Raw genomic sequence first — 144,179 nt, 5'->3', positions numbered from 1 at the left:
TGTATCATTAAAGTTTTAGTTTCACTATAAAAATTAAAAACAAAACTTTCCCCAACAGTCTTTCCAACCCACACTTTACTATTCTGCCACCTTTTTCCAGTCCTTCATCCTTGCACTATATAAATTCCAGTAAACTCTGATGTCTATATCTTCCATTGTTTGTATCACCCATTTTTGCTAACCTACATTGTCAAAAGCTTGAAAACACAAAGCACCAGATTCAAGAACATCTTCTTCCCTGCTGTTAGCAGACCTTTAAATGGACCTCTCATGGGGATGAATTCCTCATCTTCCAATCTACCTCGTTATGGCCCTTGTGCTTATCTTTTAACCTGTGCTCTCTCTATAGCTGCTTTACCAGAGTACAACATACCCATGAGGTACAGAAGTTTGAAAGAGTGCACCACCACTTGAGAACAGTTTAGTTTGGTTTAGTTTAGCTCAGTTTCGTTTAGAGATACAGCGACAAGGCCCTTCGGCCTACCGAGTCCGCACTGACCAGCAATCCACGCACATTACCACTATCCTATACACACCAGGAACAATTTATCCTTATACCAAGCCAATTAACCTACACACCTGTACGTCTTTAGAGTGTGGAAGGAAACCAAAGATCTCAGAGAAAACCCACACGGTCATGGGGAGAACGTACAAACTCCGGATAGACAGCATCCGTAGTCAGGATCGAACCTGGGTCTCCAGTACTGCAAACGCTGTAAGGCAACAACTCTACCGCTGTGCCACCGTGCCGCACTTTTCCCCTCTCTTCTACACAATGCTTCCATAAGCTGGGGTACTGTCCGATCCACCGTTTCCCCCATAGTGCACATTGGACTTTGTCTATGAAACTGATGCGCTACAATTAGCAATGTTACAAAATTTTGAGATTAAAAAAATCAAGTCTGCAATTTATCCCATCAGATAAAGCATAACAATAAGTTTAATTTGACACCTAATTCACTTTCATATCTCAAGTAATAAAAAAGTTATGGCCATTTTCATACTCGGAAATTAGCATCTTGTTCCCTATTGATTTTCTATGGACATAACAAAAAAGCTGTGATCATGGACAGTCAAAAGCCCATAACCTTCTTAAAAATTAAGAGAACTGAATGAAATTTTCAGTTATCATAGATTGAACCATTCTGAAACAAATATAAAATAATCTTACTTGGAGGACCTGAAATTAAAGCATATAATTAGTTAGTTACCCAATTGTAGCTAATTTCAAACTTCAATTACTAGATCTAAACTTCTATCCATTTCTTAATAAATGACTAACATTTTTAAATAGCCTAAGTGTCCAAATGATATTCACAAATAATTCACAATAAAACATGATTTTTAAATCTCATTTACATCAATTTATAGGCCAAATGGAAGGAATTTAGTGTCCAATTGCTGTAAATTAAAGTCCATTTAAATCAGCTTTTTAGTGGGATCCTGTGAACGCGCTGGTTTAGAACGTTCACATTGCAGTGGATTTGTGCCCTCAAACGCCCAGAAAAACACTGCGGGATATAAAAAGCACAAAATGAGCTACTCGCTATAGTAAACTTTATATACAGGGTTCTTAAGAAGCCCCCTTTAATGTAAAAATAAGGTACATACCTTTAATTGTTTGCTTTATAAAACCCTGGGGCTGTGAGAGGTCGCGGGTTTAGAGAGTGATTTTTAAACTACTATAACTATTATACAAGGCCATAAAAACTAATAATACCTTTTGCGACGGGGTCTTTCAGCGATTTTCCGTTAATGATTTACTAGGCTGAACATTTTCGATTGCAACAGCCTAGCAAAAATCGCGTTTTAAACTCGCCCCCTCTATACAGCGCCAAAATCGCGCACACGGGATGGGGCAGATACTCAGCCACGATTCAGGTAGGTTTTGTAACATACCTACTACAATGCTGAGAATGATATTCTGCTCTCTGCGTCTTTCTCTTCTCTCTACCTACTGTACTTGAGTTTAACTTGATTTTATTTATGCATAATGTTATCGGATTTCATTGGATAATGTGCAAAACAAAGTTTTACATTGAACTTAAACACACATAACAATAATAAACCTAAACCTAAATAAACTTTCTGCAGTCCGTCTCTTTTCTCAGTTTGCACTACCTGATGTACTCATGTCTGGTATCATACACATTTTTTGCTTTATTCCAATACATTTGACAATAATACCACTCCAAACCAAACCAAACCCTCGTCCCCATATTCCACTAATGGAATGGATTCAAAAATCGTGAACATTTTCAGCAACTAAGCCTCAAAAGAGTGTGGATGTCTAATTTCTCCCAAAGTAGTTCACCTGTAAATGACTTGGGAAGTGAGTTTATACCAACACATTGGTGAGCACAAATGTCCTCATTCTTCTGATATGCAGTCGACAAAACAATGCTCTTGTTCATTACTCCAATCCCAGATGAAAAACTTGCCCAAGTGAGTCTCCTGCTTTTATATCATTACAGTCATGTGTTGACACAGACAGGCATGAGTTTTCCCTGTCAGTCACTGTAACCATGGTGTACAGCACTGTCAGTGTACACTGCCTTTGAAATTCACTTCATTGAAATCAATAGAATACATTTTGGAAGCAGAGTATGAAGTATTGAAAACACGATGTTGTACATTGATCTGCAGAGGGGGGAATATATTTCAGAGCACCAGGTGCTGTTTGGCACTTAATGCCTTGATATTACTGTAGATTAACAGAGTGTCTGGACTTTAATATTGATTTATTTTAATGATTTAGAAAAGATCAAGACATGAGCAATTCTTGAAGTGCGGTCAGTCAAGGTCTGTCAGAATATTTCAAACCTTACCGTACTCCCACTTCTCTGGGAGGTTACATTTAAAGTAGGCATTCTCCTTTGCAACAAGGGGCAAGAGGCCTTGAGAATGACAGGAAGAGCAAAGCACTTTAACCTTGCCTGTCTAGCTACATTCAGTGGACCCAGGAGCATTTTATATAGGTTATTATTATCACGTACAGTGTATAGAGTGGGATATAGTGAAAAGCTCTTTTTTTGCGTGCTATCTAGTAAAGTCAGATAATACTATACATGAATACGATCAAGCCATACAAAGGTAGAGTAAGGTAGAACAAAGAGAAAGGTACCAGAGTGCAGAATATAGTTTCTCAGCATTTATGTAGCATTACAGTTCCAGAGAAAAAGTCTAATATCCGCAACAATGTACATTTGGAAAATCTGGAAATTCCATGAAATTTCAATAACTGTCCAAATGTGAAGCAAAATCTCATAATCATTAACTAAAGGACCTGTCCCACTTACGTGTCCTTGGCACGCAAATTACGCGAACTCATCGTCGCGTTGAGGCGCATGGGCATCGTGTGGCCGTGCGGGGCCGGTCCCACTGAGAAGCGCGGAGGGGTATGCAGTTGTGTGCGACATCGCGCGGGGCTCCGAAATTTTTGTAGCAAACAAAATCTTCGCCGCCAACGGCCTGTCGCGGAACTGACGGCCAAAGTGGGACGGGCCCAAGACCCTGGCGCGATGCAACGTCTCACCTTCAACAGCAGCAGAAGCAGGCAAACGATCGCCGAACTCGACCTGGGGCTCACGGCCGTTGCGGTCCGGATCCGCCCCCACTTCTACTCCCAGAGCGGGGCCAAGATAATTGAAGACAAACACAAAATGCTGGAATAACTCAGCGGGACCGGCAGCATCTCTGGAGAGAAGCAATGGGTGACGGTTTGGGTCAAGGCCCTTCTTTCAGACTGAAGAAGAGTCTCGACACGAAACATCACCCATTCCTTCTCTCCGGAGATGCTGCCGGTCCCGCTGAGTTACTCCGGCATTTTGTGTCCATTTTCAAATGACGTTGCGCGCTCCAGACGGCTGTAGAGTCGAATGAAGTTGCTCGCGACCTTCGGGGGACCGTCGAGGCTCAACGCGACCATGAGGTCGCGTAATTAGCGTGCCAAGGACACGTAAGTGGGACAGGGGCTTAACTAAGCATGAATAGACATCAATGGAACTGAATTTCAGAAAGAGCAGAGTATCTTGATGATGCAGTGTACCACGTTTATTACTATAAATAAGGACAACTTTTGAACCAATAATGCAAATTTCAAAAAGAACACTCAAATGTCTTGCCTCATCTTTCTCACGGTTTGGTGTGCATTTGCTCTATGGGGTTATGTCTACCCAGTTGTACTTTCTGCATTGAGCAAAAGTCTTCCCCCAAGTGTGGTCCTCAACTAGTTTTGGGATACTAGTTGCTTATCCTGGTTGGGTCAACTAAATTACAGCTAGTAGCAGTCTTAGCTTTGAATCAGATTGTTGTGGATTCAAGTATTACCCTAGGGAGTTGTGCATAGACATTTCACTTGACTTTCTCGAGTCTAAAACCGCTCTCAGATGTGCTCCTTAGCTAAGACCCCATCTTCCCAGTTGGATACAAATTATTTATGGCACCATTTTAAAAGCATTCTCTTTCACATCTGACAAATGCCATCACCACAATAAATTATTTGGTTGTTATCACTTTGTCGTCTGAAGCAGGACCATCACCCGATAGCATCTTAAACAAATCTGTAACATGCAGTTCTGAATGTGCATACACACTTATAGCAGATTATGTTTAGTTTTGTTTTTAGTTTAGAGATACAGCACGGAAACATGCCCTTCGGCCCACTGAGTGCACGCTGACCAGCGATCCCCGCACACTAACACCAATCTACAGGCACTAGGGTCAATTTACAATTTTACCAAAACCAATTAACCCACAAACCTGTACATCTTTCGAGTGTGGGAGGAAATCAAAGCTTCCAGAGTAGACCCATGCAGGTCACAGGGCGAACATACAAACTCCATACAAACAGCACCCGAGGTCAGGATTGAACCCGGGTCTCTAGCACTGTAAGGCAGCAACTCTACTGCTGCACCACTGTTGAAGGCTGAATTAAAAAATCCAACCAACTTAAATTCCTATGTACTTGTATATACTTGGTTTGTTGAACCTTGAGGCCTAAAATTGCATTGAATGAAAAATGTTTTGGAATATACCAAGCTAATGAAAATCCTCAGTAGAAACATGGGCTGAGGATCTCAATATATTGCTCAAGGGTCCTGGAAGCAATTGTAACATCTCCATTGTTCAATGATTGTGATGAACTCATTCATTGTTCACTGTTCCTGCCTGGGAGATTTATATATGTATGATGGAGTAAATGCTAATAGACGTACAAGAAATCAAATGATGTTCTTTGGAGGAAAGAAAATGAGCAATGATCAGAAAAGATAAGCCTCACAGTCTGTTTCCACTCAGATTGCCAACATCAGCATATTTGCATTCATTAATTTGATGACAATTTCACGAACTGACATTCCATATAATGCACTGTTATATCATGATAATTCTGTTTGACATTTCTTATTATTAATAATAGGCATTGCAAGCACTACTATTTAACCTGACTCTTTTTTTTCTGGTATTTTTCAAAATGGATTTCTGTTGTAAACTTTTAACAAGCTTTACAAATTAATCTGCCTTGATCATTTACTGAGTTTTAAAATGGTAAACTCTGCTTTCTAAATCCAGACCAAAAATTTGGATTATGTCAAAGTATTAATTATTTAATGGTACTATTTAATGACATTACTGAGGCATTAAAAGAGCACACTTCTAAAGGCCTGAAACTATCACATTTGTCTATTTTCCTAAATTCTCGCATGATTTATGGATTCAATTAATTATTAAATAGAATCGTAGTCTGAGAGTTTTTGAACAGTAGATTACTTTTTAAGAAGTTTCCAATTGTTACTATTAACCTATCATGGATTTAAACATATACAGATAGACACAAACTAGACTGATGCAGACTGAGCAATTGGGAGAGGTTAGGCAGGCTGGGACTTTTATGGACAGCAGATGATCGGGGTGATCTTATAGAGGTGTATAAAATCAAGAGAAGAAAAGACAGGTTAATGTTTTTTCCCCCAGGGTAGGGCAAATTGTTGGTTAGTTGACTATTATTTATATATTTAACTCACCTAACACAAGTTTCGAGATTGCCAGAAATCATTGATGCATGAGGCAGATATATTTTATTTGTTGTCGGGTTACAATGCATTTGCTTTTGAATTCTAACCTTTCTTTGTTGTTCACCTGAAAAATAGACTAAACATCTGGCCCAATTTACTATTATTTTAATCTCTTTTGTAACACCACTTTTATTTTGATTGGAAGACACGGCATGGAAACATGCCTTTCAGCCCACCGAGTTCATGCCAACCATCGATCCTAGGTTAACACACCATATAACCATATAACCATATAACAATTACAGCACGGAAACAGGCCATCTCGGCCCTACAAGTCCATGCCGAACAAATTTTTTTTCCCCTTAGTCCCACCTGCCTGCACTCATACCATAACCCTCCATTCCCTTCTCATCCATATGCCTATCCAATTTATTTTTAAATGATACCAATGAACCTGCCTCCACCACTTCCACTGGGAGCTCATTCCACACCGCCACCACTCTCTGCGTAAAGAAGTTCCCCCTCATAATACCCCTAAACTTCTGTCCCTTAATTCTGAGGTCATGTCCTCTTGTTTGAATCTTCCCTATTCTCAAAGGGAAAAGCTTGTCCACATCAACTCTGTCTATCCCTCTCATCATTTTAAAGACCTCTATCAGGTCTCCCCTTAACCTTCTGCGCTCCAGAGAATAAAGACCTAACTTATTCAACCTATCTCTGTAACTTAGTTGTTGAAACCCAGAGAACATTCTAGTAAATCTCCTCTGTACTCTCTCTATTTTGTTGACATCCTTCCTATAATTGGACGACCAAAATTGTACACCATACTCCAGATTTGGTCTCACCAATGCCTTGTACAATTTTAACATTACATCCCAGCTTCTATACTCAATGCTCTGATTTATAAAGGCTAGCATACCAAAAGCTTTCTTTACCACCCTATCTATATGAGATTCCACCTTCAAGGAACCATGCACGGTTATACCCAGATCCCTCTGTTCAACTGTATTCTTCAATTCCCTACCATTTACCATGTACGTCCTATTTTGATTTGTCCTGCCAAGGTGTAGCACCTCACATTTATCAGCATTAAACTCCATCTGCCATCTTTCAGCCCATTTTTCCAAATGGCCTAAATCACTCTGTAGACTTTGGAAATCCTCTTCATTATCCACAACACCCCCTATCTTGGTATCATCTGCATACTTACTAATCCAATTTACCACACCTTCATCCAGATCATTGATGTACATGACAAACAACAAAGGACCCAACACAGATCCCTGAGGCACCCCACTAGTCACCTGCCTCCAACCCGATAAACAGCCATCCACCATTACCCTCTGGCTTCTCCCATTCAGCCACTGTTGAATCCATCTTGCTATTCCTGCGTTTATACCCAACAGTTGAACCTTCTTAACCAACCTTCCATGAGGAATCTTGTCAAAGGCCTTACTAAAGTCCATATAGACAACATCCACTGCTTTACCCTCGTCAATTTCCCTAGTAACCTCTTCAAAAAATTCAAGAAGATTAGTCAAACATGACCTTCCAGGCACAAATCCATGTTGACTGTTCCTAATCAGACCCTGTTTATCTAGATGCCTATATATATTATCTCTAAGTATCTTTTCCATTAATTTGCCCACCACTGAAATCAAACTAACAGGTCTATAATTGCTAGGTTTACTCTTAGAACCCTTTTTAAACAATGGAACAACATGCGCAGTACGCCAATCCTCGGGGACTATTCCCGTTTCTAATGACATTTGAAATATTTCTGTCATAGCCCCGGCTATTTCTACACTAACTTCCCTCAATGTCCTAGGGAACACTGATTCTATGTTATTCCACTTTCACATTGACTCCCTGCACACCAGGGGTAATTTACAGAGACCAATTAACCTATAAATCCGATGTCTTTGGGACATGGGAGGAAACCGGAGGAAACCCACACGGTCACATGGAGAACATGCCAACTCCACATAGACAACACCCGAGGTCAGGATTGAATCATGGTCTCTGTGGCTGTGAGGCAGAGGCTCGACCAGCTATGCCACTGTGCCACACAAGTTAGTTTGCAACATTGTTCACTGCATTGGAACAACAATGAAAACTCATCTTAAATCATCATGAAAATGATGTATGGATTTGCTTTTTATGGTAATGGCTTGAGAGAAAAACAAAATCATGTCTATTCATTTTCACTCTGCCAGTATCTCCAAATGAATTTCAGCATTAGATACACATATCATGTACAACGCACAACTACTAACTATTGTTTGTCTAGTTTTGTTTAGCTTAATTTAGAGATACAGCACAGAAACAGGCCCTTCGGCCCACCCAGTCCACGCCGACCTATGATCACTGCACAATAACACTATCCTACACAATAGGGACAATTTAACCAAGCCGATAAATCTACAAACCTGTACATCTTTGGAGTGTGGGAGGAAACCGGAGCACTCTGAGAAAACCCACACTGTCACGGGGAGAACGTACAAACTCCGTACAGACAGTGCTGATAGTCAAGACGGGACAGGAGTCTCTGGTGCTGTAAAGCAGCAACTCTACCTTGCCGTTTGTTACCCAATCTCATCAATTGCCATGGTAAAGCTTGGCTTTAAAAACTCAGATTTTGAAATTAAGAATGAGTTTAACCTGTTCACTGGTAAGATATATTTTCACTTGTATACACTGACCCGAGTATACTTGGGTGTGGCATTGAACAGGTTAATAGTGCAGATATTATACTTGTTTTAGGTACACAAAAATGCTGGAGAAACTCAGCGGGTGCAGCAGCACCTATGGAGCGAAGGAAATAGGCAATGTTTCAGACCGACTTCTTCAGACTTGTTTTAGTTTGGAGATACAGTGCGGAAACAGGCCCTTCGGTCCACCGAGTCCGCGCCGACCAGCGATGCCCGCACATTAACACAATCCTGCACACACTAGGGACAATTCACACATACACCAAGCCAACATCGGGTAGCGCCGTCAGCGAAGGCAGCCTCGTCTGCAGTCTGTCTGTCATTGTCTTTTTTGGTATCTTTAGTGTGTTTTAAAAAGTATGCGTTAATGTTAATGTATGTGTAAGTGTTCTCTGGTTTGTTTTATATGGGGGGTGGGGACGACAGCGACTTTTTTCCAATCTCTTACCTTGCCTGAGATGTGATTTTTTTCTGGATCGTATCTCCAGTCACTCTGCGGCCTAACATCATGGTACTGGCGGTCTTGCTCGAGACTGACTTTGAGCTCCACCATGGGGCCGTGGACTTACCATGTTTCTATGTTTCTAAAATGTATCAAGAGTTCTGCACAGTTTTAGTTTTGCACATATTTTTTTATTACATATATAGTTTATTTCTGAAATAAAAATGTCCTGATGTTCATCGACTAATGTTATATGCCTGGACATGCAGTGATTGATCTGTTTACCCCTAACCCTTGACTGCAGTACCTTTCTGGCAGAGAGATTTTATTTTTTAAGGCAATACCCTGCAGCTGTAAACAATAGCAATTAAACCTAAATATAAATTTTGCATCACCTACCCTTTCCACTTTCCAGTTGGTCAGCTGTTTGGTATAATTTCTAATGTAACAAAGTCATAATGTTCTCAATTATATTCCAGACAGCTAAACACAATTACAGTCACTACAGTGAGCTACTTTACTTCAATGGGACTTTATGTGCTAAGGGAGTTCAAAGGAATTACGTATTCAGAACATGATTCATTTTAGATGGCAAATATAATAACTGCTCTTCATGGTTGAACCAAGCTAACCCCGACGTGACATGAAGTGCTCTGTGGAAACGGAACAGTCCTACATATTAGTATTTTTTAACTCTTCTTGGGATAAAATCATATATTCAGCCACCATTTTACATTGGTATTGTGATCTCTGTGATATAGCTGCTGCATTACAACACCAGAGACCTGGGCTTGATCTTGACCTCCATTACTGCCAGTGTAGAATTTGAACGTTCTCCTACATTGACCACATGGGTTTCCTCCGGGTGGACCGGTTTCCTCCCACATCCCAAAGACGTGCGGGTTTATAGGTGAATTGGCCTCTGCAAAATTGCACCTGGTGTGTAGGGAGTGGATGAGAAAGTGAGTTAAAAAGACCCTTCTTCAGAATGAGAGTCAGGGGAGTGACAGCAAAATTGTGTAAGTGTAAAGGATCTTCCTCGAGCTATTGCCTGGAATGGCACATTTCAGCTTTGAAGGTTAGACTGGCTAGGCTGTGTTTGTTTTCCTTGGAGCAGAAGACTGAGGAATGGCGATGATGGGTGGCAGATGGAGTGGGGATTGAGATGTACATGATGAGCAAGGCAATGGTACAGAGTGAGTAACCGTGGCAGAGGGGGCCATCGGCTTAAGGAAAGGAGTAGAAGGTTTAGAAATGATTTGGGGAATAATTTTGTACACCCAGATTGTGGATGGAATGTGGAGTGCACTGCCTCAAAGAAAGAAGGAAGTCATCTCACAACTATGTATTATTTATTGGGGCACTTACATCTCTGTTACAAAGAAATGTACGGGAAATTACAATAGAATAGACAGCTACTTGCTGGCTAGCATGGAACAATGGGCCAAACTGTCAGTTACCATGCTCTATGTGTATATGTTTAGTTTACGATACAATACTATAAGATAGGACTGTATTCATACCCAGAGGAAAATTAGTTATTATTATTTCACATGTACTGAGGTTCAGAGAAAAGCTTTTTGTTTGCATACTATCCAGTCAAAGAAAAGACGATACATGATCACAATCAAACCGTCCATTTTATTTTTGTTCTATACTCATATTTTATATTCATATCGATGTGTTGATTTTCATGCCATTTCTGTATATGTTTGATCTTTACCACATTGCTGTAACTGATTTTGTAAATCAAGAACTTTCCAAATCAAATAAAGAACAATTTTATAGGTGTTAGCTCATGTTGTTTAAGAGCATTTAATCAGAGCCCTTAATTTATAACAAAATGATTACAAATCAAAAAGGTGTTAGCAGCATTCTGTATTGGCAAAATGTATTAAGTCAAGGCTAAAATAAATCAATTGCTGGAAATGTTATGCTTGATTATATTCAAATGATCATTTGATTAAGAATTCCAAGGAACAGAAATAATTGAAAATTGATTTGATACATTGCAAATTAGGCTTGAACCAGGAACACATTTATTTAGAGTTGACCAGCTTCATATGAGCTGCTGGAATGGAAATGACATTTTCACCTCTAATTTATTATATTACGGACATTTATCGTGCTGAGCTTTTATTTTTGGTACTTTTACATTTATATAGCGTCTTATGTGATCTCAAAATTTCCCTATACATAGAAACATAGAAAATAGGTGCAGGAGTAGGCCATTCGGCCCTTCGAGCCTGCACCGCCATTCAATATGATCATGGCTGATCGTCCAACTCAGTACCCCGTACCTGCCTTCTCGCCATACCCCCTGATCTCTTTTGCCACAAGGGCCACATCTAACTCCCTCTTAAATATAGCCAATGAACTGGCCTCAACTACTTTCTGTGGCAGCGAATTCCACAGATTCACCACTCTCTGTGTGAATTTTTTTTTTCTCATCTCAGTCCTAAAAGACTTATCCTTTATCCCTTATGTGACCCTTTGTTCTGGACTTCCCCAACATTGGGAACAATCTTCTTGCATCTAGCCTGTCCAACCCCTTAAGAATTTTGTAAGTTTCTATAAGATCCCCCCTCAATCTTCTAAATTCTAGCGAATACAAGCCGAGTCATTCCAGTCTTTCTTCATATGAAAGTCCTGCCATCCCAGGAATCAGTCCGATGAACCTTCTCAGTCCGATGAACCTTCTATGGCATGAATGTCTTTCCTCAGATTAGGAGACCAAAACTGTATGAAATACTGCAGGTGTGGTCTCACCAAGACCCTGTACAACTGCAGTAGAACCTCCCTGCTCCTATACTCAAATCCTTTTGCTATGAATGCTAACATACCATTCGCTTTCTTCACTGCCTGCTGCATCTGCATTCCTACTTTCAATGACTGGTGTACCATGACACCCAGGTCTCGTTGCATCTCCCCTTTTCCTAATCGACCACCATTCAGATAATAATGGCTTTTAAAGTGTGGGGCTGCTGTAATGTAGGACAATATAGGTGCCAATTTGTTCACAAATTGCCCAGGACAAAGAGAGACTCTCTCCTGTCATTTAATAAAATTATGACATGGGGTATTTTACAATTCATCTGAAGTCAACGTATCCTGCAGTGATGCACTGCAGAGAGCCCCAACTAGAACCAATGGTGGCATTACAGATATAAAGTATAAAGTATAAAGTTTCCTTTATTGTCATTCAAACTTTTAGTTTGAACAAAATTACATGCCTTGCAGTCAGGACAGAGAATAAAATAACAGAACACACAATGAACACAGTTTAACATCCACCACAGTGAGTCTGCCAGGCACCTCCTCACTGTGATGGAAGGTAAAAGACTTAAAGTCCTTGTCTCTTCCTTCCTTGTTCCCCATCTGCGTTGAGGCGATCCAGGCTTTCGATGTTGGGCCCCCCCGCCGGGTGGTGGTAAGCCCCGCAGCCGAATCCGAGCTCCGCGAACGGGCCGGTTCAAACTCCGCGGCCCGGGGGGGGGGACAAAGCTGCCACCCTCCAGTCCAGCAGACGAAGCTGTTGTTGCGGGAGCTCCGGAGAATCGGTCACCAACCTGGGGCCTGCAAGCTCCCGATGTTGTCGTCCACTGGACCCGCGGCCGAAGCCTCCGAGGCTCCGAAGTCGGGCCGCCGCCGCCGCAGCCAGCTTCGTGATGGTGAGTCCTGGCTCTATCTCCGGAGCCCCGAGGTCGGTTCCAGTTGGAGGCCGCCAGCTCCGCGATTAGGCCTCAGCACAGACGGAGACGGAGATATGGCAAAGGAAAGGTTGCATCCCCCCGAAGGAAGAGACTAAAACAAGTTTCCCACACATACACAACTAAAATAAACTAAAACATACGTCCAACAAGACAAAAGAAAACAAAAAAAAAAGAAAAAGACAGACAGACTGCAGGCGAGCCGCAGCTGCTAGGGCAGCGCCGCCACTTCCGGGAGGGGCATTGACAGTGGTATTGCAGATATGACTGTAGCATTGTGGATATGACTGGCATTGTGGATATGACTGACATTGCAGATGCAATTGTGCCATTGAAGAGGATTTTAGATAAACACATTGATATGCAGAGAATGGAGGCATATGATTCATCTGCAAGCAAAGACGATTAGCTTAACCTGGTATTATGTTCAGCACGGATGATGGGTCGAGAGAACCTTTTTCCTGTGCTGCACTGTTCTTTGTTCTACGTCGTCTGTCTGCCTCCACAGACTCTGCCTGACCCGCTGACTTCCTCCAGCACATTGTTTTTTGCTCAGCACTCCTACTCCGCTTTAGGCTTTCCGCTCAGTCTCAATTAAATGGAACACAATCAGATCCTTTGGGCTGAGAGGCAGGAGTTATTGCCCTATAGCACCAGAAACCCAGGTCTGATCCTGACTACAGGTTTAGCCATCTCACTGTGGCCACATGGGTTTTCCCCGGGTGCTTCAGTTTCATCCCACACCTAAAAGGCGTGCAAGTATGTAGGTTAATAGGCCTCTGTAAATTGTCCCTAGTGTGTTGGATAGAACTAGTGTGAACAGGTGATCACTGGTCGGTGTGGACTCGGTGGGCCGATGGGCCTGTTTCTGCACTGTATCTCTAAGAATTAGGGTCTGTGGACTCGGTGGGCCGATGGGCCTGTTTCTGCACTGTATCTCTAAGAATTAGGGTCTGAGTGGAGCTGTGGATATGATTGAGGCATATGAAAGGCACAAGCCGTTTCTTCTTCTCAGCTTCCTGCAGGCTGTAATAAACGACTACATATCAAAACCCTCGAAGGTCCAAGACTAATCTCACTCCCCTTCAGTCCAAAAAGGATGTCGACCCAAAATGTCCTCTGCCCGTTTCTGCCCAGACATTGCCAACCTGCTGAGTTCCTCCAGCACTTTGTGTTTTGCTCAGGTTTCCACCATCTACCATTCACCATCTACTCGTGTCTCCCTTCATCCAACAGGAGAAGCTGAAGTATAAATAGAAAGCAGTCTCTCAGTCAATGCAGCATTCTTCCTAAGTTGTAAACTCTGACACTGAAAGTGGACACTATCAAAGTATCATCGTAAAGGTTGTGCAGAGTGTTTGAGCATTTCCTCTAGCTTTTCTCTCGCGATAAAGCCTTTTTCACCCTAATACACACACCTAGACACACAATCAATGCCATCCAGATGATCTGTATCGCTATTTATACATTAGAGCGAATAAAGTAGTGTTACAGCGTTATAACATTACAGTTACAGACCACATTGCAGACCAAGGATTTTTACTCTGTAACTGCAATGTTTTAATGCTGTAACACTACTTCACTGGTATTTTTCTCTTTGTATTGTTTTAATTACATATGGTTTGATTGTACTCCAGTATAGTATGATTTCACTGAATAGTATGCAAATAAGGTTTCTCACTGTACACATGACAATAATAAACCATTATCAATAACAAAACCATTTCCAATAATGGTAGAGTATTTGTATATTAGAAACATAAAAACCATAGAAAATAGGTGCAGGAGTAGGCCATTTGGCCCTTTGAGCCAGCTGACCATCCAGAATCAGTACCCTGTTCCTGCTTTCTACCCATACTCCTTGATTCTGTTAGCCCTGAGAGCTATATATAATTCTCTCTTGAAAACATCCAGTGAATAGGCCTCCACTGCCTTCCGTGGCAGAGAATTCCACAGATTCACAACTGTCTGGCTGAAAAAGTTTTTCCTCGTCTCAGTCCTAAATGGCTTACCCTTTATTCTTCCACTGTGACTCCTGGTTCTGGACTCCCCCAACATCGGGAACATTTTTCATTATTGAAGTGCTCTGCACATGTATATTCATGGAACATTTGTTAACATCAGCAGGCACATGGAGAAAGGACTATTATAATAGAGGAAGAATGATAATAATAATAATAATAATAATAATATTTATTTATTTTTCAACAAAACCAGTATTTCAAAGCTTTACAGAGATTGCACATTGGAACAGAAAGGACAATAAATCCATAATAAAAAAGAGAAAAAGAAAAATGACATGAAACAGTACACTATAATCAACATGAAACGTCCCCCCACAGCAGAATCCACTGTGAGGGAAGGCACCAAAAATATCCAGTTCTCCCCCTCATAGTCCACCCGAGGTCGGGGCCTATATCTGGCCTCCTCAGCCAGCCCGGTGTCTTCAGGCCCTCTTGCCGTGAAGCTGGATCATCGGCGTCGGTGAACATGATGGATAATGCAGGACCAACGTTAGACTAGTCACTGGTCACTGTGGATCTACACATACTAACTTGTTTTGTTTTACACATGCCATGAATTGGGCAGAAAAGGAACTGCCCCAGGTACTGTTTAAAGTAAGTAAATCTTGGTCAACAGACATAGTTAAGCTATTCTCTCCCCATTTCTCAGATGATAGGATTTTTTGTTGCTCGTTCAAGCTCGATTTAAATTTCTATCTTTACTGACAATACTGCGGCCATTCTTGACGCTAATCTTGTTGAGACTAGGGAGCTCAATCTTGACGCAACTCAATCAAAACCTAATAGACGTGACATTCCCCATCATCGAGGAAGCCAGCTCCAGCTCATCAGAGCCTGAATCTTTCCAATTTGAATCCAAAACGGTTTTCAATTGCCCGTAATATGCCAGCCAGTTCCAATTGAAACAGCAAACACATTATTTTAAGATAACAGAAAACCAAACCAAGGTAGCTAATTCTGCAACATTTCTGCTTGTCAACCCTACTCAGAGATGCACTGCTTGAATTACTGAGGTGAACTAAACTGTTTGGAAATATAGACCCGGGCATCTGTAAGCAAATGCAGTGGAAATATGGTGATTCTCTCTCATTATTCATACATTGATGATGCAAGGTTTCTTTGACACAATGTGATGTTTCATGCACTGATTTCCAAAGGCAGCTTGAAAGGTAATACAGTGCAGGATTATTTGAATCAATGAATCAAGTCATTTGCCAAGCACTGTGTGTTCCCATTCCACACAAACTGACAGCACAAAGTCCACTGATACCTGAAATTGAATAATTTCTTTCCACATGAATCTTGCTGATTGGAACTGTCTGTTTAGCATTCTAAAATAATAGTGTTTCCTGAAGTATTTATGCTGGAAATGATATATTGCTGGTGGAGACTAAGGGGAGTTTGCGTTTTCAAAGACACCATTCATTGAGAGACACTTCCCACTGAGAGTAGGGAAGATTCAAACAAGGGGACATGACTTGAGAATTAAGGGACAGAAGTTTAGGGGTAACATGAGGGGGAACTTCTTTACTCAGACAGTGGTGGCTGTGTGGGATGAGCTTCCAGTGAAGGTGGTGGAGGCAGGTTCGTTTTTATCATTTAAAAATCAATTGGATAGTTATATGGACGGGAAAGGAATGGAGGGTTATGGTCTGAGCGCAGGTATATGGGATTGGGGAGAATACGTGTTCGGCACGGACTAGAAGGGTTGAGATGGCCTGTTTCCGTGCTGTAAATGTTATATGGTTATATGGTTATTGAGTGTTGGTAAAATTGAAGTATTTTGTGAGATTAAGCCTGACAAAGAGATTCTCTCAACGAAAAAACATGTTCTAGATATTTCTTTCCAGGTGGGGAAAGAAATGAGTTTGCAAGTTACAACCAATGCTAAAATATATTTAAAGTTATCGAAGAGGCTAATCGAGATAGCTATCCTAAGGTGGGTCATAATGTCTATGCCAAGATGTGCTAAATGCCATCTGCTTGCACATGTTCCATATCCCTCCATTCCATAGGGGCAAACTTTCAACTGGAAGTGTTAAGGGCATGTCCCATTTAGGTGACCTTTTAGGCGAGTGCATGAGACTCTTTGCTCACCACATGATCGCCACAATGTCGCCACATGTTTGCTGGTAGTTTCTGGTAAGTCTCCTTCATGGTCGCGAGGAGTTCCCGCATTCTCGGAACTAGTTGCGGCCTCTGTATGGTCGCCGCAAATTTTTCAACATTTGAAATTTTTCTGCGACTAAAAATTGGTCGCCATGGAGGAAATCAATAATCCTGTAGTTGTAGGTGCAGTTGTAGTGGGGTCGCCATGTAGTTATAGGTAGTCGAGGTAGTCGTAGGTAGTTTCAGTTAATTGGCTTTGCTGACTGGCCGGTATTGTTAAATGCCTGCCGAACTTCACAGCTGTGTATCTCTGGCTTATTAAAAGTTGTCTGGTTTCTTAAAATTGTCTCCATTCCTTCCCCCCCCCTTCTTTCTCCCCTTCTCTCCCCCCTTAACCCCCCTTCTCCCCACCTCTCCCCTCCCCCTGTCCCCCCCACCCCCTTTTAAAGGACTTACTATACACTGTGCTAGCCATCTTAACCTTCCTGTTCATTGCGGTGCGTGTCTGTATCACCTTGGTTTTGCACCGTGTGAATTTCAGACAGCGCTCCCCCGCATTCCCAGGCCCATGCCTTTGCGATATGTTTGTGTGTGTGTGTGTGTGTGTGTTCCACTCTGAAAGTCGCCGTTCCAGTTCCCGGTTTTTCAGGTGACTGCCGGGAACAGTCCGCTGAAAAATCGCCTAAGTAGAACAGGCCCTTTAGGTTTTTACTAAATGTAATCTTATTTGAAACAACAATGTGTTAGAGAAGCAGAATTAGTTTAGTTAATTTAGTTTAAATATACAGTTTGGAAACAAGTCCTTCAGCTCCATCACCCATACACTTCACACAAGGAGCAATTTTACAGAGGTCAACTAAGCTAGAAATCTGCAGATCTTTGGAATATGGGAGGAAATCAGAGCAACCTGAGAAAGCCCACAGGGACAACGTGCAAACTCACTCTGGACAGCACCTATAGTCAGGATCAAACCCGGGTCTCTGGTGCCGTAAGGATGCAACTCTACTACTGCACATCTGTGCTGAATGATCAGAATGATCAGCAATTCTTTACCCATATTAGTATAATGCCTCTGATGCCATGTAGTCAATCCTGTGTGGGACTTCACCAAAAGCCTTCTGAAAATCCACAAAAACACCATTCACTGCTTTCCCCCCTTATCTTTTTTACTTGCAACTTTGGACTCCAGTAAGTTAGTCAGGCATGATTTGTCTTTTGATAAATAGGTAAAGAATTGTGCTTTGACAGGGCGACTATGGAACAACCGATCAGGAAAATCGAGTCACAAGGAACTGCAGATGCCGGTTTACAAAATGTCGGCAACTATCAGGAAATATCTCTTGAACGCAAAGATCCGGCAAAGAGTTATTAACATTTGCTTGTCTTTCAAGGGCAACAAAATTTGATGAAAATGTGAATGTAATCCCGAAAAAATTGAAGTGTCAAAACCTACAGCAGATGACTAATTAATTGAATGTAATACCAAGTAAATTTATGAAAAATAAATTAGAGATAAGAACGTGACAGTAAAATTAGTCAATGTCCTTAGAAACGGAATAAATTACCCACCCAAATGTTAGAAAATGAAATCTTGGTATTTAAAAATGTTCCCCTCATTTAGCAATTGAACTAGTAAAAAATTAACCCATCTATATTTGAGCTCTAAAGTTGATAATGAAACTAAATTAATACAGCAGGTGTTCCGTTAATAGACTGTAATTATCTTGATTAAAGAACAACTAACTGAATTATTAGACGTTTCATTTTTCAACCTTCAACGTTTCAACCATTCAAAGCTTTTAGTTAATGGTGGAACAATGACGCAGCTGGTAGATTTGCTGTCACACAGTTCAATCCTGACTATGGGTGTTATCTGCGGGGATTTTGATCATTTTCCCTGTAACCACATGGGTTTCCGTTGGTTATTCCGCTGTCCTCCATCATCAGTTCAGTTCATTTCAGTTTAGTTTGTTGTCACGTGTACCGAGGTACAGTGAAAAGCTTTTGTTGCGTGCTAACCATTCGGCGGAGAGACAATACATGATTACAATCGTCATTCACGGTGTACAGATAAATTAAGGGAATAACGTTTAGCGCAAGATAAAGTCTGATCAAAGATGAGGTAGATAGTAGTTCAGGTTTGCTCTCTAGTTGTGGTAGGATGATTCAGTTGCCTGATAAAAGCTGGGAAGAAACTCTTCCTGAATCTGAATGTGTGCAGAAGGAGTGGCCAATGTGCGATTCATCCTTGATTATGCTGCTGGCCTTGCTGAGGCAGCATGAGGTATAAATGGAGTCAATGGAAGGGACAGGCAGCATCTCTGGAGAAAAGGAATTGGTGACTAGGGCATGGAGAGAGAGGGAAAGCAAGGACTATTTGAAGTTAGAGAAGTCAATGTTCAAACCGCTGGGTTGTAAGCTACCCAAGCAAAATATGAGGTGCTGTTCCTCCAATTTGCACTGGGCCTCACTCTGACAATGAAGGAGGCCCAGGACTGAAAGATCAGATTGGTAATGGAAGGGGGAGTTGAAGTGTGAGTCAGGTAGGTTAAGGTGGACTGAACGGATGTCTCAACTTAAATCTTCACCCATTCCTTATCTCCAGGGATGGCGCCTGTCTTGCTGAGTTAATTCAGCATTTTGTGTCTACCTTTGATTTAAACCAGCATTTGCAGTTCTTTCCTCCACAGTCAATGGAAGGGAGGTTGGTTTGTGTGATGGTCAGAGCTGCGTCCATCATTCACTACAATTTCTTACGGTCTTGGATGGAGCTGTTCCCAAACCAAGCTGTGATGCATCCCGATAAAATGCTTTCTATGGTGCATCTCTCTCTCAGAGGGCGGTGGAGGCCGGTTCTCTGGATACTTTCAAGAGTGAGCTAGGTAGGGCTTTTAAAGGTAGCGGAGTCAGGGGATATGGGGAGAAGGCAGGAACGGGGTATTGATTGTGGATGATCAGCCATGATGACATTGAATGGTGGCGCGGGCTTGAAGGGCTGAATGGCCTACTCCTGCACCTATTGTCTATTGTCTATCTGTAGGAGTTGGTGAGAGTTGTAGGGGACATGTCGAACCTCCTCAGCCTTCCAAGTAAGTAGAGGCATTGTTGTGCTTTCTTGGTCATTGCTTCAACATGGGTGGTCCAGAAGCTGTTGGTGATATTGACTCCCAGGAATTTGAAGTTTTCAACCATATCTACTTCAGCGCAATCAATGAAAACTGGGGTATGTGTACCGCTTATCTTCCTAAAGTCGATCACCATCTCCTTTGGTGATGTTGTCTGTGAATTTGTAAATTAGATTTGTACATGTCATGTGTATCCAAAGAGTAAAGAAGGGGGCTGAGAATGCATCCTTGTGGAGTACCAGTGTTGAGGATTATCATAGAGGATGATTTGTCCCCTGTCACCTCAAAGACATGTGGGTCTATAGATGATTTGGCTTCTGTAAATTACCCCTAGTGTGTCGGGAGTGGATGAGAAAGTGGGACAGCGTAGAATTCATGTGAATGGGCGATCGATGGTTGGTGTAGACTCAGTGGGACGTATTCCATGCTGGATCTCAAAACTAAACACAACTTGTCGGACATGACAAACTTTGTCAGTTGTGGGAAAAAAAAAGATCTATTGAAATGCTATCTCGTGTGTTTGCACAGAATAGATGTGTGATGTCGGAATCAAAACGTATATAAGATATGTATAAACTCAAAAAAAGTTGTGAAAAATAAGAAGCATGCCTATATCAATTATTTGTTTTGATTTGTCTCATAAGATAAAGGAAAGAGGAAAAACCTGCCTGTGGTCCATATATTAAATATTTTTCTAGATCCAGGAGTCAAGTCAACAATGTTTAATTGTCATATGTGCTGATCACAGCAATGGAATTCTTATTTGCAGCAGCCTAGGTGTAATACCAGCAGATAAAATATAATAAGCAAAAAGAAAACACAATAAGTTAAGAACCATGATATCAGATAGCAATAATAGTACAAGAACCAAAGTCCATAATGCAACCAATGACACGGTGCATAGAAGTTCACAGTTGCTGAGTCAGTTGCACGATGTTGCTGGGAAGAGGCTATTCTTGAATTTGGTGGTCACGTTTTTCAGGCTCCTGTAATTTCTTCCTGATGGTAATCGTGAGATGAGAATGTGGCCAGGGTGGTGTGAGTCTTTAATGATATAGGCCAGTGGTTCCCAACCTTTTTTAGCTCATGGCCCCCTGCGGCTCTTTAAATATTTCTGTGGCTCCCCCGCCCTCCCTGATATTATTAGCGGAAAAAAGGTGGCCCCCTTCATTGAACCTAAATCCCCAAATTTTTCTGTGGCCCCCCTGAGATTTGCCATGGCCCCTTTGGGCCAAGGTTGGGAGTCACTGATATAGGCTACCTTTTTGGGACAGCCCCTTCTACAGATCCCTTCAATGGTGGGGAGGTCAGTACCTGTCGGTATCCATCATTGATTCCTACAGGCAATGTGCATTCAAGAACTTTGCTGACCTCAAGTTCCAACTGAGTTTTACCCGGGTCTCATGAAAAAGAAACTATATGAACAATAAATGTAAGGCCTCATATGTATTGGCAAATCTTGCAAAGTCAAAGTTGGTGGAAAGAAGCAGGAAAGGCAGCAGTGATTTTGCAAAATATGGTCTATTTTGCAGAGGCTCATTCTTCAACATATCTAAAGGCTGTCAATGACCCTAACCCAATGGAGGTCAGTGCCATCAAGAGAGACGAGAAGTAAAGCGAAGAATTTAAATCACAATTAGTTTGAACTATTTACAACAGACGATATTGTTGCAAGAAGATGGACACAAAAACCTGAAGTAACTCAGCGGGACAGGCAGCATTTCTGGAGAGAAGGAATGGGTGACGTTTCAGGTAACGTCACTCATTCCTTCTCTCCAGAGATGCTGCCTGTCTCGTTGAGTTACTCCAGCTTTTTGTGTCTATCTTCTGTTTAAACCAGCACCTGCAGTTCCTTCCTACACATATTGTTGCAAGCGTTTTCTCTCAATTCATGGTTCCAATCGTAATTTTTTTGTTTGCCTTGTTTGTTCCATTGTGTTGTAATCTAGCTCTATCGACTTGGTTTATTGCATTCATAAATTGTCAACGGGATATTGTATACACTAGCTATTATGAGCTAAATCAAGATTGAGAAATAAACAGGATAAATCAGTTGACCATAATCTCCACAATACCATCCAAACTGCTGCAATTGTAGTCAGGCACCAAACATTTGACCTAACTAATTCTCGTGATCAATAAAGCTCGAAAGAGTGTAATTACAAAATGCATTATTTCAAGCTGCTACTCTAGTGTTGAGGTTCCTGTCATTCATCATTTCTGCTTATTCTTGATCTCTATGGATTGGACTTCTATTTTACAGTCCACACCAGAGACCAACTCACAAGATCTCAGGCAAAACTCAAAGCGTTGGACACAGTCAGTGGGCCAGGCAGCATCTGTTTCAGGTCAAGATCCTACTTCAGTGATCAAGATACGATCACATCTTTAAACAACCATACTTTGAGGGAATTTTGCAGTTTAGTAGAAAATCTTCAAAGTAGCCATAATTTTTTTTTTTTAAATATTTATTTTATTAGAAGCAATTGCACAAGGAGAAAACAATTATACAATTTTCGTACAGCTTCAGTTTTAACATTTTATAAACTAATAAATGAGTTGCAAAAAGAAAAAAAGGAAAGAAGGAAAAGGAAGAAGAAAGATACGAAAAAAAAAGAAGAAAACCCCCTGAACTAACGAAGAAATGAGGAAAAAAAAAACGGAGATATATCCCATTATCCTTCCCTACACCTGCTCACCCGACCTTAACGTCGGTTTGAATTTGTGTTCAACCATTCTGTGGTTGAAGAAATTGAATAAAAGGAGACCATGTCAAAGTAGCCATAATTTGAGGAGCCTTCGAAGTAACCTTTCAATCCAAAATGCATCGGGTCAGGTCACATGTCCCTTCCCTCCACATGTGACCTGACCCGATGAGTTCCTCTAGAGCTTTATGTTTTGCTAAAGGTTCCAGCACTGGCACATTTCTATATCATTCTATATCATTCGGGATGGACACAAAAAGCTGGAGTAATCCAGCGGGTCAGGCAGTATTACTGGAGAAAAGGAATAGGTGATGTTTCCTCCCATCCTCCAGTCCTCATGCCCCAGTCTTGTTCTACTTCACACCTTCTGCAGTTTTGTAATTAGTCTCTCACAAGAACGGCTGAAGGTTAGAGTAGGTTGAGCTTTTCTAGGAGTTGTAAACACAGTGCTAATGAATTGGGATCCGATATGGCAATCGTTGTTTTTTTCTCTCCACTCTCCACCTCTCAATCCATCACCCTGATCCATTAATCACCTTGACCGAACTTAAAGGGATCAAGTTGCCACTCTAAAAACTTCCATGACTGTTATGTATTCATTGCAGAAACTAGAAACTGCAGATACTTGTTTACCAAGCAAAGACACAAAGTGCTGATGTAACTCAATGGGTCAGGCGGCATCCCTGGAGAACATGGATAGGTGATGTTTCGTGTCAGGACCCTTCTTCAGACAACTCAGCATTATGTGCACCTCTCTTGTGATCTCCACATCCTGAAGAGGAACAAAGGTTGGAGATTGAGTGGCTTTGAGTGGAGACATATTTGCGTGGTGGATATTTGCAATGAGATGCCAGATGATGTAATTGAGGTAGGTACAATAACAGTATAAAAAAGACATGGAGAGGAAAGATTTAGAAGGATATGTAACACATGTGGGGAAATGGGACGAGTTTAGATGGGGCCAAAGGACATGTTGCCATGCTGTATGACTGTTACAAATTTATTTCTTCAGAAACTCGGATGATACTTATTCTTTATTCCTCATGTGAGCATTTTATTCTTCCAAATTGTGCAGATGAAAAGATGCAAGATTTCAATTCCCTCCCATCGACTGTTTCAAGATTAATATTCACCATTGAATAAAATTGAATAATTTCACCCAAAGTCTACTTACCTCATCTTTCTCAGCAGCAGCACCATTCTGATCAATATATGCAGGAATGATAATATTCAATACAGGAAATGGCAATCAATTTTTAAAGTTAGCTTTTACCTTAAGTGCTCTAAGATTATAAAAGAACTAATGCTTATCTATCATTCATTTACAGTCAAAGTTTCTTTTGTTCCTTTTAATGGATTATTTTGGCTGAATATTACATTTCCATTCCATTCAACACTGGCCATACTTCATGTATATAAAACAGAAATGCTGTGATTGCAACACATTTACCATGCTTAGTGATGGAGCAATTCACTGCTCTCCTCAGTCAGGCTTCACATTTCACAGAAAAGCAATGTTTTAATAAGCAGATATGTTCCCTGGTTTTTCTGCTGGACCATTGACCTGGCTAATGGTGAGTCAGTGCAAAACGCAAAGTGCTGGAGTAACTCAGCAACTGTGGAGGGAATGGACAGATGCTGTTTCAGGTACTGACCCTTCTTCAGACTGGTTATGGTGGGAGGGAGAAAGCTAGAAAAGGGGGTCAGGACAATACATGGCAAGTGATAGGTGGATACAGGTAAGGTGGGGAGGGGGGTCAATTGCCAGTTGGGTGGAGTGAGTGACAAAGGTTAGAGGTAAAAATAAGATAAAAGAGTGCCAGAGGAAAGAATTGGAGTGACATAAGTAGGTAGAATGGGGCAGGAGACAGAGAGAAATGGATACACAACAGTTTTGGGGTGGAGACCCAGGGAAGAGAGAAGGTAATTTCTCAGCCTTTCCTTTTCCACATTAACAATTTCTCTCCATTGCAGCTATATTTCCAAAATACCCCTCATCCCTGTAATTTTTCATTGCACCTCTCTAGTTGACTTCATTCTCATTATGTTATGGAGACTAGAACTCTGCACCATACATCAACTACAAAGTTCCATGTAAGGTCAGCTTAATTTCACTGCTTTTCAATTTGATTACTCTGAAATTAACCCTGGTGTTCTGCTTGATTTGGTTAATGGCCTTATTTCTTTGCACCATCGCATTCGCTGTTTTTTTCCGTCAGCATTGAGGCCACCGAGCCCTGATACCTTAATCAAATCATTATTTTCTAAACAGCATGTAGAATTTACTCATTTGTTACAAATCAAGTTTGTAGATTTTTAACGAGGATAGACACAAAATGCGGGAGTAACTCAGCTGGACAGGCAACATCCCCAGATAGAGGGAATGGGTGACGGTTCGGGTCGAGACCCTTCTTAGCTATCTTGCATTTTGATGCAAGTCTTCCCCAGCAGTATTCATGGCAGAGAATGGACATGCACTGTAAAGTACCGCTAATCATCATCATCATCATCATCATCATCATCATCTTCATCATCTCTTCATCATCATCAACAATCACTTAAAGTCATGAATGTCCTCCAAATGCAGCTGTACGCCCGTGCGCGGTATCTTTTACTGTAGGGACACTGGTGCATGGACAGCCACCGCATAGTCCTTGACAGAGACAGCTCTGGGTCTAATGGCATAGAGTCCCTTTCGGCCAGCCACCTTCCTCCGTTTGTTTCAACGTTAAAGTCTTCTTCTTTGTCAGAAACTGCTTCTTTGACCTGCCCGCCACGGGTGATCCTGTCAGGAGCATAGTTCCAGATGGTTTAGCTCTCAGGATCTGACGCACATGCTGACCACGATAAGGTGAGGACAACAATTCACAATTATTTGAAGTATAAGTCCCTGAAAGTGGTGAGTTGGGAGGACAGTGTGGTGAAAGAATGCGTTTAGCTCACTTGCTTTCATTAAGATGGGTATTGAGTACAAAGGTTGCAATATCACGATATAATTGTACAAGCCGTTGGAGTACTGTATGCAGTTCTGGTCGCCCAGCTGCAGGAAGATATTATTAAGTTGGAAAGGGTGCAGAAGAAATTCACCAGGATATTATACTGGTGCTTGTGAGCTTTGGTAACAAGGAGAGGTTGGATAGTCTGGGACTATTTTCTTTGACTATTTTCTTTGATGATTAGGAGGATGTGGGGTGACCTTAGTGAGGTGCATGGTTAATGTGAACATTTACAATCTTTTTCCCAGGCTAGTGGATTCTAAAACTGACGGTCAAAGGATCAAGGTTAGAAGGAGAGATTTACGAGGAGCAACGTTTTCACTCAGCATTTAGTCCAAACGGAGTGAGCTGCTAGTGGAAGTTAAAGAAGTGAATACAATTACAGATTGGACAGATATATATTTAAGGTGAGGGAAGCAAAGATTTAGTAGGAACCTGAGTGGTAACATTTTTACATAAAGGGTGGTGGTTGTATGGAATGAGCTGCTGGAGTAGGCAGTTGAGGCAGGTACTATTGCAACATTTAAGAAACATTTAGACAGGTACATGGATAAGATAGGTTTAGAGGGATAAGGGCAAAACGCAGGCAGGTGGGACTAGTGTCAATAAGACATGTTGGTTGGTGTGGGCAAGTCGGGCCAAAGGGCCTGTTTCCACGTTGTATGACTCTATGACTCTGTACATGGATTGGAAGGGTGTAGAGGGATACGGGCCAAATGCAGGCAAATGGGACTAGTCATCTTGGCCAGTATGGACGAGATGGGCTGAAGGGCCTGTTTCTCTATTGTACAGCTCTATGACCACGCTTCTATGGATTTATCCCACACTGGTGAATCAGAGTTGTCTGATAATTCTGAGTTAATTAGGCCAGCCCTTGCTGGACCTGGGCCACTGCCCAGACTCTCCAATGATGATCCCCATGTCTAAGCCGTGAGGTATACCTATCGGGAAGGGTAACTATAACTGGCTGAGGCAGCGTCAATGGTAAAGGAGAGGCTGGGAGAAGGACTGATGGAGGTCCATGTACAGACACATGTGAAGTCTCATTGAGCCTCTGGATGCTGGGTGTAGTCTCCAGAAAAACCTGACAGGCTTCAGCAGAGATTAATTCTCGGTCACCTTGTCCACACTGACCATCCGCAGTGTGGTTGAAGTTCAATTTATTCCACTTGATTTCCCACTAAATTGCATCCCTCCCCACTCCAATCCCCATGCTGCCTACCTACACCACAAACAACTTACAGTAGTCAGTAAACCTAACGACTAACAAACCTTTGAGATGTAGGAGGAGAAGGGAGATCCCAGGGGGAAGCCGTATGGTCAAAGTGAGAACATGCGACCTCTATGCAAAGGACTGGATCGAACCTGGGTCCTTGAAGCTGAGAGGTAATAATGCTCATCATTATACCACGGTGCCACCTCATCCTGTACAAAGTTTCTCATAGTGTAAATTGATGTCTTTAATATTCGAGCATTAAAGATTTTTCACAATTCCATGCAAAGTGTAAAAGGTTCAAATATTATTCAGTTGATGTAATTTATATAAAATCCCCACCATTTTCATTGATTCGAGTGTTTGTGAAAGCTTTTTTAGTGCAAAAGATAAAAAGGATGCAAATACAAAGTCAGCCCTTGTATTTATTCTCCTGCAAGCAAAATAGTTTGACTTGCTGTTCAATATCAATTTAATATCAACCTTGTCTATGTTGGTGGGGCAATTGCCATAATACACTCTGTAACAGGAAAATCCATGCATGCAAATGAAGACTGTGTTGCCAGGGATGCTTTAGTTTAGTTTAGAGATACAGTGCGGAAACAGGTCCTTCGACCCACTGAGTCCACGCCGACTGGCGATCCCCGCACACTAACACTATCCTGCACACACTAGGGACAATTTATAATTATTCCAAGCCACTTAACCTCAAAACCAGTACGTCTTTGGAGTGTGAGTGGAAATCAGAGATCCCGGAGATAAACCCCACAGGTCACGGGGAGAACGTACAAACTCCGTGCAGACAATCATCTGTAGTGAGGATGAAACATGGGTCGCTGACGTCGTAAGGCAGCATCTCTACTACTGCCCCACTATGCCGCCCTAACTGATTGATTCACTCAGGATCAGATAGAGCGGTTCCCCGAAAGAACTGAGCAGAGTGAGATAAGGAGGTAGACAGATAATGCAGGTACAGGAGAAGGGGCCTAAGCTTCAATAAGAACGAGGCTGTCAACTAACCTGAATGAGTTAGTCATCTCAAAGAATTATATATTTATTGTCTGAGCAGGAGGAAGACTATATAATCTATTAAATACTTCCACGAAAATGGTGTGTTATCCTCAAATGTAAAGGAAACAAGTGGATGAAGAACATTTAGGGTGAGGTGTGTGTGTGTGTGTGTGTGTGTGTGTGTGTGTGTGTGTGTGTGTGTGTGTGTGTGTGTGTGTGTGTGTGTGTGTGTGTGTGTGTGTGTGTGTGTGTGTGTGTGTGTGTGTGTGTGTGTGTGTGTGTGTGTGTGTGTGTGTGTGTGTGTGTGTGTGTGTGTGTTTTTCTACCTGTGAACACATGGCTTTTCTCCAGGCACTCCAGTTTCCCACACCACCACACCCCACCCAAAGAACGTTGGAGTGTGGTCTTCATGGGCCACTCTAAATTCTGGCAGGTTTTGACAGGAACGTGGGGAGAATAAAATAGGATTAGCGTAGGATTCAACCAGGAATAAAGTAGACTGCAGAAAGTGGGAGACAATTCCCAGTCTATCACAGATATTGACTTCCCCACCAATGAAGAAATCTACAGGAGGCACTGCCTCAGAAAAAAAGCAGCCCCTATCATCAAAATACTTATACCACCCTTGCCACACTCTCATCTCACTATTGCAATCAGGAGGAAGGTACAGATGCTTTAAAACCATGAAATCCATGTTCAAGAACAGCTTTTCTCCAGCAACAATCAGGCTCATGAATACTGTATCACACCAACCACCCACCACCTTACCTCAGGAACTGCCAGTTAGAATGGACATTAGAAACATAGACAAATAAGTGCAGGAGTAGGCCATTCGGCCCGAGCCAGCATCGCCATTCAACATGATCATAGCTGGCCATCTGTCAGAATCCCTTTTCTGCTTCCCCCCCCCCCATATCCCTGGATATCTTTAGCCCTAAGAGCTAAATCGAACTCTCTCCTGAAAACATCCAGTGAATTGGCCTTTACTAACTTCTGTGGCAGAGAATTCCACAGATTCACAACTCTCTGGGTGAAACAGGCCCTTCAGCCCACCCAGTCTGAGCCAACCAGTCACTAGTACTATCCTACACACTAGGGACAATTTACAATTTTACCGAAGCAAGTAACCTCCAACCCTATATAGCTTTGAAGTGTGGGATGAAATCAGAGCTCCCAGAGAAAACCCACACAATGATGGGGAGAACGTACAAACTCCATACAGGCAGCACCTGTAGTCAGGATCAAACCTGGGTCTCTGGAACTGGAAGGCAGCAACTCTACTGCTGTATCACTGTGCCACCTTAGTGGTGGCAGCATTTTCTGTTTTTAACTCCTGTTAATCTGTTGGTGAGCTTGCACAGGACTCTCTTTAGCTTGAGGAAGTTAACAAAACAGTAATAACAGGAATAGTACTGTTAATATCTGGGTTTAATTATGGGAACATTTTAAAACAGGCACCAGTGAATGTTGTCTATTTATTAGATTTGGAAACATTATTGATTCTGAAAAGTGCACAAAAAATGGTCTGGACCCATTTTATTAGATTGTTGAGCTAAAGCTATTTAACATGTGGTATATTGCATTATAATTGCACCCAATTTAATTTAGTTTATTGTCAAGAACATGATAATGTTGTAAATTGTAAAAATTATTTGTATTTTGTTAGGAAAAAAAGCCAGCTAATATAGAAGCTGAACAAGGGGGCTGGTTTCTTTCTAAAGCAGCTGATTAGAATCAGAACACATGAAACATCTATATTACTAAAAGACTGATCTTGACCACTTCCTGTTGTTCTGTATATTGATTTTAGAAAAAACGCTGCCACTTACGGCTGTGATTTTTGGCCATCTTACTCAGAGTCCCCTTCGCTGCTCAGGACAAGAGCATTTTTCCCATCGATGAAAAATAAAAGAGTTATTAATGTTTAAAAAATGTTGAGATTATCTCTCCCGAAGGCCACGCCCCCTCCAGAGGGACTATAAAACATGGAAGTGTTGAGTGCCTCAGTCAGTTTCTGCAAGATGGGGGAGCGAGAGGGTTACGGCTCTCAGTCTGAGCTGTGAATAACACAGAACACATATCTACTAAACTGTGAGTGGTTTTGCTGACCTGTCAGTGCCCTTAATGTGGTTTCAAAATATAGTTCGGAAATGCTAAAGCTGTGTTGCCTTTGATTTGGAAATGCTAATGGCTAGTTTTCACGGGGCGACTTGACGCAAGATGTAGCCAGAGTGGATTGGTCGTGGTCTAGCACGATATCACACGATATAACGGGGGTAGAGTAAAGAGTTCCCACGGTACTCGGCAATTCTGTCATTTGTGCGAGTGACTTGTCCGTCTCCCGATCTTTCCCGAATGAACATCGTGGACTGTAGTGTAGTTAATCACGTGGCACAAATGATGTTACTTTGTTGTCACACACTCTATTCGTTTTTTTCACCCGAGCTCTTTAATGAGCTGAAGAATAATCTGTTTTTTTAGACAAATGTTGTTTGGTGTGATTCACCTTCTCTCAATATGTGCAAGAAGTCGTCTTTTTATTTTGTCAAATATGAATAAAGACTGTATCTCACATTGACCGTGATTATTGTGTTATTTAATGATCTACTGAGAGGTGAAACTTTCAGTCTGAAGAAACTTTCAGCCCGAAACGCCATTCCTTCTCTCCAGAGATGCTGCCTGTCCCCTGAAAAGCAACTGGTGTCTATCTTCAAAGACTGACCAGGACTGCCTCTCTCTCTCTCTCTCTCTCTCTCTCCTCTCTCTCTCTCTCTCCTCTCTCTCTCTCTCTCTCTCTCTCTCTCTCTCTCCTTCTCTCCTCTCTCTCTCTCTCTCTCTCTCCTCGCCCCCTCTCTCTCTCTCACACAGGCATGAATGGATGAACTCCGCGGGCCAGGCAGCATCTACGGAGGGAAATGGACAGCGACCCATTCTTCAGGCTGCCTTATGTCTCTCTCCCCCCCCCCACCCCCTCACCCCAACTCCCACCCACACACGCGAATGCTGGAGAAACTCAGCGGGTGCAGCGGGGCCGAAAGTTGTCTATTTCCTTCGTTCCATAGATGCTGCTGCACCCGCTGAAGCATTCGCGTGTGTGGGTGGGAGTTGGGGGGGGGGGGGGGGGGGGGAGAGACATAAGGCAGCCTGAGAATGGGTCGCTGTCCATTTCTCTCCGTAGATGATTCTCTGCCCGCGGAGTTCCTCCAGTCATGCAGGAGGGTCAGTCCTTTGAAGATAGACACCAGTTGCTTGGAGCAACTCAGCGGGACAGGCAGCATCTCTGGAGAGAAGGAACGTGGCGTTTCGGGTCGAGAGCCTTCTTCACACTCTCCCTCCCTCACTCTCACACAGGCATGAATGGAGGAACTCCGCGGGCCAGGCAGCATTTACGTTCCTTCTCTCCAGAGATGCTGCTGTCCCGCTGAGTTGCTCCAAGCAACTGGTGTCTATCTTGACTGGGACTGCCTCGCTCTCTCTCTCTCTCTCTCTCTCTCTCTCTCTCTCTCTCTCTCTCTCCCTCCCTCCCTCTCTCTCCGTAAATGCTGTCTGGCCCGCAGTTCATCCATTTGAGAGGGAGGGAGAGAGAGAGAGAGAGACGCACACACAAGGTGGATGCGAAATCTTACCTGCCTTTTTCAGTGACAGACACCCACCGCCAGTAATGAAGACACCCCCATCTTTCAGACAAAAAGAGACACACTGACATTAATGAAATGCTTAGCTAGTTTTAAATTAGATTTGTATGTAAATAGCAAACTGGCTGGATTCACTCTATCCAACTTCACCGTTTGCAGGAGTTCCCACGGTGACCGCAAAGAGTTTCTAAACCGATAAGTTCATAAAATGTTGCTGTTCTTGGACAAATTCAAACATGTTTGAATTTTCTCCCGAGTACCCAAGGTACACGATTACATGCCGTTAGCGCCACGGTGGTCCACAAATGCCGTATTGTTACCGCACGAGGTTCCCACGATGTCAAACTCTGGTTACCTCTTGCGTCAAGTCGCACCGTGAAAAGGGGGGTTAAAGCTGTGTTGCCCTTGGTTTGGAAATGCTAAAGCTGTGTTGCCTACTTAAAGTTGCGTTTCCTAATTAAAGTTGCCTTGCCTAATTAAAGTTGCCATGCCTAATTAAAGTTGCCTTGCCAAATTAAAGTTGCCTTGCCTTCTATATAATTAATAGTCTAATCTTGACCACTTCCTGTTTGCGCTTTATATTGATTTAAAAAAAAAATGCTACCACGTACGGCTGTGATTTTTAGCCATCTTACTCAGAGTCACCCCTCTGCTCATCAGGTGCCGAGGATTTTTCCCATCGATGAAAAATAAGAGTTATTAGTGTTTTAAAAATGTTGAGATTCTCTCTCCTGTCAATCATGCCATGAAGGCCACTCCCCTTCTGGTGGGAGGGACGAGGCACTATAAAACCCAGAAGTGTGGGCGGGGCTCAGTCTCTGCAAGATGGAGGAGGGAGAGGTCATGACTTGCTGTCTTTAGTGGCCTTGCACCCTGCTTGAAACGGTATGAAACTGCATTTGAATTTGGTGGCCTTGCACCCTGCTTGAAATGGTAAGAAACTGCATTTGAATTCGGTGGCCTTGCACCCTGCTTGAAATGGAATTTCAAGGAATAGCCGTGAGTCAACTGCCAGCCCACCAGCCATGAGTGAGTGAGCTGCCAGCACAACAGGCAGGAGGAATATTGCGTTGGTGGACCAGCCCTCCCGTGTAATGCGGGGACCCGATGGGTCCCACTTAGTCTAGTTTTTATTAAAAGCAGTCTGAAATAGGGTCTCAACCTGAAATGTAACTCATTTATTTTCTCCTGAGATGCTGCCTGAGTTACTCCAGCATTATGTGCCTATCTTTGGTGTAAACCAGCATCTGTAGTTCCTTCCTACAAACCTTTATATTGTTGTGTCAAGGTAAATGCTGATGGTTGTTTCCTTTGACTAGAGGGGAGCATACGGAGGATAATAAACCATAATTTAGGACTGAGATGAAGTCTTTACTAGAGCGCTGTGGTTCTCTACCTCACAGGACTATGTGTACCCAGAAGACAGCACGTGAAAGATTTTGGGAGACCAGGTATATCAGAGAATGTGCCAATGGACTCGAGGCGCATGAACGTCCATCATCCTATAACCTGAACTGTGTTTGAAGGGATGCGAGAACTACTCCTGCTCCAAACAATAAAGGCAACACAGTGATATCTTGGATGGAAGTGTTTGGCCTAACAATAGTCACTGCTGGCCACTCACCTGGGGAATTTTGAATTGACAGGTCACCACATTGTTGACTAAATGCCACATGCACTAAAAGGGCTAGGCGATGGGTGAAGAGCCCATGAAGGGTCAGGATGCAGAACAATTTTGGCCAGATTACCTCCCAAGAGCCAACTGGTTGAGAGATTGTAGCAGGAGCTAGCCTAGCTTAAGATCAGTGAGGAAGTTTCCCAACTGCCTTCCTTAGGACACTGCGGGTGGAGATAAGCTGTTCTGCCACAACTATTCTCTAACTTCAAGTAACTCCATCCCTCCCCCATCCCAGTTCACTGATTAGTTTCACTGTCCTCCTGATGATTTATTATGGATTGTATGCCTCATTGTCACCTTCCCCTCAGCCAACAATGAACCATTCTACATTTTGCTTTGTCTTTGTCCCTTTTGATCTCTTGTTTTCTCACCTAACCCTTCCATATCGCTATGTCAATCTCTCCCCTGACTCTCAGTCTGAAGAAAGGTCTCGACCCGAAACGTCACCCATTCCTTCTCTCCAGCGATGCTGCATGTCCCGCTGAGTTACTCCAGCATTTTGTGTCTATCTTCCGCCAAAGCTGTGTTTGGGGTAGGTTTTAGGAGGGGTTATGTTGTGGAGATCCTGCACCTATGGACCAGCAAGAAGGAAAGGTGTGAAGAAGGGTCCAGACTCAAAATGTCACCCATTCATTTTCTCCAGAGATGCTACCTGACATGCTGATTAGCTCCAGGTCTTTGTGTCTATCTTTGAAAGAAATAAAAACCTGACCTTGGGCACGTACACATCAAACAATATACAATAGGTACCATGCTACTGTGAACTTGAGTGGGAATCACAACTAAATATTGAATTCTCCAATTATACCACCCAACCCTTCCCTCTTCATGCCTCCTGAGGCAGCGTGAAGTGTGGGGGGAGTAATGGAAGGGAGGTTGGTTCATGTGATGGTCTGGGCTGTGTCCACAATTCTCTGTAATTTCTTACCTCTTGCCTGATCTATACAACTGTTTTAACTACTCCCTTTTTTTGGACAGATATTTTAACCCTAACTGCTGTCATAGCTGAATATCAGGACAATACTCTCACAAAGAAATTGGTTCTAGGCGACATGGTGGCACAGCAGTCGAATTGCTGCCTTACAATGCCAGAGACCTGTGTTCAATCCTGACTATGGATGCTTGCCTGTACGGAGTTTGTACATTCTCCCTGTGACCTACATGTGTTTTCTCCAGGATCTCTGGTTTCATCCCGCACTCCAAAGACGTACAGGTTTGTAGGATAATTGGCTTGGTAAAATTGTAAATTGTCCTTAGTGTGTGTAGGATAGTGTTAGTGTGTGGGGATCGCCGGTCGGCATAGACTCAGTGGGTCGAAGGGCCTGTTTCTGCACTGCATCTCAAAAAAAGGGCAAGGAAACTATATCCAATTGTCCAAATATCCAATATCCAATATATCCAAATGTCAGTCTCTCAAAACGGAAGGGAAACATTTGGCAGGGGCCACAACTGGCTTATAGACTATTGATGAAATACAGGAAGAAGCATTATCGAGTTTACAGAATAACTTCTGTGGTATATCAGCATGAGACAGTGACAAAACATAAGGCCTCAAAGGCCAATATTGAACAATGTTACATCCAACATGTAACAAAAAGTGTAGAACACCGACAATTCAATTTTCGAAACAGTTATTGAACTTTGTTCAACTGAAATAGCAACATAATCATCAAATCAATACGGCCTCGCTTTTATGATGTATCTAATAAAACAAAGCAGTTTAGAGTTTGCACTGACAAAGTACCACATCAATACAAGCAATACAAGCTCAAGACCAGCGGGAAGCTGATGGAAATGTAGAATTACACCCTTGCTGATGGCTCGGCGCTTTCAATTGTAAATACTGCAACAAAAATGATACACACAACAGTGCTGAGCAACACTGATGATTTAAATTGTTATCAAAAAATTGACCCCACACTATGGAAGAAAGATGTATAGGAAGTAGATGGTGGTTCAAACCGAAAATAGACACAAAATGCTGGAGTAACTCAGCGGGACAGGCTGCATCTCTGGAGAGAAGGAATGGGTGATATTTCGGCTCAAGACCCTTCTTTGGACTAGAGTCATGGGGAAAGGGACACGAGAGATATAATCGGTGATGTAGAGAGATATTGAACAAATGAATGAAAAATATGCAAAAAAATAATGATGATATAGAAACTGGCCATCATTAGCTGTTTGCTGGGGTGAGAACGAGAAGCTGGTGTTACTTGGGTGGGGAGGGATAGAGAGAGAGGGCATGCAGAGATTACTTGAAGTTAGAGAAATCAATATTCATATCTCTGGGAAGAAAGTTATTGGCTTTGGTAGTCAATGGGATAAGCTGTGAAATGCATTTAAAGGCAGAAAGAGAAGGAGCAAGATTTAATTTAAAAAAAAACATGCAACTGGAGGCTTTAGGATTTAGGCAATGAATGGTGAAAATAGTTAAAATAGGAATGAGGACTTAAGGAACTGCAGATGTTGGAATCTTGAGCAAAACACAAAGTGCTGGATGAACTCTGCGGGTCAGGCAGCATCTGTGGAATGGAATGCTGTTGTTTCTGGTTGGGACTCTTCTTCAGGTAGAAGAATCCCAACCTGAGGCATCCTGACCCAAAACGTACCTATCCATTCCCTTCACAGATGCTGCCTGACCTGCTGAGTTCCTCCAGTGTTTTGAGTATCAAAACAGGAATGAGCTGGTGAGCAGATATGGGATGCACAGGATTGTAGGGATGGAGAAATTGCAGACATTGCCAGAGACAGGCCCTTGAAGGGATTTGAAAACCTGTGTATGAATGCCAATGTTTTCCCACACAGGGAGCCGATATAGGTCAGTGATTACAAGGCGATGAAATATTCAGTGATACGAAGGAATGAAGCACTTGTACTCCATTAACGGAAACCTGGCGAAGGTTGCTATGAAAACTGACTTGAAAAATAAGTAAACTATTTTCTGCTTTTTCTTGTTTCAATTTTTTAAAAGCATATTAAAGCTTTATGAAATTAGTCCTTTGTGACATCGAATGATGTATTTTAAGGAAAGACGCATAGGAAAGAGCTATTGGACATGTCAGACACTTGAACCATTATTATTAAGGAAGTCTTCGAAGCTGGTTAATGTATTTTTAAAAACAATTCCAAATTCTGTAGCTGTTCACGAAAAAAAGTTCTATTTGTCTGACGAATGTTTAAAGATTAATGAGATCAGCCCGTTGAATGTACAGTTTGATGTCTGCATAATCTTATACACGTCATCTTATACTTTTGAAGCAAATCTCCTCTGTTTCTAGAGAGGCACAGTGGCGCATCTGATGGAGCTACTGCCTCACAGCGTCAGAGCACCAGGTTCGATCCTGACCACGGGTGCGGTCTATGTAATGTTTTCACATCCTCCCTGTGACCTCCAGCAATGTGACAACTCGTGTGTACTGTCTCAGTACAGTCAACTCTTCTTATACTCTTGTACTTAAGTATGATTCTGCCAATGTATAGTCAGATTTTTACTGAACTTCACACCCACAAAGGATTTCACTGTACTTGGGTAAATATGACAATAAAGAACCATCAAATCATTTGGGTTTTCTCCGGGCGCTGCGGTTTCTTCCCATATCTCAAAGACGTGCATCTTTGTAAATCAATTGGCTTCAGTTTCATAGTACCTGCCTCAACTACCTATGCAGGCAGCTGGTTCCATATACCCACCACCCTCTGTTGCATCTCAGGTGCCTATTAAATCTTTCCCCTCTCGCTTTAAACCTTTGTCCTCTGGTTCTTGATTTCTCTGGGTAAACTTTCCCTTGTGTGTGGGGATTGGATGTGAAAATAGGATAACATAGAACTGGTGCAATTGAAGGTCGTAGGATCTCCTTGAACTGAAGGGCCTGCTTCCTTGCTGTATCTCAAAACGAAACACAAAGCCTTGTGCTTCTCTAGATTAAAATTCATTTGTTATGTTTCCGTACAAAGCACCAGTTTATCTGTATTTTCCAGCAATTTAATGTTTTATTCCTCACTGTTAACCACATGCCCAACTTTTTATGGGAAGCCTCGTTGTAATGTAAGACATGACTTTAGAGATGCAGCACGGAAAATGGTCCTTTGGCCCACCAAGTCCATGCTGACCAGCGGTCACCATGTGTGCTAACCTACACACAATAGGGACATTTTGTTTTACAACTTATTGAAGCTAATTAACCTACAAACCTGTATGTCTTTGGAGTATGGAAGGAAACTGGAGGTCTTGGAGAAAACCCATGCAAACTCATGGAGAACATGCAAAGTCCGTACAGACAGCACCCTTGGTCAGGATCGAACCCGGGTCACTGGTGCTGTAACGGCAGCAGCTGTACCGCTGCGCCACCGTGGTGCACCAAAATATGTCCAAATAAAAATTATGATTTACAATAAACAACTGACCAAGCTCTCAGCCCTGTGGAAGCCCACACATACAGTTTTCCAGCCAAAACTATTGTCCTTTACTTAAATTTCACGTTGATTGTCCATTTCCCTCCGCAGATGTTGCCTGACCTGCTGCCTTTCCCTAGCAGCTTGCATGCTGCTCCAGATACCAACGTTTGCAGACCTTTGCTTCTTGCCGCTCAGTCAAATCTGGATCCCTTGCGTTTTTCCATTTTTGCCCAGTCTGTCATGTTGCACCTTGCCAAAAGCCTTTAAAAATTTCACAGAGACTGCACCGAATACCTCACCATCACTAACACTCTTTGTTTTACCTCAAATAATTCAATTTTTAATCAGATGTGACCTTCCAAATCCAAATCCACACTGTGTGTTTCTGATTAACTGTGTCTTCTTAAATGAAAGTTTATATACCATCCTTCAGAATTGATTCTAATAATTAGCTAACCATTGATGTTAAACTAATTGCCCTGAAATCACTTGTGCTTTTTTTCTTTCCTCCCTCTTAAAAAGCAGCACAGCCTTGGCAGTTCTCCAATCCTCTGATACCGCGTACAAAGCTAGGGAGAATTGAATAGTAATGGTCAGAATCACCGCAATTTCTTCCTCTGCTTTCTTTAACAGACTGAGATATATTTCATTCACACCAGGCAACATATTCACTAATGCTTCAATTACTTCATCTTTTCTTTTGCTTACACCATCCTAGTTCGCACAGTTCCTTCTTAACCATGATATCACATTGTTGCACTTGCAGTACACTAGCTAAGAAAACGATTCTGTACTCTGTCTGCTTTTTTACATTAACTGTATCCCAGTTAATGTTGGGAGGATAATTGCATTGCAAGAGTATCTTTATTAATTGTCTCACCCCAGGGGCTGTTTCAAGGTCAATAATACACTGTTAACTGTGTGAATGACTCTTGCATTACTTCAGCCCATACAACCTCATTTCATAAGTTGGCTAGCATATCATCCTGACAATAGCTTTATTTACTTATTTAACCAATATCCTCTCTGTCTCATTTGAAAAGTCTGCAACCAGGAACAACACTAAGCAGCTATTCCTGCCAAATTTAGTCATTGCTAAAATATCTTCTTTTGAATTGTCTATATGGACTTTCAGCTTATCTGCCTTGGAGTTATACAGCACGAAGACTGGGTTTTTGATCCAACTTGCTCAGGCTCATACCAAGATGCCGCATCAACACGTCCCATCTACCCGTGTTTGTCCATATCTCTCGAAACCTATGTAGCTGTCCAAATGTCTTGTAAGTGTTATTAACGTACCTACCTCAACTACCTATCCTGGCAGTTGGTTCCATGTACCCACTGCCCTCTATCTGATAAAGTTTCCCCTAATGTTCCCATGAAATCTTTCCCTCTCACCTTAAACCTATGTTCTATGCTTCTTGATTTCTCTACTCTGGGTAAAAGACTTTGTGTACTTTGTCTATTCCTCTCATGATCTTATACACCTCTCTAAGATCATCCCTTAGCTTCCTGCAGTCCAAGAAATAAAGTCCAAGCCTGCCCAACCTCTCCCGATGACACGCTCCAGGGCCTTGCCATAGTGTTGGATTTCTTGAGAGTTTGTTGGAGCTGCATTCAAATGGAGACAAATGGAGAGTATTCCATCATGCACTTGGTTAGACGATGGAAAGGCTTGGTGGTGTAAGGAGGTGAGTCAATTATGCACAGTACCCGGACTGTGAGCTACTGTTGTAGCCACAGTATTTATATGGCTGGACCATTGAATTTCTGGTCAGTAATTATTTTGAGCATGTTGATTGTGGGGGTGGGGAGGGGTGGTTTTGGTCATGATGCTGAATGGCAAGGATTGATAACCAGATGCGTTCTTTTGAGACATGGTCATTCCCTGATACTTAAGGTGCACAAATGTTGCTTGCCACTTACCAACCCAGACCTGGATGTTGCCCAGGTCTTGGTGCATGCAGATGTGAACTGCTCCATTTGTTGAGGAGATGCATCAGTATGAGGAGTGAGTCCAACCAAAATAACCTTAGCACGTTGGTTTCTAATGACTTTGGTTTGACAAGGGCTTGATGCATCACAAGATCAGATGCTGCCTTCAGGATAAGGACAGTTTACTGCCCCTCATCTCCGTAAATCAACACCTTCACCCAGATTTGAACCATAGTGGTGATGAGGAATGGTCCTGTCAAGCCCCAAGTTTGGCATTGTCATGATGAGCAAACACTTCCAAGGTGTTGCAGGAACAAGTAACTGTAGGTGCTGGTTTACAAATAGGACACAAAGTGAGTGTGTTTCCAATGTGTTTTCTTGCAGACCCCCCATGAGGATTTAACCCTACTGATGAGGGCCTCCCTGCACAGCACAACCCCTTTCCATCTATATAGCTGGCCCTCCCCTAACTCTGTAAAGCTTCTCTGTAAAACTAACCTGTTAGTGGCCTGGCTGCAATTGTTGAATGGGCAGTTCAGTATGAATTTAAATGCAAACAAAAATAAAGTTTGAAAACTAGTCGTCCAGACTGAAGGTTATTGAAAGTTATCTAAAAAATAGTGGAGAGAGCAACAAGCAATATCACTAATGGATCAACACAGCTTTGCTTATTTGCTGTACACAGATATCAGTTTGGAGACTTGCTGAGTAATTGGGCAAAGGCAAAGCTAATAATTTCTTTCTCTGACTTTCTTGACATTGTCTCTGCATTATCCCTAAATTGTTAAATCAATGTGATTCCACCAGAAAAATACAAAGAGCTTATTTAATGCAGTTATGTCAGCTCGAAAGCACCAATTTGTTCTGGTTCTACTCTAAACCCCCTCAGGACACTATAACTCCTTTAGAAAATAAACTCTGGCTAATGAATTTGCAAGCCTTTTGTATCAGTGGTTCACAGTGGGGCAAGGACAACCTGGGTGGATAGACATAAAATTCTGGAGTAACTCAGCAGGTCAGGCAGCATCTCTGGAGATAAGGAATAGGTGACATTTTAGGTCGAGACCCTTGTTCAGACTGAGAGTCAGAGGAAGGTAGCTAAGGGGAGGATACCTCCGGGAGTCTGAAGAAGGGTCTCGACCAGAAAAATCCCCTATTCCTTTTCTCCAGGGATGCTGCCTGACCCGCTGAGTTACTCCAGCTTTTTGTGTCTGTCTTCGGTTGAAACCAGCATCTGCAGTTCCTCCCAACATAACCTGGATGGATATGCATCTTACGATTCATTCCAAAACGTGTCTCTCACAGAATTACGGAGGATTCTCCGCTGTCCCTTGGAGTTGAACAAATCTTAGGCATTACTAATATAGAGAGAGCATTTTGCAGAGGTGCTATGCAATGAAGTTCATGTCCATTGTGCCTCTGGATTGATAAACAATTCATGGATCAATCCTTCATCTGCTGGCAAAAAGTTTCCATGCAGTAGGTAACAGGGAGACCATTCTATAGTTAGCTACAGAAGAGACATTGTCAGTCAGAAGAGGCGACAATGCTGGATTATATAGATTACTGACTAGAGCAATGGATCCTATGCCAACAAAACAGAGACTACAGAAGACTACACCAAGAAAGTCCTCAAACATGGAACGTAGGAAAGCACAGCACAGTAACAGATCCTTCGACCCACAATGTCTGTGCCAAACATAATGCATTTAGACCTTTTTTTCACCCAGTTTTATTCCACCAGGGAGGTCTCACCTTCCACTACCTGCAACCTCCGGCAACCACCTTCAACTAGCATCGCAACCGGCTTTGACTAAAAAATTACCGATTTTTAAAACGGCAGCCTATTTTTAGTCGCGACCGGTTTTGAATTTTTTGAAATAATCGCCGGAACATAGAAGAAGCGGAAACCACGTTCGACCATTAGGGAGACTGACAAAAACCTCCGGGAACCACACGGAAACCTTGGGTGGGGCGCAAAGTCTCTAGAGGTTTCCGTTCAGGTTTCCTAAGTGGGACAGAGGCATAACTCCCCTTCATGCTCGAGAGTAGTCCCCGTGTACTTGAGGCCTCAGCTAGGTTGCGGCATATTTTTCAACATGCTGAAAAATGCCCGCGAACAAAAAAAGGTTGTCGTGGAAAAAATCGATGATTTTTTTTTACTCGTAGGTTTAGTTGAAGTAGGTCGTAGTAGGTCGGCATGTTATTCATAGGTAATCGGGGGTAGTCAAAGGTAATCGCAGGTAGTCGAAGGTAGTCATAGATAATCTTCATCATAGTTAATGGGAGGTCGAAGGAGATCGAAGGAGGTCGTCTTCACTATTCGGTGTCCAATTTTCCCGAAGCTAGTCGAAGCTAGTCTTCCACATAGTCGAAGGAGATCGAAGGGGGTCTTCTACATTGTCGAAGGAGGTCTTCAACATGACACTTTTTCAAACTCTCCTAAACTGTTCTAAACTCGCCAATTAGGTCGCCCCAGTGGGACAGCCCCTTTTTAAGTGAATATTAACCCTTTATCTATTATTATAAATTATGAGTTTTGCTACAGGCAAGAAACAATAGTTACTCTTTAATGAACATTACGCAACATGAACCAATCTTTAATTTCTTTGTGTTGCAAATTTCAGCAAGATGATACTACATTTTTTCCCTCCTCTTTCAAACGTGAGATTTCCATTTAAAATGCCTTACATTGTCTCTGTTTAATCCAACATAAGGTGAGCATTAAATCACTTGAGTGCAATAATTAGAAAACATTGTGATTAATTGCACAATGCATTCAATATTTAATCAGGAACATAGTTGGAGATCAGAATCGATAAGAGTAAATGTTCCTCATGATATTTAAAAAGTTGCATAAAGTGACAAAAGAAAGGATTACTCACTTTTGAGGGGGGATGTGGGAGGAAAGGTGTCGATCATCATTTACAAACATAATTAATGAAATATTGTGCTCTGTGGGCAAGATTTAAATGTTTTATACCATATTTGCTGAATTCATGATTTAACATTACAATATCACGGAAGAAAACACTAAGAGACAGACAACGATGGAACAACTATGACCCCCATTCATACCTTGAGTTCCCAGTAAAAGTTGCTTTGTGTTTAGTTTAAAGATCTAGCGCATAAAACAGGCCCTTCCGCCCACCGATTACATGCCGCACAGCGAACCCTGAATGCTAACAATACCCTTCGAACGCTAGGGACAATTTTTTACATTTATACCAAGGCAATTTACCTACAAACCTGTAAGTCTTTGGAATGTGGGAGGAAACTGAAGATCTCGGAGAAAACCCACGCAGGTCACCCGAAGAATGTACAGACTCCGTACAGACAGCACCCGTAGTCAGGATCGGACCTGGGTCTCTGGCACTATAAGGCTGTAGCTTTGCCATCATGCCGCCCAAAAAGGTAGCGAGGTCCCACCGAGATTTGAACTCGGATTGCTGGATTCAAAGTCCAGAGTGCTAACCATTACACCATGGGACCGTCTTGAAAAGGTAAAAGATGAATAATTACCCATATGAGCATATATTCCATCACATTTTCACAGAATCTGTACCATATGATTTCTCTATTTTTGGTCCACAGCATTATAAATCAATGGGGATTTTGGTTCATTTTTCTCCTTAATCGGGTTTCCTTCCTCTTATTCTGAACCTCTGCATTTTGCCAAGACATGATCCTTTAAGACCAATGATCTTGCCCAAGTTATCATACACCAGTGAGTGTCACCATGCTATTTTAGGATATGTCCAGTGCAATAATTGGCTGCATTTTACCGTGAAATATTAAAAAAAATTAAATACTTCCATTCAACCATCACCTTGTCAAATACAATTTTGGAACTAACTTGGAAGCAACGCAAAAGTTGTCTTTTGAGCACAGTGTTACTTATTAATGGAAATAACTTAATTCGATTGTTCTTCACCATCCTTTAATTTGGTATTGTTTGAGAATTTCATGCACTCCAACTACTTTTGACTCACAGGTGCATTCACGGGTTTGAACCAAAGGTAGATAAGCCGTGATCTATTCCATTTGCAATATTTCTGATCATTAGAATTTCATATTAAAAATTGCAATTCAGATAATATTTTGCTAGTTCTGAACAAAACGCTTATTGGAAATTTTTGGGAAAGTGATCTTTATGAGTCACAATACATAGAAACAATAAGAGTTGCTGGGAAATATTGGATATTCTGCATGGAAATTCTGGGAGGGATACAGTATTATCACATTAGAATGTAATATCACTCACACCAGGGCGGCATGGTGGCACATTGGTAGAGTTGCTGCCTTACAGCGCTTGCAGTGCTGGAGATCTGGGTTCAATTCTGACTATAGGTGCTGTATGTACGGAGCTTGTACTGTCTCAAGTCAAGCCAAGTTTTATTCATCACTTGCACGTAAAGTGCAGTGAAATAAATTTGCCAGCAGCGGTCCAATAAAAGAAGAACACCCAATACACAATAAAAAATTAACACAAACATCCACCACAGTGATGAATGCTGTGGTGGATGTTTGTGTTAATTTTTTATTGTGTATTGGGCACAAAGGCACAAAGTTTGGTCAGTCCTTCTCCATTTTCCCCCGTGGTCAGGACCACAACCCTCCGCAGCTGTCGCTGTGGGCATCCAGAGGTGCAGACAAGGTAAGTCCTGAATCGGTGCTTCCCCACCGGAGGCCACGGCATTGAGATGGTGTAGGCCGCAGGCCGGCGGTCAAAGAACTAAAGTCCCTACCGCGCCGCAGCCCGAAGCACCGCAGACCGCAAGGCCGGCAGCCAGAACTCCTCTCCAGGGATGCCCGGTGAGGGATACTGCTCCAGATGGTAAGTTCCCGCCGCGCTGCGGTTAGAAGTAGGCTGCAGGCCGGCGGTCAGAGCTCTTCTCCTCCGGGGTGCTGTACCGATCCTCTATGTTAGGCCACGAGGGAGGTGACATGGAAAAAGTGTCAAAGCGGTTTCCCCCCCCCCCCCCCCCCCCCCCCCCCCCCCCCCCCCCCCCCCCCCCCCCCCCCCCCCCCCCCCCCCCCCCCCACCCCCCCCCCCCCCCCCCCCCACATCCACATCGAGACACACTAAAAAAACCAAAAAAAGTAGAAAAAACTGACACGCTGGTGGCCGGGCAGCCGGCTCTCTTCGTGACCTACGTAGGTTTTCTCCAAGATCTTCGGTTTCCTTCCACACTCCAAAGACATACAGGTTTGTAGATTGCTACAGGTTTGTAGAGAATACTGAAATGTTCTGACAATACTTGGCAGCTCTGAATATATCGGCAAACTAAACTAAAGGGGATTAGTTTTCTTTGGCATCACGTTCAGTACCGACTTAGTGGGCCGAATGACCTGTTAATGTGCGGCACTAATCTATGTTCTATAATGGCTCAAGCATTCTCCCCTCTTAGAAAAGATAAGTGCATTACATTGTGATGTCAGTGCATTAGACACTGCCTTCAAAATTCATCTTTTTATTTATTTTTATTTTTTTATTTTTAAATCAAAAAATTTATTCAATTATTAAAAAAGAATATACAGGTTTGTAGATTGCTACAGGTTTGTAGAGAATACTGAAATGCTCTGACAATACTTGGCAGCTCTGAATATATCGGGCAAACTAAACTAAAGGGGATTAGTTTTCTTTGGCATCACGTTCAGTACTGACTTAGTGGGCCGAATGACCTGTTAATGTGCGGCACTAATCTATGTTCTATAATGGCTCAAGCATTCTCCCCTCTTAGACAAGATAAGTGCATTACATTGTGATGTCAGTGCATTAGACACTGCCTTCAAAATTCATCGTGCTGATTTCAGTGGGATAAACTTCAGATGCTGAAAGCAATCTGCTAACCCTGCACAATTTGTGCTAACAAAGCGAATGGATTTCTCAAATATATCCTCAATTTTCATGTTTCGCAATTCATTTCCTAAAATGAAAGCAACCTTCGAAAATCTTCACGATTTCCATGACAATTTGGCTGATTAAAAAATAATGCCGTCTGCTACAAACAAAGCTTGCCTCTCCTTCAGTTTCCTGCACAACCACACAACTCCATTATAAGTCATCTGAGCGAGAGAATATCATTAAGGGACCCGACAAGCCACACAAGAACTTTCACGAAAGTACGTCTTGGCAATTCATTCAAGGATTAACAAGTTGGACCTTAATGACCTCTTTATTTTATTAGCGCGTTGCATTAATTTCACAGTGGAAAATTAATTAAGAAGGATAATTTGTACTAACATTCTCAACCTAGAAAGCTGGCCTTTTAAAAAGCCTCCTTTTAAACAGCAGATGAAATGTTTAAAGGATATATTTGGAGATGATTATAAGCATCACTTAATTGTTTAACTTGTTTGTGAAGAAATAAACTAATTTTCATCTGTGGTAGCCAAAGCAAAATGAATGGTGCTATGATCATTAATTCTAATAGGTTTACATCTAAAATGGCAGGTATCAGGTTCAAGACAAAATGTAATCTTGGATATAAAAAACCTTAATTATTATTCAGCCGCTATATTTTCAGAGGAATAAAGGGTCTGTCCCACTTTCATGACCCAATTCACGAACCTTTTTACTCGTGGACATTTTTATCAGGCTAGAAACCCCCCCGACGTATTTGATGCCACGAGTACCTACGACTAGCATCACGGCCTACCTACGACCTACCTACGACCTACCTACGGACCTCCTACGACCTCCTGATGACCATGCTGCGAGTATGAGTCAAGGGCTAACTCGGCAGAGGTCGTGAATTAGGTCATGAAAGTGGGACAGGCCCTTAAGTCAGTTATGATAGTGTCTGATAACAATGGCTGACTGAAACGGAGGCGATCTTAAAAATCTGCTCACGTTGACAATGATGTGGTCAGAGTTTTCTACTTCTGTTTATTTGAACTCAATCTCTTAAACTCAATTTAAACTCAATTGACCCTCCAGGTTCACGGACAGCTTCTAAACCAGCAACCATCAGGCTCTTGAACACCACACAACACTAACATTAGTAACTATGATTGTCTAAGAATTGTGTCTCTGGCTGCATCAGAATCTTTGCTGTTTGAATGATCATGGTTATTGTATATGTTGGAAGGAACTGCAGATCCTGGTTTAAACCGAAGATAGACACAAAAATCTAGCGTAATTCAATGGGACAGGCAGCATCTCCGGAGAGAAGGAATGGATGACATTTCGGGTCGAGAGACTTCTTCAGAATGGTTAAGGATAAGGAAAACAATGATGTAGAGAGATAAAGAACGATGTTATTGTATGGTTATTAAATTATGTAGTGTTGTAACTGTGAGTGTTGCTTTTACAGGCCTGTTAAGCTGCAGCAAGTACTAATTTCATTATTCTCACAATAGACAATAGACAATAGGTGCAGGAGTAGGCCATTTGGCCTTTCGAGCCAGCACCGCCATTTAATGTGATCATGGCTGATCATCCCCAATCAGTACCCCATTCCTGCCTTCTCCCCATATCCCGTGACTCCGCTATTTTTAAGAGCCCTATTTAGCTCTCACTTGAAAACATCCAGAGAACCTGCCTCCACCGCCCTCTGAGGCAGAGAATTCCACAGACTCACCACTCTCTGTGAGGAAAAAGTGTTTCCTCGTCTCTGTTCTAAATGGCTTACTCCTTATTCTTAAACTGTGGCCCCTGGCTCTGGATTCCCCCAACATCGGGAACATGTTTCCTGCCTCTAGCGTGTCCAAGCTCTTAACAATCTTATATGTTTCAATGAGATGCCCTCATTTCCTTCTAAACTCCAGGGTGTACAAGCCCAGCTGCCCCATTCTCTCAGCATATGACAGTCCCGCCATCCTGGGAATTAACCTTGTAAACCTACACTGCACTCCCTCAATAGCAAGAATGTCCTTCCTCAAATTAGGGGACCATAACTGCACACAATACTCCAAGTGTGGTCTCACTAGGGCTCTGTACAACTCCAGAAGGACCTCTTTGCTCCTATATTCGATTCCTCTTGTTATAAAGGCCAACATGCCATTCGCATTCTTCATTGCCTGCTGTACCTGCATGCTTACTTTCATAGACTGATGTACAAGGACCCCCAGATCCCGTTGTACTTTCCCTTTTCCCAACTTGACGCCATTTAGATAGTACACATGGTACTATCATGGTACACATGACAAATAAACACTCTTGGCTGGATTTGTGACTTGATTTGGAGAGACATCCTATGTCTCTGCAATTTAGGAGTTAAATCAGGGGGTTTTCACCCTTGCATCTCACAGATACTTACCACAACTACCAACCATATTTTAAGGTAAAGATCTTACCCTTCCATCATGAATGTATTGGCTTTGAAAGACAAACATGGTACCATCTACTCATTGGTCGTCAACTAATGTTTTATCTCTACATTTTACATTTCAAGTTTAGTGATATCTTTTACTTTGGAATATGGTTGTTATTTAGATTTGTCAATGTTTGTTGAAACATACTCACATGTGTCAAGTGTGCACAAAGGTTAGCACTCCCCTCTTGTGCCAGGTGTATCTGACTTCAAGTCCTCTCCCGAGTTACTGAGCTCACAAAAGGAGACACAAGAAACTGCAGAGGCTGAATCCTGAGCAAAACACAAAGTGCTGGAGGAACTCAATGGGCCAGGCAGCATCTGTGGAGCGAATGGACAGGTGATGTTTCAGACTGAATGGCGTGGGGAGGAGAAAGCTGGAGAAGAGACGAGGAACCAACTTTTGTTTCCTTTTCACCTCAGCCCCTTGTCACTTACTCCACTCATCTTCCAATCAATTTCCCCCCCCTCACCTCTATCCACCCATCACTCGCCAGTCATTGTCCCACTCCCACCATTCTTTTGTAACTTTCTCCTCCCTAATCCTTCAGCCCAACGAAGGGTGCTGACTGAAAACCCTCCCCTGTCCATTTCCCTCCATGGCCTGTTGAGTTGCTCCAGAATTATGGGTTTTGATTGAGCTTTCAAATGTTCAAATGAGCTGGCATCCGAGGATTCAGCACAAGTGATGCACTGTTGGATGTGTTTTTTTTGGGATGATATTGCGGCAGTCCACATGCTGGGCATGCACTAGTGTTTCTTATATTCCAACAGTGACCGACTTCAGAAATACTTCATTGCTTGGGAGGCGATTTCCAATACAGAATTGTGAAAATGATGTGAAGGGCACTAATATAAATGAAAGTATTTATTTCTATGAATGTTCTCAGTGCTCAACTTTCTCCCCCCATAGGTATCCTACAGCCTGACAGCTGACAGCTTGAAAACACGTCAATAAATAATGACGCAGACATCGCAGTCAATTTCTTTACTCAGCTAAGTCGTTATCCCGCAATTAAGCTTTATATATTATTTATCGGGAGAATTTAATCGCAGTTGGGGAATACAATACAGAATTAATTACAAAATAATTCTGAGCTTCATTTCCAAAGGAGAAAAATTGCAAATCACGTTTGATTTATAGAGGACCTTGGAAAGCCAACACATGGGGATTGTGTACATTTCTGTTCTTTGTTTAAAAAAAATAAATTGCACTGTGAAACAAGTTTGTGCAATAAGCAATTCAATCTCAACCCAAAATATGTCATTTGCAAAAGAACATTGGGGACGCGCAGTGAGTCACACCTAGTCTCTGGTCTTCCATCCACGTCTTCATGTTTCCAGCGCACTAAACCATGGAAGAGCACAGTGCAGTGCCAATGCCCCCCAGAACGCCACTCGGTCTGGGTGGTCTGCATGTGAAGTGCAACACAGAGCTGGGAGAGCTGTTGCCTCACAGCACCAGAGACATGGGTTTAATACTGACCTCGGGTTGCTGTCTGTGTGGAGTTTACCAGTTCTCCGTATGGGTTTCCCCCGGGTACTCCAATTCCTCCCACATCCAAAAGACGTGTCTGTTGGTAGGCTAATTAGCTGCTGTAAAGTGCCCTTAGCGTGTAGGAGAGTAGTTAAGAAAATGACATAACGTAGAACTGGTCTGAATGGGATAGTCAATGCTCAGCAGGGAAGTGGGCCGAAGGGACCCTTTTCATGCTTTATCACTAAACTAAGCTAAACTCTCAAATGACCCAGAAGGTCTCAAAGAATGGTCCCAACCTAAAATACCAGCTGTGTAGGAAGGAACTGCGGATGTTGTCTAAATCGAAGATAGACACAAAATGCTGGAGTAACTTAGCAGGACAGGCAGCATCGTTGGAGAGAAGGAATGGGTGACTTTTCAGGCCGAGACCCTTCTTCAGACTTAAAATGTCATCTGTCCATTTTCCTCACCCGATAGTACCCAACTCATTGTGTTCTTCCAGCACATATTTTGCTCAAGATTCCAGCATTTGCAGTCTCTTGTGTCCTCCATTATCTGAGGGAGAAATGGAATTGCTAATTCATATTTCTCACTTAAAGCAAAGCTTAGAAACATAGAAACATAGAAACATAGAAACAAAGAAAATAGGTGCAGGAGTAGGCCATTCGGCCCTTCGAGCCTGCACCGCCATTTATATGATCATGGCTGATCATCCAACTCAGTATCCTGTTCCTGCCTTCTCTCCATACCCCCTGATCCCTTTAGCCACAAGGACCACATCTAACTCCCTCTTAAATATAGCCAATGAACTGGCCTCAACTACCTTCTGCGGCAGAGAATTCCAGAGATTCACCACTCTCTGTGTGAAAAAACTTTTCCTCATCTCGGTCCTAAAAGATTTCCCTCTTATCCTTAAACTATGACCCCTCGTTCTGGACTTCCCCAACATTGGGAACAATCTTCCTGCATTTAGCCTGTCCAACCCCTTAAGAATTTTGTAAGTTTCTATAAGATCCCCCCTCAATCTTCTAAATTCTAGCGAGTACAAACTGAGTCTATCCAGTCTTTCTTCATATGAAAGTCCTGACATCCCAGGAATCAGTCTGGTGAACCTTCTCTGTACTCCCTCTATGGCTTGATTCGTTATGTAAGAATTCTGGATTTATCGTTCACAATACGAATCAATCCACCTGAGAATATCAGTTAAAAGATACATGGCTACTATAAAGTTGCTTTAATTGGATTAACTTTCACAGCAATGTCAAAAACGGTAAATCACTAGCTTGGTCTTTTAACACAAATCAAAAATCCTCAGAGGAACAATTACTGGAATAAGCGAAAAAAAAGATTGATAATGCCCAGAATCAAGATTATAGAGTTTTACAAATAGAATATTTCTGAAATGCAAGGATCCTGTGTGAGGTTAGTTGGAAACAAAACTGTGTTTTGTTATCTGGAGTCATACCTTGAACAAAGGAATACAGTTACAGCTGTTAGAGAGACAAGAAAATGCAGAGGCAAACATCTTGAGCAAAACACAAAAGTGCTGGGGATACTCATGTTTTGGGTCTGGGCCCTTCTCCAAACTGATCAGTTTGCTGGGCTATCGGATCGAGGCAATAGCTGCAACGGGTCTTTATGGCAACTTGAAAATGGTACCAAAACTTGACAACTCCTGTATATATCCTCAGTGGGCTATTTCTATACACTTGGGATAGTGTAATCCCACTATCTGGGATTGTGCCTGTATTGTAACGATTTACTGAGCAGTATGTAAAATAAGAATGTCACTGAACCTCGATACATGTGATAATAAAGAACCATGGAAGCACTGAACCGTTAAACATACATTTCCTCTCCTTCCAGTGAACAGATGATAGATACAGTGCATAGCATCTTAAACTTGCACTGAAGTTCCTCATCCAGACTACTCTAACAACATCTCCCGAATGCACAATCTCAACGGCCAAAATAGAACGAGGGCAGCAGACACATGGGAACATCACTATCTGCGGGTTCCTTTCCAAGAATCAGATCATGATAATCTGAAAATGAATTCTTGGTCCTCATTGAAAACTGGGTTTAAAACGTAGAATTTCCATCCGAACAGCACTCCAAAAATACTGTCACTGTAGAACAGCAACTGTTCAACATGATAATTCAACATCTTCTTTTCTAGGGCAGTCATAGATGGGTAATAGATACTGGCCCGCCAACAATGCCCAGGTCCCCTCAAAAACACACAGGACAGTTACTGAAGAATACTTTATAGGAATGTATAGAACAAAGCTGCACATCAACTGGAGGCTTCATAACCATATTGCTTCTACGCTGAGTCCGCGGGGAGATGATGGAGTCAGAATTATTTATTTGTGCACGTAGAATATAGTCAATTGTACAGCAAACAAAGTCATTTATTTTAAAAAGTGTCTATTGACATTCAAGTGAAAGGAAATAGATCTTATGTAACTCACTATTTCTGCCAACAAACCCAGATACTTTCTCTTGATAATTATAGGGAGAGGAGAACAGGAACACACAAATTATTTGCATAAAATTAACGTCAGACATTTATAGTTACGTGGACAACAAACTTGATAGACAGGAGAAATTACTCTGTCAGTACATTGCGTGGGAACAGCATTTCTACTTTATAATGAGATTTGTTTTAAAAAGCAATGAAAATAATTTTCTACACTATGTCAAAGTATTCATCTCTCCTGACTGAACTAATGCCAGTTATCATTATTGTACTGCCATGTGGTCAGATGTTAACATGAAATTATTTATTACTCAGAAACACCTTTTTCCCCTCTGTTATCAGACTTCTGAATGATCCTTCCATTAGCTAGTGTACATTCTCGATTCTCTTTCCTACCCCATTGCGGACATCGGACTTTTTCTCTGGAACAGTTACACTACAATGCTGAGAAACAATATTCTGCACTCTGGCATTTTTCTCTTCTCTCTACCTGTTGTATGTGTGTATGGCTTGATAGTACTCATGTATAGCATCATCTGATTTGATCGAATAAGCATGCAAACAAAAGGTTTTCACTGTGGTCGTGAACACAGGGCAATAACCTAAATAACCTACATTTCTGACACATTGAAGGGAATGAAGTGCAGCTTCCAGCAACTTGAAGACTAAACATAAACACAATTGATGGATGGACATCATTAGACTCTCTCCATCGTTAATATCTGGCCATTTAAATGAATCACAGTGGAGCAGTTTCATCTGCAATAAATCTTAAAATAGGTCATACGCCAGAGCCTTTAAAATGTGAAAATGTCGAGGTAAATGTGTGTTCCAGTCATCTGCATTGAGTATGAAAGATCGACACCTGGTTCCTTACTTCATTAATTAGTTGCTCATCGTTAATGAATGATCTTTTGCAGTACACATGAAAACTGAACATCTGGTTCAAAAGGCTGACCATCTGTTGTGTTTTGTAAGAATCAATAGAGAATTATGCAGGTGAGCCTCAGTCCATAATTTTGCATTATATCACTGACTACATGGAAAAAATACAGCACAGGTACATACCCTTTGGCCCACAATGGCTGATGCCCAAATAATCTAATCTCATCTGTCTGAAAATGATCCATATCCCTCCATTCCCTGCATATCAATGTGCCTGCCTAAAAGCCTCTTAAACGCCACTATTTTATTTGCCAACCATCTCTGCTACACGTGACAATAAACTAAACTAAAACTAAAAACTAGTGAGAAACTTCATTGTCTCCCATTGTAAGCTGTTACATTAAGTTTACAACCACATGGAAATGTATTTCACCACAAAACAGGGAATTCTGTTTTTGTAGTCATTTAACAAACATTCCTAATCGAGGCTTCTGGACAACTGAGAGTAGTTTAATTCCTGGCCAGCAGTTAACAAAATGTAGCTGACAAGAAGTCTGAGTTGAAAATGTTGGACTATGTGAACACTGTCTCTTCCCTCTTCAGTTATTTATGGTTCTTCTTGACAAGTAGAGCCCTTGCCCTTTGATGTATGAATATGTTTAGAATGATGTTAAATTCTTTTTGAACACCTCTCTCTGATCTATCCTTTACTCCCATGCAGATTTGCCAATTTGCCTTGGGCAGCTAATGTTTCATTGCGCCAAAGACAGCATTGTCCAAATTTAGATTCAATTTGCAATTAGATAAACATTCATGCTTGATTAAACTGTTAACTAAATCTGGTGCATTACTCAACACTAAAACTAATACGGTAACATTGTTGTTCTGGAACATATTATTGCTGTAAACTCAGCTCGACGCTCTCAAAAAAAAATCATCAGGTTTGTGAAATAATCTCGTTTGCTGATCTCAAATAAAATGGAAGCTACTGTACTCCACCCGAAATATTTGATGCAGCAACAAACATCAGTTTTTAAGTGAGGTTGAGGTGATCCTATAAAAGTGAATAAGAGTGGTTCTCTAGTTCCTGATTCCCCCACCCTATATTACAGAGATGTATAAAGCCACAAGGGAAATTGCCATGTTGAATGCACAGAATCCTTTTTCCAGGGTAGGTGAATCAAGAACTAGGGGAGGACATGATTTTATTTACCTCTGTAAGATCACCCCTCAGTCTCCTGCGCTCCAGGGAACAAAGCCCTAAGAGATTCAATTAATAAATACATTGCCCTCTTACAAAACACATTTTGCAAGTATTTTTCAATGGGAGAGGTGAAAAAAATTCATTCCTGACTCAAAGGCAATTTGAGCAGGTTCTTATAGGAGCAGCAACAACAACACAACAACCCATTTGCAGGTTATAGATGGTACTGTCGATAATCCAGTCAGATGTGCTGGAAGTTGCAAGTATATCAAATAAGAATCATAAAGTTGTGTTACCTAGTACAGATTTTCAAGATTCCTCAGAGGCCCCTAACTGCAGAGTAGTAAATCTTAGAGATCCACATTTAAAATTTCATTAAACCCGCACCGTCAACAGTCTGAGTGAGTTTATAGATGTTCTTTCTAAGAGGAATAATGGTCCATAACCTTTACGTGTCAAGCGTGTTTAATTGCTTACAACCCACCAGTATGAATGTTTCTCTAATTTTAAAGTAACCTTTGCATTCCCTCTCCTCTGTCCCTCCCCACCCTCATTTTCCTGCTAGTTTCACTGTTCGTATCCCTTTGTTATCATCCCCACAGCCAACAATTAACCATTGTGAGCTTCTTGTCCATCGGTGCCGGCTCTGATTTGTTCTTTACCTTTTCATGCCTCTAGTTTCCCTCTCCATTGATTCTCAGTCTGACGAAGAGTCTCGACACGAAACGTCACCCATTCCCTTTCTCCAGAGGTAGGTGCTGCCTGACCAGCTGAGTTGCTCCAGCATTTTGTGTCTATCTTCTGGATTTAATTGTTATATGTACTGCTAATGGAACAATGAAATTCTTGACTGCTGTAGCTCTACCGACTCATTAATGCAATAACACATGACAAAGACACAATAATCAATAATACAACAAAATATGAATCAGCAATACTAGGTAACCATACAATAATAGTGCAAAACTGAAATATGTACTGCAACCAAAGCAAAGTCCACAGAAGAACATAGTTGCTGACGTTAGTGATCAAGACCCTCATGATTGCTGGTATGAAGCTGTTTTTAAACATGGTGGTTAGGGTTCTCATGCCACTTTACCTTCTTCCTGATGGCAGTAACTATTTAAGTTGGCAAAACATCCAAGCTCATAGCGTCATGTGGTGTGTTATATTTAATCCTGTTCCAGATCTTTTGGAAGGAATTTTGTTCTGATGCGATTCCTTTTTCCGAGTTATGCGGGAACAAAATGAGATGAAAGTATCAAAATAAAAGCAGGCTGCATGTGTTTTCTGAATGCCGTGTCACTTGGGCAGACGGTACTCACACCCAGAGCTGGCAGAACACTGGCTAACTGAAATTAGATCACACGCACACTGTGTTAAATTCAACTGAAGAAAAACGCAAAACATAAGAAAAATCAGGGCCTTAAAACGTGAAGCGCAAATTCTCATTCTGGTTATCTGTGTGTGTGTTTCCATGTGCACTATTGTAAAGGGATATTTTGCAAAGAGCTCTCTTGGAGGATGAATGAACAATATAGAGAAGTGAAGATCTGTATAAGTGAGACTGAAGATCACCAATGACAGAGGAATTGACCATCAACTGATAAATATGTACTGGTCCAAGAATGATCCTAAAATGTAATTTGTCCAACATTGATTGCTACCAATGTCCCAATCCTAGAATTCATTCCCTAAATCTCTTCCACTCTCTTTCCTCTTTAAATACTTTCCGTAATATTGACAAATTCAGCTAAACTTATGACAAGATAACGTAATGTATTTGTTTTCATAACAATTGACAATGGGGGGGGGGGGGGGGGGGGGGGGGGGGGGGGGGGGGTGGGTGTGGGGGTTAAGGGTGATGGTCAACCACTTTTAAACATGTTAATTTATTTACCAGAGTGACAATTACAAAAATATAGAATTTAAATGTTTCTAATTTTAAATGGCTGTCCTTCCAAATTCATTTAAAGGCATAAGGAGTTTAAAAATCAGTTTCAGTTAAAACGAAAATGAAATCAATGTCCTAGTCAAATTGGAGAGACGTTTTGAGCGGACAATTCTAATGGGTTTTAGAACTGCATGCTTGAGATTATGAAGCAATCTACTTCTGCACAAAGGCCATGTAATTTTTCAGATATTTGTATGACAGCCAATTATTTTTCAATTTGTGCCTCAAACATGATAATTCTTAGAAGCCATGGCAACCAGTAGATTGTTAAATAAATGTTGGACCTGTCTATTAACCAGGAATGCTGGAAAATATTCAGATTATTTGAAACTTTCTCAGTTGGAACAGGCCTCATGAAGCAAGTGGATTATTAGATGGAGACTATTTCCTTTTTCTAATCAGGATATGAGATAATAGGTTTCCTTCCATAAGCATAATTGCTGCATCATCTTACTGGCTACGCAGAGAGACTGCAGATGTTGGAACCTTGTCTGCAAAAGGGGTATGACCTGAAACGTCGTCTGTCAGTCAGATGGTGGTGAATCTGCGGAATTCTTTGCCACAGAAGGCTGTAGAAGCCAAGTCAGTGGATATTTCTAAGGCAGAGATAGATAGATTCTTGATTAATGCAGGAGTCAGAGGTTATGGGGGGAAGACAGGAGGATGGAGTTAGGAGGGAGAGATAGATCAGCAATGATTGAATGGCAGAGTAGACTTGATGGGGCGAATGACCTAATTTCTGCTCCTATTCCTTATGACCTGTCCATTCCCTCCATTGATGCTACCTGACCAGTTGAATTCTTCCCCAGCACTTTGATTTGTGCTTGTTTCTGGCTGTTTCCCTTCGAGGTCAGTCTAATCCCACAGTGGCACAGGGTAAATTCTAGCACTGAAACATTAATTAGCAGATAACTCACGCGCTTCATCATGTGCAAGTCACCTAAAACCGAACATGATCTCAGGGCAAGGATGGGCACTACAGAATGTATAATGAGACTTATCAATAAGAAATTAGACAAAAATGAGTCTGTATTACATCAAAGCGAAGCCTCATATATAATAAAGGGGGTATAAGAAGATGATCACAGGAACATTTTCCTTCCCTGCTTTCCTATTTCCAGGTGCTGCATGATTTTGCAATTAAATCTTTCTGATGTGAAGTTCAAATGAGGTCAAATCCTTTCTCACCGGGCAAAGCAAACTTGTCGTTGCACTATTTTAAAGAAGAACGTGGGTATTTTCCATCGTATCCTGACATGTATACCTCAACTAACATCATATTAAAATATAAGACCATCTTGAGAATTGAAAGCCACCATCCTATCTACCAGTGGCGCCACTTTCATGGAACCATGTACTTGTACTCTGGAATCCCTCTGTTCTACAACACTCCCCTGTCCCTACCATTCACCATGAAGGTCCTACCTTGATTTGACTTTATAAAATGCAATATATCACACTTATCTGAATTAAACCCCATTAGTCATTCCTTGGCCCACTCGCCCAGCTGATCAAGATTCCGCTGTAATTCTTAACAACCATTTTCACTGTCTACACACCACCTATTTTGGTGTCATCTGCAAACTAACCAATCTTGCCGTTTACATTCTCACCCAAATAATTGTAAACATTGTCAAATTATTGTCTACAAGGGTTTTTGACACATACTGAGGTTGAGAATGATGCAAGAAAAATGGAAGGTAGACAAAAATGCTGGAGAAGCTCAGCAGGTGAGGCAGCATCTATGGAGCAAAGGAAATAGGCGAAATTACGGGTCGAGACCCTTCTTCAAGAAAAATGGACGTTCGTTAATTATTGTTCCTAGACGTGACCGCATGTTAACATGTTGTAATTTGGCTTTGGTATATATTCACCTTCGCACACAAGCACGTCCTGTTGGACAATTGAAGTGAAATCAACTTTACATATTTTGAGGAGTTTCACTGGAATAGTTCAAGGGATGAGGGATCACAGCCTTGCGTTATATTGGAAGAAGCTAGGGTTGTTCTCTTGTACAAAAGACGATCGAGAGGAGATTTTATGGAGGTATACAGTTCATTCATGGCTGGTTACAGAGGGCAAATGGAGAGAAGATGTGCCCATTTTTCTTGGATAGTTAAGGTTTGGAGGATATGGGCCAGGCAAAGGCAAATGGTTTTAGTTTGAATGAGACATCGTGGTCGGCACGGACAAGTTAGGCCCAAGGGCCAGTTTCCGTTTGTTCGACTCTATTTGTAGTTGTCTGGAGGACCAGACCCCTAAATTACAAACCTTGAACAGAAGACACACAAGGGAACGAGAATGCAGAGTAAGAGTAATTTTCTGGCACTTAGTGCCTGTACGGTTGCTGGAAAGAAGATCAAATCAAGGGTTTACAAAGGAATTGGACAAGCATTTGAGGGAAACAAGCAGGCCATTCAGATGGGTAGAGTGCCCAACAAAAGCTCAGTCCTCCTCCTGTGTCATCACAATTCTGTGCTTCAATGAAGGTTGAAACTGAGCATGTGTGCCTGGCACTTCGTGCAGTCCACGTTAGTCAGGTTCTGTTCTCTGTCTCTCACTGAATGTTGAGATCTGAAGTGCAGCATCTGCTGCATGGAAACTAGAGCTAAATAGTATACATGACCTGAAGTATACTGGTCTACCACATGACCTGAAAGGATTGAATTAATAAATCGTACGATAAAAGCACAAATCACTTAAGTTCAGTATGCCATAAATTATATCCTGTGTGCTTTAAAAAACATTTTAGTTTGAGCGATATAAAAATTATGATAAACTGGGCAGTCAGAATCCCTTTCCCAGGGTGGTAATATCAAATGCTAAATGGCATGGCTATAAAATGAGAAGGAGAAAGTTTAAAGGAGATGTGCGGTGTAAGTTTTAATTTACACAGAGGAAGGTTAGATTGCATGGGATCCAAGGGGAGATAGCTGAATGGATAGCAAATTGACTCCGTGGAAGGAAACAGAGGGTGATGGTGGAAGGTTGCTTCTCGGACTGGAGGCCTGTGACTAGTGGTGTGCCTCAGGGTCCGGTGCTGGGGCCGTTGCTGTTTGTCATCTGCATCAATGATTTGGATGAGAACATACGGGGCAAGATTAGCAAGTTTGCTGATTATACAAAAATGAGTGGTTTTGCAGATAGTGAAGATGGTTGTGATAGATTGCAGCAGGATCTGGATCAATTGGCCAGGTGGGCTGAGGAATGGTTGATGGAATTTAATACAGAGAAGTGTGAGGTGTTGCATTTTGGGACGTCGAACAAGGGCAGGACTGACAGTAAATGGTAGGCCTCTGAGTAGTGTTGTAGAGCAGAGGGATCTAGGAGTACAGGTGCATGGTTCCTTGAAGATCGAGTCGCAGGTGGATAAGGTGGTCAAAAAGGCTTTTGGCACTTTGGCCTTCATCAGTCAGAGTATTGATTGAGAAGTTGGGAGGTCATGTTGCAGTTGTATACGTTGGTGAGACTGCATTTAGAATATTGTGTTCAGTTCTGGGCATCATGTTATAGGAAAGATATTGTCAAGCTTGAAAGGGTTCAGAAAAGATTTACGAGGATGTTGCCAGGACTAGAGGGTGTGAGCTATAGGGAGAGGTTGAGTAGGCTGGGTCTCTATTCCATGGAGCACAGGAGGATGAGGGGTGATCTTATAGAGGTGTACAAAATTATGAGAGGAATAGATCGGGTAGATGCACATTCTCCTGCCCAGAGTAGGGGAATCGAGGATCAGAGGACATAGTTTCAAGGTGAGGGGGAAAAGATTTAATAGGAATCCGAGGGGTAACTTTTTCACACAAAGGGTGGTGGGTGTGTGGAACAAGCTGCCAGAGGAGGTAGTTGAGGCTGGGACTATCCCATTGTTTAAGAAACAGTTAGACAGGTACATGGATAGGACAGGTTTGAAGGGATATAGACCAAGCGCAGGCAAGTGGGACTAGTGTGGCTGGGACATTGTTGGCCAGTGTGGGCAAGTTGGGCCGAAGGGCCAGTTTCTATACTGTATCACTCTATGACTCTATGACAGAGAATGATGGGTGCCTGCAACATGCCGTCAGAGGTGGTGATGGAGGCAGAAACATGGCGGTGTTTCTGAGAATTTTACATAGGCACATGGATATGCAGGGGAATATGGGGATAGGGAAATATATAGATATGTCATTACAAAATCACAGTTTTAAGAGCTCGTTCTGTCTATTCTTTTGAAATTAGAAACATAGAAACATAGACAATAGGTGCAGGAGTAGGCCATTCAGCCCTTCAAACCAGCACCGCCATTCAATATGATCATGGCTGATCATCCACAATCAGTACCCCGTTCCTGCTTTCACCCCATATCCCTTGATTCCGTTGGCCCTTAGAGCTAATCTAACTCTCTCTCTAACTGTTGTTACTGTGTGCAACAGTGCTGACGTCTGGAAATCTCTTATCCACTTTTGTGCTTTTTGTGCTTTTATGAAAATCTTGCCACACGGCCTCAGAAGAAATTGATAAAGGTTCACTGTATGCAATGTTTTCGCCTGCATTTCCACACACGTTATAATCCCCAACCCTGGACCTCTATTTTGTGCAAAATCATCGGTAATGGTGAAGGATGGATTAACATTTAAAATTCTGCTCTTTATAATAATTGGCAGAATATCAGCTAGAGTTCATAAAGTGGCAGTCTTGACTTTTGTACCAATACCAGGATATGACAGTGGGAAAAGGCCATTAGATTCATCCAAGCACAATGTACAATCAGATAGAATTATCCTGCAGTAGGGATAATCAAAGGGATTGTAGATCAATGGTACAGTGAGAGTAGTCTAAGGTAAATCCATGTTCTGTGCCTACCATGTAAGGGAATGTAGTATTAATCTGAATTCCAAAACATTTTCAATAAGGATATAGAATTAATAAACAAAGTGCTGGATAAACTCAGTGGGTAAGGTACATCTATGCATAGAATGGACTAAAGATGTTCCAAGTCCGGATCCTTCTTCAGACTGATGGAGAAGTGGGGAGAGGGGGTGGGGGGAAGCTGGTAAAGAGAAATGGGGGCAAGACAAAGCTTGGCAAGTGATAGGTGGATACAAGTGAGGGGGCGGGGTTGTGGTTGGCACATGAGGAGACAAACTGACAAAGGATAGAGGTGAATAAGAGTCAACAATTTGTCAGATAAGGAAAGAAGAGGAATGAAATGTGAAGCTGGAGGGAGGGATAAGGGTGATGGGGTCATGGGGGGGGGGATACAGGCAGGATAAAAGTGACTCAGGATGGGAGATGAACGTACAAAGATTCCAGCATCAGCACTTTTGTGACTCCAAAGTTATAGAACATATCTGTAGAGCAACTGTCCCTTGAACTGTGAACACTTTAAATGTGTCAGCTTGCTGGGAACCGCATAATTTGTATTCAAAGCTGCCAATTTCTCAATAGTTTCCAAAACCTAATATGGCCAGAAATTGTGTTGTATTGATGCAATAGGGAAAATCCACTGCACACAGGGTTTGAAGGCTCTCGACCCGAAACGCCACCATTCCTTCTCTCCAGAGATGCTGCCTGCCTGAGTAACTCCAGCTATTTGTGTCTATCTTCTGTTTAAGCCAGCATTTACACATTTTGCATATTGTCTGACTGAAACGCAGGCAGTGTCCTTTTCAGCTTTCAAGATACATGTATTTTGAATACTGAATCAGGTGCAATAAAATTAAAGATTAATTTTTCAATGTGGAAAATCCAATCTTTAGAGCAAGGGCTTTAGTTTTGTTTGTGATCATTTTCTTTATCTAACGGTTACCAAAAGATATCACATCAAAATACACTCAAAGACAGTTCAGTAGAGAACAATGAGTTTTATTGCAAACAATAGCCTAAGACCAGAGGGAAAGTGATATGTTTGTCATAACATTTATCTGAGATGGATCGTAGCTTCTATAACACTGAATGCCACTTCAACTGTCAAGATGTCATTATCTTGTCATCCCACCTAACTGATCCTGGAAGCTGAGAAACCTCGCTGGAACAATGAGAGTAAAATAATCTAATAAATGACTTCCTTTGGATTGCAAAGAACAAAACGTTGGCAATCCCATGAAGGCCTTCTGCTTGGTAACCAATATTCACTCAAATAGTCATAGTCATACAGCATGGAAACAGGCCATTTGGCCTAACTCATCTGTAGTAACCAAAATGTCCAATAACCCTCTGAACCTTCCCTGTACATGTACCCATCCAAATGTGTTTTAAATGTTGTTATTATACATGCCTCAACAAATTCCTCTGGCAGCTTGTTCCATATACCCACCATTCTCTGTGTAAAAAAATTGCTCCTCATCTTCTCCTCACCTTAAACCTATGCACTCTAGTTTTTCATTCCTCTACCCTGGGATAATGAATCAGTGCATTCACTTTATCTATTCCCCTCATGATTGTATACACCTCTATAAGATCGCCCCTTAGCCCATTCCTATGGTTCAGTGAATAAAGTCCTAGCCTGCCCAATTTCTCCCAAGAACTGAGATCTCTTGAGTCCTGGCAACATCCTCATAAATCATTTAGTGAACACTTTCCAGCGTAGTGGCATCTTTCCCATATTAGGGCGACTGAAATTGGACACAATACTTCACGTTCAGCCTCACCAGCATCTTGTACAACCGAACTACAATATTCCACCTCTATCAATGGTTCAACGGTTTTTTATTGCCCCATGTACCAAGGTACAGTGAAATTCTCAGTGCCCTGCCTGAAGACCAGTGAGCCAAAGTAACTCTTTACCACCCTATCTACCTGTGACGTCAGTTTCAGGAAACTGTGCACTAGTACTGTACACCTCGATCCCTCTGCGTTATAACACTCTCCAGGGCCCTACCTTTCACTGTGAAATACAGGTGAATATGTCCTACGATTTTATAAAAGCATTGACACGCATTAATAAACACTTTAAAAGATGAGAATAGCCAAAAGGAAATGATATGAAATAACAAACTACTTCCATGGAAATTACAGAATCCGTGAGCGCGGCACAAGATACAGCTGAACAAACACATAGACACATCTCACTCAGATAGCGCAGGGCAAGGAGCCATTGCTGCAGTTTAGGACCTCATCACAGTGTTTATACAAACAAGGCAGCAGTTCCTCAATGTAGACAAGTACATCAATAGATTTGTTTAAAATAATATGGCCCCAAAGATCAACCCTGCAAGTAATTAAATCCACGAACAACAAATCAGCGGAACGACAAGGACTGAGTTTTGCTATTTACCTCAGCATCACATTACATGTCCTTATTAGTTTTGGGTGAAGAGATTTAGTGGTTAGTGATTTGCAGTGTTTAAGAGCCTGATGATTGCTGTGAGGAAGTTGTTCTTGAACCCAGAGACCACGGTTCTCAGGCTCCTCTGTACCTCCTTCCCTTGATATGGCAGTGAGATGAGAGTGTGGCCTGGGTGGTGTGGATCTTTGACGATATTAGCCGCCTGTTTAATACAGCGTTTCCTGTAGATCCCTTCCATGGTGTGGAGGTCAATATCTGTGATGGCATCTTGATGTGCCTTAAGTATCACATTCCTATTCCACCACGAAAATGCTATATTTTTTTTAATATAGGTAAATTACAGTTTTGAATATATAGCATCCATTAACATTCACATTCACTCCATTCAGATCTTTACATTGCTCTTTGTTGATGGCTCTATTATAATAAGATAACATATCCTACTATTCATCATTAACATCACACGAGATCTATTTCTAATAAAGAACTAAGGAACCAATTTCAATTCAAATTTTGGCTTCAAGGCATTTTAGTTAGATATTATCCGATAACAGAAAAACTCACAGTACATTTTGCATTCAAACAATTACAACACATTTAGTAACGATAAGATCTTGAACTGGAGGAGAGAATAGTTAGGGTAAGAGTTTTGCTGTGCAGTGTTGGGAACAATCTTATTACTTTCTTGCTTTTTGATTTATAATGTACCTGCAAACCAAGATATGATATTTGTAACTGTGAAGCTGCTCATTTCCTCTCCATTAAAAGGTAATTTGAGGAACTTTTGTTCTGAAAATGGTAAAAAGTTTAAAATTTTATTTCTTCATATTATCTTTACGACGTGTCCATTTTCTCATGCAGTCAAATTGTGGTCTGGAAATTAGATTGTGTGGGTCTTGGCTAGTCGCAGCTACATGATATTATTATGGTCTTACTTTGAGAAAATCACAGTGCACACCATTTCCTGGTGACTGTGAACCAGTCGCAAAACTAGCAGGAACCTCAGACTTGGATTGTTTTCTCTGGAATGCCAGAGGTTGCAAGGAGACCTGATAGAAGTATATAAAATTATGAGAGGCATAGATAGGGTAGACAGTCAGAACCTTTTTCCAAGGATGGAGAAATCAAATACTAGAGGGTATAGTTTTAAGGTGAGAGGGGCAAAGTTTAAAGGAGACATTAACCTTACACCCCCATAATAATGCAAGCATGTCATAATCAGTTGCGAAAAGCGACTAATATACCTTTACAATGATTTGCGAAAGTATCTTGGAGTATTGAACCCCCCCCCCCACCTTCGAAGGGATCTATAGAAGGTGCTGCCTCAAAAAAGCAGCCAGTATCAATGACCCACACTGCCCTGACCATACTCTCATTTCACTCCTATCATTGGGAAGAAGGTATAGATGAGTCTGAAAACAATAACCACCAGGTTCAAGAATAGTTTTTATTCCCAACAACCATCAGGTTCTTCAATACTGCATAATACGGCGGTTACTGCCTTACAGCGAATGCAGCAACAGAGACCCGGGTTCGATCCCGACTACGGGTGCTGTCTGTAAGGAGTTTGTACGTTCTCCCCATGACCTGCGTGAGTTTTCTCCGAGATCTTCAGTTTCCTCCCACACTCCAAAGAAGTACAGGTTTGTAGGTTAATTGGCTTGGTAAATGTAAAAATTGTCCCTAGTGGGTGTAGGATGGTGTTAATGTGTGGGGATCGCTGGTCGGTGCGGACCCGGTGGGCCGAAGGGCCTGTTTCCACGCTGTATCTCTAAACTAAACTAAAAAAAACTAAACTCGCCCTAACTATGAACTTCCATGGATTATCTTTGGTTGCACTATGGACTTCGGGTTTCTTTGCAATTGTATAAGGTAGATGGGCAGCACCTCCTGTAGATCCCTTTGGTGTTGAGTGTGTCAGTATAGCAATCTTACAAAATTTTGAGATTTAAAAAATCAAGTCTGCAGTTTATCCCATCAGATAAAGCACAAAAATAAGTTTACATAAAAAAGCTGGAGAAACTCAGCGGGTGCAGCAGCATCTATGGAGCGAAGGAAATAGGCAACGTTTCGGGCCGAAACCCTTCTTCAGACAAAAATAAGTTTAATTTGACACCTAATTCACTTTCATATCATCCGTATTAAAAATGTTATGGCCATTTCACTGTCCTCGATCGCTGCTTTTGTGTTAAGTCAATGGAAAATCAATAGGGAACAAGATGCTAATTTCCGAATAAGAAAATGGCCATAACTTTTTTAATACTGAAGATATGAAAGTGAATTAGGTGTCAAATTAAACTTATTTATTAAAAATTAAGAGAACTGAAATAAATTTTCAGTTGTTATAGATTGAAGCATTCTGAAACAAATATTAAACAATCTTACTTGGATGACCTGAATTTAAAGCATATAATTAGTTAGTTTCCCAATTGTAGCTAATTCCAAACTTCAATTACTAGATCTAAACATCTATCCATTTCTTAAGAAAAGATTAATATTTTTTAATAACCTGTGTCCGAATAACATTCACAAATAATTCACAATAAAACATGATTTTTAAATCTTATTTACATTAATTTATAGGCCAAATGGAAGGAATTTAGTGTTCAATTGCTGTAAATTAATGGCCATTTAAATCAGCTTTCGAGTGGGATCCTGTGGAACTCTGTGGAATGCGCTGGTTTGGAATGTTCCCATTGTGGTGGATATGTACCCCATATGCCCAGAAAAATACTGCAGGATTTAATGGGCCCCCAAATTAGTTACTCGCAACTTAAAATTTTGTATAAAGGGATCTTAAGAAGTGCTTTTTAATGTAAAAATAAACAACCTACCTTCCGTTGTCCCCTGCATGAGATCCATCCCGTTGTCGGCGGTCGCGGGTTTAGAGGATGATTTTTAACCTACTATAACAATTAAATTAACCAATATAGTTTTAAAATACCTGCAGCGAACAAACCTCGCAGCGATTTTTCATCAGCAACTAAGTAGGCTGAAAAACCTCGATTTGAATAGCCTAGAGAAAATCGCGTTTTAAACCCGCCCCCCTCTCAAAGGCGCCAAAATCGCGCACACGGGCAGTGACAGATCTGCAGCGCCACTGAAGGTAGGTTTTGCAACATACCTATGTCAGTACCTGTGATATATTGGGCAATGCCTCCTACTCTCTGTAGCCTATTAGTTCAATTGCATCAGGTGTGATCACCTCCCTTACAAAAGGAATGCTTCTAAACTCACCACTGCGGCGACCTAGTTGGCGAGTTTAGAAGAGTTTACCCTCGACTCATACTCACAGCATGGTCGACACGTGGCCCTAGGAGGTCCTATGAGGTCGCTAGAACTCTCCTTCATGTTCGAGGGAAGTTCTCGCATACTCGCGGCCTCAGTTTGGTCGAAGAAACATTTTCAGCCTGTTGAAACATTTTCAGCGAGTAAAAATTGGTCGGCATGGTTCTTTTGAACTTGTAGTGCAGTGGAGTGGGGTCGCTATGTAGTTACAGGCAGTCAAGGGCAGCCATAGACAATCTCCTTTGCTGACCGGGCATTTTAATTGGCTCATTGGAGTTTTCAGGACCAAGGAGAACCGACCGATAATGTAAAATGCCTGCTAAACTTTATTAAACATTGTCTGACTTCTTAAAAGTGTCTCCACTCCTTCCCCCCCCCCCCCCTCCCCCGCGTTCTCTAAAGGATGTACTGTTACTGTGCAGCAGTCTTTTACCTACCTCTTCATCACGGGTGTGAATTTCAGACAGCGCTCCCCCGCTTTCCCTGGCCCCCGCCTTTGCAATGTGTGTGTGTGTGTGTGTGTGTGTGTGTGTGTGTGTGTGTGTGTGTGTGTGTGTGTGTGTGTGTGTGTGTGTGTGTGTGTGTGTGTGTGTGTGTGTGTGTGTGTGTGTGTGTGTGTGTGTGTGTGTGTGTGTGCGACTGGTTGATCCAGCTCACGGTTTCATCACTGACGGTCGATGGAGCTCGAGGTTTTCCAGGCGAATGCCCTCGAGCTTGAAGGTCGAAGACAGTCGCTGTAAAGTCGCGTCAGTGGGACAGGCCCTTAACACTGCCTCAGACTACAGAAACTTTCACACATTTTCTGCTCCTGGTCAAACATAGAAAGAAAGAAAGGTAGAAAATAGGTGCAGGAGTAGGCCATTTGGCCCTTCGATCCAGCACTGCCATTCAATATGATCATGGCTGATCATCCAAAATCAGTATCCCGTTCCTGCTTTCTCCCCATATCCCTTGATTTCTTTAGCCCTGAGAGCTATATCTAACTCTCTCTTGAAAACATCCATTGCCTTCTGTGACAGAAAAATCGACAGATTCGCAACTCTCTGGGTGAAAAAGCTTTTCCTCATCCCAGTCCTAAATAGCCTACCCCTTATTCTTAAACTGTGACCCCTAGTTCTGATTTCCCCCAACATCGGGAACATTTTTCCTGCATCTAGCCTGTCCAATACCTTAAGAATGTTATATATGTTTCTATAAGAAGCCCTCTCATCTGCTTAAATACGTGAATGTAAGCCTAGTCGATCCGTTCTTTCATCACATGTCAGTGCCGCCATTCCGGGAATTAACCTGGTGAATCTACTCTGCACTCCCTCAATAGCAAGGATGTCCTTCCACAAATTAAGAGACCAAAACTGCACACAATACTCCAGGTGTTGAGCTGCTGCCATAAAACGTTCCATAATTAAATCGATCCCAATGCACTGTAGCAACCGAGGCATCGCAGGCTCTGAAGTTTGCCTCTGGGTCAACAAAGCCGCATTCACTGCACATCATGTTATGGAGCAACAGCCCCACCTTCTTCCCACACCCCACAACATTTATGTCACTTTGACAGCGCTAGCGCAAGAAAAAAAATGTTTCTCTTCCTCGTCCATCTCCTTTTACATTGCCACCCTGGGGGAAAAGGTTCTGATTGTCTACCCTATCTATGTCTCTCATCATTTTATATAGTCTATCAGGTCTCCCCTCATCTCTGATGTTCAGGAGAAAGTTGAAGTTTGCCCAACCTTTCCTTATAGCTAATTGGCTCTAATGCAGGCAGCATTCTGGTAAAAGCAAAATGTGCAAAGAGAAACTGCAGATGCTGGTTTACACTGAAGAAAAGGAATCTCCCTGACTCTCAGTCTGATGAAGGGCCTCGACCCAAAACGTCACCTATTCCTTTTCTCCAGAGATGCTGCCAACCCTACTGAGTTACTCCAGCATTTTGTGTCTATCTTCAGCATTCTGGTAAACCGCTTCTGCACTGTTTTCAAAGCCTTCACATCCTGCCGGCACTGGGATGACCTGAATTGCGTACAATCCTCCAAATGCAGCCTAACCAAAGCCCTACAAAGCTGCAACTTGATTTCCTGACTCTTAAGGAGGAGATGGAGCTTACAGGAACTAAAGACAACTCAAAGTATTTGAAACAGAATACGTTAGAAAATGTGGCCTGGTGCAGGAACATAAGCGAAACAGCGTGAGGCACGATAGAGGCAGAACAATCGAATAGTAATTGTAGTCTGGTGGTGGCCCGTCGGCTTGTGCAGTCTCAATTCACGTGAGTTCTGACATGACTCACAAGTCCAATTTGTGAACCGCACACTCGAGGGCAGTGAAGGCCATCGCTGGCAGGTTCTGGGCGGCTCCCTTCCTCCTCTCCCTGACTTTGGTAAGTCGCTCTAGGCAGCGGCGCTCCTCGAAGCTGCTGGCTGCTGTTCGCACTGTTGCGCACCAGCATGTTCCATAGTATTAAAGTGCAAAACAAACGTGCAAATTCTAATGGTAAATGATGATATCTTCGTTTTCATATTCTCTGCCTATTCTCTTCTACATTCCTTCCCTATTGTCAGTTTAACTTTTCACCTCCTGGCTAATTTTGGACAGCTCTTTATTCATTCAAATGTACCCGACATAATTGTCCAATCCAGGATGTTATTCATGGACTTTGTAATGACTTATTCTGCCTGGAAGCAAATGTTCAGAATTTCTCTTTACTAACATTAAAGAACCATCTATATAATGTCAATCCACCCTTAGGCCATATTAAAATATTAAAGTGTTCTACAACCAAAGGAATACTTTTGAAGTCTGAAGAAGACCCGAAACGTCACCCATTCCTTCCCTCCTGAGTTACTCCAGCTTTTTGTGTCTATCTTCGGTTTAAACCAGAATCTGCAGTTCCTTCTTACACTTGCTTTTGAAGTGTTGATTCTCGCTCTATACAACGGCAAACTGTCTCGTTTCACACTCCCACTCTTTCTTCAAAGCCCTGCTTTTGTTTTCCCCTTTCAAATGATCCTGAATGCTATAATTGAATTTACCTCAATTACACCATGTGACAGTGTGTTCCAGAACCCAGCCAGGTAACAAAACTTTTCTTCAAGTCTATTTTTTTGTTGTCAACAATTTATTTTTTAAACTCTGAATAAGGACTTTGTGACTTTAAATACTTCCATCAGAACCTCTCTCCACCACCACTGTTCGAAGGTAAATCGTACCTTGTATCCACGTAACTAAACTTCATCATCCCCGAATCATTTCTATCAATTTTCCACTCTCTCCAAAGACTGCAAATCTCAGAAAACTTCAGAGTTATTTCCTCCTAAGTTTCTCCAATCCAAAACTGGACACAATATCACAGGTGTGGATGAACCACTGTTACAAAGATACATGTGCTCTTAAGATCCTAAGATCTCACCATTCTTGTGACCCTCCCCTTTTGGAATTGTGTTTTCTAGTTTATATTATTTTGTTTTTTTTTCCTGTCAAAAGGTTAACACATATTTCTCAACAATAAGATGTTATCTACATTTTTGTCGGCCCATTCCAGCTGCTAGTCTACATTTCCATGAAGCCCATTACAACACTTCACAGAATATGGACACAAAGTGCTGCAGCAACTCAGCAAGTCAGGCAGCTTCTCTAGAGAAAAGGAACAGGTGAAGTCTGAAGAAGGATTCAGACCAGAAACATCACCTACTTCTTTTTTCCAGAGATGCTGCATGACCCACTGAGTTGCTCCCGCACTTTGTGTTTATATTCGGTATAATCCTGCATCTGCAGTTCCTTCCTACTCACAATGATTCACAGAGCTCACTATGTCTCCAAGTTATGTGTCGTTTTCATATTTGATGAAAAGTCGTGGACATAAAACATCAACTCAGTCTCCCTTTCCGCAGATACGGCTGACCTGATAAGGATTTCCAGCATTTCCTGTTTTATTGCAGATTTTTTTGCTTCTGCAGTTTTTGGGGGCAAATGCCTCTTTCTTCCCCTGCCTGGTGCAGCTTCGACAGTCAACAGCTACCACAGAGTTGCACCGAATCTATGGACCATTTGATCTCAGTTCCTTGGCAGGAATACAGGAATGATAAACTTGGCCTTATTATACTTCTAAAGCTGCCAATATATTTCACCACAACTATGGAAAATGCCAATTTATTTATTTCTAAATTTGTCCTTGTCAGAACTACCGGGGGCTGCATTGCAAAGTGACTTCTAAAGAATTAATTTAATTTAACCTCCAATGGAGCATTTGGACCTGAACGTAATCAATATCCTGAATATGAGGATAGCTCATGCAGGTAAAAAAAACACAGATCTTATTATCTAAGGACATGTCCATAGCTGATGGAACTATGCAATGAACAGTAAAAACGAGGCAGCAAGAAAGTCGGTGAAGGAATGGAAATCATTTAAAAAGTTAACACATCAAATGTGCTACCTGACACACTTGTAAGCAGAGCAGGCTGCAATTAGCCAAACAGCATAGAAATTACTGGGTAGTTCACATCTCCGTTGATAATATTGGTAAGACTGATTTATTTTGCACATAATTTATCATTCACTCTTTAGACTTTAGAGATACAGCGCAGAAACACGCCCTTTGGACCACCTAGTCCACGCTGACCAGCGATCATCTCATCCACTAACACTCTCCTACACACTAGGGACAATTTACAATTTACCAAAGTCAATTAACCTACACACCTGTAAGTCTTTCGAATGTGGGAGGAAACTAGAGCACTCGGACAAAATTCACGTGGTCACAGGGAGAACGTACTAACTTCGTACATACAGCACCCGTAGTTAGGATCTAACCCAAGTCCCTGGCACTGTAATGCCCCTGTCCCACTTAGGAAACCTGAATGGAAACCTCTGGAGACTTTGCGCCCCACCCAAGGTTTCCGTGCGGTTCCCGGAGGTTGCAGGTGGTTGCCGGAGGTTGCAGGTAGTGGAAGCAGGTAGGGAGACTGACAAAACCCTCCGAGAATCGCATGGAAACCTTGGGTGGGGCGCAAAGTCTCCAGAGGTTTCCGTTCAGATTTCCTAAGTGGGACAGGGGCATTAGGCAGCAACTCTCCTGCTCTGCCACTGTGCTGCCCCTATAACATTTTCTGCAGCACTTGACTCTAAATATTGATTTTTGCTATGGTTACTGCAAAGCTCTCTCTTCCTCCTTTTGAATACAGGCCTTGAGAGCTTTGTTACTCCCTGTAGGAGGGAATGGTTCAGATCAGGACCCTTCTTCAGACTGATGTAGTCAGCGGGAGACAACTGGAAAAGCGCGGTGGGGGAGATAAAGACGGAAAGGTGGATACATGTGAGGGTGTGAGGGTTGATTGGCAAATGGGTGGAGATAGTGAGAAAGGATGGAGGTGACAAAGGGACAAAGGGGTGTCAGGTAAGGAGAGGAGGGGACCTTTTGGAGGTCAGATTCATTCCAGCATCACTACTGCAGATACATTCCATTGCTTCTTTACATGGTGCAGGTTAACTTTAACTGGTGGTAGCAAATTGTGATATTCTTCCCTGGAGCAACATGGTTAACACTGACTGCACACAGACATCATTATAATGCCAGAATTAAGCAGATCTGCTAGCTGCACTGTTATTAATAGACACAATGAAGCAAGGCTTCCTGATTCTGAATCTGAGTGTGAAGAAGGGTCTCATCCCGAAACATCACCATCCTTCTCTCCAGAGATGCCGCCTGTCCCGCTGAGCTATTTCAGCCTTTTTGCAAATATCTTTGGTTTAAACCAGCATCTGCAGTTATCTTCCTACACATCTTGACTCTCTTGTCTATTTCTGGAGGGTTTCCAACTTAGCCTGGGGTTTTGCACTATGGAATAAAGGAAGGCTTCCAGACAGTTGATAAATTGGGAACTTTTTTCCTGCAAATTCAACATTTGATTACTTTACGGGAAATTGCTTTGTATCCCAGTTTCCTGCAGGTTTTACTGACTCAGCATTGACATTGATAAACCATGTAGTCGCAACTTGTACCAATTATGTGCTTCACTGACTCCTCTAAAACAGTCCATTGATCAGTGACCTGATAAATAAATTGTTTTGGCCCCTAAAAAACATTTTTATAATTTGAGGCACAGTAGTGCAACTGGGAGAGCTGCTGCCTCTCAGCGTCAGAGACCCGGGCTTGATCCTGAGCTTGGACGCTGTCTGTGTGGAGTTTGCATGCTCCCCCTGTGGCCGTGTGGGATTGCGCCTCGTGTTTCATTTTTTCCCCCAGATCCCAAACACTAGCAGGTCTGTAGGTTAATTGGCCTCGATAAATTGCCCCTAGTGTGTCGGGAGTGGATGTGAAAGTGAGATAATGTAGAACTAGTGTGAATGGGTGATCGATGGTCGGTATGGACTCGGAGGATTGAAAGACCTGTTTCCATCCTGCATCTTTTAATAAATCAATTAATTTAAACAGGGGTTTATCTATACATGTTGATTACAATGGCTGAGATTCGACTTGGAAGAATTTGGTTAAAAATGCTTGCTTCCATCTGGAGTAACAGCTGGGCAAACAGTTACACCTCTTTGAACTCAATTTGTCCATTAAAAGTCATGGATTTCAAGAATAAAATGATCAGGTAGGTGCAATGGACTAATTTTTACAAGAATTACCAAACCACAATGGATTGCTAATTAATTTGACTAATTCATTTGCATTTCATGGTATTAAAGTTTGTATGTTCATCTTTCAACAAGAATTGAGAGTTGGAAGCATGTATAACACAAAATTTATAACACACATGGTGAGTATGTCGAGAAGTAAGCAGTCAACCTTTATTAAATTTAAATAGCTTCTGCGTTTTGAAAAAGAAAGTTAATATAACTGTGGAAACAAGAAACATAGAAACATAGAAATTAGGTGCAGGAGTAGGCCATTCGGCCCTTCGAGCCTGCACCACCATTCAATGTGATCATGGCTGATCAATTGGAGGAACAGCACCTCATATTTTGCTTGGGTAGCTTACAACCCAGCGGTATGAACAATGACCTCTCTAACTTCAAATAGCCCTTGCTTTCCTTCTCTCTCCACCCCCTCCACTTTCCCCGTTCTCCCACCAATCTTACTGTCTCAGATTACATTTTATCTTTGTACCGCCCATTCCCCTGATATCAGTCTGAAGAAGGGTCTCGACCCAAAACGTCACCCATTCTTTTCTCCAGAAATGCTGCCTGTCCCGCTGAGTTACTCCAGCTTTTTGTTCCTACCTGATTTAAACCAGCATCTGCAGTTCTTTCCTACACACTTGTTTCTTATCACTTGGCACATGGCTTTCATTGATTCCATCAAGTGAGGGGGACCATGTTTCTCAAATTTGAATGGCTGTACAAACAAGACTGCTTCACCACTTAATTCTCAGTCGTTTGTGCTGTACTCCCAACAAGCTTCCTGTTGTCGTAGCAAAGACTGATATGAAACTTCAATCCATGACACCTCCATTCAGAGCGATGATCTTCCCAACCCCATTCATTGAGCTGCAGTCATTGTGCACAAACAAACGTATTTATCAAAATATTCGCAACAAATTCTTTATCAATTGGCCCCTGCACAACATCATCAATCACTGACAATAAAAGATCTGCAATGAGATCATGAACTGCTTCCCATACTTTGAATGCCATCTGGAAGAGGGGACAGACATGTTTATTGAAACTCACCATTGCCTCTAGTGTGGCAGTAGGATTTGTGGCTTATTTGAGATGGCTGAAGATCAGGACCTCAAAGTGGACACAAAGATGATGGTCTGCTGAGTATTGATCGTTACCTTCCTGTGTGCTGCAGACATTGATGAAGCACTACAATAGAGTAAAGGTTTCAAAGGTATTCTAAAAATCTTCTTTTCATGGGTATCCTTGACAAGAGTCAAGAGACTGATAAAAATGAAGAATGGGCTTTTGCGATGGCTTTGGGAACCTGAAGTCCACTCATTAGGCACACGGAGGCCCAGTGAAAGCAACTGAAGCAGGGTGACAGTTGCCAACCATTGCCCATCTATAACCAATAGACCCACTTGTGGCAAAGACTCCAGGCTCCACATTACGGTCATCAGCTGTTGTAAAATCCACAAAGCTAGTCTGGGATAAAAAGTAGAAACAAGGAATTGCAGATGCTAGTTTACACAAAAGGATACAAAGTGCTGGAGTAACTCTGAACAACATGGATAAGTGAAATTAGACACAAATTACTAGATTAACTCAGTGGATCAGGATGGGTGAGTTTTGGGTGTCGTCCTCACAGGCTGAAGAACGGTCCCAACCCAAAACACCACCAATCCTTTTTCTCCAGAGGTGCTGTCTGGCCCGCTGAGTTACTCCAGTACTGTGAGTCTATCTTGGGTACAAACCAACATCTGCAATTTTTTTCTACACATAGATAGGTGACGTTTTGGATCGGGACTCTTTTTCAGACTGAAAATGCCTGACCCGCTGAGTTACTCCAACACTTTTGTAATGTAAAAAGTCCTCCTCAATCCTGTGAGAAGAAGAAGAGAGGGTTTACATCAAACAGTCTTTGTTGCAGAATCACACAGGTACTTTGAAGCAACTTATTTTAATAACTTTGCAACTTTAAAGCAAAGAGTTTGGTCAGGATTGTAATGGAGGAAATGCAGGGGGCTAATTTGCACAGTGGCTTCTCACAAAATAATGACGATGGCAGATTTGCTGCTTCATTGATGTTAATTGTGGATTAAATGTTAGCCAGGGCTACTCTATCTTTCTTCAAACACAGCACTGATTCAACACTAGAACAGAGCATCAGCATACCTGTAGATTCTATATGCAGGTCTGCTGAATTAGGCTTGACCCACAACATTCTCTGTTGTTAGTGCCCAGTGCCACTGGTCAAACAAACACATTTTAAAATGGAGAAAACTCAGCGGGTGCAGCAGCATCTATGGAGCGAAGGAGATAGGCAAAAAACCTTCTTCAGACTGATCGGGGGGGGGGGTGGGTGGGGACAAGAAAGGGAAAAGGAGGAGAATTGGGAGAATTCGATGTTCATGCCCCCGGGGTGCAGACTCCCCAAACGGAATATGAGGTGCTGTTCCTCCAATTCTCCCAATTTTGATCGAATTCTCCCAATTTTGTTAGTCCTTGCTGTCTCCTCCCCTTCCTTAGCCCCCCTGCTGTCTCCTCCCCTCCCCCAGCCTTCTGATAACTCCTCCTTTTCCCTTTCTTGTCCCCACCCACCCCCGCCCCCGATCAGTCTGAAGAAGGGTTTCGGCCCGAAACGTTGCCTATCTCCTTCGCTCCATAGATGCTGCTGCACCCGCTGAGTTTCTCTAGCTTTTTTGTGTAACCTTCGATTCTCCAGCATCTGCAGTTCCCTCTTAAACATTTCAAAATGGAGTAGGCAGGTGGTATTTCAAGTAGGAAGGAAGCAAAATAAATTCCAGAAGCTGGAATCTTGTGCAAAACACGAACTGACGGAGGAACTCAGTGGGTCATGCAGCATTTGTGGAGGGAATGGACACGTGGCGTTTCCAGTCAGGACCCTTCACTTCACTCCATCCCATCTCTCCTTATCCGACACCCGTTTGTTTCCTTTTCACTGCTAGTCATTTTCACGTACTCCACAGATCTGTATTCAAATTCCCTTAGCCTGTATAGTGCATACAGCACTTGCCAGGCTTTGTCCCACCCCCAACTCAATTGTCCACCTTTCTGCCCCAACGACAATCATAAGATGCGTGCCGAGCCAGAAACATTGCTTGTCCATTCCCCCCCACAGATGCTGCCTGACCTATTGAGGTTTTTTTTAGTTTAGAGATACAGCACGGAAACAGGCTTTTCGGCCCACCAGGTCTGCGCCGACCAGCGATCCCCGTACATCAACAAGATCCTACACCCACTAGAGACAATTTTTCAATTTACCAAGCCAACTAACCCACAAACCTGTACGTCTTTGGAATGTGGGAGGAAACCGAAGATCTCGGAGAAAACCCACGCAGGTCATGGGGAGAACGTACAAACTCCGCACAGACAGCACCCGTAATCGGGATCGAACCCGGGTCTCCAGCGCTGCATTCACTGTAAGACAGCAACTCTACCGCTGCGCCACTGTGACAGCACTTTATTTTTTACTTCGAATACTGTAGAAAGCTGCTCCTCGGTTATTGCTTTTTGGCAATAACATTCACACGAGAAATTACTCAATTAATTCAAACCAACTAATTACCACCCAATCAGTGTACAATCAGTCATTAGTAAAGTGAAGGATGATTTCATCAAATGTGCCAAAATTATGAAATATATTTTTTAAGTGTTGTTTGTTCGCTGCTATTGATCCCAGCTGTTTAGGGAGCTTTTTATCAACTTTATTTACATTCTTCCTCAATTATTTTCAGACTTTTTCCATTTATCTTCAGAATTTTATGCTATTTCACTTCTCGAGTAACACATCTATTTCCTCAATATAACCCACGTATTTCCCATTATTTTGCAGTGTGTATTTTAATTAATGGTGACAGATAGTAACACCTGTCAGACACAGACTTGTTGACTTGTTGAATTGTGAACATTTATTGATCATTTCAGTGGAATTCAGAAAATTCAACAAAAAAGTTCATAGAATGAGAACAGGCCAATCAGATGGTGCTCCCATGGATTAAGATCAAGACTGTGTCGCGAGGATGCTGGTTTACACCGAAGATAGACACAACATGCTTGAGTAACTCAGCGGATCAGGCAGCATCTCTGGAGAGAAGGAATGGATGACGTTTTGGGTTGAGACTGAAGAAGGGTTTCAACCCGAAATGTCACCCATTCCTTCTCTCCAGAGATGCTGCCTGTCCCGCTGAGTTACTCCAGCATTTTGTGTCTATCTAAGATCAAGGCTAATTTGATAACTAACTCCACAATCAGACAATGGCTCTATGCTCACTGACTTGCAGCAATTCAACTCATATCTCAGGTCCAAAATTAATTGCTATTTATTTTGGATGAGATATTCAGACATTATCTATCATTGGCATGAAGAAGTGTTGCTTAATTTCAGTCTTGAGCCTTGAAGATTTAATAGTCAAGAGTGTTTAATTATCACATGTACCAGCAATGGAACAATTACATTCTTACTTGCTGCAGCTTAACAGGCCTGTTGACGCTAAAATAGCACATAGATCAACATATAATAACCAACAATACAATATATTTTCACAGTAATACTAGCTAACTATAATAGTGCAAAACTGGTCTATAATTAAACCAAACGCACAGTCCTTAGAAGTCATAATTGTTCAGGTTGATGGTTGCAAGGAAGAAGCTATTCTTGAACCTGGTGGTTAAGGTTTTTAGGGGCACCTGTAACTACTTCCCAGTGGCAGCAGCAAAATGAGAACATGGTCAAGGGGGTGTGGGATTTTTATGACATTTGCAGCAACACTTCCTATAGATCCATTTGATGGTGGGTGGTCAGTACCCTGATGGACCAGGCAATGTCTCCCCACCGCTGTAGTCTCGTTCATTCCTCACCAAGATGCAATCAGTCAGTATGCGCTCCACGGCACACCGATAGCTGTTCGACAGACTGTTTGTCGACATACCAAATCTCTTCAATAGTCTAAGGAACTAAATATATTGATGAGCTTTCTTTATGATTGCATCACTGTGCTGGGCCCAGGACAGATCTTCAGAGATGTGCATGCCCAGGAACTTTAAGCTGTTGTCTCTTTCCACTGCAATCCCGACAATTACAGAGAGTGTCACAGGTCAATGATCCTTCATTAGAACTTGGCTGATGATAGGTCATCGGCCTGTTTATCTGACCACAAATGCTGCCTGACATGCTGAGTATTTCCATCATAGGATGGCATGGTGGTGCAGCAGTAGATCTGCTGCCTTACAGTACCAGAGGCCCAGGTTTGATCCTGACTATGGGTGCTGTCTGTACGGTGTTTGTATGTTCTCCCTGTGACCGCATGGGGTTTCCCCGAATGTTCTGGTTTCCTCCCACACTCCAAAGATGTAGGTTAATTGGCTTCTGTAAATTGTGAATTGTCCCTAGTGTGTAGGATTGTGCTAGCGTAGGGAGCGACCGGCGTGGGCTCGATATTAATCAAAATCATTGCGAGAATGATTAAATTCTCTGGAACAACGGAGGTTGAGGGGTGTCTTGATAGAAGTATATAAAATGATGAGAAGTCTGGATAGGGTAGACAGGTAGAACCTTTTCCCCAGGGTGATAATGTCAAAGACTAGAGTACATATCATTAAGTTGAGAGGAGCAAAGTTGAAAGGAGATGTGTGGGGCAAGATTTTTTTTACACAGAAAGTGCCTGGAACGTGCTGCCATGGGTAGTGATGGAGACAGATATGATGGTGGCATTTCAGAGGCTTTCAGATAGGCACAATGATATGCAGGAAATGGTGGTATACAGGTCATGTGCAGACAGAGGAAGTTAATTAACTTGTTATCATGTTCGGCATGGACATTGCGGGCCGAAGAGACTGTTCCTGTGCTGTACTGTCTGTTCAATGTATAAAAGCATGCACATGTGGTTTTGTGAACGATTTCTGTTAAGTGGGCTTTTGCCTGTCAAAATATCCAAAATTTTGAAGATACCAGATTATTTTTTAACCCTTGCCTTAAAAACTCATCTCATAAAAACACATTATTCAGATTTGACATGATTGGGCCAGGACTGCTTTAAGCAACATTATGCAATGTGTATACCAGATGTGTGTTAACATTTTAACAACGAAGAAAGACAAGGCAAAATATTCATCTTTAATCTGCATTTCAAAAATCTAATGGTTAAAACTTGCAAGAAATAATCTGATTTATGTACTTTCATTGACATGATGCAGATCAAATTAAAGGACGCCACAATGGTGCAGCGGTAAAGTTGCTGCTTTACAGATCCAGAGCCCGGGGTTCGATTCTAACTATGGGAGCTGTCTGTACGGAGTTTGTATATATTCCCCCCGACCTGCTTGGGTTTTGTCCGAGATCTCCGGTTTCCTCCCACACTCAAAAGATACATGTTTGTTTGGCTAAGTGGCTTGGTATAATTGGAAAATTGTAAATTGTCCCTAGTGTATGTAGGATAATGTCAGTGTGCGGGGATCGCTGGTCGGTGTGGACTCGATGGGCTGAAGGGCCTGTTTCCTCGTTGTATCTCTACACAAAATTCTGAGGCTATGACCTCTAGTCCCAGACTCTCCCACTAGTGGAAACATCCTCTCCACATCCATCCTATCCAAGCCTTTCACTCTTCTGTATGATGTCCCCCCTCATTGTTCTAAAACTCCAGCGTGTACAGGCCCATTGCCGACAAACACTCATCATAGGTTAACCTACTAATTCTTGGAATAATTCTTGTAATACTGCACATATTATTGTGCACATTGTATAATATATTTGGCAGCAGTAGACATAGTTTTATAAGAGTATTGTATTATGATAATTGCTTCATTTTACAGTGATCATTGCTGTAGCATTTGACATTTCCTATTGCAGCCTCACTGAACATTTTGCAGATCATATCAAAACCTAATGGCCTGGTCAAGCAATGAAGTCTCATAACAGTGAGGCACATGGATTTCCCAATGACTCTTGTGGATGTTAAAATATATAAAGCTGGAGCACGAGACATCTTATTCTGATAGAAACTCTGCTTAATATTTGGAATTAAAATGTTCATTAGCATAACATAAAGAAAGAAAAATATAGCAAAAGTGCCAAACACAAGATTAAAAACCCCAAGCTCATGAAATCAAGTTTTTAATTTATGTATTGTGGGTTTTTTTTAAATATAATTTATGATGCTTTTATAAGTGATATACTAAGATTTTATATGTACTTTATGATATTTTTTAATATGCCATGCATCTTTTTAATGTAATGTTGCCCCTTGTCTGGACCTCGAGTCCACAATAAAGTTTATTATTGTTATTATTATCATCGTTTGCAAAAGACAGGTATCATCCATTTTTACACATTGTTTTCTTTGCCACTACACTGCACTTCCCCTCCAGTAAGATTGCCATATGAGCGAACCTGATTTGTAGAACAAACGGAAACACTTCAGTCTATGTTGCTTCTATTCTTGAACCAAGATCATCCCAACCTTAGTCATCAAGCTGCAATAAGCAGTAATGCTCCATGGATGCGAGCATATGGAGAGTGAGCTCCAAGCTATAAGTGAGTTGTTCACGGAAGCATATGAGAAAATGGGCCTTACATTTACAATCAGAAAAACAGAAGGTCCTTGATCAACTTAACTCTTCCGTACCACATCTCTCCCATACAATAAATGTCTATAACAAGACTCGAGAAAACTTGGATCACTTCCTATGGACCAAATATAAATGTCTTGGCTGCATTGACCTCTACTGAAATAGCGTTTGAAGAGGAGCCCTGATCCGAAATGTTGCCTGTCTATTCCCTCCACAAATGCTGCAAGACCCACTGAGTTCATCCAGCACTTTGTTTTTTTTGCTCAAGATTCCAGCATCTGCAGTTCTTTGCATCCCTCTTGATCTTAGTTGAGATTAGTTTAGAGATACGGCTTAGAAACAGGCCCATCAGCCCACCGAGTCCGTGCCGACCGACGATCCCCACAGACCAACACTATCCTATATACTCTGGGAACAATTTACAATTTTACCAAGCCAACTAACCTACAACCTGTACATCTTTGGAGTGTGGGAGGAAACCGGAGCACCTGGAGAAAACCCACACGGTCACAGGGAGAAGGTACAAACTCCTCCATAGTCAGGATCGAACCCGGGTTTCTGGCGCTGTAAGGCAGCAACTCTACCACTGCACCACCGTACCGCATTCTCCTCTCTTTTTTGCTTCTGAGACCAGCTCTACGTTCATCAGGACGTCAAAGTACTGACGAATAAAGCAACAATTCTACTGATTAAGCAGCAGTGCCATTCCCTTGCAATTGAATTAGAACGCACTTCTGAATTAGATTCATCAAATGCCTGGAGCTGAAACAGACCATTCAATTGTGATCCAATTTGCAATTCATACGTGACCTTCAAATTTATTAGTTCATCTCTTCATCTTTTGATACTCTTACCCATAATGTTTTTGGCATTGTGCATTTAGTGCCTATGCTGTTTCAATGCTGTATCCTTAAACTCTAAACCTTACGGCCATTTCAGTACAGGACCATTGACATAGAGCAGGTACTGTTACACAGACTTCCACTGGATTTGCAAACAGATGACAGAAATGAAGGAATAATTTTCCCGTCTACAATGCAACAATGCCATGGAGATCCTCAACAAGAGAATATCTTCAAACCAGCAATTTACATCACAAATATATGTCAAAGGGTGAGAAATGGTAATTCAAGATGTTGCTAAAATAGATCATGATAAGTCTCTTTCAAATGCAAAATAATTATATGATGCAAAATCATCAAAATCTATTCTCACAAGAGAGAGAAAAAAATCTTCTGACATTAATGTGTCTGGGGACTGCAAATATCAAGAGAAATGGCAATAATGACAATTGTGGCACTCAGAAGCTAGAAAACAAACAGCTCAATTGTTAAGAGTAAAAAGTGTTTAATTGTCATATGTATTGGCAGTGAAACAATGAAATCCATACTTGCTGCATCTTAGCAGACTATTAATAGAATACAACACAAATCATTATACAATAATCAATTACACAATAAATCAATAATCAGTAGTACTAATAACCAAACCATAATAGTGCTAAACCTAAGTATGTAGTGCAACAAAAACAGTCCATAGTAAATTAGAATCGCTGAGGTCAGTGTTGGGCAGTGTTCAAGAGCCTGATAGTTGCTGGAAAGAAACTGTTCGTGAACCTGGAATTCCCAGTTTTCAGCTTCCTATACCTTCTTCCTGTTGGTAGCAGCGATATGAGAGGGTTGCCAGGGTTTTGTTGTCTTTGATGCTATTAGCAGCCTAATTGAGGCAGCACTTTCTATAGATTCCTTTGATGGTGGGGAGGTCAGTCAGTGCCTGTGATGCTCCAGACAGTGGCTCTCTGTAACCTCCTTTGTTCCTGGGCATTCAAAGCAGAGTGCGATGCAACCAGTCATTATGCTCTCCACTGTACTGTACAACCTGGAGATCATGATCCTTTGGCTCCTTCCCGATAATAGTAGCTAGGTGGGAACATGACCAGGATAGTGTGGGCCTTGATGATGTTGGCTGCCTTTTTGAGACAGCGATTCCTGTAGATCTCTTTGATCGTGGGGAGGTCAGCACATGTGATAGACCGGGCAAAGTCTAACACTCTCTGCAGCCTCCTTTGCCTGAGTTATTGAACCTGCCATCTCAATTTTATAAATCAGAATATTTATTTGGCTGCTGGAGGAAAGCATCGCCAATCCTGTCCTTGATTACAGATGGTCAAAACAGATGGACCCAGAATTAAACTGATATCTTTTTTATTCTTTTAATTGGCAAAGCAACTTTAATTAGTCTCATCTAACGGAATTTAATGGTGAAAATCAATTTTGTTCAGTTTAGAGATGCAGCACGGAAACAGGCCCTTCGGCCCATCGAGTCCGTACCGCCCAGTGATCCCCGCACACTATCATACACACACACAGGACAATTTACACTTATACCAAGCCAATTAACCTACAAAACCTGTACGTCTTTAGAACGTGGGAGATCTCAGAGATCTCGGAGAAAGCCCATGCGGTCATGGGGTGAACGTATAAATTCCATACAGACAGCACCTGTAGTCTGGATCGAACCCTGGTCTACTGGTGCTGTAAGGCACAACTCTACCGCTTTGCCACCATTCTGCCCTGTTGAGAAGGAAGTAACCAATTCATTTGGTTAGCATATTCTTCTGACTTGGCAAATGTGAATTCCTACATAAGACAAAAGAGATGGCAAAGTTATATACAAGAATCAAGAGCAGTGTTTTTTTGTTTACAGTAAGCACTGGCACACCTTACCAGGATCTTTAAAAAGTTATTTGTTTTTACAACCACATGACACACATGTTTATCAAAGACATGCACTGGCATCTTTCTGTCTATAAAAAAAGCACTCGTCAAGAGTGTTTAATTGTCATATGCATCAGGACCGGAACAATTAAATTCCTGCTGGCTGCGGCTTTACAGGCCCATTAAATACAAGAACACAACAAATTAACATACAATAAATTATCAGTTATTCTCGGTAGAGCAGACAACTAGGTATCGTCAGAGTCTGTCCAGGAGAGGAAGCCATGCAGAAATGGCCATCAACTCATTCGGAATAACTCTTGAATAAAATTCAATGGCAAGTTGGCAATTTCCTTCACATAAAAGAATGAATGAAAGATATGCAAAAAAGTAACGATGATAAAGGAAACACCATTGTTAGCTGTTTGTTGGGTGAAAACGAGAAGCTCGTGCGACTTGGATGGAGGACAGATGGAGAGAGAGGGAATGACGGGGTTTTCTGTGTTTGGTGTTACTTAAAAAAAAAAATAATTGTACTTTTTTGAAACTTTGAAGTTTTTGATTACTTTGATCTAAATTGGAATAGAATTAAGGAGTGGAATCAAGAGATGGCTGTGAGTATATCAGGATTGCCATCTACGTATATTAGAATTGCCACCTGTAACTGGACAAAATGGACAAAATCTACTTAGCAGATAAATACGAAAAGGCAAGATCTGTCCCCGTTACCTTATGAAAAGGATAGTTTGAAAACTTAAGAAAAAATGTGTCTCTTTTCGCCTGAATTTTACCATTAAAGTGTAATGTGCTGTGAAATATAATTTAGGTATTAGAAGTAAATCAATTTAATATGTGCGACCGCTTCCCTGTAGAGTTGTCATTTTAATATAATTTTATGCATTAATAGATTATCAAAATTGAAATAATATTGAACAAAGTCTGATCGAATGTGGTTAATCGGGCTTCATGATACTTTGAAAATGTAACCTTGGGGCTGTGGAAAATAATGAATTTACCTCCAAAGCAATGTGCCATGGTTGTTAATATCTGTCTTTTTTTTGGCAGAAAAAGGCATTCAGACAGAACTATTTATTTTGTTCAGGGTCCCTTAGGTTTTAAATACTCAGGCAGCTGCTCCAACTGGTTCAAGAAAAAGGTTTTATTTTGGCAGCATTTTCTCATTAAGATTTAATTGTTTCAGTATCAATGCTAATTAAACTTTTAACTAATTAAACAGGGACCTGTTAAGTCGGTGACTGCATTTAATCAAAACAGTTCATCGTTCCACGAGGTGCAAGAGGATGAACAACAAAAAAAAGTTATGTGATCACTTCAAAAGCTTTTGCCATTTTGAGATTTCTATATGCATTTCCTAGCATAATTTTAAGATGAAATGGGCAAAATTTGAAGGCGTGCGGGGCAAGTGTTTTTTGCACAGAGAATGGTGGGTGCCTGGAATGCTTAGGAAGAAACTTTGAGAAACAATAATGAGAGAAAGATAAATAGGCACTTTAAGAAAGTATAGCCATGATGGACTTGTTAAAAGAAAATTGTGGATAGACACATAAAGCTGGAGTAACTCAGCAGGACAGGCAGCATCTCTGGAGAGAAGGAATGGGTGACGTTTCGGGTCGAGACCTTCTTTCAGACTGAAGAAGGGTCTTGACCTGAAAGGCCACCCATTCCTTCTCTCCAGAGATGCTGCCTGTCCCGCTGAGTTACTCCAGCTTTTTGTGTCTACAGTTTAAGGCAGTTCCTTCTGACACAAAAGCAAATTGTGCTTGTTTTCATTAATTTAGATTTTCAGAAGACATTCGATGGTCCCAGGAAAGATTAGTTAACAATATTGGTTAACAAAAGTGTTCGGCTGGCAACCTGAAGGTGGCCGGTTCGAATCCTGCTTGGAGTGTGTACTGTTGTTGTGTCCTTGGGCAAGACACTTCACCTACCTTTGCCTGGGACTAGAGACGGAAATTAGCTACTGATTAGCTACAATCTCGCATATTTACATGCAAATGTTAATTAATATGCACTGTCCCTATAAACAAAACATTATTATTATTGAGGCAGTAACAGCCTGAATTTTTTTTAAAAAAGTTTAAAAAAGCAGAGAGCTATGAGCTTGTGATTGTTTCTTGGGTAATATTGTGTGTGTAATATTAGATATATGAATAGGAAAAGGTTAGAGAGCTACGGACAAAATGCAGGCAAATAGGACTAGCCCAATATGCCAACACGGAAACGCTGCCATGGTAGACCTGTTTCCATGCTGTACACCTCCAGGACTGTATATTCTAATAGACAGTTGTGTTCCCCAGAAATTAATGCTCAGACCATTATATTCTTTGCACATCAATGATTTGATTGAGGCATGCAGGTAAAATTTTAAAATTTGCTGATGACACGAAAACTAGAAGCATTGTTACTAGTGTGGAGGTGAAGTGGACATAGAATGACTGACAGGATCAGACAGATATATGGCAAAATTAGCCATTAATTGGGGATTTGACACTGGCCAAGCAACCGTACCAACTTAAAGATGTTCTCCTCCTCTCTCCGACGGATGTGCTGCAAGGCCCTCTCTCACTGCTCCCTCTCTGTGATCCCTGCTGCTCTTCTGCCCAGACTGAAGAATGGTCACGTCCCACAAGGTCTTCTGTCCATTCCCTCCACAGATGCTATGTGGCCCATTCAGTTCCTCCAGCACTTTGTGTTTTGTGCACTAGCCAGATTGGTTCACCTTTATTAACATAAATTACTCCAAGAACATATATATATTTTTAATGTCCAGATTATTATTTCTAAAAGATTTCCTGCCACCAAAATTAAACTATAAGGCTTACAGTTGCCAAAATAGTTATTTACACTCCTTCTGAATAAGGTCATCACATCAGTTATTTTCCAATCCTTTGACATGGCTGCTGTATCCAGAGTGGATTAAAAGGTTATAACAAATACCTCTACTATTTCTGGTCTGTTGATTCAGAAGCAAGAATCTCAATCCCACTATGGCAGCTGGACAACTTAATCACAATCACAATCACATATAGTGCAAGTGAAATTAATTTGCCAGCAGCGGTACAATGAAAAAGAACACACAAAAACACAATAACATTTTAACATAAACATCCACCACAGCATTCATCACTGTGGTAGAAGGCATAAAATTTGGCCAGTCCTCCTCCATTTTCCCCTGGTCGGGACCTCAACCCTCCGCAGCCGCCGCTGCGGGTGTCCGGAAGAGTAGACAAGGTAAAAGTCCAGGTAAGTCCTGAATCGGTGCCTCCCCACCGGAGACCGCAGCTTCAGGTTGGTGTAGGCCGCAGGCCGGCGGTCGAAGATTTAAAGTTCCCGCCGCGCCACAGCTGGAAGCACCGCAGACCGCAGGGCTGGCGGTCAGAGCTCCCCTCCAGGAGTCCCCGGCGAGGGACCGCGCTCCTGATGGTAAGTCCACTGCCGCGTCTGCGCTAGATGTTGGCCGTGGGCCAGCGGTCGGAGCTCTTCTCCTCCCGGGTCCGCAATGAGGGATCCCAGGGCTAGGACGCCGCGCCGGCTGGAGCTCTGCAGGCTGCCGCGGGCCAGCAAACGGAGTGCTCCCCTCAGGCTCGCCCGCTCCGCGACGAGAGTCCACGCTGCGCCCGCAGCTGAAACCCCGGGCGCGTCTCCGGGAAAGGCCGCACCGATCCTCGATGTTAGGCCACGGGGGAGGCAACATGGACAAAGTCGCCTCTCCGTGGAGGAGGCGACCAAAATGGTTTCCCCCTTACCCCCCCCACACCACCCCCCACACAAGACACGCAGAGACACACAGAGAAACCACTTCGATCAACTCCTCCACGGAGGAATTCAAGTAATTTCAAGTAATTAAATATATCTGGAATTATAAAAATTGCTTTTAATAACAGGAACCATGAAACAACAAGCATGTTATATAAACTATGTGTATGAAGGAACTGCAGATGCCAAAGATGCCCAAGTAACTCAGCGGGACAGGCAGCATCTCTGGTGACGTTTCAGGTCGAGACCCTTCTTCAGACTGACGTTAGGGGGGAGTTATATAAACTATATAAACACTTATATAAACAGTGTTATATAAACTTTCTGTCCTTCCCAGCCATCCTTAGCTTGGTGCCCCATAACTGACCACTCATTTGGAGACAATTAGAGATAGTCAATAAATGCCAAAAATTAGAGTCATAGAGTCGGAGAGAATGGAAACAGGCCATGTGGTCAAACACATCCATGACCACCAGGTGGTCTAATTGAGTCAATCCCACTTTCCTGCACTCGACCCATGTTCCTCAAACCTTTCCTATTCGTGTACCTGTCCAAGTGTCTCTCAAACGTCACAGTTGTACCAGCTTCTACCACTTCCTCTGGCAGGATGCACCACCCTCTCTCTGTCTGGAAAAAGATGCCCCTCAAATCCCTTTTAAATCTTTTCCCTCTCACCTCACAGCTCTGCCTTCTACTTTTAGACCACCCCCTACCATGGGGAAAAGGCTGTGAGTGTTCACCTCATCTATGCCCCTCTTAATCTTGTGCACCTCAATAAGGTCACTCCTCAGCCTCATGGTAACTCATTTGATGTATGCCGCTTACAATTTTGTAAACCTCTACAAGGTCACCAGATTATCTGAGCTATCCACATCCCATGAATAAATAAAACAAATATGACATTTAATACAAAGAATTACGCCAGAAAAGACATGGAGGAATAAAATAGATTAAGTGAGATGCTTCTAAAGGGTGTGCAGGAACGGAGAAGATAGACACAAAGTGCTGGAGTAACTGAGAGGGACAATATCTCTTGAGGGAAGGAATGGGTGACATTTCGGGTCTAGACCCTTTTCCAGACCGAAGAAGAGTCTCAACCCAAAACTTCACCCAATCCTTCTCTCCAGAGATGCTGCCTGTCCCGCCGAGTCACTCCAGCATTTTGTGTCCCTCTTCGGTGTAAATCAGAATCTGCAGTTCCTTCCTACACATTTTGTCTGCAGGAACAGAGAGCTCTGGATATATTTGCACATAAATCACTGAAAGTGGCAGGACCTGTTCAGTGTAGTTAATACAAAAGCAGGGAGTTTATGTGACCCTTTTTAAAACAGTTCAGAAACAATTTTAGGGTTACATTCTTCTGTAATTTAGTGTTGCATCTTGTTATAATAGTACGCGTAGTCGAAGGTGGTCGTCTCACCAAACTCAGAACAACACTGAGGCGGACACTCTGTGGACATGTATTTGATAAATAATAATTGACGGTATTGCATTAACATGAGGATATTGCATGCATTTCAAAAGCAAACAAAAACAAGACTTTTTTTCCCAGTAATTCGTCTTTTTATTACTGTATTTCTTTCCATTGTCACAATTTTGCTGCCATGCATTCATATATTCAAGTGTCATATATTCATATATTCATAGTCTACTTAAACGCTGTTCCAGTGATTGAAGATTGAACAAAGCATGAATCCCCAATGATATCATAACAACACGACTATTTTGCAGATAGTCATAGAGAAGTTCAAGTTCAAGGTGACGGCAGTTTCTAATGACACATTTGGTTTGTTAACCAGATTACGTGTTGTCACTTCGTTCAAGGCTTGGATATTTATGAAAACTTTTATGATCAGTTCTAGAAATATTCCAATCATCTCCCATCCCCAAGACTCATATTTCCCATTATCATCTCCCCCCCCCCCCCCCCCTCCCCCCCCCTCCCCCCCCCCCCCCCCCTCCCCCCCGCCACTCATATATTCCTTCTCTTTCTTCAGCTTTACATTTAACTCCTTCTTTCCTTATCTGACACCATTTTGTTTCCATTTCACCTCTAGCCTTTGTCACTTACTCCACCCATATGCCAATCCCTTATCTGTATCCACCTATCACTTACCATGCTTTCTCACCCTACTTCATCAGTCTGAAGAAGGGTCCCGACCAAAAACATCACCTATCCATTCCCTCCGTAGATGTTTCCTGACTTGCTGAGTTCCTCCAACAGTTTGTTATCTACAAGGAAGGGTGGGGACACAATTTATATTTATATATATTATTGAGTTAAGTGCGTTTCATTGAGCTAATTTAAGTGCATTCAATTGTTTTTAATAATCTCTTATCAAAGTTTTTTTTTCATTTTACATTACTTTTAAATGCAAACATCCCTTGTTTGATATTTAACGGCCTTCAAATTTTAGAGAAAAGATGATTCCATGGTGAGGTTTTTCACTTCTGATTGGAAAGGCTCTATAGTTCCCTGGGCCTTGCCTATCATTGGGTTTGCATCTGTAGACTGACTCCAACAAAATAAAACAAGATTAGAAAACAACTGAATAGCAATTTTCGGAGGATTTCTATTTCATAGAAGCTTTTTTTTTAAATGTTTTCCATTTCCAAGATGTGGGCATTGTGGACAAGGCCAGTATTTATTGCGTATGTCTAAAAGCTCTGGAGAAGTGGGGGTGAACTACCATCTCGATACATTGTGGTCCCTCTGGTAAAGGTGCTCCCATATTGGGTGTTGGGTATGGAGTTTGTGCCACAGTTTAAATCAAATAAGCACGTCACTCAACATAACCATAAATGAAATATTGCTGAAAAGACATCAGTAAATTCAACGGAATGAATCGATGTAACTTTTCTTTTGTGAAATGCAGCTTTAATCCTTTTAGTTTCTAGCAAGAACTAATTGTCTCTTCAATGGCAAACTAATGGATATTGTGAGCTTACAGCTTCATTCCATTTCTTTTTGTGTTATTTAAATATGTCACAGGCATCTTTTTCTGATGAGATTGTTCAAACTTCACCTCTTTGCGAAGAAGGTAATTTGGTTTTCCTCTCCAAACCTCAATAAGAAGTGTTTCAGTAACTGAACTTGATAACTGGCGCTCTGTCAAATTTCCCTGGTTGTTTTAGAATGTATGCCATAGCAACACAACTTCCCTGGAGTGTGCCCTGCCATTCAAAAAGGTAATGGTTGATCACCTCAAGAACACTATCCCTTCAGATCTTCACACACAATGATTCCCAATGTTCAAACCCTTATCCATCTCAGCCTTGAAGACACTCAATGACCAAACACTACTGCACTCAGGAGGTGAGAAATGCAATGATACACAACCTTTTGCAAAAATATTTATTTTCCTCATCTTTATCTTAAAAAGCCAATCCATTATCCAATTTTAGTTTAGTTTAGAGATACAGCATGGCATGAGACCCTTTGGCCCACTGGGTTTAGTTTAGTTTAAGGTCACATGTACCGAGGTACGGTGAAAAGCTTTTGTTGCGTGTTAACCAACATCTTTTGCGGAAAGACAATACATGACTACAATCGAGCCATCCAAACCGTACAGTTACACGATAAAGGAAATAATGTGAATAACGTGAATATTTATCCCACTTTCGCATCCACTCCCTACACTCGAAGGACAATTTACAGATACAAATTATCTTACAAACACCCATGTTTTGGGGATGTGGAAGGAAACTGGAGCACCGTGACGAAACTCACTGGACCAGATTGATTATCCATTCAGAGGAAATGATCTCCACACCAACCTAGACTTTTGATAAAAGTCCTGCTAACAACTTAAAATGAGGCAAAAAAAAAAATTCTCAGAGGTTCTGGAGTTTGCTTCTTCAAAGGGTGTAAGAAACAAAGTCTCTGAACATTTAAAAGGAAGGGGATGATAGATGGGCAGTTATAGTCATGCAGATGGAAATAGGTCCTTTGGCCAATTCGTCCATGCAAAACCAAGATGACCATCCAAGCTAATCTAATTTAGCCGCGTTTGACCTTTCCTGTCTACGTATCTGTCCAAGTGTCTTTTAAATGTTGTTATTTTACATCCCTCAATTACTCATCTGGCAGCTTTTTCATATATCCAAAATCCTCTGTGAGATAAAGTTGCATAAAAATCATCATCTTCCCCTCTCATCTTTAACCTTTTCCCTCAGTTCTTGATTCCCCTATCCTGGGAAATGACTGTGCATTCACCCCATCTATTCCACTCATAATTGTATGCATCTCTATACTGTGATGTATTTATGCATCACAGCCTCCTGTGCTCCAAGAAGTAAAGTCTTAATCTGCCCATCCTCTCCCAATAGCTAAAGCCCTCGGGTCCTGGATGATTGGAGGAACTCAGCGGGTCAGGCAGCATTTGTGAAGTGAACGGACAGATGATGTTTCGGATTGGGACCCTTTTCAGTCTGTCCAATCCCCCCACAGATAAACACAAAAAGCTGGAGTAACTCAACGGGACATGCAGCATCTCCGGAGAGAAGGAATGGGTGACGTTTCAGGTTGAGACCCTTCTTCAGACTAGTTTTCTGGCAGATTCTCCCATTTGTATACAGTTATTTGCCTATGTACCAGTTTAATTCATCCACAACCCACACATTGTTAACCAGTATTTTTATTTTTATTTGTATTTTTATTTTGTATTTTTTATTTTTACTTCTACTATCTTGCACTATGACCAGACGCTAAACTGCATTTCGTTGTACCTATGCTCGTATTTGTGCAATGACAATAAAGCTGAATTGAATTGAATTGAGTTGAATTTTCTTTGGCCAGTCTGAAGAAGGGTCTCGACGCGAAACTTCACCAATTCCTTCTCTCCAGAAATGCTGCTTGTCCTGCTGAGTTACTCCAGCCTTTTGTGTCTATCTTCGTTTTAAACCAGGATCTGCAGTTCTTTCCTACACAATCCCTCCACAGATGCTGCCTGACCTGCTGAGTTCCTCTAGCACTTTGTTTTTTACTCAAGATTCCAGCATCAGCAGATCATCCTGTCTTGATTCAAATTACACTGTATGACTGCAGGATTAAAAAAAAATTTCAGCTAAAATCTTAAAAAATATATTTAGCCTCGAATATTCTCGCCTATGGTGCTCGGTCACAGATCACTGGAGCTGACTGAGAGTTGTTAACTTGTCTATCCTGAACACAATGCAGACCTGTTACTTAATCTTGCTGCAGCACAGCTAACACTTATCTGGTCACTTGTCACCCTTGTGCCATGCGACTCATTCATTGCATTGCAACCTCATTGCAACCAAATTAGTTGAAGTTTTCAAGAGTGCATTAGATTTAGCTCTTAGGGCTAAAAGAATCAATAATATGGAGAAAAAGCAAGAATCGGGTACTGATATTAGATGATTAGCCCTGATCATATTGAACGGCGGTGCTGGCTCAAAGGGTCGAATGGCCTACTCCTGCACCTATTTTCTATGTTTCTATGTTTCTATGTTTCATCACCTCCACCCCAACCCCAAATTCCTGCTGTTGCTTCAAATCCCTTTTTTAAATTATTATTAAATATGTCTCTACAACTTTTTCTACAATCGTATTCCAGGTGCTAAGAATTCAATGCCTTTAAAATCAAGTGGCCCTTCTGGTTCATTGCTAATTACTATGAAGTTGCATCCTTTATTTATCAAGCATTACATTACATGAGTGGCAGGTTTCTTCTTGTTTAGTCCAGTACCAACCTTCATGAAAGCTTCAAGGCATTGAAAATTTCAAATTGTTCCAAACTCTTTTAGTTTCCTCTAAATCTTGAAATCTTTCTTTTATTCTTGACACCATTGTGATAAATCTGCTCATCACTCCCTCTGAGAACTTGGCATTCTTGTTAAAGAGCAGTTGATCGGGTAGACGCACAGAGTCTCGTGCTCATAGTGGGGGAATTGAGTACTAGAGGACATTGGTATAAGGCGAGGTGGGAAAGAATGAATAGGGTAACTTTTTCACACAAAGGATGGTGGGTGTATGGAACGTGCTGCCGGAGGAGGTAGTTGAGACAGGTACTATCGCAGCGTTGAAGAAACATTTAGACAGGTACATGGATAGGCCAGGTTTAGAGGGATATGGGCCAAACGCAGGTAAGTGTCCTAATCTTTCTAACACGAACAATGATGACTGAACAAGTGTCAGTGTTTCCGTTACTTTCAGTATGAAATTCAAATGTTTGCTTACCTATTTATTTTGATAAAGCTTCATTTCCTTGACCGACTAAGAAAAAGTATGATTTTGGGTCGGACACAATGTGGAGATGGTTTGACATGGTACAATTGCTGCAGTAATGTGTCGGTTTTAAAAATCTTTTCATTTTACCTCAGTTCACTAATGCTGTTGAACCTAGTCAATAGTAAGAACACTACATTAAAAACGAGAGACTTCAATTGGAAGTGAAGATCAGGTTGATTTTTTCTTCTTTAGCCAGAGGATGTTAAAATCAGCTTTAAGCTTCCACTTTCACGCAATTGAGATAGGTTAACTTGGCATAGGTTAGATATCAATCTTAGGGAACTGATCACCAGTGTGACAGACTGAGGAGAGTTGATTAAAGGTTATCAATCTATCCTCAAGAAGAGCTCTACAAATTAGTTTTACTCAAGACTTTAACCCAAAGTAAACTTTGCTCTAGAAAAACAACACATTCCTCTTTCATATGTGTCCTTACTTTAGGCTAATTTAGTATTCTGACTATGAAGCGTATACAACACATAATTTCATATTGTCCTTCCAGTTAAAACATTGTAGTCACGTGATTTTGCAAGCCAACATTAACTAAGTGTATTTAAATCCTCAATCCGTTTCAATGTGAGTCTTAAATCTCTGAGGTTTTACAGATCACCTCCAAGAGAGATTGTGCCTTTTTCCATTGTCTGCTTCTAAAAGAGACGATCAGAATTCATTTTTCTCAGCTTGGCAGGTAAATTGCCCTCCATTCGTGACCCTGCAGGTTGTAGGGCATGTGGCAGATCTCCCGTCGATTGAGTGATGGATTCGGAAATGGCATTGAAGGCCTTCAGAGGGAGTCTTTCCTCAACACCAGCATTGTCGGCAATTGAACTTATCCTCTGCACTTTCAGAGGGAGATCACCAGTGCTGCACGTTTTCTCTCCTATATCTGCAGTCATTCTCAGGACCTTCATCTGAATCTCTTCCTTGCAGGAACTCATTTTCTGCAGCTTGGATGGCAGTCTGCTGCTCCTTTCCTCCAGGGTATTGATGCAATCCAGGGAGAAGATTCGCTCCTTCCTGTTCTTGCTGTTGCCGATGGAAGGGGTGGCGCTGAGCGATGTCAGGGAAAGCTTCTCCTCTTGTTCCTTTATGCTGTACGGAGAAGTGGGGACCTCGAACGTGGAATGGAACTGGGAATAGTCCACACGGAAAAAGCCTTCTTCCAAGGACATGACCGGAAGGAACCTATGGCCCCAAAGAACTTCGTCTTCCGTGTACGATGTCCTTGCTTGACACGTCATTCCTGCAAAGCAGAATGACAGAGGTTTTAAAATGTTCCAAGCAGATTGGAATTTAACAAATGACCCTTTATTTATAAATACGAAAACATGTTAATGCTAGACACATTTGGACATCATGACGGCACAAACAAGGAGGCAGATTATTATCTCAATGGTGTCAGATTAGGAAAAAGGGAAGTGCAATGAGACCTGGGTGTCCTTGTACACCTGTCACTGAAAGTAAACATGCAGGTACTGCAGGCAGTGAAGAAAGCTAACATCATAATGAGAGGATCTGTGTATAGGAGTAAAGAGGTCCTTCTGCAGTTGTACAGGGCCCTGGTGAGACCACATCTGGAGTATTGTGTGCAGTTTTGGTCTCCTAATTTGAGGAAGGACATCCTTGCTATTGAGGCAGTGCAGCGTAGGTTCACGAGGTTAATCCCCGGGATGGCGGGACTGTCATATGAGGAAGGATTGGAAAGACTGGGCTTGTATTCACTGGAATTTAGAAGGATGAGAGGGAATCTTATAGAAATGTATACAATAATGCATTTATTTATACAATTTATTAACTTAATGTATTTATTAAATACAATTATAAACTGGACCAGCTAGATGCAGGAAAAATGTTCCCAATATTGGGGGAGTCCAGAACCAGGGGCCACAGTCTAAGAATCAAGGGGAGGCCATTTAAAACTGAAATGAGAAAAAACCGTTTTCGCCCAGAGAGTTGTGAATTTGTAGAATTCAGTAGGCAGAAGGCAGTTGAGGCCAATTCACTGGATGAATTTTAAAGAGAGTTAGATAGAGGTCTAGGGGCTAGCGGCATCAAGGGATATGGGGAAAAGGCAGGCATGGATTACTGATTGTGGATGATCAGCCATGATCACTATGAATGGCGGTGCAGGCTCGAAGGGCCAAATGGCCTCCTTATGCACCTATTTTCTTTGTTTCTATAAATGTACAATAAATTGGTACAGTTGACCCTAATGACTGAAACTGTCTCCTTATTGATCCCATTGTAAAAATCAGACATGCCCATTACGTGACGGCACATAAATGGGTGACACAATGGGGCAACCGGTAGAGCTGCTACCTCACAGCCGTAGAGACCCAGGTTCGATCCTGACCTCAGGTGCTATATGTGTGGAGTTTGCATGTTCTCCCAGTGACCGAATGCATTTCCTCCAGGTGCTCTAGTTTCCTCCTACATCCCAAAGACATGCGGGTTTGAAGGCTAATTGGCCTCTGTGAAATAGCGTGCAGGGAGTGCATGAGAATGTGGGATAACAGAACTAGTGTGAATAGGTGATCAATGGCCGGCGTGAAGAGCTTGTTTCAATGCTGTATCTTTCAATCGATCAATCAATTACTGAGTACTGTTAATTCTGCCCCAATCACAGCCCCAATCAACTAATACATGTATTATGTGTAAGAAAGAACTGCAGATGCTGGTTTAAATCGAAGGTAGACACAAAATCGAAGGAATGGGTGACGTTTCTGGTCACGACCCTTCAGTTTGACACAAGATTTTAATTCGACACAAGATACCCAGGAGTTATCGAAAGATAAGATACTTTGGAAAAACTTGGATTGTATTAACTCAAAATTCATTCAAAATTCTGAGCAGCTGTGTGAGAATAAACAGTGCACAGATGATTACCAGTGACTGATGAATCATATATTTAACTTCAGGATTGGTATAAGACGAATAAAGAGGAGATGAGAAGAAATCCATTCATACATAATTCTTAGAATATAGAATGCATTACTAAAGTTCATTGTAAATCAATTCAGTCACAACACTTAGTAGGGAATTAGCTAAATACATGAAGCAGAAAAATAGCAGAAAATTGAGATTTTTTTTTCTGTCTATTCAAGTCCACTGTTTGATTCAAACAACCAGAGTGATGCTTATGCAACACTGCCAATTCTTGAGCAGAAAACATAATGCTGGAAGAACTCAGCCAGTCAGGCAGCATCTGTGGAAGGAAATGGACAAATGGCAATTTTGTTCAGGACCCTTTAGACTGAAGAAGGGTCCAGACACAAAATGTTTGTTAATCAGACTGACGAAAGTCCCGAGCTGAAACATCGTCTGTCCATTTTCTTCCTTAGATCATTAAATCATAAGTCATAGGAGAAGAATTAGGCCATTTGCCCCATCGAGTCTGCTCCCTATTCAATCATGGATGAACAGTTTTGCCCTCTCAACCCCATTCTCCTGCCTTCTCCCAGAAACCTTTGACACCCCTACTAATCAACTAGATTCAGGGACAGTTTATTCCCAGCCGTTACTAGGCAACTGAACCATCCTATCACCAACTACAGAGCGGCCCTGACCAACCATTATCTAAATGGAGACCCTTGGACAATCTTTAATCGGACTCTACTGGACTTTATCGTCACTAAACGTTATTCACTTTATCCTGGATAGCATATAACAAAAAAACCTGTTCACTCTACCTCAGTACACGTGAAAACAATAAACTAAACTAAACTAACAAATTGTCCTCCACTTTAAAAATATCCATTGACTTGGCCTCCACTGCCGTCTATGACAAAGAATTCTGTAGATTCGCCACCCCTGGCTAAATAAATCTGCACTGCCTGACATGCCCAGTTCCTCCAGCTGTTTGTCTTTTGCACAAGATACCGGCATCTGCAGTCTCTTGTGTTGCCATTTTACTGCCAATTCTTGATGCTTTATCACAATCGTACATTGTGAGATCGCAACCTTGGTGAGCAGTGCTGAAGGGCCAGATCTCATGGTGACAGAGAATGGTACAGAAGACCAATTTATCCCAATCATTCCATTGTTCATTACATAATTACTTCTGTTCAAGCAAAGGATGAAAGGTACATCACTTAATGTTAAATGTTCCCTCTTAGAAAGCCATATCCATCATAGAAACTGCTGAAGATTAAATGGTAAATCTTTCTTGCCTGTGCTTGAGAATGTTATGGTTTTGCGATGCACACCTGACATCTGGGCCCATGGTATCCAACAGACATTCCACTGAGGTGATTAAGGAACATGGTTTTGATATAAACATTATGAATAAGGTGATGATTTGCTTGTATGAGAAGTAGACAACATAACCCAAAATCCAGTGGGACGTAATGATACAAGCCGGTTTCAAGGATTCAGATCAATGATGGGGAGACAGAGAATATGAAATTTAAAATGAAACATTTATTAAAACAGTGTAATAGCAACAAAACAACTAAACAGCTGAGCCTCACGCCTATCTGTGGCATACTGGGGACTCCTTAACAATGGCCTGGCCTGGAGAGTTCGATGGTCTTGGTATCAATCCCCATCCCAGTTGGAGCCCTGTGAGCAGCATGTATTTATATACTCAATAAACCCTTCGCTTCTACCCAAATCTACAAACAACAGTCAACCACATTTTCTGAAACTGGCCATGGGAACAGGGGTTTTATAGTCAAGCTAAATCTCGGATGTCACAAGGATTGAAGGTCTGCCTTGTTGTCTTACCACTTTTTGTCCTTGAGGCTGCATGACCTGAGACCTCATGATTTACCAGTTCCTTCATGTGGGTGAAACTGTTTCACCAAGCACCTATTTGTTTTTTTTCTTAACCAGCCTGCTTGCTTGATGTGTGCTAAAAACAGGTAACTCCATTTCCGCTGAGAAGCCTGTTTTAACACTAGCATTACACATGTGCGATTGTACCCAAGATCACAGACCAGCTTCACATCACATACTTCACATCAAAGGTGTATGGAATCTGTGAAGTTAATATGGAGGTACAATTTGGCCTAACAGTGCCAAAGTCCTGGGTTCGATCCTGACTACATGTGCTGTCTGTACGGAGTTTGCACATTCTCCCTGTGACCACGTGGGTTTTCTCCGTGGGCTCTGGCTTCCTCCCACGCTCCAAAGACATACAGGCTTGTGTATTAATTGGCTTCTATAAATTGTCCCTAGCTTCAAGGATAGAACTAGTGTATGGGTGATCGTTGGTCGATGCAGACTCGGTGGGCCGAAGGACCTGTTTCCAGGGTATATTTCTAAAACTAAAACTAAATGATGTCATGAAACATAATTCCTTCTTTTTCCTAAAGAAGATGGTCATGGCAGTGTGCTAATAGTGAATCAAAACTTATTTGGAAAAGTAGATATCTGCAGATTCTTTTTCCAACAATGTTTGACACAGGGATCAGTGTACCTGGCAGGATATGCAAACACAACAGACGGTGTAGCAATGAATAAGCTCAGAAGGAAATCCTGGTAATATGGATTAAAGATGGAAACTTGAAAAATTCCACAGCAGATACTGTAGGTGTATGTGTATTTGATAAAAGGAAAAGATGAGTTGTGAATCATTTGAGCCCTGAATACGACATAGATTGCTGACGGAGTTAAAGCAAGCAAGTGCAAGCAAAGTGCTGTGTGTAATCTTAACAAATTTCTTATTCCTGTAAAACTCCATTGCTGTATGTCCACAACTCCAGCATTGCACTGACCCAACATTTAAGCGTGCCAGATTTTGCGTAAGGGGTTGCTATAGAAATTGCTGTAATGCTAATACTACGGTTAAAATGAAAGACAGAAGGACCATCCAAAATTAATTTAAAATCCTGGTAATTAAGGCAGCCCCAACCTGCTCTGAAATTGTCATCCAAGCTAAACTTCTACAGGTTGATGTGACAATGCAGCAATATCCACATATCCGGCCACCACTTTTCCTTGCAATACTAATGTTCTTTTTAATTATATTCCTGCACACGACCCCTCTCTGAGACTTACTTTATTTAACAGTGCATCTTCTTTAAACCATGTCCCACTGCTCGCTTCCTTCTGCTGAAGCAGAGGGGTGCTCTGCGGTACTTTATATCCCGCACCAGTGCAATTTGCTGTCACCAGCTGCCTCTCTGACAGATCGTGACAGGATTTATACCCCATGTGAGATGAAACACTCCACTAACACCAGTAAAATGGCAAAAACAACTAATTAAACCAGTCAGGTAAGAATTGGGACTTGGGGGTGGGGGGGGATGGAGGGGATGGGGGGGGGGGGGGGGGGGGGGGGGGGGGGAGATTTATTTAATAATAAAACTGTCAACAACAATCTCCTCATGTCATTTCCAACAAGAGGCATATTTGATTTTCATGGAGATACCAACAGAAGTCTAATTGCCAACACCTATTAGCTACATTATATAGGAGAGACTAGAAATTCTTATGTTCATTTAACTTATAAGTGAATGATAGATGGCCACATAAAGGTATTAAATGAAGCAACAAAAATGCAAAGAAACGGCTTAATGTTGTCAAAAAGTAAATGCAGAACAAGGGACAGTGTCGCAGAATAATGTTTCAATATCACTGATGTCAATAAATCTACCTGAATGTGCTTGTCACGCAGCCTTTAAAGAGGGATTGCAACATCGAATGTGAATTCTCTTGTGACTTATTCTAGAGACAAGCAGATACTGTCAAGAAGAGACCATTGGCTTATGTGGATTGATGACTTCGAAGGGCCATTTTAGAACCAGATGAACAAATGTGAGAAATTTTACACAGTATAGAATTTCTCTGAGTTACATTGTTCAAGGTTTGCATATCATGAATCATGTAATCTTTTTGGTATAAATTAGCCTAAGGCTTTGATGAAATCCTGCGTGAAAAATGTTACAAAAAGAAAAGGGACATGGCTGAAATCTTTTCTTTGTAAAAGCAGATTTAGATACCTTTGCTTCAACTCATTACTTTGGCTACACACCATGATCAATACTACTTAAAATACAGGATATGAAACAATGGGAATATTACATAAAAACAGGAAAATAATCTTGGAAGTTTGAAGATCTTCAGTTTCACTATTGAGTGCTGTATTTACGGAAACACCCATATCCCAGCTTCACATTTCACTCCTCTTCTCTCCTTATCCGACATTCTTTTGTCTCCTTTTTATCTCTTACACTTATTCATCCATCTGCAAACCAATCCCGCTTTACCTGTATCCACGATTTCATTTACCAGACTGTACCAGACCTACCCCTACCTCTTTGCCAGCTCCCCCACCCCCAACCCCCCTCACTACAATCAGTCTGAAGAAGAGTCCAGACCCAAAACATTGTCTATCCATTCCCTCCACAGATGCTGCCTGAACTGTTGAGTTAATCCAGCACTTTGTGCTTTGTTCACTGTAAAATTAGTTTGGCCACCCTCATACTAGTTGCACGCCAAATCAGCTTAAAGGGCCCGTCCCACTTGGGCGTCATTTGCGCGTCATTTACGCAACATCCTAAAAATTGGGTGGCGCGTCGTGATGCGCGCATGGCGCGTGGTGAGGCGTGGTGGCCAAATCTTTTGGCTGTTGAGTATGTCCAGGCACGTAATTTCCTCTCACTCAGAGAAACTACTGATATCAGGTAAGGGAAATTAAATAAAGAACACACTAATACAGGATGCCATCGGCTTCTGATATTATCTTTAAATTACTTTGCTGCAGGGGAGCAGATGGAATTTCTCCTTATCTCTCGTGTTTCACTCTGCTTGATGCAATGAAACTGGAGTTCAAACAAGCAGAAAAACTCAACAGTACACGAGCAGCAATAGAGTTATAGTGTCATGCAGTGCAGAAGCAGGCTGTTTGGCCCAACTCATCCATGCTGACCAAAAGGCCCCAATCAAGCATGTCCCATTTGCCCGCATTTGGCCCACATCCCTCTAAATCTTTCCCATTCATGTACCTGTATAATACCGTTATTGTACTTGCCTCAACTACTTCTGGCAACTCTTTCAATATGCCCACCACCCTCTGTGGGAAAAAGTTGCCCACAGGTTCCTATTAAATCTTTCCCCTTTCACTTTATGCCTCAACCCCCTAGCTCCTGAATCCCCCAACTCTGTATTCTCCGTATCTATCTATATTACTAAAAGTCTGATCTTGACCGCTTTTGGCCCACTGTGCTGCGATTTCCGAGAGAACACCGCCATTTACGGCCGTCATTTTTGGCCACCTCATTCAGAGCCCACGTCTGCCTTCCTGGATCAGAGGATTTTTCCCATTGATGAAAAATCAGAGAGATATTAATGTTTTTAAAACATTCACCATTCTCTCTGCTGCCCCTGCTGGAGGGAGGGAGATGGACTATAAAACCAGGAAGTGGTGTGCCTCACTCAGTCTCTGCAAGATGGAGGTCACGTCTCTCTGAGCTCTGAATAACACTGAACACATGTCTACTCAACTGTGAGTGCCCTTAATGTGGTTTGAAAATGAAAATATAGTTGGTTTGAAGTAAAAAGGCACTGCCTGCAAATGGTTGTTTGGGGGGTTTGGTTGAAGTAAAAAGGCACTCTCTCCTCCCCCCCCCCCCCCCCTCCCCCCCCTCCCCCCCTCTTCGCCCCCTCCCCCTTTCTCCCCCCCCTCTCTCTCCCCCTCACTCAGCACCCCCCTCTCTCCCTCCCCCTCTCCCCCCTGCCTCTCTCTCCCCTCTTTCTCTCTCCTTCCTCCCCTCCATCCCCTCCCCCACCCTCCCTCCCCCTAAAACCCCCCTCCCCTCCACACCCCCTACCCTCTTCCCTCCACCCTTCCCCCTCCCTCCCCCCCCACCCTGCTCCCCACCTCTCCCCCCTCCCCTCACCCCCTCTCAGCACCCCCTCTATCTCCCCCTCACTCTCACCCTCTCTCTCTCCTCCCCCACCTTTCCCCCCTCACACACCCTCCCTCTTATCCTCCCCTCCACCCCCTCTCCCTCTTGCCCCTCTCTCTCTGTCTCTGTCTCTCTCTCTCTGTCTCTTCCCCTTCTCTCTCTGCCCTCACTCTCTACCCCCCCACCTCTCCAGATGTGACTGCAAGTTGGGGGCTATGCGTCAGTAGATAGGGAGGTTATGGGGTAAAAGGAGCAAATTAATAACATTAATATAATATTAAGGGGGGTAATTAGCATGAGTGCGGAGGGGGGGGATAGTAAGTGTGTGTGTGACGCTGCATGCCGCCCCCCCCCCCCCCCCCCCCCCACCCCCCCACAACAGCACGTTGGGGGAACAGACCCAACGGGTCTGCACTTGGTCTAGTTGTATTATAATTTTATACATCACTATGAGATCACCCCTCAGTGTTTTCCACTCCAAATAATTAACCCTGGCCTATGCAACCTCTCCCTGCTGCTCAACCTTTCAAGTCTTGGTAATAGCCCCATAAATCTCTGGACTCTTTCCAGTTTAAACACTTTCCAATTCATCCGAAATAAATTATTTGACTGCTTTCCATTTGCAACCAACATTTCATGTAACTAATTTTATCAGTTATGTTTCATATAGATGTACAGCACATATTTTTTGATAGGAACATATGTTAGAGAAGAGGTCATATCGCCCACCAAATCACATCCTGGAGGGATGCTAATCTCCTTAACACATGATATAATTATGTTCTGAATAACCCAGTGGTTTTGTCTTTATTACATTACATGGTAGATTAATCCAACATACATCTCCCAGTAAGTGCAGAAGCTGTTTTTCCGGATATCTGTTATGTATAAATATACTTGTCATAAATTTTCTTTTTAGTGTTTTAGAGATTAGAGTTACAGTGCGGAAAAAGGCCCAAAGGCCTACCAAGTCCGCACCGACCAGCGATCTCCACACATTAACACTGTCCCACACACACTAGGGACAATTCACAATTGTACCAAGCTGATTAGCCAACAAACCTGTATGTCTCTGGACTGTGGGAGGAAACCGGATCACCCAGAAAAAACCCACGCAGGTCATGGGGAGAGCATACAAACTCCATACAGACAGCACCCGTAGTCGGGATCGAAAACCGGGACTCTGGCGCTGTAAGGCAGTAACTCTAACACTGCGCCACTGTGCCTTCTATGTCCTTTGATCCTAACCGCTTGAAGAACTTTGTTATACTGGATTATTTTATATCTGCTTGCTCATCTTCCGTATATTTAAACATCCTAAGACAATAAAGCTCATAAACATCTTTATATAACAGTCTTCTAACCTATCTAACAGATATCAGATTTGTATTATTTTATATGACTTTAGTATATGACAACTTAATTCACCCCATCCTAAGTATTCATTTCTACTATTTAAATAGACCATAAATGTTGGACGTTGCTTTGTTTTTCTGGTGAAAAGTACGAGTTAAGTGCAGTGCCTGTAAATCAACGACAATGCAAATTATGCACCAGTTAGGTGTTGGGAGTTTTATTGAAACATTTGATTTGAAAGCTTCATGGCCATCTCCACTGCAGGTAAAATTTGTTAAAAGCCTAGCATCATTCCAGTCACATATCAGAATAAAAGCTCTCGTAACTACCTTATGGAGCTTTTCCGGATATCTCCCAATGTATGAGAAGTGAATCATATCTTTCTGGTGAAAATCAGCAAGGGGTAAAGCCCTGTTTGTGGACCAAATTGATAATTCTGTAACAATGGGTGCAGTCTATCCACAGTCTACACAAATTCTACACTCGTGTACTTTTAAGTCTTTACAAGGTTTTTTGTCAAAAGATAGTATTGTTTCGGTTCCTTCAGTCAATTGCACAGTATTAAAGCTGGCCAGTATCTGGGATCAGAGATTAATGGTCATATTAATTATAGACAATAGACAATAGATATTAGGTGCAGGAGTTGGCCATTCGGCCCTTCATGCCTGTACTACCCATCACTGTGATCATGGCTGATCATCCACTATCAGTACCCCGTTCCTGCCTTCTCCCCATATCCCTCCCCATATCCAGAGAATTGGCCTCCACTGCCTTCTGAGGCAGAGAATTCCACAGATTCACAACTCTCTATGTGAAAACATTTTTCCTCATCTCCGTTCTAAATAGCTTACCCCCTTATTCTTAAACTGTGGTCCCTGGTTCTGGACTCCCCCAACATCGGGACATGTTTCACGCTTCTAGCGTGTCCAAACCCTTAATAATCTTATATGTTTCAATAAGATCCCCTCTCGTCTTTCTAAATTCTAGAGTATACAAACCCAGCTGCTCCATTCTATCAACATATGATAGTCCCACCATCCCAGGAAATAACCTTGTGAACCCTCGCTGTACTCAATAGCATGAATATCCTTCCTCACATTTGTAGACCAAAACTGCACACAATACTCCAGGTGTGGTCTCTCTAGGGCCCTGTACATCTGCAGAAGGACCCCTTTGCTCCTATACTCAACTCCTCTTGTTATGAAGGCCAACATGCCATTCGCTTTCTTCACTGCCTGCTGCACCTGCAGTTACTGATGAACGAGGACCCCCAGATCTCGTTGTACTTCCCCTTTTCCCAACTTGAAACCATTCTGATAATAATCTGCCTTCCTGTTTTTGCCACCATAATAGATAACCTCACATTTATCCACATTAAACTGCATCTGCCATGCATCTGCCCACTCACCCAACCTGTCCAGGTCACCCTGCATCCTCATAGCATCCTCCTCACAGTTCACACTGTTCTGCGTCATCTGCCAATTTGCTAATGTTACTTTTAATCCCTTCATCTAAATCATTAATATATATTGTAAATAGCTGCAGTCCCAGCACTGAGCCTTGCGGTACCCCACTAGTCACTGCCTGCCATTCTGAAAGGTACCCATTAATCCCTACTCTTTGTTTCCTGTCTGCCAATCAATCCATGTCAGTACCCTAACCCCCAATACCACATGCTCTAATTTTGCCAACTAATCTCCTATGTGGGACCTTATCAAATGCTTTCTGAAAGTCCAGGTACACTACGTCCAATGGCTCTCCCTTGTCCATTTTCCTTGTTACATCCTCAAAAAATTCCAGAAGATTAGTCAAGCACGATTTCCCCTTCGGATATCCATGCTGACTCGGACCGATCCTGCTACTGCTATCCAAATGTGTCGCTATTTCATCTTTTATAATTGAAAGATACAGCATGGAAACAGGCCCTTTGGCCCACGCGGACCGACCGGACTTTGGACTTTGAATAATGGTGCCGCTCGCATGCGAAATATATGCAATGAGAATTTCACTATGCAACTAAAGCACTATTGACCATTATTGATAAAGTCCATGTCGACCATCAATCACCTATACACATTCATTCTCTGTTATCGCACTCTCGCCTCCTCCTTTACAAAGACCAATTAACCCGCAAACCTATATATGGTTCTGCACAGAGAAGTTACTAGATATTTAGCCTATCCCCCATGCTTGCTGATATACACGTCCCTAGTCAGGCAATTTTAAATTACTCACTCTCACTTTTAAATCCCTCTCTGGTCTTTCTTTATCTCTTCAATGTCTTTCAAGCCTACATCCTTCATTGATTCCTTCATTCCTTTAATTCCGGCTTAAGCAAAGATGTATTCCTTTGGGAAATAATAAACCATCTGAGAAGAATGAGCCCTCGGTGGCTTACTAAAGAAGTTAAAGACTATATCAACTTGAAAGCAAAGACATACCACATTGTAAAGATTAATGGTAGGCCAGAAGATTGGAATATTTTAGAAAAAGCAAAGGATTACTAAAATAGAAAAGAGGGAGAAAACACATTATGAGAATAAACTAAACTCAAAGAGGCAGCTGATATCATCAAAGACCAACACTTCCCTGCCCACGTTCTAATTTCTCCGCTTCTATTGGGATGAAGGGAGAGGTACCTGAAAATCGTGACCTTTAGGTTCAAGAACAGCTTCTTCCCAGTAACCCTCAGGCTCTTGAATCACCCTGCACAACACTAACCTATAACCCACTAAAGGGCCTGTCCCACTTGGGCGTAATTTGCGTGTAATTTATGCGTCATTATTTACGTGTCACGACACACGACGCATGTTGCGTGGTGACGTAGGCAGTGATGAGCAGTTGCCAGCGGCGCCCCAGGATTTTGGTATGTACAAAATCTTCGCACGCCATCTGCGTGATGTGCAAATGACGCCCAAGTGGGGCAGTCCCTTAATACACCACAAAACTACGATGAACTGTGTCTTTGGCTGCACTACAGACTTCGGTTTTGCACTCTTATTACTATTGTTACAGCTATTAGTTTAGTGTATTATTAATTATTATATATTTATCTCTCTGTTATTGCATTTATGGGCCTGTTAAGCCACAGCCAATAAGGATTTAATTGTTCTGCGTTCTGAACATATGACAATTAAACACACTTGACTTTTGACTCCTGAAGTATAAAAAAACGTACGTAAAAAGGAAGAGCGTGGCTAAATGAAATGGTCTTGCTTTACAGAAGGCCTGATCTCAGACAATGATGAGAGGGCCTACCGGGAGGAGGTGGCTGATCTAGCACTCTGGTGCCAGGAGAACAGCCTCCTCTTGAACATCAAAAAAACGAAGGAGCTGATCATGGACTTTAGGAGGGCACATCATCCGAGGACGTACACTCCATTGAGTATAAATGGGGATCCTGTGGATAGGGTGAACTGTTTTAAATATCTGGGAGTCCACATCTCTGAGGATATGACATGGTCATCACACGCCTCAGCACTGGTGAGTAAGGCAAGGCAGCGCCTTTACCACCTCAGGCAATTGAGGAAATTCAGAGTGTCGACGAGGATCCTATAGTGCTTCTACGCAGCGGCGGTGGAAAGCATCTTGTCCGGGAACATTACCATCTGGTTCGGGAATTGCTCTGCCAAGGACAAGAAGGCTCTGCAGAGAGTAGTGCGTTCGGCCGAACGCACTATGGGAACTTCACTCACCCCCCTGCAGGAACTATACAACAGGAGGTGCAAATCCAGAGCAAACAAAATCATGAGAGACCTCTTCCACCCCTGCAACGGACTGTTCCAGCCGCTACGGTCAGGCAAACGCCTCCGTTGCCATGCAGTGAGAACGGAGAGGTTGAGAAGGAGTTTCTTCCCAGAGGCAATTCGGACTGTAAACGCCTTTCTCACCAGGGACTAACTCTACAGAACGTTTTTCCTTCTATTATTTATTATGTAAAATGATATGTGTGTTATGATTGTGTTTATAATTTGTTTGGTTGTTTTGTTGTTCCGCGAGCATTGCCACTTTCATTTCACTGCACATCTCGTATGTGCATGTGACAAATAAACTTGACTTGACTTGACTTGACTTGAGAATGAGGGCGGGATTAATAATGGGAAATGGATGACACAGATTTCGAACATTTTCTTTATCTGTCTTCTGAGGATTCTAAAAGCAATCCAACAATCACAGGAAATTAGTGAGCAAAAGGGGAGCTTGAAAAAAGATGGAAGGATCTTACAATAATCTCGATCATTGGGGAATAAGTGCTCGGCAAACTAAGGAGACTGAGGGCGAACAAGTCCCCAAGCAGGCAAAGCAGACCACATCCAAAAGACGCGGTCTGCATTTATGGAACTAGTACAAGCATAAGGTGCAATAGTAATTTAAAATATAAATGGTACCAGGATCTGGTAACGGGGGGTATAAAATATATATTTTTTTAAAACACGGTTGGTATATCCTTTTTTGCGGAGTTTTGTGTTACAATAGAGCGATTGTTTTTCCTTTTTTTTCCTTTTCTTTCTAGGGTCTTATTTCCTTTCTTTACTTCCTTCTCTAACTTCTTCTCTAAGGGGCTTTCTTCTCCCAACACTTTCCTGCACCTTCACGATTCTTGCTCACTTTCCTTACTTCTTTTATTTCTACCTTTTTTAAAGCTCGAAAAAGCAAAGTGGTACAACAAAATGTAATAAGATATATGCGATGTGTATTACTGTAATTTACTGTACTTCTAATAAAAAAAAATAAAAATAAATAAAAAGTCCCCAAGCTGGCGTTCTGAGATGTTAAATGAAGAGGCTGCTGGGATGGCTGGTGTGTTTCCTAAATCGAGCTGTTGTTGGTCTCCTGCACAAGTTTATCAACATGAGAAGATGGCCCCGTGCACCAAGCTGACGAGCTTGGACAATGTGCAGAAATGTATCGAATTGCAAATGCCAGTTTAAACCTAAGATAGACACAAAAAGCTGGAGTAACTCTGCGGGACAGGCAGCATCTCTGGAGAGAAGGAATAGGTGACGTTTCGGGTTGAGACCCTTCTTCAGAAGCCTGAAGTTCCACACCAGCATGTTCAGGGATAGCTACTTTCCTGCAACCAGCAAATTCTTGAAACCAACCTACACAACTCAAACCTCGTCAATGGAAAGCCACAGCCCACTTCTTAACAGATTCCACACTAAAGCTGACAAAAAGCAGTGGGAGTTGTAGAATGGTAAGCACTATTCATTTTAAGGCACCACATTTCTAGACTAATGTCAGATCAGCATGAGTGATTATGGTCACTTGAGTAAATGACATAGAAAGTCAAAACAAGGAACGGCAGATGCTGGTTTACAAAAAAGACACAAAGTGCTGGGGTAACTCAACGGGTGAGGCAAGATCCCTGAAGAACATCAGTAGGTGATGTTTTGTGTTAAGACCCTCCTTCAGACCTTCTGTAAGTGATCTGAGTTGTTTCAGATTAGGGGAGAAGGTAGGAGAATAGGGTTGAGAGAGAAAGATAGATCAGCTATGATTGAATGGTGGAGTAGACTTGATGGGTCAAATGGCCAAATTCAGCTCCTAGAAGTTATGAACCTCTCCAATTTCTGTGAAAACCTTGATTAACAAGATCCATGCTGTTACTATCAATTCTGATAGTAAACCAATTCTGATTTTTGCTCTGATTATTAAAATAATCCAAATCAATAACCAAATCAATATTCCAACCTAAAACGTCACTTCTCTTATTTCCTCCCTAGATGCTGCCTGACCTGCTGAGTTCCTCCAGCGCTTTGATCATTGGCATTTCTGTCTATCAACAATCAGGGTATTTGTTCACTCATGAGAGCCAGCCATCACAACATGATGGGTGTCTCGGTTCCCTGTCCTCAGAAGCTTTTAGATTATCCAGATTAATTATTTTTTCCCAGTAAAGATGTTTAGATAGTCAGGGACTGTCTTGTCAGCTACAGTCTGTAGTTCAATGCAACATCGTGTCAGACTTAAATATCAAAGTGAGCAAAATATCATTGCAGCTATTGAGCTGGTTATGAATGACCTGCTGTTATCTTTGATCTTGAGCACAAAAACCTGATGTTCTCTGAGTTTGGGAGATTCTACTGATAGGGTTTCAAGAGAATGTTTGCTTCTCCTGATGAATAAATACTTTTATATCAACCAGCTTCAGGTTCCAGGCAGACTGGTTTACAAGTCACAATGCTCCCAGAGACATGCAGGTTGATAGGTTAATGTAAATTGCCCCTCGTATCCAAGTAAATGGTGGAATCTGGGGCACTTGGAATGGAAAATCAGAAAAATAGAAATGGGATTAGTCAAGAGCCGAGTACTTTATTGTCATATTTCCAAGGTAGAACAATGAAATTCTTACTTGCAGCAACATAACAGAATATGTAAATATAGTACACTGTAAATAATATAATAAACGAGAGAGAGAGAACAAAAGTTCAGTGTGTGTATATATACACATACTCACAAATACACACACATATATATATATATATAGATCATTTATATACACACACACATGCATGTACACACAAAAAAACCCCAATAATAGTGCAATAATAACAATAATAGTCTATGCAGTTCAGAGCTCATTTAGGTTGTTGTGTTTAATAGACGAATGGCTGCAGGGAAGAAACTGTTCCTGAACCTGGACGTTATAGTTTTCAGGTTCCCGTACCTTCTTCCCGATGGCAGAAGTGAAACGAGTGTGTGGCCAGGGTGTTTCTGCCTTTCCGACAATCAGGAAAGCTATTTCATTTCCAGTGATTAATCCAACATTGATCTCTTCAAAGAGACCGTCCCATCTAAAGCCTTTGACACCGCGTGTATGCAGAGACATTCAACAAACAATCACATCAGGACATTATTGCTATAGAGGGAGTGCAGAGACGGTTCACCAGACTGATTCCTGGGATGTCAGGACCGTCTTATGAAGAAAGACTGGATAGACTTGATTTATACTCTCTAGAATTTAGGAGATTGAGAGGAGATCTTATAGAAACTTACAAAGTTCTTAAGGGGTTGGACAGGCTAGATGCAGGAAGATTGTTCCCGATGTTAGGGAAGTCCAGGACAAGGGGTCACAGCTTAAGGATAAGGGGGAAATCCTTTAAAACCGAGATGAGAAGAACTTTTTTCACACAGAGAGTGGTGAATCTCTGGAACTCTCTGCCACAGAGGCTAGTTGCGGCCAGTTCATTGGCTATATTTAAGAGTGAGTTAGATGTGCCCCTTGTGGCTAAGGGGATCAGGGGGTATGGAGAGAAGGCAGGTACGGGATACTGAGTTGGATGATCAGCCATGATCATATTGAATGGCGGTGAAGGCTCGAAGGGCCGAATGGCCTACTCCTGCACCTAATTTCTATGTTTCTATGTTTCTATCAGTACAGAATTAAAGCAAGCTTTGTCAAAATTAGGTGAATAAAATGATTAGCATCAGTCCAGCCCTTAACCCATGCAGTTGAAGTGTTGTGCTTCTTCAAAATGCTAAAATGGAACCACATTGTTAACTGAAGTGCTCGAAATTTGATTATTGAGAGTTCACTTATGAAAACTGACACGCGGATATTTTTGGAGGAAGCTGTCTGTCTAAATATGATGTCAACTACATACAGTGTTACTCATGCACAAAATATGCCCCTCTGATGCATGGCATGATTTTGCACAATCAAAGCAGCATAAGGCCAGAAACCTAATGCATGTGTAGGGTTAGAAAGGTAACGTTTGACTCTCTTATGAAAGTCAATATTAGACTTTGAAGATTGGAATGAGGAATGATGAGATATGTCGGAATCCTCTCGTGTCATAATGGTGAATATTTGCCATTGAAAAGGAAGTGATAAAAGAGGAAGGGTACTTTCTCAGAGTCATAGAGCTCTTTATCACAGAACCAGGCCCTTTGGCCCTCCTAGTCCATGCTGACCAAGTTGCCATATTGGGCTACTCCCTTCCTATTCATACATCTGTCCAAATGTCTTTTAAAAGTTGTAATTGTATTCACTTCAATAGCTTCCTCTGTCATTCCAGATATGGACTACCTCTGAGTTAAAAAGTCGACCCTAAGATCCCTCTTAAATCTCCTTTCTCACTTAAACCTATTCCTTCTAGTTTTGGAATCCTCTATCCTGGGAAAAAGACTGTAAATGTTCACTTTATCCATGCCCCTCGGGATTTTGTAGATCCCAAAAAGATTAACCCTCAGCCTCCAATGCTCCAAAGGGAAAAGGCCCAGTCTTTCAACCTCTCCAAGCCCAAATCTTCTTCTTGCGTATGGCATGCACAGCCTAAAGTTGTAGGACAACTTGGTCTATTTGATCTTATTTGATTGTGCACACCAGGTTGATTGCATTCGTCGAAACAGGGCGTACCACGTGAAGGTTGCAATCTCCCACCCCACAAGCTCAGATAAAGAAACAAAAACATAGAAACATCGAAAAATAGTACCCCGTTCCTGCTTTTTTCCCCCATATTCTTTGATTCTATAGCCCTAAGAGCTAAATCTAACTCCCTCTTGAAAACATCCTGGTGAATCTCTTCTGCAGCCTTTCCAATTTAATGACATCCATCCTCTAGCTGGGCAACCAGAGCAGCACACAGTACTCCAAGTGTGGTCTCACCAATGACTTGTACAGTTTCTTCTTTTGATTTAGGGAAACAGTTTGATCTTATATTTGATGAGTGGAGATTCCTCACCCATAAACTGACGGAAATGCCTGGAAATGTTGCATGGTTTGAGCAAGAAGGAGGCAAAAAAGCAAGGGGTCCCTCTAAAACCTCCAGTGAAGGCACACTGCAAACGTACTGATGGATTGCATCGTGGCCTGGTTTGACAACTCAAACGCCTGTGGATGAAGGTGGCTACAGGATGTGGTGGGCATTGCCCGGTCCATCACAGATACTGACCTCCCCAGCATCGAAGGGATCTACAGGAGGCGGGGTCTCACAAAGGCAGCCAATATCGACAAAGACCACACCATTCAGACTGTTTACTACTCTGATTTGTTGAAAACATAAAAATATTTCCTTTCTCTCGCACTGTCAAACCTCATTAAAAAGACGACCAAACAGATCATAAAGAAATGCTATTTTCTCTATTGCTTTGACACAAGAATTGAAAAATGGTCAGCCAACACGAAGCAGGAAATAGCTCATAAAAAACCCCCACTATCTACATAGATTTTAATAAATGGATTTCAGTCCATTTTCTTGGAAATATAAGGGAGAAGATTATACTCTGATATAATCAGGCATTGATAAGAGATAATACTGCTGAGCAGAGTGCTTACCTCCTGCCTGTTAAAGGCAAACATCGGAATGATATGGTTTCATACTAAGATTTCAGACTTCAATGTTCCCTCTGCCAGACACTTCAGTTTAGTTTAGTACAACGATACAGCATGGACACAGGTCCTTCTGCCCACCAAGTCCACGACAACCACCAATCACCCATTCACACTAGACCTATGTTTTCCCATTTTCTCATCCACAGCTGACACAATAGGGGCTCATTTACAGAGGCCAATTATCCACCTAATCTGAACATCTTTGGGATGTGGGAGGAAACATCAGGAAGGGAAAGCTGTGGGTCCACAAAGCTGTCTTTATGGACGAGAAGGTGTCAGAGAGAATGAATAACTTCAATTTCTTGGGTGTGCTTTTGCTGAAGATTTGTCCTGGGCACAGCACATTGATGCAATCAAAAAGAAAGCTCATCGATGCCTCTACTTCTTTAGAAGGTTGAGGAGATTCGGTATATTACCCAATACCTATCGAAGTTCTACGGGTATACAGCAACGAGCATATTGACTGGTTGCAATGTGGCTTGGTTCGGCAATTCGAACACCGAGGAATGAAAGAGTCTACAGAAAGAGTGAGGCGTTGCCCAGTCCATCATGGGCACTGACCTCCCCACCATTGAAGGTATCTATAGGAGGCGTTGCATCAGAAAGGCTGCCAGTATCATCAAAGCCCACACCATCCTGGCCTCTCAATTTTCTCTGACCATCGGAAAGATGTTGCTGGAGCCTCCATTTTCAAGAACAGCTTCTTAATTGCAGTGTTCAATTATCAGGCTCTTGAACATTGCACAACATTAACCACAGCCTTACCTCAGCAACTATGATCTAATGTGGACTTTGTTTTGGTTGCACTACGGAATTAAGTTTTGCACTATTATGGTCTGGTTCTTAATGTATTAATTGTTATTTTATTATATTTAAATATTTGGTTGTTTGAACCTCAATCCTTATTGCATTGATGACTTTATCAAAAACAGTTGAGTTATATGGAAATCAGACTTTACTCATAATTTCAGACTACTGACTGTTTGCACTTTATACAGTTCTAAGCCTAAATTTTAAATTACTTGTACATAACTTGGAAGACTTTCTCTCTCAGTAAATTCTATAACCATGTTAGTTTCACCGCTGACAAATATCTCAACTAGGTTGGTATGTTGCGTTCCAACCGCTGCCTGCAACCGATGCCACATAAACAACAAACCAAGTAGAGAATATAGACATGAGGAATTGCAGATGCTGTTTTACATAAAAGGACACAAAGTGCTGGAGTAACTCAACGAGTCAGGCAGCATCTCTGGAGAACATGTATGGGTGACGTTTCTTGTCGGGACCCTCCTGAATGGTTCATGTTAGGCCTGGCAGCAATTTTTCCCTCAGTACTTTTGTGCGATTGAAATGTTATAAAAACATACATTGTGCTGATGAAATAAAGGATAGCAAGCAACCAGATTCTTCTGATTGACTTTTAAAGCAAAATGACGGATTGCTTTACTTGAAGGTTTTGCTGGGTTACTCATGTCTTTTCTCAAGAACAAGAGGATTATAACACTTTCTCATCCTCTTCTTACCTACGTATCTCCATCCCTCTGGCTTTACATTTCACTTCCCCTTCGTTCCTCAACTAACACTCTTTTGTCTTTGTTGGTCGCCCTTTGTCTGATTATCAATTCCAGCCTTTATCCACTCATTTGCTAATCAACCCCCTTACCTATATCCACCTAGCATTTTCCAGGCTTTGTCCTGTCTCTACCTCTCTTTCCCAGCTTTCTGTCCCCTACCACAATCACTCTGAAGAACGTTCCCTCCGCAGATACTGCCTGACCGATTGAATTACTCCAGCATTTCAGGTCAGTTTAGTTTAGTGTCACGTGTATCGAGGTACAGTGAAAAGCTTTTGTTGCATTCAAAGACAATACATGATTACAATCGAGCCATTTACAGTGTATAGACGCATGATAAAGGAATAACATTTAGTGCAAGGTAAAAGCAGCAAAGGCTGATCAAGGATAATCCGAGGGTCACCAATGAGGTAGATAATAGTTCAGCACTGCTCTCTGGTTGTGGTAGGATGATTCAGTTGCCTGACAAGAGCTGGGAAGAAACTGTCCCTGAATCTGGAGGTGTGCGTTTTCACACTTCTATACCTTTTGCCTGATGGAAGAGGGGAGAAGAGGGAGTGGCCGGGGTGTGACTCGTTCCTTGACTATGCTGCTGGCTTTGCTGAGGCAGTGTGGGGTATAAATGGAGTGATTAGAAAGGAAGTCAGTTTGTGTGATGGTCTGGGCTGTATCCACAATTCGCTGTAATTTCTTGCGGTCTTGGATGGAGCTGTTCCCAAACTAAGCTATGATTTGCTCAAGATTCCAGCTTGTTGCTTGTTTCACGTCCCCAGCACCTTTTTCACAGTCCCCAGTTCCTAATAAATCTTTTTATACACCTCTATAAGATCATCCCTCAGCCTCCTGTGCTCTAAGGAATAAAGCTGCAGATCTGTCCACTGTAACTCAGGCCCGCAAGTCCTGGCAACATCCTTGTAAACATTCTCTGCCCTCATTCAAGCTCATTTAAAAAGTGGGTCCAGTGACATTCCACAATGAAAAATCTTAATGAGTAAAAGGACACAGGAGGCAGTTGGAAGTATTATTGATTTTATACAAAGAGGAAATAAAATATGTTAACGACCTGCAGAAATAAACGGACTTACCAGTAGTCTCGACAATTCCTTCCAGTATCACCACAATCTCAAACTGATCACTTCGGAGAGATCGTTGGGATAGATCAAAGAAGGGGCTGGCAGGGGTTATTTCATGGCAAATAGTCAGAGGTGAAACAAGGAACAGCTGGTCGGCACCAGTGCCAAAGCCGACATCCAACTCACACTGATCCAGGGGTAAGAACTCTCCTTCTGGGGTCTGCCTGGACTGAACACATGAGAGATAAAACAATATTATTATTGGAACCAGTTCAGTGTAACTTTCCTGCTTGATTATTAAATAGACCATCCCCTCTTTATACAATCATCAACTTCATCGTTGAAAACATCAACGGGCACGGTGCCTTACGACATTGATTGCAACTTCTACTAAAGTGTGAATGGCCGTTGGCTCGCTACGAGCTCATCCGCCCTTTGACAGGTCTTGGTATTGGTCCTGCTGGGGGTTCACAGCCCCCTCCTCACCTGTCAAACCAGGTGGGGGAGACGGTTTAGTCGCCGACTCTCTGACCGCGTCAATCTACTGTTTCCACCTCTTCCTTTCTTTTTTCCGCCCCCCCCCCCCCCGACATTGGTCTGAAGAAGGGTCTTATCTCCATTATCTCCATTGATGCTGCCTGTCCCGCTGAGTTTTTCCAGCTTTTTTGTCTACCTTTGATTTTTCCAGCATCTGCAGTTCTTTCTTAAACATGTCAATCTGCATCTCATTTATTCACCTCCATGACTGTTTGTAGTTTTCAGAAAAGAAAATTGGTCAGTTGACTTTCATTTTAACATAGAAACATAGAAAATAGGTGCAGGAGTAGGCCATTCAGCCCTTCGAGCCTGCGCCGCCATTCAATATGATCATGGCTGATCATCCAACCTCATTCCTGCTTTCTCCCCATATCCCTTGATTCCATTAACCCTAAGAGCTATATCGAACTATCTTGAAAACACCCTGCAAATTGTCCTCCACTGCCTTCTGTGGCAGAGAATTCTACAGATTCACAACCCTCTGGGTTTAAACTTGATAATTCGTTTGAGTTTTACAACTCCGTAACTTTTTGAATCTCCTCTTTCTTCAGAGATGCTGCCTGACCTGCCAAGTTACTCCAACAGTTTGAAGTGAGAAGTAAGTATGGTTTAGTTCACAGATACAGTAGGTCCAATATTTAACTCACTTCTAGGCAGGAGAAGAGAGCATTCCTTGCAGGCTCCAGAAACAAGGCCCAAGAAACAAGGAACTGCAGTTGCTGGTTTACAAAAGAAGACACAGAGTGCTGGAGTAGCTCAGCGGGTCAGGCAGACTGAAGAAGGGTCCTGACATGAAAGCTCATCTATCCATGTTCTTCAGAGATGCAGCCCGACCTGCTGAGCTACTTCAGCACTTTGTGTCTTCTTGGCATGTAACCAAGAACCAAGAAAGTGAGATTTAATGTTTCCTGGTATAATCTGATTAGGATTTTAGGAAACTAATTAGGATATACAAATGAAAATTATGCTTTCACTCTCATTTGGAACTTTTGATTCTAGAAGTGTAGTTAGTTAGTAAAACTAGGTTAGTAAAACTAATAAGGTCGAATTTAATGTCCTAGTTATGTTATTGAATATACAGGTGTTAACCAGCTAGATTAGTTAATACAGAAGAGTGATAATGGGGTAGAATAACCCAATGGTTATGAAGCTGGAGTGGTAAAACAGAGATGTATAAGTCAGTGTAGCAAGTATCTTTTTTTAAACGGGAATCCATCAATCTACTCTTAGAATGGCAGTTTTAGAATTTGAATTCAGTTTTAAAATATTGGTGTCAGTACACTTGGCACCAACCAATAAATCTATTGGTTTATTTTCAAAACCTATCTTTTTGAGGCCTGGCTTTAATATTAATATTAACTGCTGCTTGAAACAGAGCAGGGAGCATTTCAGTTGCATCAAATACCTACCATCAAATACAAATGATCAGGCAATCCACCTTCATTTTTAACCAGGGCTAGACCTAATGAAAGTGGCATCCTAAAGCTGATAGTGAAAGAAACTAGGCTTCCTGAGTTTAAATTTAGTTTTTGATTTAGTTTTAGAGATACAGCATGGAAACAGGCCCTTCGGCCCAACGAGTCCGCACCGACCAGCGACCCCCTCACATTAACACTATCCTACACACACCAGGGAAATTTACATTTATACCAAGCCTATTAGCCTACAAACCTGCACGTCTTTGGAGTGTGGGAGGAAACTGAAGATCTCAGAGAAAATCCATGCAGGTCATGGGGAGGACATACAAACTCCGTACCGACAGCACCTGTAGTCAGGATCAAACCCGGGTGTCTGGCGTTGAACTGTAACTCTAACGCTGCACTACTGTGCAAAGCAAGATTTGGAAATAGCAGCATCGTAAATAATGAAAGTGTGCAACTAATCTCTGCGGATTTGAGGCAGAGGAGGAACCCTTCCTTGCCCGCTGTTCCATCAGTTGTCACCACCCTCTGCCCTCACTGATGGCCTGGCTTTGCTCTTTACAGCCCAAACACTGGCTTATTACTCATGAAATTAATTTGTCACTTTCCATTGTAGAAATTAACTTGAATAACAAACACGAAAAATAGACCAATAAACCCAATCATCATTACATATCTTACTCATGGAAATGTGTTTCTTTTTGGGAACAGGATGTTCAAAGTGCCATCATTAGTGTTTTAAAGAATCTGTAATTTAACTTGAGTAAAACACAAAGTGCTGGAGTAATTCAGCCGGTCAGGCAGCAGGGACGTATTGATTCTATACGATGTATTGAGTCCGGAACCTTTTTCAGACTCTGTTATCCATTTTCTCCACAGATGCTACCTGACCTGCTGAGTTGCATCACCACCTAGTATTTTGCTCAAGATTCTGGCATCTGCAGGTCCTTGTATCTCCAGCCATTTCACTTACTGACTTCAACACAAACTAAATATTTCCATTTTATACCCAGGAAGGAATGAGTTAAACCTTCAATCACCTACTCCTTCCCCCCACCCCAGTATTTTCCAATGTTAAGTTAATTCATGGCCAACTTGCATCATGACACTAATTGCTTACATCCCTCAACTCCCCACATAACAAAACACAGCAAAAAGCAATATAATGCAGATGCTGGGAATCTCAAATAAAAGCAGAAAGTTTTGGAAATATGTTGCAGGTCAAGCAACATCTGCAGAGAGAGAAACAACGTGAATGTTTCATTGTAATGATCTTTCATTATGATGATCAAACTCTAAAGTTGTTAGCGATAGAGTACGTTTTAAAACATTGAGAAAGATGGGTGAGACAGGATACCAAGAACGTTGAATGAGTTAATGACAAATGACAAAGGGGTAACAGCACAAGATGACAGAGATTCTCATGGAAACTTTATTTCGCCCTCTCTTGACAGATGCCACCTAACTTGCTGGGCAACATTTTCCATTTTCATATACACTAGACCAGGCTGAGGCTACAAGATCATTAGGGGCATGCACAAAGTGAACACTCACAGTCTCTCCAGAGTAGAGGATTCTCAAATGAGAGGGCATAGGCTAATGATGAGAGGGGGAAGATTTAAGAGGGACATCAGTGAGAACATTTTCTACTCAGAGGGTAATCCCTATCCGGAATGAGTTGCCAGAAGAAGCTATCGAAGCAGATACAATTGCGACTTTTAAAAGATCTGGATAGGTATATGGATAGGAAGGGTTTAGAGGGCTATGGTCCGAATGCACACAATTGGACAAGCCCAATGTGCCAGTTTTGTTGCATGGACAAGGTGGGGTGAAGGGCCCATTTCTATACTGCACAGCTCTATGACTAAACGACTCTCTCTGATATGAGCTAAGTCACTATGACTATGACTTTATAATTGAATGAAGCCTTGTAGAGGGTGCTCCAGATAGGATCTAATCAGAACATTGCATAGATGTTGCAACCAAAGATAAATTACTGTAAATACATTTTCCACATTCATACCCTTTAATCAGTTCATTAAAGCTCACTTGCTTATTTTGAAAGATCATTATTAAGATTGAATGGTGATTAGAATTGCAGTTAACATCCTTTCTGCCATCTTGGATAATGAACTGAAATTTATTTCCCACAAGAAAATCATGCAATAAAGGCTTTGAGATAAAATGTATAAAATTAAACCGCATCATAATTAATTATTTCTCAGCAAAATAGTTTTTGTTCTAAACTATAGTATTTTAAATTGGAATTTTAATGGATGAGCAGCTTCTGCAGTGTCAAATTAAATGTTCTAAATACCTAACGCAAACATAGTTACTGAATAAGTCAAATTGTCTCAAACATTAGACTTATTGACATCTGTTATTGACGTAAACAAATTAGACTCTGTTGACTAGTTTCATGTAGACCAGGTAAAGGGTAGAAACCTTCTGAGGAAGGGTCCTGACCCGAAACATCACCTGTCCAGGTTCTCCAGGGATGCTGCCTGACCATCCAGCACTTTGTGTCTATTTTTCCAAATGAATGGTGTCATTGTCAGATTTACCCAGTCTTCTTTATGACTCAAACAGGGATAAGTGACAAAACCAAGCTACAATATAATCATTTTGATATTGAGAGACTGTTCATGTTGGAAAAGCCTTTCTGTGTTCAAAAGGATTCAACTACACCGTCTCAATTCATGTGACAGATAAAGATGCACTGGGTTCCTGTTCTGCTGCTATTTACTGCCATTGTGATGAATTTACTTCGAACATCAATCACTGAGTTGGAAACAGGCATGATGGATGTCTGCACCGCAGTAAAATGATCATACTGTTACCAAAGTAAAGTCAATCACAAAATGTGAAGAAAGAAGGTGAGAATATAAAAGAACCTGCAGCAATTTCACCCAGTACAATGAAGTAAGCTCCTTCAGAGAAATGTGGTGAGCTGCTGCATATAAAATAGGTGCATTAAATCAAACTCAGTAATTTATAGCATTGCGGTCACCAGACGTGACTGACAGGCTAATTAATCATCTTTACACCCGTTGGGCATATCTTTCACTTGAAAGGTGAATGTTCAAAAGTTGCATACACTGAGGGTGCAACTCCTCAATAGTATATCGTCTACACGGTTACAGGTCCTTCAGTCCAACTTATTCATGGCAACCACTGTGCCCCATCTACACTCGTCCTGCCTGCCTGCATTTGGCCCATAAACATATACTATCCATGTACTTATCTTAATGCTTCTTAACCGTTGCAATAGTACCTGCCTCAACTACCTCATCCAGCAGCTCATTCCATGCACACACCACCCTTTGTCCTTCTAAACCTTTCCTATCTATGTACCAATCCGAAATAGTTGAGCTGGATAGGCAATGCAACATAAGTTTAGTTAAAGATCCTCTGTGGCAAGTGTCACTTGTATTGAGAGGGGCAGGGTGAGAACTATCAGAGTGTGGTGGAGAGGACATTCGTAGTCTATGAATAGGGTAACAGCATGCTAATTGGTAGGGGTTAGAAGTTGGGTCTATTATTGGAGCCCCCAAGAGATTGCTGGATCAGGGGGTGAAAGTCAAAGGCTGGGATTTTTCTTGGCGTTTCCTGAGTACAGTCATATAGTCATGCAGCGCTGAAACAGGCTTTTCAGCCCAACTGGCCCACTCCGACCAACAAGCTCCATCTACATTAGTCCCACTTGCCTGCGGTTGGCCCATATCCCTCTAAATCTATTCTATCCAAGAACCTATCTAAATGCTCTTTAAATGTTGCCTCAACTACCTCCTCTGGCAGCTCATTCCATACAGCTACAACCCTTGTTAAATAAAGTTACCCCTCAGGTTCCTATTTCATCTTCCCCCCCCCCCCCCCCCCCCCCCCCCCCCCTCACTTTAAACCTACTGGTTCTCGATTCTCCTACCCTGGAAAAAAAACTATGCGTTTATCTGGTCTATTCTTCTCATGATTTTGGATATCTCTAGAATATCATCCCCTCATCCTCCTGCGCCCCAAGGAATAGAGTTCTAGCCTGCTTAAACTCTCCCTATAGCTCAGGCACTAGAGTCCTGGTAACATCCTCTTAAATCTTCTAAAATATTGAGAGAAGCATCAGAGAGAGAGTGGGGGATTCCTGTAATAATGGCACTTGGAAAGACCTTGGAGAGATGAAAGCTAACCAGGGCATGCATGAGAAAGGTCCCGATCCAGCTTTGCTTTGAGTAGACCTTGTTCTCCTAGGAGTGGCCAATGGTGCTCCACAAGGGCCGTGGCATGGGCAATGATATAATCACATCAGGTGCATAAGGGTGACACGTACCAGGAAGAGCCTGGCCAACTTCATAAGTAATGCAGGGAAGTCCTAGAAATGGTCCTCATCAGAATTCTCTTCGGATATAAAATGCTATCTAATTACATAGTGTTAAAACAAAGCAATGCGCCATTGAACCCCTCAGCAATTCTACTTTGTGTATATGATTATGCATTTTAAAATTGAATGCAAGGGGTCTAACCCTTCAATGCAATGCTAATACCCTTCACACTTCTGAGACTTAGTTCCCCCCCCCAACTGTTCTCGCAGCCAAACCCAACACCTATAGTCCCAGTTTGGACAGCTTGCAACCCAGAGGTATGACTATTGCATTGTCAAGGTACGTGAAGCCAACAGTTGTGAACCTGGGTTTTAGGATGGACAGTGACTTTAAATTAGATCGCCAAATATGCGCGGTGGTTAAGTCCAGCTTCTTTCACCTAAGGAAGCTGGCGAAGGTGAAGCCCATTCTCGAGCGGCAGCATTTTGAGGAGAACTTTAGGATCTAGGGAACGCGCTCTAAGTTCTTCACTGGCTCGTCTCCAGTTGGTTCAGAATGCTGCTGCTCGCCATCACAGGGACTCGAAAGAGGGAGTGTATCGGTGATTCTGGGCCTCCCTGGTGGTGCATCGGGTTAAATTTTTGTTTATTGGATTTGTTTTTAAATCTCTTTTTACCTCTATACTCCTGCCCGGTATGAGCTGCTCTGGAGGCGAGGCAACGAGGCTCAAAGCCTTTCTGTTCAGACTCGAAAGATCTGAGACATGACAATCCAGTGTTAAAACGCATTTGGCTACTTTACTGCCTTACTTTACTTTACTTTTATTTTACATGTCTTTACTACTACTTTTATAAAGGAACTTTTATGTCTACAGTGATGGCACTTTGTTGCAGCTTGTTTTTAAAGTGCTCTATAAATAAAATTATTATTATTATTATTATTATTGATTTCTCTAATTACAAGTAACCCTCTGCATCCCCTCTCTCTCCAATGACCAACTGCGTCCTGTTGGTCTGTTTGTAACTCGACAAGCCCACAGCCACCAATGGACCATCTTTCACCTTTCCCTGATACTGTGGTTTTTATTTCATCCCTTCATCAAAATGCCTTTCAAGCAATATCTACATATCTCTCATTTCCCTTTACCCTGACTCTCAGTCTGAAGAAGGGTCTCGACCCGAAACGCCACCTCTTCGTTTTCTTCAGAGATGATGCCTGACCCACTGAGTTAGTCCAGCTTTTTGTGTCTACCTTCAGTTTAAACCAGCATCTGCCGTTCCTTCCAACACCTAGAGTCTCAGTCAGGTACCGGTTGGATCGACGTGCTCTCCGATCACCTTTACAGGCTCAAGATGGCGGCGCTGCCTTAGCAGCTGCGGCTCGCCTGCAGTCCGTTTGCTTTTTCTTTTTTTTGTTTGGTCTTTTGTCCTGTTTTTGTTAATTTTTGGTTTTATTTTATTATGTTTGTATGGGTGTTAGACGTGTTTTTGGCCTTTTGCACTTCTCTTGTTAATGTCCGTGCTGTTGCGCCGAGGCCTAAAACCCAGCGGCAACAACCGTTCTGGCGGAAAGTATTGAAAACTTTGCAGAGCAGAGGGAGGAAGAGACAGAATTCAACTACAGTCAGGTCTTTTCACAACCACAGGATCTTAATTTGTGTTTACTGGGGGCATTTTTATTATAGATGACTGCAGGCAACGAATTTTTTGTTCAGACCGAAAGATCTGAATGACAATAAAGGCTTTACTTTACTTTACTTTACTTTATAAAGGAACATTATGTCTACATGAGGGCTCTCACAGTCATATCCCCTTCTGCAGTCTGCCTGCTACCAATGACCAAAGCAAGGTCTGTTTGTAGACAAGATTACTGGATCTTTCAACTACTGTGGTTTCAACCCCTTCCAAAATGCCACAAGAAATATCTGCAAAGTTAACCAAGTCTGAGATTTGCAATTGCATTAAGCAGTAGGCTGGATTGGAAGCAAGCATTGGGTCCTCATTAACACTACCCTACACACACCAGGGACAATTCACATTTATACCAAGCCAATTAACCTACAAAACTGTACGTCTTTGGAGTGTGGGTGGAAACCATAGATCTCGGGGAAAACCCACACGGTCACAGGGAGAACATACAAACTCCATACAGACAGCACCCGTAGTCGGGATTGAACCCGGGTCTCTGGCACAGTAAGGCAGCAACTCTATCGCTGTGCCACAGTGCCACAAAAGATGTGAATGTATACAAGGATGCTTGCAGCCTTTCATTTTTCCAAACTTTCCACTATTATTGAATTATATCCTGAAGTGCTGTGACGATAATAAAGTAGGGAGTGCAGAAAGCAATTTGCCCCCCAGTGAATAGCTAGATTTAATGACCAGATCACTTGTTTTAATTATGTCAACTGGCAGATAATTATTGGCTCGAACATGAGGGCCGATAGCCCTGATGTGCTTCAAAATAGTGCCATGAGATGTTGTACATTGACTTGGGGGGGGCTATCCATCCTTGGTTTAACATTTCATCTGAATGTAGGCACCCTTAGAAATAGTGTGCAGTCTCTCAACAATTCACCACAGCGTCTGCGCAGGTTTTTGTGCTTAAAGGGCCTGTCCCACTTGGGCGCCATTTGCGCGTCATTTACGCGACATCATTTATGTGTCACGACGCATGGCGTTCATTATGCGCGCATGGCGCGTGGTGAGGCATGGTGGCGTAGGCAGTGATGCGCGGTTGCGCGTGGCACCCCAGGATTTTGGGATTCACAAAATCTTCATTCGCCACCTGCATGACACGCAAATGACGCCCAAGTGGGACAGGCCCTTAAGTCTCTGTGGCAATCCTTGCGCCCCAGAATGTTCTCGCTTACAGACAATAGTGCAACAGCAGCAAACTGAAGCCAAGAAAAGGAACCCATTTACTACTGGGGCAGCACAGTGGCACTACCTGTAGAAGCCACTGACTTGCAGTGAAGGGACTCGGTTTTGATCCTGACCTCAGGTGTTGACTGTGTGACGAGCTCTTTCTGTGACTGCGTGGGTTTTTTCCAGGTGCTCTGGTTTCCCCTCACATCGCAAAGACACAAAGGCCGGTAGGTTCATTGGCTGCTTTAAAATTGTCCTTTTTGTGTAGGTGAGTGGTAGAATCCAGGGAGAATTCTTGCCAATATGAAGAGAATAAAGATGGATTAGATGAGTGTGGGATAAGTGTGACTGTATGGTACAGCGTGGACTCAGTGAACCAGAGGGTTGTGTAGTTTCCTTGCTGTATCTCTCTATGAATAAATGATCAAGTAACCCCTGGCCTGTAAAGAGTGGATGTGAAAGTGGGATAACATAGTGGGATAACATAGAATCCATGTGAACAATTGGGTGGCATGGTGGTGCAGCGATAGAGTTGCTGCCTTACAGCGCCAGAGACCCGGGTTCGACCCTGTCTACTGGTGCTGTCTGTACGGAGCTTGTACGTTCTCCCCGTGACCTGCCTGGGTTTCTCCGGGAGGGATCTCCCGTTTCCTCCAAAGACGTGTTAATTGGCTTGCTAAAATTATAAATTGTCCCTAGTGTGTGTATAGGATAGTGTGTGGGGATTGCTGGTCAGTGTGGACTCGGTGGGCCGAAGAAGTTGTTTCCACGCTGCATCTCTAAACTAAACTGAACTATAATTAATGGTGAAGGATGGTTGGAGGGAACTTGATGGGCTAAAGGGTCTTCTTCCATGCTGTATCTTTCAATCAATCTTTTAATCAAATCCCCCTCGCATCCTCTGACAACCGGTCTCAGAGCGGCACAATCTGATTCATGGGAGTAAATGATTTATCCAACTCCTGTGTATTTGGTTCATTTGGCGGTGTAGATCAAAAGACAAGAAAAATTAGTACATGCTTGGTAATATTGGAGAGATGAGAGTGCCTGATTCCAATGGGACATCGTAAGGTACATTCTATCAAAGATCACACTAACACTTCACTGAGACTGCACTTGCCTCTGTAGTGCACTGTCAAATAGCAGTCAATCTGAAGCTTTTTCCCCATTTCAGATAATGATATCATAGATGGCAAAGTACGAACAATGTATTGTTTCATGGTGCAAGCAATAAAAACAGAAGTATTAGCATTTGAACTAAGATCTGAAGGAAGTTGCTATAGCTACTGAGTGATTGTTCCATACAGTGCTGCAGAATTAATCACTATTCAATGATGAACATGCATAAAAAGTAAAAGAGATCTCAGTGAAACCTCCAGTAGCATTTAAGAAAACTACTAAAATGCAGGAGGCTGAGGGGTAATCTTCCATAGTTGTACAAAATCATGGGTGGAATAGATAGGGTGAATACAAAAAGTTATAATCTCCAGGATATGGAAATCAAGAACCAGTGGGCTTAAAGAGAGAGTTAGATTTAGCTCTTAGAGCTAAGGGAATCAAGGGATATAGGGAAAAAGCCAGAATTGGGTACTGATTTTGGATGATCAGCCATGGTCATATTGAATGAGGAAAGATTTAATATGAACCTGAGGAGCAACTTTTTCACCCAGAGGGTGGTGAGTATATGGAACGAGCTTGTTGTTGCAGATATGATATCAACAATTAAAATACATTTGGATGGGTACATGGAGAGGAGAGATATAAGCAAACACAAGCAATGGGTCTCGCTGAGATGGGGTATTTTGGTCAGCATCGAAGAGTCCGGCTGAAATGCCTGTTTCGGTGCTGTGTGATTCTGTGATTCAGTGTAACAATCCTTTTGTTATCAGTGCACCAGTGCGTGCCATCTTTTGAATTAAATAAGTGGTATGTTACATCAGGGACACAAAACAAAATAAGATGCAGGACACACAAATAGCACTTTAAACGGTGTTTAAAATTATACAGCTGGATATTCCATGTTGTTGCTCTCAGATTTGCAACCTTTTATTCACGTTGAAATTGGTCATTACAGGAAAATGAAGCAATTAGGGCCTTTGATCACATTGAATCGAAGGGCCGAATGGCCTATTCCTGACTCGAAGGGCCGAATGGCCTACTCCTACACCTATTGTCTATTGTCTATCTATTGCCCCTTGAGAACGTGATGTTGATATGCATTCTTAAACTGTTACACTTTCTGAAGAAGGCACTTCTACAGTGTTTTTGGTGTGAGCTCAGGATTATAGAATGGAGAACACAGAATAGCATAGCACAGAATCTACCAGAAGTGACCCCTATCCCTCCAATCCCTATCCCTCCAATATCCATGTGCCCATCTCAGTGCCTCTTAAATGCCACTGTTGAATCTGCCTCCACCGCCATCAATGGCAGCGCGCTCCAGGCACCCACCACTCTCTGTGTGAAAAAAACTTGTCCCGCACATCTCCTTTAAACATTACCACTCTTACAGCGGTGATGTGGCATCATTCAGTCAGATCGCATCTTCCTGGGTAGTGGTCATCTTCTTTGGTGTTCATTTATCCAGGCAAGTGGGTCCATCGCGCACCAAACTTGTGCCTTGGGGAAGATGCAAAGTCTTTGGGGAGTCAGGAAATGATGGAGAAGCAAAAATAGAGTCACGAGAAAATGCAGATGCTGGAATCCTGACTAAAACACAGCATCGAGGAAGGGAATGCACAGACGCCATTACGGGTCGGAACCCATCTTCAGACTCCGACTGTCCTTTTATCCACAGTGTTAGGAGTGTCCCCAGGATGTTATGGTGAGTGACTCATTGTTTCTGGCACTGGTGGCGGTTACCGATAGGAGGAGGTCAGAGTCTCGTTTGGAGGATTTGGACATTACTCACATTTCTGCGGCATAAATATTTATTGTCACACATCGGGACGGAGTACATTTCATGCTTTCTCCAGGCAGACACAGCAGCTTGGTTAACTCAGGGAATTGTCTCAATTATCTGGAGCAATGGCACTCCAGCTTTCAGCAAGAGATGGGCAACTGTTATCTTCATAAAGTTTCATGACCCACAGAACTGTGAGACTACTGCATATGTGTGTGTGATTAGATCTATGCAGAAATTAAAGTGTATAATGATTTCTCTTCGGTTGAAATTCGTGGTCATACAGCATGGAATTAGGCCCTTTGTCCTTACTTGGCCATGCCAATCCAGATGCCTGATCTAAGATAGCCCCATTTATCTATGTTTTGCTCATATCCTACTAAACCTTTCTTATCCATGTCCTGTCCAAAGGTCTTTTACTTTTACTTTACTTTAGACATACAGTGCGGAAACTGGCCCTTCAGCCCACTGAGTCCGCTCTGACCAATGATCACCTCGTGAACTAACACTGTCCGACACACAAGGGACAATTTACAATTTTACTGAATCCAATGAACCTACAAACCTGTACGTCTTTGTAGTGTGGGCGGAAACCGGAGTGCCCGGAGAAAACCCACGCGGCAGTGGGTTTATGTTGTAAATCTTCTAAGCAGTCTTTCCAGCTTAATGGCACCTTTGCTATAGCTGGGCGACAACAACTGAACACAATTCTGCAAGTGTGACCTCACCAACATCTTGTACAACTGTAAAATAATGTCCCATCTTCTAAACTTAGTTCCCTGGCTGATAAATATCAGCATGCCTAAAGCCTTCTTCATTACCCTATCACTCTTTAACACCAATTTTTGGGAACTATGTACTTGCTGTTCTGGGTTCCTCTGCTCTACAACACTCCCCAAGGCCTGCCCTTCACTGTGAGGTCGGAATTAGATCTGCACAGGACCATGTGTTTTGATCCTGACTTCCCAAAATACAACATCTCACACACATAAACTCGATTGACTTGAGGATTAGTAGAGGGAGCTGTTTAAAGGTTGGCATGGACATGGTGGGCCAGTCGACCTGCTTCTGTACTGAATGGCTTTATGATTCGTTGATTCAATGAGACACAGCTCTGTAAACAGCGTACAGTTTAATTCGGCCATGTGTCAAGACTTTAATAGCTTCAACTAGATTAACTCCATGAATCACAAAGCAAATGATTTTCCGTCTCACACAAAAGTAATCTGAAGTGATATGTGGCACAAAGACATTGTTGTACACAGGCTTTCAAATGCAACATCTAAAGTCTTTCAATTTTAAAAAGACATGACAACAATGCTGGGATTTGAATCAATTGGATCTGATGCATGGAAATGAGCTTCCACCACAACACCACAAACAGAAGACTTCTGCCACTTTAGGAAAGGAGAGCAGAGAAACAGTGGCGGACTGGGTGTAAATATATTGGTTGCCAGGAGACAAAGGGGGCCCACCCACAACTACAATGCTATCATTTAACAGGGGCCCACTTGCCATCACTTGCTATCACTTCATCAGGGGCCCACTTGCCATCGGGCAAGCTGACACCCTGGCCAGTCCGCCACTGCAGAGAACGATCACGAGAGAATTTACAAGGATGTTGCCAGGAATAGTGGGTCTGAGCTATAGGGAGAGGATGAGGAGGCTAGGAATATTCCTTGGAGAACAGGAAGATGAGGGGTGATCTTAGAGAGGTATATAAAATCATGAGAGCAGTAGATCAGGTAGATGCACAGAGCCTCTTGCCCAGGATAGATGGATCAAGGGCCAGAGGACATAGGTTTAAGGTGAAGGGGAAAAGATTCAATATGATTCTGAGGAGTAACGTTTTTACACAAAGGGCGGTGGGTGTCTGGAACAAGCTGACAGAAGAGGTAGTTGAGGCTGGAACAATCGCAACATTTAAGAAACAGTTAGACAGGTACATGGATGGGACAGGTTTGGAGCGATATGGACCAAACGTTGGAAGGTGAGACTAGTGTGGCTGGGACATGTTGGCCTGTGTGGGCAAGTTGGGGCGAAGGGCCTGTTTAAACGCTGTATCTATGAGTCTATGAGAACATTGAGGATATTGGCACAGATGGAGCAATATGGTGGCGCAGCAGTAGAGTTGCCTTACAACGCCAGAGACCAGGGCTCGATACTGACTACAGGTGCTGTCTGTATGTAGTTTATACGTTCTCGCTGTGACCTTTGTGGGTTTTCTGCAGGCGCTCTGGTTTCCTCCCACACTCCAAAAATGTACAGGATCACGTGCAGATGAGATTAGCTATCTCAATGACATCTATTATAAACCGACTGACTTCCATAGCTATCTAGACCACTTTTTCCCCATCCTGCTTCCTGTAAAGACTCTATACCCTACTCCCAATTCTTCCGTCTGCGCCGCATCTGCGCCCAAGACGAGGTGTTCCATACTAGGTCATTGGAGGTGTTCTCATTCTTTAGGGAACGGGGGTTTCCTCTTCCATTATAGATGAAGTTCTCACTAGGGTCTCCTCGATCTGCTCTGCCCTAGCTCCCCCTCCCCCCATTCATAACACGGACAGAGTCGCCTTTGTCCTCACCTTCCACCCCATCAGCCGTCGCATATAGCACATAATCTTCCAACATTTTCACCACCTCCAATGGGATTCCACTACTAGCCACATCTTCCCATCTCCACCCCTTTCCGCTTTCCATATCTTCCCACCCAAACCAACCCCTCCCCAGGTACTTTCCGCTGCAACCATAGGAGATGCCACACATATCCCTATACTTCCTCCCTCAAATCCATCCAAGGACTCTGACAGTCTTCTCAGGTGAGGCAGAGGTTCACTTGCACCTCCCCCAACCTCATCTACTGTATCAGCTGTTCCAGTTGTGGACTCCTGTATATCGACTAATCCAAGTGCAGGCACAGCGATCATTTCGCTGAACAGTTCCACTCATTCCGCCTAAACCTACCTGATCTCCCGGTTGCTCAACACATTAACTCCCCCTCCCATTCCCACACTGACCTTTGTGTCCTGGGCCTCCTCCATTGTCAGAGTGAGGCCCAGCGCAAATTGGAGGAACAGCAGCTCATATTTCGCTTGGGTAGCTTACACCCCAGCAATATGAACATTAACTTCTCATAGCCCTTGCTTTCCCTCTCTCTCCATCCCCTCCCCCTTCCCAGTTCTCCGACTGGTTTTACTGTCTCCGACTACATTTTACCTCTGTACCGCCCACCCCCCTGACATCAGTCTGAAGAAGGGTCTCGACCCAAAACGTCACACACTCCTTTTCACCAGAGAAGCTACCTGTCTCTCTGAGCAACTCCTGCATTTTGTGTCTATCTGAGATTGGTTTAACATTATGTTTAGCACAGACACTGTCAGGCAAAGTGCCTGTTCCTACCTATGTTCTAAGTTTTTAATATAGAACAGCGTAAAAGCCCTGATATTCTTTCACAATTAAGTAATTTTCCAACTTTTTCAGTGCCCTGACATACGAGATATATTGAAATGACAATTGTTGATAAGTATATTAGTTGGGCTATGCCTGATAATAGTTCAGAAATTAAATATGTACATACATTAATGCAAAGTTAGAAAATAATTTACCATTTCCAAGCAAATGTAAATAGTTTAGCCAACAGGCATGATGTATTTATTAACAATATGTTATTCCTATGTTCTGTGTACTGTAACAGTAGTGTTTTAGATAGACCAGCCCATAAAAAAAACCTATACCCTTCATTTGCATAGGTAAGGTACCAAACCTTTTCTTTCAGGACTGTCAGCCATGATCATATTGAATGGCGGTGCAGACTCGAAGGGCCGAATGGTCTACTACTGCACCTAATTTCTAATTTCCATGTCACAGAGATCACGGGGTGGGAGATTGCAACCTTCACGTGGTCTGCCCTGTTTCCACGAATGCAATCAACCCGTGTGCGCAATCAAATAAGATCAATAGAACAAGTTGGCCTACAACTTTAGGCCGTGCATGCCATACGCAAGAAGAAGAAGACAGAGATCATAAGATCAGACATTGGAGCAGAATTAGGCCATTCAGCCCTTGGAGCCTGCTCCACCATTCAATCATGGCTGATCTATTTTTCCCCTCCAAACCCCATTCACCTTGTCTTCTCTTCATAACCTGTGACACCTTTACTATTCAAGAACCTACCAACGTCCACTTTAAATATTACCCAATAACTCGGCCTCCACTGCCCTCTGTGGCAATGAATTCCACAGATTCACCACACTTTGCTAAATAAATTCCTCTTCATCTCCACTGTGAACGTACGTCCTTTTATTCTGAGGCTGTGGAGCTCTAGACAACAGCATAAGCAAAGTCCAGTCCTACATCTTTCAGGCCTCATGTGCTCCTTGCAATTGCCTCTCACGACAGCAACTACACATCAGTAATCCAGTCACACTCAAGGTTAAAATTACAAACTGAGACCACATCAGATAGAAACATAGAAATAGAAACATAGAAATTAGGTGCAGGAGTAGGCCATTCGGCCCTTCGAACCTGCACCGCCATTCAATATGATCATGGCTGATCATCCAACTCAGTATCCCGTACCTGCCTTCTGTATTGTAAATACAGGAATCAGGTAACCTTTTCCACACAGAGTGGTGGGTGTATGGAACAAACTGCCAGATGAGGTAGTTGAGACTAGGACTATCCCAACGGATAGATGAAGGACTATCCCAACAGATGAAGGTAAAAGTATCCATCCCAATACTGAAGAACATCAGTGTCCCAGTCAATCTTTTTCCTCATAGCTATCTTAATGGATCATTTATTTTATTTATTTATTTCAGAAGTTTAAGCATGCACTCCGGCAGCTGTGCCTGACTACATTAGAACAATGACTGAACTTCATTGTCTGTGAAATGCTTAAAGGAGGACCTCAGGCTTTCAAAAGCACAACAGAAATGTCTTCAGGGAGCAGTTTGCCTTTGGGTACAGGTGTGCAAGTGATCTGGTGGCTGGATGCAGGTGCAGGTTCATGAGATTTGGATAATTGAATGTCAGGAGCTGAGAAACATCCACAGCCAGTACACTTTCATAGCTTAGAACCAACAATCTAAGACAAATTCCTCTCTGCTTCTTTGGATAGTATATACCCTTTATCATGTGTCTGTACACTCTGGATGGCTTGACTGTAATCATGTACATTTTTGCTGACTAAATAGCACACAACATAAAAGCTTTTCACTGTACCTCAGTACACATGACAATATTAAACTAAGTGAAACAAAACTAGTATCAAGCATCTTGAGTGCAGGAAAATGCAGAGTACCTATTACATTTCACTCTTGCCTTGTACCTGATAAATAATTGCAAAGCCTTAGGTGTTGGGATGTGATTTTGTTTCTGGTATCATTCTGTGGCACAATTAGCAAATAGCAGATTTTGAAACTTCCAATTATTTTACGGCAAAGTGCTGTCTAAATTAATTATAGGAAAAGTAATTCCAGTAAATCTTTTCAAATACAAAGAAAACTTCTCATTATCGCTCACACAAAGCATCCTGACTTTGAAATATACTGACAATTCTTCACTGAGTCTACATTCGGAAGCTCCCCAACAGCCTTCACTAAGACAACTTTGATTGTTTAATTGAAATTGATTGAAAGATATAGCTTAGAAACAGACCCTTTGGCCCAACGAGTCCACATCGACCGTCGATCATCCGTTCACTCTATTTCTATGTTATCCCGCTTTCGCATTCACTCGCTACACATGAGGTGAATTTACAGGACCTATAAACCCATGCGTCTTTGGGATGTGGGAGAAACCGGAGCACCCGGATCAAACCCAGTTGGTCACAGGGAGAACGTGCAACCCCCACACACACCAATTGAGGTCTGGATCAAATCTGTGTCTCTGGCACTGTGAAGCAGCAGTTCTACCATTCGTTCAAAAAGGTAGTTGAACACAACTAATCAAAGATGGACACTTAATACTAGCCTTCCTGGTAACTTCCATATCCTGAAAATAAGTCAATAAACTATCCCTAAATTTAGTGTGTTTTGGAATATTTTTGAACTCGTAAGAAAGATTATAGTGCCACCAGAGAATAGATAGTGAGTTGAAGGTTCCTGCCTAGGAACCGAGGATCACAGTGTTAAAATAAAGGGTTGAGTAATTGTTGAGGAGAATATTCTTCGCTCAGAGGTTGGTGAATTCACTGCATCAGATATTCTAGAAAGAGTTTAATAGCTTTGTAGATATTAAGGGAATCAATTCAGTCTGAAGAAGGGTCTTGACCCGAAACGTCACCCATTCATTTTCTCCAGAGATGCTGCCTGTCCCACTGAGTCACTCCAGCATTTTGTGTTTATCTTTGATTTAAACCAGCATCTGCAGTTCCTTCCTACACATTAAGGGAATTAAAGATCATGTGGTTATAGAGTCCTAGAGTCATTCAGCGTGGAAACAAGCCTATCGGCCCATTTTGCCCACACCGGCCAACATATCCCAACTACACTAGTCCAACCTGCCTGCATTTGATCCATATCCCTCCAAACCTGTCCTATCCATATACCTGTCTAACAGTTTCTTAAACGTTGGGATAGTCCTAGTCTCAACTACCTCATCTGGCAGTTTGTTCCATACACCCACCACTCTGTGTGGAAAAAGTTACCCCTCTGATTCCTGTGAAATCTTTCCCCCTTCACTTAAACCTGTCTTCTGGTCCTCGATTCACCTCTCTGGGCAAGAGAGTCTGTGCATCCACCCAATCTATTCCTCTCATGATTTTATACACCTCTATAAGATCACCACTCATTCTCCTGCACTCCAAGGAATAGGAGGGCAGTCACGGTGGCACAGCAGTAGAGTTGCTGCCTCACAGCAAAATGCAGTGACCCGGGTTTGATCCCGACTACGGGTGCTGTCTGTTCTCCTCGTGATCTGCGTGGGTTTTCTCCGAGAACTTCGGTTTCCTCCCACACTCCAAAGACTTATTTAATTTGCTTGATTAAAAAAAAAGTAATATTGTCCAAGTTGGCAATATGCAGAGTACTGCCCTGCCGACTACACAATTCAGAAGGTTCAGAATAGAGTCCCAGCCTACTCAACCTCACCCTGTGGCACACACACTTTCGTCCTGACAACACCCCCATGAAACAGGGTAGAACAGGAAAATGACACTGAGGTAAAAAGATTATCTTATAGAATCTCCGTGTCACAGAGGACTGGATGCACTTCTCCACTTCAGTTTATTCATATGAAAGACTCTACCTCAACAGGTTGCGACTCTCTGAAGTTAACGGAAAGTGGTTACGATTTGTAGTCAATTCTTTCATTTGAAAAGGAGAAAGGATGTTAGTTTGAAATCAAAGCTTCCCTGACATTGCATGGTAGTCTTGGAGACAGATTGTAAGAAATAGATCCTTGCCCGCATTGTGTTCTCTTCAGCAGAGTGCGTTGCATGTACAATGGGACGAGCATACGGAGAAGGGAAAATGGTTCAATTCATGAGGCAATTAGAAATAAATAGGAAATGCCACTTTTGATTAGTGGACAGAAATGTCAATTCAAGCTTTGAAAAGGTTAAAGAGTTTAAATTATCTTGCCAATAAAAAGCATGGACTCTCATGGCTGAAAATGCAGGATCAATTCTAAGATAACTGATCATGAATCTCATCATAATTATGGTAATAAACTATTTTTTTTACTTTTCCTGACATTTCCTTTCGAAAACAATTTTGATAAAAAATAACCAATTTCCGTGACCTCTACTAGATTTGTATCTATGTCTTATTCCAACAATTTATTTTATGTTAATAAATGGATGCAGAAGCTTTAAATGCAAGACTTTCTGACCTATAAATGAAATGGTTCCATTTAACATCATTTTGATTTTTTTTTAAATTAAATTAAAAATCTATTAGTTGCATATTACAAAATAAGTCTGAGACAAAATATATGATTATCACAAACTATTTCAAACGTTTCCATAGAGATAGGCATGAATTAATTTCAAAACCATTAGTAATTGTTTTTTGTGTTGAATTTCAAAACAATAAGTAATTGTTTCTTGCGCCTGCATTGGTTTCTATTGGTTTTTATTCATGCAAACATAAAAAGAAATCGAGACATGAAACTATCTTTTATGCCCACTGCACATTGGATTAGCTACACATCTTTATAACAAACTGGCTTTGCAAATAGATTTAAAAATCATATACATTTTATTATAAAACGATTTCCAGCAAAATTGAGACTAGAAATCCCAGGTTGTAACAAACTGTAAACTAAATCCTCAGTTCTATTTAAGTCATATAATTATCGTTTTCCATAATGTGTTAGACTGACAGTGCAATGTAAACATTAATTAAACATTTGTCCTTTATTTACCATTTATTATGATCTGTATTTAAGTTTAAGGATTGTTCACAGGGTGAGAGGGAGTCACAAACAAGCAACTACAAGATAAAGGACCGCTCTTTTAAAGATGAGGTTCGTGGAGGTTTATTCTCTCCACAGGTTGTGAATCCCTGGAATTCTCTGCCCTCGAAGATGGTGAGAGCCAGATCATTAGATGTATTTCAGGTGGAGAAAGATAAATATTGGAAATATCAAGTAATTGAGGTTTTGGGGGAACTGATGCGCAATGGGCCGGCATTAATCAGCCATGAATGTCAGGGCAAGCTTGAGGGGTCTATTCGGCTGGCATCAATCAGCCATGATCGTAATGAATGTCAGGACAGGCCTGAGGGGTCTGGTCCACTTTTCCTTACATATCTTCTTGTGATAGCTTTATTTTCTCTCCCCCAAGTTGCCTTTGGCACTTTCTTACTTTAACATTTTCACATTCGTTAATATTTGAAAATGTAATTAAATTGCCTGACACAGTAATGAACTACAAGCATCCTCCTGAATTCACTATTGATTTTGGTGATTGGAAGGTGCTCAGTTTTCTGTTAATGCAGTAGATATCTTCACACCTTCGAGCTGTACAAAACAGGACTTCGACATGACTGAGTCAGCCTGGGAAATGGAAATCAAATAATAACACGGATGCTAAAACTCGGATACAAAAAAAACAGAAAATCCTGGTAAAACTCAGTGGGCATAAAAGGGATAGTCAATGTCTTGGATGTGTGAGCCTTCACAAGTTCATAAATTCATAAATTATAGCTGCAGAATTAGGCCATTTGGCCCATCAAGTCTACTCCGCCATTCAATCTATCTTTCGCCCTCAACCCAATTCTCATGCCTTCTACCCATTGCCCCTGATACCTTCATCAGAAGTGATAATTCTGACAAATGTTCAGACCCTTTCTGCAGATCATGCCTGACTTGCTGAGTTTTTCCTACATTTTCTCTTTTTATATCACCCGATGTTACGTTGAATGTGGTGGCCCATAAACTGCCCAGTAATTTCACCAGATCCACTGGATGCCTGGCAGTGCTCACTGGGAAAAAGGGAGTGGCACAGATTAACTTGTTTTCAATTTCAGCTAAAATGTAGAACTTCCATCTGTACCTTACAAGGGGTAAATTATTGAGCTCAGCTTTGGGGTGGTGGTGGACTGGTGGAAAGGCAGAAATCCCCACAGGTCGGATGTCCCTGCTACTACATTGATACTAGTTTATTGTTGTCATGTGTACTGAGATGCAGTGAAAAGCTTTTGTTTGTGTGCTTTCCATTAAAAATCGTACTATACATGAGTACAATGTAGTCACACGCAAGTACAACAACTAGCGCAAAAAGAAAAATATCAGAATGCAGAATATAATGTTACAGTGTTATAGTTTTACAGTTACGGAGGAAAGGTCCTAGGTCTGCAATGAGGTAGTTTGGAAGATTGGGATTAGGTCCAAGTTTATGGGTGGTTCTTTCAGTAATCTGAACACGGTGGGGAAGAAGCTGTTCAAGCTTTTGTCTCTTGATGGGAGACAGGAGGTTAAGATTCAAGAGTCAAGAGTGTGTTATTCTCATATGTCCCAGATAGAACAATGGAATTCTAAAGGGCCCGTCCCACTGTATAAGGCAATTCAAGAGTTCTCCCGAGTTCTCCCCTGATTCGAGCTCGTGTAATGGACGTAGCGGGTACGTAGGGCTCGTACGAGTAAAAAAAAACAATTTTTTTCGACACAAGTATATTTTTACTCGTGGACATTTTTCAGTGTTGATAAAATGTCACGAGGTTACCGGATTTCCCGAGAACCTACCGTTACTCGTACGAGCCGCTACGTGACATCCGCGAGCTCCTACGTACCCGCTGTGTACATTACACGAGCTCGAATCAGGGGAGAACTCGGGAGAACTCGGGAACTCTTGAATTGCCTCGTACAGTGGAACAGGCCCTTTACTTGCAGCAGCACGACAGAATATGAAAACATAGAACACTGTAAACAATATAATAAATGAGACGGAGAAACAAAGTTCAGTGTATGTATAGATACCCATACTCACAAATACACATATATGTAGATTATATATATACACACGTACACATACACACCAAAAACAACAATAATAGTGCAATAATAACAAATAATCATAATAGTCTATGTAGTTCAGAGCTTATTTGAGTCATAGAGTGATACAGTGTGGAAACAGGCCCTTCGGCCCAACTTGCCCACACCGGCCAACAATGCCCCAGCTACACTAGTCCCACCTGCCTGCGCTTGGTACATATCCCTCCAAACCTGTCCTATCCATGTACCGGTCTAACTGTTTCTTAAACAATGGAATAGTCCCAGCCTCGACTACCTCATCTGGCAGCTTGTTTTATACACCCACCATCCTTTGTGTGAAAAAGTTACCCCTTGGATTCCTATTAAATCTATTCCCCCTCATCCTTGATCCTACAGTATGTCCTCTGATCCTCGATTCACCTACTCTGGGCAAGAGACTACCCGATCTATTCCTCTCATGAATTTGTACACCTCTACAAGATCACCCCTCATCCTCCTGCACTCCATGTTGTAGTGGTAAGGGAATGACTGGGATGAAAAGGGTCCTTGGTAATGTTGGCTGCTTTCCCGAGGCAGCGTGGAGCTGATGATGCGGGGTATAGTCTCTATTCTACCTGTCGGGTATCAGATCAGCCTCAAGTCAATAGCTGTGCTCTAGTCTCCAGAGTTGAATAGCCAATGGTTTAAATCTCATTCAGGCCTTCTATTTCAATTGATATTTCACAGCAGCTCTGAAGACGTTGCACTGTTGGGAGTATGATCATTTATACATGAAGCATTAATCAATATTCTGCCCACCCTTTTCAGCGGGATACATAAAGCTCTCCTGGTGAAGGTCCTCAAATTAATCCATCGACATGACCTTATTTTGTGATTGACCTCATTACTACTGGTAGGGCCTTATAACACATCCATTCCCTGACATGTTACACTATAACAGTGATTGCATTTCAAGAACATTACATTGACTGTCAAAGGCATTAGTGTCCAGTAGCTACATCATATATGCAAACGTACACGGGTTTGACATCATGTTTATCTAGTGACTCATAAACCCCAATTCTCCAAACGTCCCCCCCATCATTATTTAATGGAAGGGAGAAATAACCCACACACTTTATCACCACCTTCCTCCCGCTGCCCTCCATCAGATACTCGTGTTCCCACTAACCATGTAACTGCCGAAAGTTGTGACCCAATTAGCGCCTGCGTTTGACTCAGCCCTGGCAGTACCTGGCAGTGTGGGCGTCTCCCACTCAGTTGCTGGGGATTCCATCTGACAAATTCTGGGGCAATGTCTTCATAAATAATGATTAAAGTTCTGCATCGACAATGTGCAGTGCACAGCAGTGTAATATAATAAAGGTGGTACAGTTTCATTATTGTACACACAGAGTAGCGTTTGGGCAGGAAAGAGAAACCACAAATGAGCTTTGGTAGATTAATTGAAAGATCCAGCATGGAAACTCAGGACTTTCATATGAAGAAAGACTGGATAGACTCGGCTTGTACTCGCTAGAATTTAGAAGATTGAGGGGGGATCTTATAGAAACGTACAAAATTCTTAGGGGGTTGGACAGGCTAGATGCAGGAAGATTGTTCCCCGATGTTGGGCAAGTCCAGGACAAGGGGTCACAGTTTAAGGATAAAGGGGAAATCCTATAGGACCGAGATGAGAAAAACATTTTTCACACAGAGAGTGGTGAGTCTCTGGAACTCTCTGCCACATAAGGTAGTTGAGACCAGTTCATTGGCTATATTTAAGAGGGAGTTAGATGTGGCCCTTGTGGCTACAGGGATCAGGGGGTATGGAGAGAAGGCAGGTACAGGATACTGAGTTGGATGATCAGCCATGATCATATTGAATGGCGGTGCAGGCTCGAAGGGCCGAATGGCCTACTCCTGCACCTATTTTCTATGTTTCTATGTTTCTATGAAACTGGCCCTTCGGCCCACTGTCCAAACCCCCACTGAGTCCATACCTGTTCACACTGGTACTATGTTATCCCACTATTGCATCCACTCCCTACACACTGGTGGCAATTTACAGGGGCCAATTAACCTCCAAATCTGAGATGTGGGAAGAAACCGCAGCACCTGAAGGAAACCCAAGAGAAGAGAATGTTCAAACTCGATACAGACAGTACCTGAGGTCAGGATCGATCCTAGGTCCCTGGTGCTGTGGGGCACCAGTCGCTGTGTATTAATGATAACACACTTATTCTGGCCTTCTGCCCCATCATTTTGCTATCTATGCAGAGATCCGAAACGACTGCAAATGCTTGTAGTATTTGAACATATTCTGAAGCAGTCTATTCATGAAAGAATCACTTGAAGTAGCTGTACTCTGTTAACTCTTCTGTTGCTGAATTGCCCTGGGAACAATACTGCTCTTCCTTGAGCCTCATTTTATTTTTCACTCAGCAAATTAAATTTGCAACCATCTGCATGGCCGAGGACAATAACATCTTGCAATTAAAAAAAAAGGTTTGTTTTAATGAACTAGTTCAGTCCAACACTTTATCTGCAGAGCCAAATCTAGTTAGAGAGCCTGGTTTGGCTTAAACACATTTACCGGAAAAATTAGTTAATGTTTGACAGCGCTTACCTTTATCACTTTGCATCTCATCTGAGCAGAGACCATATGGCTGTTTCTAAGGTTCCCTACTCGAAACATCAGGCACATTTTGCCGTCGCGCTGGGAGATGACTACGCTGCGGCTGAACATCAAAGTCTCTGCCCTTTTGTTTGGCTGGGACATTTTCATGAACATGCACCCGATCAGAAAGGCATCCACAATGGAGCCAAGCAAGGACTGGAACAAGAAGAGGAGGATGCCCTCGGGGCATTTCTCGGTGATGTATCTGAAGCCGTAACCAATGGTGGCTTCTGTTTCTATGAAGAAAAGAAAAGCGGATGGAAAGTTGTAGACATTGGCCACACACGGAGTGTAGTTCTCACCGTGGGTCTGATCTATGTCTCCACGGATGTAGGCTATGATCCACCACATTGAAGCCATCACTAGCCAGGCTATCGTGTAAGTCATAATGAAAATTAAGAGGTTCCATCGCCACTTCAGATCCACTAAAGTTGTGAACAAATCAGAAATGTACCTACTTGTCTCTCCGCCTAAGTTCCCATGCTGCACGTTACAACGACCGTTCTTGTCAACAAACCTTTGTCTTTTCTTTTTTATGGGAGCGTTGTAGGTGGAACCCCTGGAAGTATTGACAACTTGGTAGTCTTCCCCGAATTTCCGACGGAGCGCAGACATCCTTTCAGCTGTGCCCTGAGACCATTAATCCTCGTCCAGTGTTGCTTTATCCTTGATTCAGCCTCAGTCTTTGTGCAATGACACCGGTCTCCTTTCAAATCTGGAAGTTGGAAAGGCACTAAATGACATTGTTTAGTTGCTAGGTAGCTTAGGATTCTCACTTTGAGGGATGTTTTCCCCGTTGCTAGGGAGTTTAACGTTTCGAGACAGCAAAGGGAAGTAGGGACTCTCCTCGATTCAGCTGCTCTGTGATGATCAGAAAAGGTTAGAAGCTCGGGAGCATGTGCAGCTTTGTAACAGGAATGCTGTTGTGGTCTTGGAGACTCCCTGAGAACTGTTACCCAGCATCACGGTGCTTGTAGAGATGGGAGCTGTACACGGCAGTGGGCTGGCCAATTGCAGCACACTGCTGCCTTGCAATCTTCCCCTCGGGGAAGTGATAAACAGAATGAGCAAACAACAGTGAGAAAGAGAGGCAGACAAATAAAAAAAGATAAAGTGATGTACAAATGAGACTGGCAGGACTGTGAAACAAAAAGAAACGCCAAGGCACAGACAGAAGTAATTTCAGTGAGGATCACACATCATTTTAACAATACAAAGTTTAAGCATTCAAGACCATTGTTTAATAGGATTACATTTGCCATGAAAGAATTTCACTGAGCCTTGTCAGATATGACAATAAAATATTCCATTCCTTTTCCAGTTTTCTTTAAAGTACGTTCTATTGTACCAGAAAAAAAAATCACCGTGACAGTAAAAATAAAAAGTTATTCCAACTTGAATAACGACAATGTTTAAATGTGGGGGAGTATCTTGAAAATGTTAAAATGCTGATATATATTAAAATAAAATATATCAAGGAAAATCGGTCTGTATATTATAAAAGCCGTATCCTTTACAAAGCTGCAATTTGTCAAGGATTGCAATGAAAATGTGAATGAGATATGATGCTGCCCCCTACTGATAAAAGTCACTGTAAAATCAAACAAAACCAGAGCCTTGAAATCTTCTGCCAGAACCGAGCGGGCTGCTTTGAGAACCGAGCGGGCTGCTTTGATAATTTTTGCTCATGGTTTCAGAAGGTCTTTGAAAATTGAATAATGCCTTGAGCAAAAAAGCCGTGAGGAAATTCACACATAGACCATAAGGATGGTGTGATGCAGCTGCTGTAACATGCAGGGTAACTGGCAAATTCTAATCTAAGTTTAATTGCAGACCATGTCGATTTTTCCACCCCTTTACTTTTTTAAACATAATCCAATCTAAACATACAACACTGGTTACAAAAGACCAACCCCAACCCAGCACCAAGGATGGGGCTGTTGTGGTTTGGCAAATTGCAGAATTAGCTATTGGACATCTCCATCTGAACCATGACGACACCAAACATTAAGACATTGCTTCCCGAATGGAGTAGGAAGGAACTGCAGATGCTGGTTTAAACCGAAGATAGACTGGACAAAAAGCTGGAGTAACTCAGCGGGACAGGCAGCATCTCTAGAGAGAAGGAATGGGTGACGTTTTGGGTTGAGACCCTTATTCCAGAATAGCCACTGCCCTCACTTTGGCACGGGATCTTCTCTCCCAAATCTCTGGCACCTGCCCTGCATTTCCTGCTCCTACTTCTTCCCATGCTCCACCATTGTTTCCATCTATTGTTGCCTCATAGAACTTGTTTCTTCCAAGCTTGCTGTCATTTTTGGTTTGGGATCAGCTCTCCACAAGAATTTGCTGAAGAGTTATAGATGTAGCCCAGTCCATCACTAAGACTAGAATCCCCACCATTGACTTCATCTACACTTCATGCTGCCTCGGAAAAGCAGCCAACATAATTAAAGACATTTTTCACCCCACTCATTCACTCTTCTCCCCCTCTCATTGCACAGAAGGTACAAAAGCTTGAAAGCACGTACCACTTTGTATTAATGTTTGGTCTCTGGACAGCTAGCATTTTATATTTAAAACAACGATGAATGATAGTCTGGAAGTTAGAGCAGGAGTGAATTATTTTTTATTATAATTAATGAAAGTGACTCTGCGAATGGGCTTTAATTATTTATTTGCCATATTTGCTGCTTGTGCATCACGATTTTTCCACAATAATTGCGGAGGTGCTTGACAACTAAGTGCTCCTCTGTTGAAGGGTGGGTGGGTGGCTGCATAACTGATGAGGGAACGGCAGGGAATGGAATACTGGATATGAAACTAATCCTGCAGACATGGTGTTGTTCTCATGGAATACTTCCCATGCATCTGCAACCTAGACCTTGGGCCTTCTAAAGTTTCCTCAATTTTGTTTCTATGCTATTGTATTCATGGACAATCTATGTCAGAATTTTTCCTGAGGTGACAAGGAGCAAATCATTAGTGATAACATCTCTGATGATCATTTGCAGCAAATGATTGCAGTAAAATTTCTAATTCTGTGCTGGTCACCAGCATTGTTGAGAACCCATATGATTTGGCCCAGTGTCTCCATCAAATCCTGAAAAATACCACATGCCTGGAGTCCAGGTGCTACAGTCGGGGCCATTTGATGTTACACCGTGCTTGCACACCCAAACTGGGACAATTCAGGATGCTGCTCCTATACTGCTAATCGGTGTCCCATTTACAGATGGCAGCCTCCAGCATGAATGATATACTCATTGAAGTGTTCCCAGGCATGGAACTCAGTCCATGAATGTAAGGTGGTTCCTTTTCTTTGATGTCATAGGG

General features: G+C 42.1%; 1 protein-coding gene and 1 non-coding gene across 2 annotated transcripts; both read right to left on the bottom strand.

Moving 5' to 3' along the window:
- Positions 1 to 43,123: 43,123 nt before the first annotated feature.
- trnaq-uug (transfer RNA glutamine (anticodon UUG)) lies at positions 43,124 to 43,195 on the bottom strand. The gene has a single exon. It is a non-coding gene; the product is annotated as a tRNA-Gln (tRNA).
- A 46,033-nt stretch (positions 43,196 to 89,228) lies between these two features.
- LOC129710307 (G protein-activated inward rectifier potassium channel 1-like) lies at positions 89,229 to 142,166 on the bottom strand. The gene is made up of 3 exons (XM_055657213.1): positions 140,793 to 142,166; positions 115,717 to 115,933; positions 89,229 to 94,752 (listed from the first exon to the last, which is right to left on the bottom strand). The coding sequence occupies exons 1-3, from the start codon at positions 141,456 to 141,458 to the stop codon at positions 94,157 to 94,159; spliced, it is 1,479 nt and encodes a 492-aa protein (XP_055513188.1). The 5' UTR covers positions 141,459 to 142,166; the 3' UTR covers positions 89,229 to 94,156.
- Between the last annotated feature and the right edge of the window lie 2,013 nt (positions 142,167 to 144,179).

The sequence above is a fragment of the Leucoraja erinacea genome, chromosome 27 (genome assembly GCF_028641065.1).
Source record: "Leucoraja erinacea ecotype New England chromosome 27, Leri_hhj_1, whole genome shotgun sequence".
Classification (NCBI taxonomy): domain Eukaryota; kingdom Metazoa; phylum Chordata; class Chondrichthyes; order Rajiformes; family Rajidae; genus Leucoraja; species Leucoraja erinaceus.
This window is presented reverse-complemented; position numbering and strand designations above follow the sequence as displayed.

What these genes read in the sequence shown, in the direction of transcription:
- LOC129710307 (XM_055657213.1), bottom strand. Translation starts at nt 141,458, where the DNA reads ATGTCTGCGCTCCGTCGGAAATTCGGGGAAGACTACCAAGTTGTCAAT. An exon ending in TGAGATGCAAAGTGATAAAG is followed by an intron (nt 115,934 to 140,792) that starts GTAAGCGCTGTC and finishes TCATGTGTTCAG; the next exon opens with TCCAGGCAGACCCCAGAAGG. An exon ending in AGGAATTGTCGAGACTACTG is followed by an intron (nt 94,753 to 115,716) that starts GTAAGTCCGTTT and finishes TCTGCTTTGCAG; the next exon opens with GAATGACGTGTCAAGCAAGG.